Here is a 144,179-nt window from a genome sequence, read left to right on the forward strand (position 1 = left end):
ACACTAAAAAGAGCCTTTCAAGAACCATTTTTTGTAAATAATTTACAGAAGATGAATGACATTTTGTTGTCCAAGTACCTGTTACTTTGTTCAATGACAATAAAGTTGAATCTAATCTAACCAATCTGATGATATAAAAGGAGGCACATGGAGTTAATGGTTAGGAAAACCAGCGAAGTGAAGAAGGTTTTGTGTTTGTTACAGGGGGCTGTCTGTGTGAACTCTCACAATTAAGCTGGTGCTCTGAAAAGGTCTAAAAAAAAAAAAAAAGAAAAAAAAATCTGGATTTTGGAGTTAGTTGAACCAATGTTAAAAAGATAAAGTTATTTTTTGTTTTTGTGTGAAAAGAGGGTGGGTGGTGGCAGTGGGGCTCATTGGGTGCTCAGCACCCCTAAAGCTCTGACCCTAGAATCGCCCCGTTATGTGACATCATGCACCTGCATCTCGGCGAAATTTTAAACTTAAAGGCATACATGCAGCATCATGCAAAAACAGAAGTTCTCAGTTACAGTATCATTGTAAACATATGCTATTCCAACTGGTTCTAACCTCCACTCAAATACTTAGTTGTGCTAGAGCCCTGTGTGTCAATATTTAGATGCCAAAAGTGACTTTTAACATCTTTTTGGAAGTCACGAGGTGCCGGTGTCATGAAGAATGCAATCCTGCCCCCCTAGGCTGTTTGTAATGCTTGAACAGAAGTATCTATTAATCACGCCCAAAAATTGAAAATTCTCTCATCATTTACTCACCCTCATGCCATCCTAGATGTTTATGGCTTTCTTTCTTCTGCTGAATACAAACGCAGATTTTTCCTCACAATGCAAGTGAATGTAGGGTACCAACATTTTGAAGCTCCAAAAAAACACAAAGGCAGCATAAAAGTGCTCCAGTAGTTAAATCCATATCTTCAGAAGTGATGATATGGTGTGAGAAAGAGATCAATATTTAAGTCCCTTTTTACTATCAATCTCCACTTTCACATTCTTCTTTTGTTTTTGGCAATTTGCATTCTTGGTGCATATCACCACCTTCTGGGCAGAGAGGAGAATTTATAGTGTAAATAATCATTTTAATGTTTGAGTGAACAGTCCCTTTAAGTGAGATGATTGTAAAACAGACGTGTAGAGGAGGGCATAAAAGGAGAACCGAATAGAAAAGTTAGTTTTTGAATGATGCTGGAAGTGGTTTTGTTTTCTTATGATGCTGATTGTGATGCAATATGGTAGTGAGACTGGGCTATTCCCTTCACTTTCACAATTACATCAAATTTGCATTAAAAAAAAATTCTATTGTATCTTTATTTTATTTGTAAACATAGATGTATAATAGAATAGAGATGCAATAGATATACATTATGTACTATACTACCAGGGGTGTGAAGAAATGAATTGCAAATACTCACGTTGCTTTAATTACGTGTAGTTGTAGTACTGTAGTTTTTTCCCAGGAATTGTACTTAAGTAGTTTAAACATTGTATACTTTTACTTGAGTACATTTAAAGTGCTGTAACTGTACTTTTAGTGTGCTATTTTCCCTCCATCTGTGTTCGCTACTTCCCTGTGCTGATTTCATTTTTATTTATCAACATGATTGTCTAGGGAGAGTCTCGTGACTCCCATAAAATCAAATAAAAAACTTGAATGGCAGTTGCAGATCGGTGCCAACTGTTATGGATGTGGAGGATGCCTCAAATATACACCTGAACATCTCAGCCACACCTGAAAGGGCTTTTCTCAGTGAAAAAGGTAAATTGCTTAATCATGTCGAGTTCACATCGCTCGAGCCAGATATCAGCATTAATCCTGCCTCTATTTTTTTTAAACATTTCGAGGTAAATTTCATATTTCTGTTTGCTAGATTCTGTGTCTAAAATGTAGCCTGTCATTTAATTGGGTTGAGATTATTGGGTTGATGTGAGATATTTAGGCAATGTTATCAATAGGGCTGGGCAATAAAACAATCTTGATGTTTATCTGGGGAAAAAAGAGAGAGAGCTGTCCTTGATAGGAGTATAAACTTTTAAGTAGTTGTCTATAATTAGCCTGTTCTACATCTAGACCAGGGGTGTTCATTACATCAACTACGATAGCATGACAAACCACTGGTTGGTTGATCTAGATCAAATATACCATGTATAAAATATAAAAGATTGACTTTTTATTTCCTGGCATCTCTAGCTGTGTGCTGTTTGATTGACAGGTAATGTTTGTGCTTAAAGTGAACGTAAACAGTGGGACAAAAAGCGTATTTGCATCAAAATGTTGGACTTGAAGTGTACATGTAACTGAATTGCACTGTCTAGTAGGCTATGTCATAAACGGCTATTAATCAAACAACATTAACAAGGAAACAAGAAAACCACTCACTATTTTTGGCTGAATAACTGTTTTTTTTTAATTTATAATTTATTTATTTGCCTTTTCGTTACTTTTAAATCTTAACTAAATAATTAATAACAGTTTCATCAATGGAGTAGGTAGGCCTGTTAATGTATCAAAATATTATGCTTAATAGCCTAATTAGACATAAAACTCGATTAAATTATTTTGTAAACAAGTACAATTAAGTCATTGTTGAAACATTTAAATTTTCTGTAAAGCTCATGTGAAACTATGTGTATTGTGAAAAGCACTACACAAATAAAAAATTGTTGATGTCACATTTCAAGCAGGTTATTCCACTGGAGCTTAAGAAATACTCAAGTCAGTAGCTTGATTCTGGGTGTTCTGGGAACTAACTGGGTTTCAGAGATATACTTTGTGGTCTGTCTTTGTCAGGATATCACAGGATTGCAAATTGTTGTGTCATGCTGGGTTTTTACTTTCTTTTACTTTAGCTATAATAACCATACTCTCATAAAGTGCCCCAGTCTGTTGCAGACAGCGAAGGACGAATGGCATACAGCCTGGATGAAACCACTCCAGTAATTTCTACGGAGCAGGTGCAAATAAGGTTACTTATTTGCTATTTGTTTAATTTATTTATTTATTTATTTTTTTTGTCTAATTTATTTTGTGGATCTATTTCTTATTATTATGAACATTTTATATCAATCTCTAAAATTCAGTGCAGTAAATTATAGAAAATGTTAATGTCTTGTTCAAATTACCAATCTTGTACTTCATTTTCTTAGGAATAGATGGCTCTACCTTGCTGTGTTTTCTGCTGTTCTGGGCAATTTCAATTTTGGATTTGCTTTGGTGTACCCCTCCCCCGTGATTCCTCAACTTAGCAGGAGTAATGACCCTCGACTACAAATGGACACCCATCAGACATCTTGGTTTGGTGTAAGTTGATTGACATGCCTGAATATCACTAACTGTCTCACCTCAGAGCGAATACAGTCGATATGCTAGATAGATTCAAGTGTATTATGAAAGAGTGAGACAACAAAATGTGTTCATAAGGTTGCTACTATTAGGAAACTGTTAATATTAGGAAACTTTCGAACATAAAATAGTATTTTATGATTCTGATTTGATTTATTGGTCCCCAGATCTGGACACTTAGCTATACTTATAGCATTAAATTAGATAACAAAATTCCAAGAGTGGCATTTAAAAAAAAAAAAAAAAAAAAGAATTATTCAAATGCAATGAAATTCATACATTTTACTGTAAGTGTGCTAAAGTGTCCAGACACTTTTGAGGTCCATTGTACATGGGAGGTGTACTAGAATGGATTTCTAAATCTTTTCTCCCTTCCAGTCAATATTTAGCCTTGGAGCAGCTGTAGGGGGTTTTAGTGCCATGTTGCTGATAGACAGAGTTGGAAGAAAGCTAAGCATCATGATGTCAGCAGTGCCATCTGTTGTCGGTCTCCTTGTGATGGGAGCAGCACAAGAAGTCTGGATGTTATTACTGGGCAGATTTCTGACTGGCATTGCTGGTGGAATAACTGTTAGCACCATTCCTGTAGGTTATGAGTACAGCCAAGCTCTCTTCTCACCTAACAATTAATGTTAATTCAAATAGTTTTGTATGCATTAGTTTTAGCTCCCATTTGAATTTTGCTCATTATTCAGGTTTATGTTTCTGAGATATCACACCCATCTGTGAGAGGTGCTCTGGGGTCCTGTCCTCAAATCACAGCTGTCTTTGGAAGTCTTGCCCTCTATGCTCTTGGTAAGGCAGAAATGGCATAACATTGAAGTTGCCCACTCAAATGTGTTTCACATATACAGTACAACTGTCCTGTTACTATTTCTCAAGGCTTAGTTTTTCAGTGGAGGTGGCTGGCTGTGATTGGGGAAGTTCCAGCTGTGGTCATGCTTGTCCTCCTTTGCTTCATGCCCAGTTCCCCACGTTATCTCATCACACACGGCAAAAATGAAGAAGCACGACAAGCGCTTAAATGGCTAAGAGGTCCCGACTCGGACTACTTGAATGAATTTAATCAGATTGAGCGCAGTATTCAATCTCAGGTAAATGCAGATTACTGTATATTGCAAATAAAATTATGGCTACATTTTCTATTGAACTAAAACCTTATAAACAAACTACATAATGCTCTATTAAGTGAAAAAGTACTTTATTAGCATGATTGTTTTTACATAAAATATTGCTAAAGCATCAATACACAAAACAGAAAATGACAAGTCTAATAATAATAATAAAACAGTAACAAATAACAATTAAAATAGGATTAAAATAAGGTGTCAGGTAATGAATAAAATAAAACTTTTAACAAGACACGATGAACCTAAAACAATACTGTGACTTAAGTACATTAAGGTAATTGGTTTCTGAGGATGTGCAGCTCAAAAATGAATTTAGCTGCACCTGATGCATGATGGTCCTCCCCCAGTAACACCCACTTTGATCTGTTTCTGTTGAACTGGAAAACTGTGGCATGAGGTTTGAGAGTTTGTCAAAGTATTTCTCTCTCACCTCTGTAAATTTCTCACAGTGAAAGAGAAAGTGTCTCTCTGTCTCAACCTCACCAGTATCACAGTGAGCACAGACTTGTTCTTCCTTTGGAAGCCATGTTTGTCTGTGTCGACCTTTTTTATGGCCAGACTGTGATCTCTGAATCTGTATTTGGTGAGGATCTGTCTCTGTTTTGGATCTCTTTCAGTGTGGAGATATTCTGCCAGATGATACTTTCTTTTATGGTTTGGTTTATTCTGATTTGGTTTTATTCAGTGGTGCTGGTCTGAAACTGGTGTTTGTTAGTTGTTTGTGGATTTCACAGCCAGCTGACAAATGGGGACTTTAGACTTCAACTCTTGGGTTTAAGAGGCTTCGTGTTGCAGTGTGTTAGGGGAACTTTAATTTAGGTGTGTCCAGAATTTGAGGGATTACTTTTCAATATGTGTAATTACGGGGTGTCTGCCTAGTTCAGCTCAGCATGCATTAGGAAGTTTTCTTCTCTGAACTCTTAAGCCTTGTTCACACTGGTACGTTTTAGTTTGATAACGCATCTTTTTCTCTCCATTTCTCTGAATGATGTCTCTGGTGTTCATCTGTTCTCTTCATAAATAAATGCATAATCTGCTATATGCTCATCCTGTAAATTCATAATTAAAAATGAAAATGTGAACGAAAAAAAAAAGCTATTGAATGTCTTATTATCATTAAAATGTGAAAATTAAAATGAGGGGTAATAATAGATTATGACAGAATTTTTACGACCCTGTCCGTCAAAATGACGGATGATGAGAAAGTCTAATGCAAGCACTGTATGCGACTTGTTGTTGTTGTTTTTTTTGTTGTTTTTTACATAGCCGAATTTCAAACATTACAAGTAAGCACGTTACTAAGATGGACAGAAAACATGGACAAGTTCTTGAAAAGGAAAAATATTGATGATGGTTAGCCTATGTGGGATAGTGGTGTGCCATAGAATTTGTTATCATAAAAATTTGTTATCATAAAAGTCATAAAAAGTGTGCCGTGGCACACACAAACACCGCTTTACGTAACATGTATTCCGTTACTCACCAATCCTGGCCACTGATATGATACATGATTTTAACTATATTTTTCTACATTTATAAAAGAGGAAAACATAATATTGAGTGCATTTTTAACTCTTAAAATCATCCAAAATGTTTAATATATAGTACACAAATTTTTTCTGTATTGTTATTGACTTTACTGTGGTTGAACACTAATGGTGTCTAACTGTTGATGCAAGCTGACAAATGGCTGACATTTTTAACAGGCTGAATTTCAATGGCGTGAACTGAGAAATCCATTCTACTATAAGCCAATCCTGATATCCATCTTCATGGGATTCTTCCAGCAGATCACTGGCGTAACACCCATTCTGGTGTATCTGGAGCCAATTTTTCAGAGAACAGCCATTTCACTGGTACTTTATATCAATCATAATAGAGTTATTTGTTCATATGACAAACCCATAGGACCAAATATGTCATGTATGTGTTGTCTTGACCTCTAGGACCCTAAATACAGTGCTGCATTGGTGGGGTTAGTAAGATTGTTCTCTGTCAGTATTGCAGCCAGTTTGATGGATAAAGCTGGCAGGAAAGCTCTACTCTTCACATCAGGTGTGTTTAGAATGATAACCTTTGCCTCGAGTTCAGAGTGTCATAATAAGTAAAGCAAGTTGTATGCAGGTGTGTTGTTTACCGTGCATTCTATTTTCTAACATACTTAGCCCCTTTTCCATACCACACACATAAATTATATAGAAATAGTTTTATTGTAAAAGCAGAAATGTTGTTTTGTTAAAAAAATGTAATGCATTTCTCATATAATAAGTAACCCAGCATGAACGGTAAAACGATTATAGCCACGTTTTGAAACCATTTGAAATGGTACTCTGTGCTTTACAGGATTTCTGATGTATTTGTCCATGCTTTCAATGACCATGTACACCCACAAAACACCCTGCCCCATTGTGAACCTCACTAGTGTCCCAGAAGACTTGCTGAAGGGGGCGTATGGAGCTTCTGTCTTTGACCCCATTACCCTTATTCCTCTCATCAGCACAATTGTCATAATTTTTGGTAAGGATTTTAGAGCCAAATTTGTTCTTGTACAATACAGAATTTGGTCTTTGTTAGATTCCAGGAGTTCAGCTATTCTGATTGTGATGAAATCTCTGGACTAAACTTTGTACTTTACTTTCAGAATCACAACCTCTTTCTAGTTTCTAGTTCCTGTTTTTAAACTCACATTTCAAAGATGTGACATACTGTATATACAGTACATTTTATCAGACATGCACTTAAACAATTTGTCCTATGTAAGTAATGGTATACAGTATCAGAAGATAATAATATAACATACCACTTGTGTTCCACTCAGGTTATGCTGTGGGTTGGGGTCCAATTGCATGGCTGATGATGTCAGAGATCTTACCCCTGTGTGCACGAGGTGTGGTGTCTGGCCTGTCCGTTGTTGTTAGCTGGATCACATCATTTGCTCTCACGCAACTATTTATGCAAGTGGTGGTGAGTTACATCTTTCAGTTTCAGTAACATTTAATAATATTGTTAATTTTTTTACACATAAAGGAATATGAAATATAGAATATGTGTTTTTGCATTTTTATTGGATCTAGTCAGGTCTAGTGCTGGTATGTTGTAAGATTTAAAATGCTTCCAATACATTTACAACAAAGCATATGAAGATAGGAAAGAGGAGACACAGGCCAATAGTCTTAACCACATCCAGAGATGATATAAGTAACTGTCCAGTCTTTCCAAATGCAACATTTATGATACTTTTTTTTCTTCCTCAAAAAGGTGGCCTATGGACTGTTTGTACCTTTTCTTTTCTTCTGTGTCGTCTGTGTGGTGGCTATAATTTTCACTGCAAAATGTGTGCCAGAAACAAAAGGGCGAACTCTGGAGGAAATAGAAAACTATTTCAGGACTGGTCGTTCCTTCACCATAAATGAAGCCTAGAGTTATCGGACAGCTCTAGTAATTATATATGAAATTAGATTTTATAGTATACTATGCCATTTACCATTTACCATATTCCAAAAATATGTATATCTGGACAGCAAGCTAAATTATAAATACAACTTTTTTTTTTATACTAATACATAGATCTTATTTTAATATTGTTCTGTGTGATCAACAAGTATTTACTTGAGGTTGAGTATTTTTGTATGTTTTTTATTTGATTTGTAAAATATGCTATACGCGTATATGTCAATAGCTTTCATTAATCTGCAGGATAATAAAGTTATCATAAAAAGAACTTTATACATATATTACTGTAACTTGAGACATGTTTCATCAGCTGGCTTCTAATGGAGGCATTCTTTAATCAAAATGTTATTATATTAAATAAGAAGCTTGAACTTTATTGATCTCTGTGAGGCAATGTATCATAATGGAAACTGGAAACTGTCGCAGCTACTTCAGGATTAACTGAATGACATGTAAACATCCAACATGCCTTTCCAAGTTTATTTGACTTGAAAATGTGAATTTAATGGGTGACGACCAGAAATGCTGTCTGTTCGCACTCCAGGTAGCACAAAGCTGAATTTAAAAATAGGAGATTTCTTTATCATCTAAATGTTATTAGACCTATAAATCAATTAAACAACCATTTGACATTATGACATCACAAAAAATTATCCCAAAAAGTACAATAAAAAATATCCCTTTCACGACACAAGGCTGTTTGTGGAATTTAAATTCTAGATGTTTTCAAATAAATATAGTATTGTAAATGTTTGTATTATTACATGTTCAGTACTTTTTATACAGATTCAATTATCCCTATAAATCTATTACATACTTGAGTGAAAGTAAAAAAGTATTCACATTAAATTGTAAAAAATGTGCCACAATCACGCAATGTTCATTGCATGGGAGAAGGCACCCACAAAATGTGATGTCAGAGCACCAAGCCCCTTGTGACATAGTGAAAGAATGTGAAAAAAAAATAAAAAATAAGCTGTGAAGAAAGTTAGTAGTTTTGTTGGTTTTGTGGATTGATTTCTGAGGTTTCTTACCAAAGCTTGCTTTTGATCAGATGGATTAATTCAATAAAATTCAGAATAAAATGTATTAATTAATATTATTTAATAAATAATTTTTTTACTCTAATTCCTTATTTTAACGTCATTATTATCATCATTGTCATTTCTGGGTATTATTATAATTTTAGTTGCCTAAAAAAAAATAAAAAATAATTCTTCAATAGAGAGCAGAAATTAATTTATATTATTTAAGTATGAAGGCATGTGTAGAAATAAATTACATGCACACATTTAATTACAAATGCCTTATACATATATGTATATGCAATGTGAATCATAATTTTTGATTTCATAGTTTATTACTATTGCCAGATTGGAATAGCCCAGGCCAGATTCTTCCAGATCTGATTTTTTTGTTGAGGTTACAGTTTTCTCAGATCATTTTTCAAATACACATACTGTAAGAGGCAATATGGAACCTACCAATCAAGTATTGAATAATCTATTCAAAAGTTATTATGCATGTGTAGTGATATTAGGGCAGCAACACAAAAGCAAGGTATTACTATCTTGAACAAGATGTCCTGCCTCACTACTCATTTCTCTTGTTTATCCTCTGAGGAAGCTAAAAGTAAGAGAGAAAACTTCTTAGTCTCATTTCTAGAATGATTTAAAGATTAGCTTTAGTAAACAATCCAGGTAAGAAAATGCATATTTTTGCAAAATTAATTCTGAAATAACATATAATAAAACAGTGCTGTAATCGAGGTCTGTTTCCGTATAACAACGTCTACGGATCAATATTTGCATATACTGTTGTACCCACTTGTTTTGCTGCTTCAGAAGTCCATAATCTACTGTCGTTAGTTTCCCTTTGACTGTACTGGATGTTGTTTTGTGAACGTGGAGATTCTTGTCCCATAGCCTATTGTCTTAATTGTCCCATAATTAAGGGAAAAAAATGCGTTCTGTATAAAATCCATACGCAATGCCGTTTGTCCCCGTATTTTAACATCACACACGAAAACTGCTGAGAATGTTTCACAAATTGAGAGAAATGGACCTGAAACACACACAACTTTCGAGTTGTGTGAGATATCAGGTGTTGCTTTACTCGGACATTAGACAGAAACTGCTGGGGGAAAGATCAGTGAAAATCAGTGGCTGTCTTCTGTTGTGTTTTCTGTGAGAAGCAAGATCATTTTTTAAAAATCATAGCATTTGAGCGCATGTTAATTGTTTCCCACTTGGGATTTTAAAACACCAGTAAATGCACCTATACATGACATGCCATTACATTTTATTGCATGTGTCAGAGCTCCTTCTGGAAGAGAGAGAGAGGTGAGAAAAACTGCATTACTGCATTAATTCAAATTAAAATTACAGTATACAGGTTTAGTTAAAACACAACATGATTTCCTTACATTTCCCTTATGATAAACACTATTTATTGGCAAAACAACAGCACTAATCCAAGGAGAAATACAATATTATCATGTTAAGTCTTTTCTCTCCTTTTCTCTCTTCTTCCTGTTCATTGTATTAAAAAGTTTTTCATTTTAAGTTTATATGGGGACTTTTACACTGAACGCGTTGCGTCTGTCCACGCAGTTTTTCAATGTTATGCAGCGTCTTGCACAGGAACGCTTGTAAATATGGGTCATTCCTACAATTCTTTGTCAATTAAGTCCCCGATACAAGAGTGTGTGGTATTTATATTGTTTAATTTCACCCGATTACAATTTTGATATGCTTGTTAAAACAAAATAAAGACTTTTTAGAATGTTACACACTTTTGAGATCTTAAAAGTTACATTTTAAATCATTTAAAATCATTCATCCTTTTCTATTGCATAATAACATCCTGTTATTTCCAGTGTCCCAAAAACTGCACGTCACAAATCTTTGACCAAAATAAATGCTAAATCATTGGATTTCTTTTTTATCCTCACATTCAGTTAAGAGTTTAGTGTTCTTGTATCTTGTATTCATTTGTGGTAAATGTGTAATTTTAACACTGATAGTGGAGGTTTTCTGTGTGTCCCTTGATTTATTGCACACCCTGTTATGTCAGGATACAATTCACTTTCATTGAAGATATATGTTAGGAAAATGACATCACACACACTGGAGGTTTACCTCAGCCATTCTGCAAAATTACTTTGTTTTGTTTAAGTTAATAACTCTATTGTTTTATTTATGTTTTTCTTTATTTTGTGGTGTTAGTCATATGTGGTCAAGCATAACATGCCCATCCTATTATGGGAAGATACATTGGAAATTTATATAATTAAAAAATGTCAATATACAGTATTTATGTTAACAGAAATAAAATCATAAATATTAGTTTACAAATATGTTTCCTAAATATCAATCACAGACCACGTAGTGACTCGTTTATCCACTGATCTGACATATTTTCATAATTTAGCTTGACCAGTATGACTAATACAATCTTTAATATGTCCCTGTAATAATGAAACATGAAGAAACTTGTAAACGTATGTTTTATTTTTCAAAATTTTAAAGCCAGAATGTCACCGAATTGTAGGAATGACCCATTTACGATAGGCACAAAGTTGCAGTTCCACAGCTCTCTATACGCAGATTACGCAGTCTACAGTAACAGTAAAGTACATCCTTTTAGGGATCGGTAGTTCACTAAAAATATGATATTTTATTGTTTCTTTACCACTCTTTCTACTTGAACCATAGATCCAATAAATTAGACCAGGTTGCCTTTCTTTTACTTTATGTCAGTGTATTCACCAGCAGCACATCTCTTCCTCCATATGATAAGTGCAGTTATGAGGAGAACAGCAGCACTCAGTAACATCACACTGAAAACAGTATACAGAGTGGATGATCCCAGGTCAGATTCTTCTTGATCTGAATTTTTGGTGAGATCAAAGAAACAAGTGTAATTTTGTCAACTCAGTCAGATATAGAAAGGCAGGTAAGCAATGTTGCAAGTAATGATATAATAACGTTAGCTTAATTATTAAACATAGTCAAGTTCATTGCACATAGCTAAAAGCTGAAGAAGAGAATATTTGTATATATGCAAATAAATTATGAGATTAGAAAAAAAGTGCATTCAAAGAATACAGTATTAAAGTCCAGTGTGTTAAAAATCGTCACTATCTGCAAGGCCTTAAAGTCCTTGAAGTGCAGTTTATAATCATTCAGTGATACTGCTCAAGAGGATGCTTTCAGTATATCCAAAAAAATTATAATTCTTTATTATTATTATTTATATTATTGTTTGATTTATTGATTGTTCCTCACATTGAGCTACTGTATGTCTTTAAAAGACTTGGAATACAGCACACAAGTTGAATGGAGTTTCATGGTGCTTTTTGTCTTTTTGGAGCTTGCCAGCCATAGTTAATAAAGGTCTAGACTTTGAGGTATTTTGACTGACTGTGCTAGGGGATGATAGATGCTCCCCCGAAAATAACCCCCGAAATTTGTCAATCTCTCACTCTCTCTCTCTTTGTTTTTTAGAACAATGCAAATTGTACAAACAAGAGTGCTTATAACAATACATATAAGGGGTTTATTTGAGATATTACATTAAAAAGCGTACTTTTTAAAGAGAAAAATGTATAGGCGAACAAGGCGGTCGCCCATAGAGGGTGCCAAAGAGGAGGCCTCTGCCATTACACAGTAGCATTTCAGACCATTCTGGCGCCCCAGTCGACATCCCTTTTTTAAATTGTTAAAAACATATATTTTTTTCAGTCCATTTCACTATATATTTATAATAATATTACATAATAATAATTGTGATAATCAAACCTGCTATGGAGTAGGTAGCCCTGTAGTTGCTATGGCGATGAACACCGGTAAAAACTGACACACATTCGTGAGACCGAAAACCAGAGTTTGCTCAAACGACACTCAAACTTACCTGTTAGCCTCTGTAACCAGCTTCATGCAACAGGCCACTGGACTTGACATATAAACATTTAGTTTGCACAAAATGGTATTGAAAATGTGTGCCATTTCCAACATTTATTAAAATAAATAAATCTTGAAAATATCTTTTTCCTCCGCATCCTTTAGTTCTGCCAAATCTTATGATATGACATTTCTATTTATAAAATTCTGCCAATAGGAGGCACAACAACAACAAAAATAACCCCCACTGTACGATCAATAATTTTAAATTTGGCATATATCTTCTTAGGGGCAAGTTTTACCATTTCTTTAAAGGCTTGTGAAATCCTCCAATTTCTGGCATGGGAAGCTGTGGGAAATGTTTGAGACCGAGGGAGGCAAGGTGTTGCTAATGAACCCACCAAATAACACATTGTAGAAACGGATAGACATTCAAATTTGAGTATAAATAAGGAGCTAGTATACACCAGGGAAAATGTGAATGTGTGATAAGTGGAGACAATAAAATGGTTTGCAAATCGGAGATTTATACTTGATGGCCATCCAGTCACAGTTATGGTCCTCTCTCAAGGTAGTCTTCTGGCCTTGTCACAGCCACGACAAGGCCTTGACCTAGAACAGACCAAACTGCAACTCACTTTACATCTTGCCATTGCAGTCTTTAGGCACGATCATGATTTCAACCTCAATTACGATTATTAGATGTCACAGTAGGAAGTGTAGCTAAAAATGATTATCACCAAGAAAACTACTGTAAAGTATAAAGTGAAAAAGAGGTTATATTTTGGTCTGTCCTAACCCAAAACCAACTGGATTGCTTCAGGATCGCTTCATTGATTAAACCCCTGTAGTCTGATGGATTACTTTTCAGCTAATTTTATCACCTTTTGTAGCTTTTTGAGTTCTGTTCACCATTCATTTGCCTTGTATGGACCTACAGAGCAGAGCTATTCTTCTGAAATCTTTGTTTGTGTTCAGCAGAAGAAATAAAATTACATAGGCCTACACATCTGGGGTGGCATGAGGGTGAATGAATGATGAGAGAATTTCCATTTTTGGGTGAACTATCCCTTTAACCCTGAGACACACCTTGGGACATTAGTGCCCCAGAACATTCCATCCCCTGTACCTCATCCATTTTTTGGAGCTGTGCCCACACCTCTTTAGTATTCCTCAATCTCTCTCTTATAAATAGTGTAATGCAAAAAAGCAAAGCAAAGAAAAAGTACAAGATGTGTATAGGGTCATTAGAGACCCTATGTACAGTATGTAAGAGTGTTTTGTTTTTTCACTTTCATAAATGGTGTTATTTATGATTATTTCATATCTATAAGTTTACTATCACATGGAATCTATTTCTTTGCTTATTACAAAAGAAATGAGTACTATATTCATACAAATAAATACTATAGCATATAAATTTTCTGTGCAACAATTCATTAACAGCAATGGTGAATTATCTGTATTCCATATGCATGTACACATACATATTATACATGCTATTTCTCACTCAAGGTGGCACAGTTGTTTCAGTTATTTACATTTGACATTGATATTTAATGAAGAAACAACATGGAAGTAAACTATAGCAAGTACAACACGTGAACAGTATGATATGGCTTTTGTCATTTGGGTGTACTTCTGAAATTATGCAAGTTGTCCATCTATTTAGACTCAATAAGTGCCTGAGTAAATACTTATGTGTAACTTGTGTGTTATGTGTTGCTCAATATGTGTTTGACAGCCAGTTGTGTCTAATGAAATTTCAGCGTGAAATTAATGAATACTGTTCTAGATTTGTCCTGATTTGTTCCATTTCTCTTTGATCAATGAAAAATAAAACATCAAAATATATTTTATTCTATTATTTTATAATTTCCTTGAAAATATGTAGAAATTTTGCCACTATCTGGGCATTTTGTAGATCCATTGGTTACACTTTACAATAAGATTCCATTTGTTAACATTAGTTAATGCAACAAACAATTTATATATTTTTACAGCATTTATTAATCTTTGTTAATTTTTGTTCAGTAAAAAAGCAATTGTTATTTAATGTTAGTTCATAGTGAGTTAACTAATGTTAACAAACTCAACATTTGATCTAAAAAATGTATTACTATATGTTAAAATTAATATTAATTATATTAGTAAATGCTGTAAAAGTATTGTTCATTGTAAGTTCTTGTTAACTAATGTTGTTAACTAATGTTAACAAATGGAACCTTATTGTAAAGTTTTACCAAATATTTGTAGAATTTTAAATTGTCCAGGGATCACACATTCACTTGATGGTCATCCAATCACAAGCATCTTTATGGGCCACTAAGCAGCCTTGTTGGTGTCATATAGTGAACAAAGCCAAGACGCAAGAGTCAGAGTTTGTGGGTGCAGATGCTTTGATGTTCAGTTTAATTGTATTCTTATTATACAAATAACAGTCAATTTCTTTATCAGTGATTTGCTGGCCTTTTATATTCCCAAAGTAGTACCCATCAGTCCGTTTGATTCTGGCATTGCATTTGCAAGCATAATCATTAGATATCCATGTGTTATGCATGCAAATGCATGCATTGTTAATTAACTAAGTTAATTTCTTAGTATCCTCCTGGTGAGTTTCAAAGCAACGTCTTACATTAATAGTCTATTAACCGTGTTGTGACTGTGTTGGAAATTACCCACATTCCCCCATCCCAGGAGATCATTTTATTCTTATTGATAACATTCCCACTGGATTTACACCACAGGTTATAAGAGATTGAAAACTAAAATATTTTTTGAATTGTTTATTTCGAATTTTAAAATAAATAATTATTAATTCTTTTTAGGTCTCTTTATCAAATATTGTACACTAGCAGATATTTTGTTCCTCCTGAGACCAAGCCATTTATTTGTGTCCTCTAGAAGATATTTTGGTTTTTATATTATTCTGAGACCATACATGCCACAGTTGTAAATCTTAGAGTATCTTAGCTTTTAGTACACTCTTGGCTTTTCAGAGATACCAGATATTTTAGGTTTTGGCCACGAAAACCTCCTATCTTTGGTCTCTAAAAATGTCAGACATAACAATATAGTGCAATATATGGAAAGATGTACATTAGCCATATTATATTTTATTTATTATTAATATCAAGAAAGCACTGGGTAATATTAGGTAACTACATGTACTTAATATACATTTAGGTTAGTTTTAGGACCTAGTAATTTCTATAGTTGTTGTAATTATATACAGTGCATCCGGAAAGTATTCACAGCACTTCACTTTTTCTACATTTTGTTATGTTACAGCCTTATTCCAAAATGGATTAAATTCATTATTTTCCTCAAAATTCTACAAACAATACCCCATAATGACAACATGAAAGATATTTGTTTGAAATCTTTGCAAATTTATTAAAAATAAAAATAACGGAAAAAGCTCAGGGACATTCTGTTTCCACTGATCATCCTTGAGATGTTTCTAGAACTTGATTGGAGTCGACCTGTGGTAAATTCAGTTTTGAACAGATTGAACATCTCTGGAGAGATATGAAAACGCTCTCCATCCAACCTGATGGAGCTTGAGAGGTCCTGCAAAGAAGAATGGGAGAAACTGCCCAAAAATAGGTGTGCCAAGCTTGTAGCATCATACACAAAAAGACTTGAGGCTGTAATTGGTGCCAAAGATGCTTCAACAAAGTATTGAGCAATGGCTGTGAATACTTATGTACATGTGATTTTATTTTTATTTTTTATTTTTAATACATTTGCAAAGATTTCAAACAATCTTCTTTCACGTTGTCATTATGGGGTATTGTTTGTAGAATTTTGAGGAAAATAATGAATTGAATCAATTTTGGAATAAGGCTGTAACATAACAAAATGTGGAAAAAGTGAAGGGCTGTGAATACTTTCCGGATGCACTGTAGTATGTAAATGTACCTAGAACAGTAATGTAAAATAAAGTGCAACCCCTATATTAAACATATTTTTATATTTTCATTAAAGCAGTGTTGCATAGTATGTGTTTAAGAAGAAAAGTAGCTCAAATATATATATACAGGTATATATATAAATGTTTTACCAGCAACAAGTATGTAATATAGTCCTCATGGACCAGAGACTATACTGAAATTAAACAAACCTAAATTGCAAAAACTTTGTTGCTGGGTCTCAAGATGAATGGTGGTAACAATTTCGATTTTATTTTGAGTTGTTTATGTGGAATTGTACATATTGGCAATTATTATCATAATAATACCATGATTAGCAGGTTGATCCACAGTCTCTGTACTTACAGTTCAGGCAGCCTAACCTGATGACAGTGCGGGTGTGGCGACAGGTTCCTCCCACCTGTTGTGAAGTGGTGATGTGGATGCCCCTCTTGGGAGACAAGCAAGACCTACAATGTAGTCTTCTGTCAACATCTTCTCGATATTTAAAGGAAATATCGTATTTACTCAACGTCCTAAAAAGAGCAATTTACCAACGTTGTACAATGACTGCGAATCATGTACGAGAGCGTCGAAAAGGAAGCCCAGCTGAAAGATAAAGGTAAGAAAACATTATATCACAATCCCGTTGTTAGTAGGCCAGCTAATATTTATGACTCAGTCAGTACTTGCGTCATTTACTAACGGTGCGTTTTCATTGTGTGCCGTGATTCTTCCTTTTAGAAGCATTCATAAACAACGATCATTTTGATGAGCCAACTACAAACTGGAGTTGTTACAAACTGATTATTGATCCGGCTTTGAACAGTGGCACCCAGAAACTCTACCGCTATGATGGACAGCTCTTCAGCTCACCAGTGAGTGATTCTTACACAGGCTAATGTTATATATATAGTGTTATATATATATATATATTGATTTCGTGGATAACAGTTCAATTAAATATTTGTATAATTGCATGTTATGTGATAAGTTCTCTTATGAAATGTTCATCTTATTTACACTGTCTAGTTGTATTATGCAATAAGCTTAAGCTTACTGAAATATTGTCTTTGACAGCATCCAGAATGTTTTCCTGTGGATATTGTTCGTGATCCCAGAATTACTCGCTTTTGGGCAAAGTTCAAAGAAGCAGATCTCCCAGTCCCCAAATTTATGGTTAGTACCAGTTACAACATGAAGTCAATGCATGATGTAATATTTTCCCTTCTTTTTATAAAGGTAATTGTAACTTCCATAAATATTTATAAACATGTAATCCTCATGGTCTTTTGGTACTTTACTTTCTATAATTTGTTTGGGGTCCCAAACTGATCTATTGTGAAGAATAATAATTGTAATTTTGTGAAATGAATCAGTTATTTTACCTTAAAACTCTTTTAATGTGTCCCTCTAACCTAATCAAAACCCAGTTGGCAGATAACATTAATGCTTTGACCCTCTATTGTATGACAAACTAGGTAAAGTGCACACTTTTCTGAAAGGTGATCCATTTGACCCCACACTGTAAAAAGTACTATGTGATAACTTCTTTAAAAAAAAAAATATGGTAACAATATTACACACAATATTTTTAAGAACTTTTTAAGCCTTTATATATATATATATATATATATATATATATATACTCCTTAATTAAATCATATGAAGTGACGCAAATTGGTTAGTATTCGAGCCTCGTTTTTGAAAATGAAATCTCCTTATATCATGTGAAGTGTCTCAAATTAGTAAGGATATGACACATGATGAATGTTAAACTAATAGTAATGTTAACAAAATTTACTGTTTTTTAAAAGGCTTACCATTGAAAAAAAGTGACATTTTTTAAATATGATTCCCACTTAAAGCATTTATAAATTGATTTAGACATATCCATAACTTGTACATTGAGCTACCAACAAAATATGTAAAAAAGAAAAACTTTTTTATTTTATTTATTTTTGTTATGTATTTGTTCGAACAAACAGGGAGCAGTGTATTGTTTTAAACAATATGTATAGAGAGAGAGAGAGAGATAAATCTTGTGAAATTGAATTCTAAAAAAAAAAATATACATACACCATTTAAATGAAAAAGGAAAAAAAAATACAAATAAAGTACCATGTAATGAATAAATAAAATCAAATAAAACGTTAAATAAATAATATAAATGCACGCATGTACAGTTACAATTTAATAGCCAGTCAAACGCCATCCATCATGCAGACGATTCAGGATTCAACTCAGTTTATCAGTTTAATGAGATGCCAAGATGTAATCATGAATTAGGAGTAAAACTTTAAATAACAATGAATAAACAGAAAATATGAATTAATAAATGATCATAATTGTAAATAGTTCTGCCAAATGCCCAGTAAACTTAAAATAACACATTTACATACTTAAGTATGTTTTCCTCTTTATGTCAATGTAAGTGTGAGAGTAAATACGGAAATGTACTTGAAAATTACTATTATAGAAACATAGAAATTTCTTCAATGCTGTTATGTTTAAGGGAATTAACCTGGCTTATATGCTGTGACAAACACAATGCCACTGAAGAAATGTGTTCAACACTTGATTATGACTTGATTAAATTTCTGTAGGGAAACATCGCAATTAGGGGGAGCCCATTCACTAATGCAGTGGTCGGCAACCGTTTTGACATGGAGTGCCATTTTTATTCCTGCCCCCCCCCCCTTTTGATTACTGACCACGAAATTGTGGGGAATCTTAAATATTTCTTATATTATGTCATTGTAATAAATGTAATTTCTAGCACGCAAGAAACAGAGAGAGAGGAGCAGGCCTCTCGTTTATGATGTTTTTCACACCTGCATTCCAATCTACATAATGCAAACCTTTGTGATCACGCAGCATGTTTTCATCAGCTGAATGGGAGACTAAACACTATTAAAGTGTGATGAGACTCGCGCCATTTGCACATAACAAGCCAATCAACTATTTTGCCTTTTCAGTGAATTGCACCTGCAAAATCCTAAAACTTTTCCAGGTTTAATTTATATTTAGAATAGACTAGTAAAGATTTTTGAACCCCACAATGTGGGTTTATGTTTTCTCTTTTAATCGTTAAATGTAATTTTGAGTGTTACTGTGGTTTAAGGAGGGTGTGCCTGTATGCTGGGTTGGAAATCTCAATGGTTAATAATGGTGTTTTCCTTATTACATAATGTGTTGTTCTGAAAGCAAAAAGAAACAGATGAAACACGTAATACAGGCTGTCATCTGTGTAGCCTGACCGAAGCAAAGCGTGCGCGTGATGAACCGAAAGTGAAGTGATGTGCGAATGGCTTGCACATGCTGCATGAGTCTGTTGGATATACTGTAGTCTCGTCACATTAACTTTTTTTTGCCTCCCATTCAGCTCATGAAAACACGCTTCGTGTCCACGAGGAAGGATTCCATCAAGATGTAGATTGGAATGCTGGTGCAAAACTTCATAGTAATAAAATAGTCTACTCCTCTCTCGCCGTTGCTGGCATGCCAGTAATTACCCCGCTGCATGCCAATGCTGGCACATGTGCCATAGGTTGCCGACCCCTGCACTAAGGCGACAATGAAATCGGCCAAACCAACTAGTTTGTTACATCACACGCTAACAGTTTACATCATCAGCCCATCTGAATCTTCGATGTAAATTGAGAATATAAAATCCCAAGAGACATCCAAAATGTGGAATGTTGGTGGGGTCCAGAACTGGATTGAACACCTAGTCTACGAAACAATTAAAAAAATAATAATAAGGAAATTATAACTTATAAAACCTTACCTTTTAGCATGTTCACCTGTCGAACAGTCTGCCAAAATGTCATCAAATCAACAGTTGTTCACTTTCAAATTAATTGGTGTCCATAAATCAAATCACAAAATAGCACAAATTTCCCCAAAGCAATTAGGTTATCTTCCCTCTTAACTGTATTAGTTAAATATTAACAATATTTTTCATACAATGCCAAGCCATAATTTACAAAATAAAATATCTGTCATATTTATAAACTTCATGTTCATTTTTTAATCAAATTAAATTGACATCTGAATAACATTTTACAGTGCATCAAAAAACATAGTTGACAGATACAGTAAAATAAATCAAATACCCTGGCAGGAGTGCATAGCAGAGTCTATTAACCATGTTATGCAACCAAGAATATCAACATATCAAAATGTTACTGCATTTATTCATATTTTAAACCTTTACATCTGGTGTTTAGTCAAAGCAAGTGTTTTGTTTTATAATATGTTCTCATAAGATTAGAACATTTTGAGCAATTGAGGGTTTAGAATGAAATAATGCCATGTTACATGCCAATAAACCCTTCTTTTTTAGGTCGATGAGAATTATGTTGGAGCACCAAAGGAGTTGACATTCGCAAGACTTAATGACAACATTAGGGACGGTTTCCTATTTGAAATGTGTAAACACTTTGGAGAAATTCAGGATTTGAAAGTGTTGTACAGTCCGAAGAATAAGAAGCATTTAGGAATAGCAAAGGTCATTTTTGAATCTGCAAAGGCAGCAAACAACGCAGTACAAAACCTCCATAACACTTCTGTAATGGGAAACAACATCCATGTGGAATATGACCCCAAAGGTAAAAACATTTCTGCCCACTTCATACCCCACTCTTTATAATAACGTCTTTATTATAACACTAAACATATTGATATGCTTAACAATAAATATTAAATGTTTTCATGAACATTTTCACATTGTATATGTCTGTCATCATGTCTGTTGTGATTGAAAAATGTATAGTATTTGCATGTTGTTTGTTGTTCTGGACATTTCATAGGTGTTAAAAGAAAGCGATACTTACAGATGCTTGTCAGTGGTTTATACACACCTTTCACTCTCCCTGTTGGAGAAGAGACATGTGGACCCCAGTCACCAGCCTCCACTTACTCCTTTTCTGTAAGTACTTAAGGCATTCAATTTATTGTTATTAGATGAGTCTTTAACATGAAAGATATGCGCGCACACACACACACACACACACACACACACACACACACACACACACACACACACACACACACACACACACAAATACACACAGTATATATTGCATAACATTAAGAAGTTTGGAATCACTATAAAATGTATGTTTTTGAAGGAAATTATACTTTGAATCACCAAGGATGCTTTTATATACAGGTGAAACTCGAAAAATTTGAATATCGTGCAAAAGTTCATTAATTTCAGTAATTCAACTTAAAAGGTGAAACTAATATATTATATAGACTCATTACAAGCAAAGTAAGATATTTCAAGCCTTTATTTGATATAATTTTGATGATTATGGCTTACAGCTTATGAAAACCCCAAATTCAGAATCTCAGAAAATTAGAATATTGTGAAAAGGTTCAGTATTGTAGGCTCAAAGTGTCACACTCTAATCAGCTAAACACCTGCAAAGGGTTCCTGAGCCTTTAAATGGTCTCTCAGTCTGGTTCAGTTGAATTCACAATCATGGGGAAGACTGCTGACCTGACAGTTGTGCAGAAAACCATCATTGACACCCTCCAACAAGGAGGGAAAGCCTCAAAAGGTAATTGCAAAAGAAGTTGGATGTTCTCAAAGTGCTGTATCAAAGCACATTAATAGAAAGTTAAGTGGAAGGGAAAAGTGTGGAAGAAAAAGGTGCACAAGCAGCAGGGATGACCGTAGCCTGGAGAGGATTGTCAGGAAAAGGCCATTCAAATGTGTGGGGAGCTTCACAAGGAGTGGACTGAGGCTGGAGTTACTGCATCAAGAGCCACCACACACAGACGGGTCCTGGACATGGGCTTCAAATGTCAAACGTCTTACCTGGGCTAAAGAAAAAAAGAACTGGTCTGTTGCTCAGTGGTCCAAAGTCCTCTTTTCTGATGAGAGCAAATTTTGCATCTCATTTGGAAACCAAGGTCCCAGAGTCTGGAGGAAGAATGGAGAGGCACACAATCCAAGATGCTTGAAGTCCAGTGTGAAGTTTCCACAGTCTGTGTTGGTTTGGGGAGCCATGTCATCGGCTGGTGTTGGTTCACTGTGCTTTATTAAGTCCAGAGTCAACGCAGCCGTCTACCGGGACATTTTAGAGCACTTCATGCTTCCTTCAGCAGACAAGCTTTATGGAGATGCTGACTTCATTTTCCAGCAGGACTTGGCACCTGCCCACACTGCCAAAAGTACCAAAACCTGGTTCAATGACCATGGTATTACTGTGCTTGATTGGCCAGCAAACTCGCCTGACCTGAACCCATAGAGACTCTATGGGGCATTGCCAAGAGAAAGATGAGAGACATGAGACCAAACAATGCAGAAGAGCTGAAGGCCGCTATTGAAGCATCTTGGTCTTCCATAACACCTCAGCAGTGCCACAGGCTGATAGCATCCATGCCATGCCGCATTGAGGCAGTAATTAATGCAAAAGGGGCCCAAACCAAGTACTGAGTACATATGCATGATTATACTTTTCAGAGGGCCGACATTTCTGTATTTAAAATCCTTTTTTTATTGATTTCATGTAATATTCTAATTTTCTGAGATTCTGAATTTGGGGTTTTCATAAGCTGTAAGCCATAATCATCAAAATTATATCAAATAAAGGCTTGAAATATCTTACTTTGCTTGTAATGAGTCTATATAATATATTAGTTTCACCTTTTAAGTTGAATTACTGAAATTAATGAACTTTTGCACGATATTCACATTTTTCGAGTTTCACCTGTAATATAAAAAATGACTTTTTCTATGTAAATAAATGCTTTATTTTTCAAACGTTCTGTTCATTTCAGAATCCTCCACTTGCAGCAGTTATGCCTTAGGCTTTCTAGCAGTCAGTTTATTTTCATATTCAGGGGAAGTTTTATCCCATGCTTTCTGTGGCATTTTCCAAAGATTTAATTGGCTTGTAGGACACTTTTCACTGACCTATCAAACTTTTCTAACAACAGTTCAACACCTCAACACCTCAAACTTATCCTCATCCATCCATAATATTAGTTTCTAACCATTTACTGTCCATTTTCTTATTATTTGCCAGTTTCAGATGTGGCTTGAAAGCCTGCTTAAAATCAAGAATCCTTCTTTTCTTAAATGTTGCAGAATAAACTCATGTTTAGGACCTGTAAGGTGTCTTTTTCTCAAAGTACAGACATTTCCTCTTTTTGTTGTGCATCTGGGTTGTCCACTTCACTCCTTGTCTTGGTTTGATCCAGTTTGTTCAACTCTTTTAAGCATCTCCCAAATCACTAACCCACAATAGACTGATGAGTTTCTTAACAACCATTTAAATTATTCTAATAACTAGAGAAGTTTCGTAAGTACCAAATTAGCACATAAGAATAATTTAAGCTTAAGGTGACACAGAGGTTTCTTAGTAGACTATAGTAATGACATCTGAGAATGTGTTTTGCCATCACGGGTAAAAATAAATAATTTTAAAATAACTAAAAATAAAAAAAAGTTATTTCAAACAGTAAAAGTAATTTTGTTGATCAATTTAATGCATCCTTGTTGAATAGAAGCATCAATTTCTTTCAAAAACGTTCAAAAAAACTTTTGAACATCAGTTTATATACAGTACATGCAAGAGAGGCTGTCAAGAGAAGATATCCTCACAGAAAATACAAACAAGAACTTTTGCCATTGCAAACGTAGGTGATTTAATATGAAACTTGGATGGATTTGTTGCATTAGTCCCTTTGTTGATGTGTAAGCCTCTCTTCATCTTTCAGGATTGTGTACCACTGAAGAAGCTGTCCTTATCATCATCATCCTCATTATATAATGGGTCTCCTTCGTTGGATTGTTGTACTCCTCTATCTATGGATACCGCATACTCCAGCATGCATCAGGACACACCCAATAGTTTTTGGCAGACCCCTCAATACCAAGACACTCCTTGCACCCCTTCTCTATCCAACAGTATACCAGGCACACCATCCCAGTGTGAGAGAATCCCAAATGAGTCTGTAAAGATAGCCAATACCTCCAATACCCCTTTCAATCAACAGTCCATCCAAAACATCTCACAGCTTCAAGCAAGCCAACTTAACCTTCTTCTGGCTCAACCATCCTCAGATAAACCTAGCATTATTCAAGGTACTGCGCAAAACTTCTGCATGCAACATGGAGCTGTCTCTCAAAATGGGGGCTTCTCAAACAGGCAAAGAACTTCAGGACGTAATTCTCATCTTCACAGCAGTCGTTTTCTCGGAAAACACCAGAGCAGACCTTTGGGGAACAAATACCAAAACGCATACAACCGTAGACCAGAGCACCATTACATTCATAGACCTGTATATAGAGGATCTCACTACCGCTCTGGACCTCAAGGGTCTTTTAATAATTTCCAGGACTTTCCAAGCACACAATCACATTCAGATAAACTCAGATTCTTCACCCAGTGTACAAGTGATAACAACAAACCTGCCATAATTTTAGGAAAAAACATTACTGGCTCACTCAAGGGCCTCAGTGTTAATCCCAGATCTGTTTTTGAGGAACCACCATCACTTCCTATTTTAGAAACAATGCATGTGAAGGCTATTGGAGGGGATAATCATTGCTTTCATCCAGTCATAGAGATAAAAGCAAATGCATCAGAAAATAGTGGAATTCCTTCCCAAGAATCTTGCAAGACAACCCAAGAGGTGAACCAAAATCGTTGCCTACATGATTCACCAAAAGACCACCCTTCTTGCTCAAATACCCCAAAACAGTGCCTCTCCTCTGAAACCACACAGGATTTTTCAGACCCTATAATGCAATGCCCCTCTCCCGCATCTCCCACTCCAGACCCAAAGCCTGACAGCCTGGACTCTCGCATCCAAAAGCTTCTTAGTGCTGGAAATTCAATTCTACCCCTCCTGAGCCAAGAGAGCTCAGACTCAGAGACAGCTACTGAAGACCAGGATACAGACTCCATCTCCCACCCTCTACCCTCTCCCAAAGCTCCCAGCCCCACCCCTTCTTCGTCTACTTATGTTGCCCTGAACTGTGTCCAAACACCTTTTTCTGCTAACAATACTGGCTCGCATTCAGGAGAAAGTTTTTCTGCATCTGGCATAGAGGATGTGAGTTCCACTCCACTTCTCTACTTGGCAGAAGAGGAACGTGAACTTCAATCAGCCAAAAAGTCATCATCCAAGATATTCTCCAGCACCTCTGTAAGTGATGATGAGACTAAGAATCTGGCATCTACTCACAAAATACCCTAAATCTGCTTTTCCAACATTGGGTTATTGGGTTGAACTGTTCTCTTTGCTGAATCATTCTGTCCATTCCGAACTGGGCTTGTTGAGATGGTTATGTTTTATTTTTTATTTTATTGTCATGCTGTGAAATCAGATTAAAATGGACTGAGTAAGTGACCAATCTTGAGTCGACACGTTCTAAAGGCATTCAACCAGCATGGTTGAGCATGGTTGAGCATGGTTATCTAAACATGCTAAGAGAAATCCGGGCCAGAAACGTTTTTTAATTGCACCATACAAAACCGTAGGGAACCTCAAGGGGAAATGCAACTGGAACTATTACTCAATGTGCTCAGAAACGCTCAGCCTAATGGTGGAAAACTAGTTTAAGTAGATGACAGTTTACTCTGCCTTTTGCTGAGTAGATGTCGGTGTAGGCCTTCAATTATGACAGTACACAATGACTTAAAGGCATAGTTTACCCAAAAATTAAGCTTCTGTAATGATTCACTCACTGTCATGTTGTACCAAAGCTGTATGACTTTTTTCTTCCATGGAACACAAAAAATATGTTAGGCACAATGAAAGTCTCAGTCACCTTTCTCTTTCATTGGATCTCATGTCTAATAAGGGAAAAAGAATGGTGACTGAGACTGAACATTGTGTCTAACTTCTCCATTTGTTTCCACAGAAGAAAGAGTCTGGAGGAAATCAGAGAGTCAGGTGGGTTTAGAACATGAAATTAAGTAAATGATGACAGAATTTGCATTTTAGGTGAACTATCTCTTTAAAACTGTCCTAAAAATTAAGAATATATTTTATATGACTTTGATTGACTCCAGTGTTAACATTTAATGTGACATTTTTTCCAAGGTCATCCCTACCTCAAGTGAAGATGAGAATACTTCTGATGAGCCATTTAGAATACCAGTGATCTGCAGCAACAGAGGCTCTTTACCCCCTCCTATTTCTCAAATACCCCTACCCCCAATACTTACACCACCACCGGCTCACTTTCTCTCCTATCAACCTTCTATTATACCAACAAAACTGGAACCTCCTCCCCCAGTGGCTCCATTGTTACCTGGGTATGCTCTATCTGGTGCTTCTTCTTGTTCACTGTACCCTCCTCCAAAGATCAAGCAGAATTGTAGGCCACCCAACTGGCAGAGTAGCCCAGTACCTCTTCCTATCCCTACTAGAATAACACAAGGGCAACCCTCAATCTCACTCCCCTTCTTTGCTCCACCAGGATGCCCTCCACCCTTCAGTTACATAACTCATCGCCCACCTTACCCTTCTGCTGGGTGTTCATCTACCATGTTAAGGTACAGACCACCTTGGCCCCCTTCCCTCATGCCTAGATTCGACCCCTCAGTGCCCCCACCAGGTTATGTGCCTATGAAAGAATTTCTCCATAATGCCACAGTGGATGGGGTTCTGGCTGTTGTAGCAGCAGAGCTGAGGGCTATAGTAAAGAAAGACATACACCGCAGGATTATTGAGGTTGTGGCCTTCAAAGCATTTGACCAGTGGTGGGATGACAAAGAACAGGAAGCAAAGGTTTGATTTCTTCTTTTTTCTGATGTTTTAAATATATATATGTAACGGGAGCCAGCTGGTAGATAGCTGTGCAGTGTGTAAACCTCACTCTCCTGACCTCAAGAGGTGCACTAGCGACTGACGCTAGAGGCTGTAGCCTTAAGCCTCCTTGTTAGAGCACCCGCCTCCCACGCCGGAGACCTATCCGAGTCCCATAAGGAGCGGGTAGAACAAGAGCGTCACATATATATATGTTTACCTATGAAATATACCATAATATAAATATAGTATATAGTATAGATATCTATCTATCTATTCTTATTTTTATTATTATTAATTCAAATACACACATATATATATATATATATATATATATTGTATATATTAGTATGTACTGTAAACTGAAAAAAGATTGCTGTTGTGTGCCACCAGGTACCTGCTCCACTTAAATTGGGGGGGAATAAAGACCCTAAGCTCAGAATTATGGAGGAATGCCTGAAAATGCGTACTGCAAGAGGAGAAGGCACTGTACTATGCACAGGAAAAATAATGAGCCTGCATGGTGCCATTAAACTTCCCTCTTTTAAGGTACAAGCCTTATAATGGTTCTTATGTACTTATTTATGTATACTTAAAATAAAAGTTACACATATTTTGAAGAGCTGATTTTAGTACAGTATTCTGCACTTAAGTTCTGCCTGCATTATTCTACTGTCTATCTTTAGATAAAAAAGTAAGGCTAGCCAAATAGGTTTCAATTAAGTTTAATAATAGGATTGTTTCATGAATATTATATTGATTTGTGTTTATCTTCAGTTGAAGAGGAATGATCCATTAGATGAGGCGTCCACTGATGTAAAGATAATCTGTTCTTCACCTAGTCCTGAGCACTCTGAGGATGAAGGTCAGTTTGGCATTAGCTGTTTTAGTAGACTTAAGTGTGTGTGTTAAAGTATAATTGTTTAAAGTTTACTTTATAAAGCTGTAGTTGCCCCATAGGCTTAAATGCTTTGAAAGTTATGCAGTTTGAGTTTACCTTAATTTCAGAACACTGTTGTGTCATTGCCATGAGTTTGTACTTATTAGATTAGTTTTAATTAGATCAGGCACACTGACAAAATATGATCAACATTTACACCTTAAAGAGCCAGAACAACAAACAGCCCCAGAGATTGATGGAGAGGACAAAACCAAAAAGACAAGCAAAAACTCCATGGTTAAATGCAGACATTCCAGGCCTCTGGTGTTAGAAAGTGATGAAGAGGATGAGGATACTGAGAAGGTGGAGGATCCAAAATACGAAGAAGTTCAGGTGTCTGCTAAGGCATTGCTTCGTTAAAAAAATCTTAATTTTAAGGTTTAAACAAAATCAAAGTAATGTTTAACACTGAGCTAGAATTGTGTAGGTGTTTGTTCTGGATGTATTGCCATATTTAGTAGAGTATCATTTCCCCATCATGAGTGGACACACAGAGGTGTGATGTTGTCTAATTGTGCTTTTTAGGAGGTTCATAAGAAGAAAGTTAATGAAGAGAATAAAGATAAGGAGAGTAACCCCCGTCTTATCAGAGAGGATGAAGATTATGATGATGCAGGTTTGTCATTGATATCCGTAAAATTAATTTAATAACAAAAGTTCTCACTTAGAATCGATTTATGAATTGTGTATCTACGTCTTGGGTGAAGACCTCAAATGATTCCTCTTTTTATGCTTCAGATGTTGTCAGCAACACAAGCTTAGACTCATCTGCATCTCAAAGCCAAGGATATGACTCCTTAGTCTCTTCCAGAACTGTCTTTGATTCATCAGCTTCTTCTCCATCCGTTACTGGCTCCCCGGCTTCCTCTAGATCTTTCTTTGACTCCTCAGATGACAGAAGTGTGGAGTCCTCAGACTCTTTGTCTTCTGGAGAGGACGATCAGTTGGATGAAGAAAGTACTGAAAGTCCAGATGAAGAAAGAAGTATGGTAGAAGAGATTTGGATATCATCTGATGAGGATGATAATGAAAAGAGGGAGATGATGCATACTCCTGTTCACTCATCTTTCGTGCACTGGGAAGAGGATCTTGAGCCACCTGTGACCCCATCTGCTCCAGTTTTGGTTGAAAGTGATGCTGACCACATGTTGCTAGGTTAGTTCATTTACTTTCAGTTTTGACATTTAAACATTTCCTGTTTCCAGATATCTACATTTCTATGCTTAATCAATTGTGATATTTATGGTCTTAAAAAGACATAATGGGTGATAAATGAAAGACTGAAAGACTCTTTTTAATATCTCATATAATACTGGTTCATCAATTTTGAGAACAGATTTACTGTATGTGTTTAGGTTTTCTGGACATCAAGTGACTTAATCAAGTGACTTTATTTTCTATTCTTTCACAGTAAGCTCTGAACTGTTGTCAGAACATTAACAAATAGCCATATTGTCAGTGTTGAGTAATATTATTTGTGGGTCTGCTCTTGCAGATTTGGATCCAGAAGATCCAGAGGAGGAACTGAGTGTTAGAGTTTACATGCAGGGTTTGAAACTGTCCGACCCTCTCAAATACACCTTACAGGACCCAGTAAAACATTGTTTAACAAACAAACTTAAGCTAACAGACCCTGTGACATTCTTCTCAGACCAGGAGCCAGAGCTGCCAAGTGCACCGTCTCCCTCATACAGAGCATTATCGGGTAAGGGTTTAGGCTTCATTGATCCTTGGAGAAAACGTTAAAGGGATAGTTCATCCAAAAATGAAAATTCTGTCATAATATTTTTACCCTCATGTTGTTTCAAACTCATATAACTTTGAAACATAAAAAGAAGCTGTTAGGCAGAATGACAGCATCAGTCACCATTCACTTTCATTGTATAGAAATAAAGATTCAATGAAAGTGAATGGTGACTGTGACTAACATACAGCCTAACTCTCCTTTTGGGTTCTAAGGAATGGGTTTGGAACACAATGAGTGTGAGTAAATGATGACAAAAGTTTTATTTTTGGGTGAACTATTAAGAGTCATAAAGTATATGACATATGAGTTATAAAGAGACTACAATCAAAAATAGCAATGCCATAATTATTGGATCTTTATGCTTTCAGATGATTTGGAGACACAATATACTACAGATTCCGAGGACCAGCAAATTATTACAGAAACACTGGAGGATTCGGAGAACCTCAGACCAATCACGCCAACTGGCTCCTTGTCTGACAGTGACCCTGAAATGGAACTCAGGTTTTCACCTCCTGTTCTTGAAATGGTAGAGCTGCCACACACACCTGGTGGATGTCTGGAGTTGGAGGAGGCTGAAGAACATGTTCTACCTCCAGGTCCACCTACACCTCTACCTCCACCTCCTTCTCCAACAGGCCACCAGGAACTTCCATGCTCAACCCTCTACCAGTGCCCTCCTTTCCCTTTCTCATACCCTGCATATGAAGAAACACCAAAAACTCCTGGCAGGGTGAATGGCTCTGGCCATATTTATGACTCTGAGGTAATAGGTAGCCTTTTATCTCCTTCTAACCCCTTGCTGTCTTCATGTGCTGACAGTGGTATTCCCAGAACTCCAGGGAGAGATTTGTCTCCATCTTCACCTGTCTTAAACCACAGAGAGATAAACTTTCAGGAAAGAGACCTGTGGTTTGATCAGCAGCCAATCGGCTCACACGCTGGCCAGACATTGGCTCGTAGACTCCATCCTCACAACTCGGGTTTTGCACAATCACACTCGCAAACTGATAATCTTGGTATAGATAATGGTCATCTACATTCAGACCACCGCAGAATAGCGCATTTGGACAAAGCACACTTCAAAAGGCGTCGCGAGCGACTTAAAATGAAAAGACGAATGATTGAATTTCAGCGAAACCGAAACTCTATGAATACTCATCCATCTGCTCATCAGGTTTTGGGGCCTTTGGATCATGTCTCTGATATCAGGACTGAACATATGCTACCAGAAGACCAGAAAAAGATGCCTTTGCAGGAGTCATCATGTCTGTGGAGAAGATGGGGAGAATCATTGCCACAGTCATCTACACACTATCTCATTTTCCCTCCACGCTCAGAGAGACAAGAGAAGCTTGTCCTCCATGCTGTATGGACTAAGGGTGTGAATGAGGAGGAGATTGGGCATCTAAAGTCCACCTATGAGAAGCTTTTGCTTGAAGATAATGAATGTGAATGGCTGAGCAGCACACGCTGGATCCCACATCCTCATATCCTTTAATAAACACATAATATACTTTATATATATATATATATATATATATATATATATATATATATATATATATATATATATACACTGACAGCCAAATGTTTGGAATAATGTCCAGATTTTACTATTTCGGAAGGAAATTGGTGCTTTAATTCACCAAAGTGGCATTCGGCTGATCACAAAATATAGACAGGACATTACTGATGTAAAAAACAGCACCATCACTATTTGAAAAAAGTCATTTTTTATAAAATCTAGACAGACCCCATTTCCAGCAGCCATCACTCAAACACCTTATTCTTCAGTAATCATGATACATTGCTAATTTGGTACTAGAAAATCACAATATGCAATAGACTGGCATGTCTTAAGATCAATATTAGGACAAAAATGGCAAAAAAGAAACAGCTTTCTCAAGAAACTCGTCATTCAATCATTGTTTTGTGGAATGAAGGATATACAATGCTTGAAATTGCCAAAAAACTGAAGATTTCAAACAAAGGTGTACCCTACAGTCTTCAAAGACAAAGGACATCTGGCTCTAACAAGGACAGAAAGAGATGAGGATGGCCAGATGTACAACTAAACAAGAGGATGAGTACATCAGAGTCTTCAGTTTGAGGAATAGATACATCACATGGCCTCTGCTGACAGCTTCATTGAATTCTACCTACTCAACACCAGTTTCATGTACAACAGTAAAGAGAAGACTCAGGGGTGCAGGCCTTATGGGAAGAACTGCAAAGAAAAAGACACTTTTGAAACTGAAAAACAAAAAAGAAAAGGTTTGAGTGTGCAAAGAAACACAGACATTGGACAACAGATAATTGGAAAAGAGTGTTATGGATCTTAAACCCATTGAGCTTTTGTGGGATCAGCTAGAATGTAAGGTGCATGAGAAATGCCCGACAAGACAGCCACATCTATGGCAAGTGCTACAGGAAGTGTGGTTTGAAATGTCACCTGAGTATCTGGACAAACTGACAGCTTGAATACCAAAGATCTACAAAGCTGTAATTGCTGCACGTGGAGAATTTTTTGGATGAGAACTCTTTGAAATAGTTTAAGAAGTTTAAAAAAAATTAAAATAATAATAATCAAATTGTAATAGTATTTTTTTGTAATTATTAATGTCCTGACTATACATGGTGATAAGTTGAAGGCCACTTTGGTGAATAAAAGTACCAATTTCTTTCCATGAGAGCAAAATCTGTACATTATTCCAAACTATATATATATATATATATATATATATATATATATATATATATATATATATATATGTACATATAAAGCAATCTACCTCCCATATGTACTTATTATTAATGTTGACTGATCACATTGGCTCCAATTTTTTGGTTCCTTGACTCTGCTGCACCAACCAGCTCTCATGATGAGAGGCCAAGAAGATGGCTGGAAGGGATCAGGGATCACATGACAGGTTGTGCTCGTACTGAGGGTTATTACTTCATCAGCAAGAGAGATAAGCTGAGATATCTCCGCTACACACACTTGAATTCAGAGGAACTTACAGAAGACACTCAGGTAAGAAAGAAAAATAAATATATTTTATTTGACTATTACTGTAGTCATATACTTGAAGCCGTCATGTGTTTTATTAAAAAGTATGCAATTCAATACGGCTTCAAAATTAACATTTGAGGTCATTTATGTTGTAGAACAAAACGTCCACATATCATCAAGTAATGTTTACCAAATACCTTATTTTACTCATAAGTTGAAAAACCCCTTTATAAAAACCCATAGGAAAATCCAGAGGGAACACATGGTAAATTCTCTTCCAGGTATTTGGACTACACACTGAACACTGAATATTGCAATTTAAACAAAAACATAATGCATTCAAACTGATTGGTATTAGTGTAGAGCCCAAGACCACTGCCCTATCTTGTTTTTATGAAAACGTATAAGAGCCAGCTGAACATAAACAGAATTTTATTTGAGATAATGTGCTTATCTGTGCAGGGAAAGAGTGTACCAGCTCAGGTTCCACCTTCATCCAGATCAGGATCAGAACTCAGGGCTGAGCAGCGCCGCCTTCTGTCCTCCTTCAGCTGTGACAGTGACCTCCTCAAATTCAACCAACTCAAGGTGAGACCAGCTGCCCTAGCATGTGGGAAGAAAGTGATGTCTACGATGTTAGGGTTAGCCTCCTCCTGCCTTCCACCTGTAAAAGGGAATTTAAAGTATGGTGAATAAAAGAGCACAAATATACTGTTCTCACTTCACAGTTCCGAAAAAAGAAGCTGCGTTTTGGCAGGAGTCATATCCATGACTGGGGCCTATTTGCAGAGGAACCCATTGCTGCAGAAGAGATGATAATTGAATATGTAGGCCAGAGTATTCGGCAGGTGAGATACACACTACACACACCCATACACAAAAGACATGTTTTGACATTTTATATTTGCTTACTCATATCTGAAGCAAAACTAAAAAAAAAAATCAAGCTGTGATTTTGTCTTGCTCATACTGCCTTAATAAACAATGGACACAAATGTACTTTTATGTTATTTTTATTATATCCATTTAGGTGATAGCAGACATGCGTGAAAGACGCTATGAAAATGAGGGTATTGGTAGCAGCTATCTCTTCCGTGTCGACCAGGACACTATCATTGATGCGACCAAGTTTGGTAACCTGGCGAGGTTCATCAATCACAGTTGCAATGTACGTTAGAACTTTTACAACCAGAAATCGTTCATGTTTAAGTTTACATCATAAGGTATTTAAAGTGCCACTATTTTTGCTGTGCATTTAATTCAGTATATTCAGTGTATTAACATTTGCTTACTGATTCTATACCCCTTTTCCCCCTTCCACAGCCAAACTGCTATGCAAAAGTAATCACAGTAGAGTCTCAAAAGAAAATAGTCATCTACTCTCGACAACCTATTGGTGTAAATGAAGAGATCACTTATGATTACAAATTCCCTATTGAGGATGAAAAGATCCCCTGCTTGTGTGCTGCAGAGAACTGCAGAGGAACCCTGAACTAGACAAGGACTCATCTCACACACTCAAAGTATTAGAAGTAAACAAGATTTATATTTTTAAGCGCAAACCCATGTTTAGTCTGTTAGGAATAAAGATCTATTAACATATTCACTTCTGACAATCACAGAAGTGTATACAATTTCACACACTCAAAAAGATATTTAGCCAATTTTTAGGACTTATGCATTTCAATTTCATAACAAACTTTTATCAAATTTAACTGTAATTTTTTAACTAAATTAAATAATAAGTTGTTTTTGTTTTTAAGTTGTATCAATTAAATTTAATGGAATTTTGTTATGAGATTAAAATGCATAAATCTTGAAATATTTTTTTTTAGTGCAGAGTGATACAAAGCCAATAGCAGCTTGACACAAAGGTAAATACATAATAATTAATATCATCCTCAGAAGCTCAGTTTTTACCATATTCATGTGTAAATTTGGAGTTTTGTACAGAGCAAAAATGTTTCAGGGCTTACTGCTTAAACTGTTTATTTTTTTATGATTTGTATTTTTATCAGGCTTATTGTTAGATGGTTTGGATTTTTGGAGTTTTTATTGTGATATATAAATGGAAATAAAATATATTTTTTTCAACAATGGTTTTAATTTCTCAAATCTAATCTTTACTCTAAGTACACTATACTGTTTTAATCATTTCAGTGTAATTTAATATTTTTAGTCCGTTAAAGGAATAGTTCACCCAAAAATGAATGAATTATTTACTCACCCTTATGCCACCTTGGATGTGTGTGACTTTCACACAGCAGAAAACAAATGTTTTTAGAATAATATTTCAGCTCTGTAGGACCATACAATGCAAGTGAATGGGTACCAACATTTTGAAGCTCTTAAAACTAGGTCAGCATAAAAGTAATACATATGACTCCAGTGGTTAAATATTTAAAATATTTTAGGCAATTTTTACAATAAATTCTCCTCCCTGCTCATTCAATCTCCACATTAACTTTCACATTGCGTTTTTGTTGAGTCACATTCTTAATGCATACGTCCCCTAATGGGCAGGGAAATGAATGTCTAGGAAAAATTGACATAAATATTGATCTGTTTCTCACCCACACCTGACATATAACTTCTAAAGATATTAATTTAATCACTGGAGTCTTACGGATTACATTTATGCTGCCTTCATATGCTTTTTGGAGCGTCAACATTTTGGTAAACACTCACTTGCATTGTATGGACCTACAGAGCTGAAATATTCTTCTAAAAAAAATATTTGTGTTCTGAAGTAGAAAGAAAGTCATACACATCTAGGATGGCATGAGTAAATGATGGGATAATTTTAATTTTTGTGTGAACTATCCCCTTAATGTCACATGTTAAGTTATGCAATTCCCCTTGAAATTCACACACCACTAGGTAAATCCACGTTCGTTTTTTTATTAACTTGTGTTTACATAAAATACAAATATAATATAAATACAATTACCGTAATAGAAAAAGAATCATGTATTTAATGGATGTGCCCTAGTATGGATAATCTACAGCCCAAACAAACACATAGGCTTCAGTTCATACACATGCATCACGCATATTCGTGCAATATAATAAAGTTAATCTGATATAACTTTCATTTCTGTAAATACATTGTTATACGTAAAAAAGATAGAAAGGAAAATTGTCGCTTTGGAGAATGCGGGCATCGATCCCGCTACCTCTCGCATGCTAAGCGAGCGCTCTACCATTTGAGCTAATTCCCCAGTGCTACATCAAGTAACGAATATTAGGTAATGTCTACACCATCTAAGAAATGTTTGGGACAAAACTGGTGTCAAGTCCTGCTACTACAATGTCCGTCCTTTTAAACTGAAAAACGGCTTCATAAATTCACTGAAAAATAAAAATGTGATTGATATCCTTGTTGCTGTTCTGTTGCAGTACTTTATGATACGCTGTCTAATTGTCGTTAAGTTAGTGCAGGAACAACATTAAGGTTTAAAAAAAGTTTCATTTTTTAGCGTGCACAGTAGTCTAATACCACTTGTCAATGTAATTTGAGATTGCTAATCAAATTGATAAAGGCGGGACTCATTGATCACTCCAGTGCAGCGCATCAGCAAAAGTTAAGAGTGTTAGTGTCATGTGAGATGAAAATATATAACTAAACATGCTATATTTGACCGCTGTTTTATGATTACAATGTTTTACCAACCAAAAGTTATTCCCAAGGGTGCCAACTATTCTCCATTTTGCAAAGCTGGTGGTACAAAATATTATGGCAGTGCTTGCATTGACAAAAGCTCTTCAGTGTGTTTGGAAGCTGACAAAAATATGACAATGGTAAACATTAAAGCATTAAGTTTACTGTGCATCTTTTGACATATGTAGGCATATTTTCAGTGCTCAGAGTCTCATTACTCTAAAGGGCCCATTTAGAGATGGTGTAAGGATGGTGATTTCCTCTGGCATTCTGTTCGGCTTCAATTGCCTCAAACAGGTATTTGAAATTTCCCGCACCAAAATCCTGAAACAACATAACAATGCAATGTTATTCACACTGACATAAAAATTCTTCAATGAGCTATGAATGTGAAATTTATAGAAACTGAAATAAAATGTCTGAAATATTACTAGTTTCTGAGATTTATAATTGCAATCGTACTTGATGATTGTGTCTCTGGATGACCTAGAAACACAGTGGGTCTATTCTGCACTGGTTTGTTGAAGATCTGGGGCAGGTAGCCATTGTAAACGTAATGAATGTTAAGCTCCTGTATAATATGAAACCACATTATTATAACCCATTCTGCACAAGTCCTGAAAAAAAACTCACCTACAATATACTGAAGTCCTGAACAATTTAGACCTCGGAATGCTTCAACTTCTCTCTGAGCTGGTAGTAGGGGTCAGGCACTGACATGAACTCCATGCTACGTTCCTTTAGGTTACAGGTCTAAAAAGGAATTATATATGAATTATATATTTCAGACTTACTACAGAACCTCATAAAGACTATTATCATTTGTACTTTCACAATTATTTGTGTTGCAAAACCTCCCGGCTGTGGTTTAATCACTGCTGTGATGTTAGGTGTTCTGGTAATGTGTTGAAACCTTGGGCCAATAGTGCTCCACATTTTATTAAAAACTATGAGAAAAGATCATTAAAGATAGTTGGATGAAAGCATGGATAGAAGGTAAGGGAGATGTCACGTTTGTAAATATGTGCCTGGATCTGGGACCTGCGCTTAACCATGGCAGGTTCCTTGATTGGCATTTTCAAAGTTTCTTCGTTGTTGACACCACTATGGACTGCAGTGCACGGTATTCAGTCTGTAATTGCTTGTCATCTACCGACCAGAATCAATGGAACAGCAGGTTCCTCTGATAGCTTCAAATGGACATACAAACACATGTCAGTGCATAACTCTGATTCTGCTGTGAAAAACACAAGCATAAATGCAAGACAATGACAGGTTATCATCTGTAAAATAAACAGTAACAGTTATGGACTATTGCTTGAAACAAACTGTTTCAATCCAGGGGTGCAAACTCGTGAGAGGTGAAAAAGTTGAGCCAGGTGTTGCAGGGATGTATTTTTAGTTTATTTGTTTGTTGTATTGTAGCTTTAAGTGTTTAAAGGAATATTCTGGGTCCAATAGAAGTTAAGCTCAATACACAGCATTTTTGGCATAATATTGTTTATCACAATTTTATTTTGGCTCAGCCCTCCTTTTATTTAAAAAAAAAAAAATAAAAAAAAATCTGAGTTCCAGTAAGGCACTTACAATTTGTAATGTTGTTGCTGGCAATGGCAAAGATGATGACGATGAAGTAAAGAACCAAATGCAAATTTATTCCAACTCATGATATCCAAAACCCTAACTACAAACATGAATGAAACATAAACATGACTTGACATACTGTAAGATTGACTTGGCATAACTAGACTAGACATAAACTTGAATAATCCAACAAACAATAAATACCTGCACTTGAACAAAGGAAAACTTGAGGCTTAAATACTAGACATGAGAGAACTCTTGACAAAGATAACCAATATACACTAAAAACTCTAAACAAGATAACAAGACAATCAACCAATTAAAACAAGACACATGAACATGGAGGGAGACATGAAATCACATAACAAGAGAACCACATGACATGAAACAGGAACTAGAAATTTCAAAACTAAAGACATGAAAAACATGAATCAACAAAATACACATGACACAATAGAAGTGAATGAGCCAATCCATAATCCTCACTATTTCAAAGTATAGCCACAAGACATAAACAATATGCATGTTAGCATGATTTTAGTGTGATAAAATCGCTAACTAACCTTTTCTGTGTAACGTCCAATTTTACAACTTTGTAAAATGACAATGTAATGTCAAACCCTAAAATGACTGTAAAAATGATGATTTAACAATAAGATTTAAAGGAACAATAATTGTAATCACTTTTATAAAACTATAAGCTTCATATTTCTGCCTCTAAACCCTCCAAAAATGTAACCCATTCACTTCAATTGAAAGTGCCTCACTGAAACCTCAATTGTTTCTTTTTATTTTAAAGGAAAGACAAGTCAAGTTTATTTTATTGTGGTAATCAATATTATGCCACAAATGCTGTTAACTGTTTTGAACCCGTAATATTCCTTTAAGCTGCAAAAACCCAATCAAAGTGATGTTAATAAATAAAATGTGGAAAATGTAACCAATAAAATTGGGCAAATTAGCTTAAAAATAGATGACTTCAGCCAAAAAGGTGATTAGTTTGCATCCCTGCGAATCATTAAAAGAGACTCCATGTTAAATAAACATCAAGGACTATTTCTCCTGGGATGCGTGTTTATTATTTGCCCCATATAAAACTAGATTAGACTAATATTTATTTGTCAAATTGTTCTCTGTATCGAATCTATGAACTTATGAATCAGACTGATGTCTGTTTTAAATCAGAACTATTCCCACTAACCCTTCCCCACCACACGCCTTTCCTCCTTCTCTACCTCCTTACTGTGTCTAACGGTCTCCATATGGCAACTCAGACCCTTTGAGAAGTAATTTTTAGGATAATTGCTAAGGAGTTTTCTTGCATAATATTCAGTCATCAACTACAACTGCTTGAAATGCAACCATTCCCTTTTCACCCCATTTGTGGTCTCCATCCATTTTCTCCTTATACTAGAACCAGCTATAGCTCTTTCACCTTCTCTGATCTTTCCTCTCTTTGCTTCATCCTCACCATGGAGACCAACTGGTGATCCATGGGGACTGGCTCTTGTCTTAGTGTATTCTTACTGGATGGGAGCAAACAGGGAGTTTCTCCCCAACGACTTGCACTGTTCTAACCTTGTACTCTCATGATGTTCCTTTATATTTCAATCGGTTTAGAAAGGTTACGTTTAGACCATCTCATTATCTGGCTGATTTTCTAACCACATGGTCAATGAAATCTAGCTTGCAACTTGGCATGTAAAATAACAAATCATATTAAGAGACAAAGAAAAGGACAATAAAAGAAAATTAATTATATACAGTTATGTGACCAACAAATAAAATAGACCACCTCTATGAGAACACATGGACACATAATTTGTGGCAAATGCAGTTTAACAGTACCAATCAGTTACCATACAATAAGCATCCAAATTCACAGTTTTGCCAAGAATGGGTCACAGCAAAGAGGAGTTTTGAATCCTGAAAGGAAGAGCCATTATACCCTGCCCATTCTATGAATATGTGTGGTATCGCCATACTATAAAAAGTAATAGTAAACTAGTTAAAGAATGTAAAACAGGAGAGAATTCAGTGAGAAAATATAGGAATAAATGTGTGTCCCCTTAAATCCATTTATTTTAATAATAATGACTTTTATATATAAGGACATATTTAACATTTAAAACTTATTATAAATATTGTCTGTAGCACTGCCAGTAACACCTTGTCAAAATTATTATCCTCCACAACATGAGGCTCTCATGAGGATCAATATTTACCTCCACCAGGAACTCACAGTTCTCTACAGTGAAAGCTATATCTTAAACAGCATCTCCATGTTTCACCAGGTGATCCCCAATCTCTGTATTAGAAAGGGGACAGATGACACAGTTAGGTATTCGATTTTTAAAATCATCAAATAGCAAACAATGTCAATACCAGGGTCAGGCTGGCCATAGGGAGAACCGGGACTTTTCCTGGTGGGCCAGCAACGAAACAGGGCCAAACAGTAGGGGATAAGCTGAAACGGGCTGCAAAACTGAGCCACAATATGCAGAAAAGGCACATACGTTGAGCATCCAGACCAGCCTGTGTCCTGATCTGACTCCTCACCTAAGAGAAGACTGATTGGACTCTAGTCTGCTTTTTTTAACCGCAAATGGCTCTGCAGCTTCATTCTTCTCCTCCATTGCTTCATTTGTTAGATCAATGGGAGCATGTTCCTCAGCTTCAACCTGCATATTTATTTTGTCCTTTTGTCTCTCATCTCTGTTCCTCCTCTTTTGCTTGGTTTGTACGGAAATTATGACAAAACCTGATTCTCACCTACCTCTATTTCACCAAGTGAACTCAATATTACGACTGACTGTCTCCACCCCATGATATGCCAAGAGTTCAAAACCCAACTTTTTACAGTTGTAAGATGCTGCCTGGGATGCATCACAACATAGAGGAAAAACAAGAAGAATTTGAATTTAGAACACATGTAACTAAAGTTTAAAACAACTGTATCAAAAACTTCACAAATGGGTTGATTTTAAATGAAATAAACTTCACAAAAAGATTATTCAAAGTAAAACTACAGACACCATTCAGTTTTCTAAATTTAAAGAGAATGACTCAACCTATTGGAGAGATTAGAAAAGGATCGCAAAGGTCTCAATATGGATCAAATTAGTGGAGGATGGTGCTTTACTACTCCCACACCTTATGAGAGCCAGTAGCATCTCCCTATAGGACACCACCTCTTAGGCTCAGAAACTCATAATAAAACAAATTTAACACAATTATACAGTTAAAATGATCTGTTTGGCATTTCCAACCCAGAATGTGGTGGTCAAAGCCGACAAACCTTCCCTGCTCATGCTATTGACATATAAAAACCAATAATAGCAATGACATTAATGTTTGTTGGATGCCTTCTTTTCCATGAGCAGCCTAAAGCAAAACTAGTCTAGAGACTAATTTGAGAAATCAAATGATGTAGCTACTCTGAGAACATTAGAAGCAGAGCTCGGAAATATAATAAAATAGTTGTGCATTAGAGGAAATTTCCTATACACAAAAAAGTTATTTATTTGACAGAAACACATTATTATTATTAATAATAATATGAATGTAATAATATGAATAATGAGGTTCTCATACCTTTTCATCTTTGTCAGTATAAGTTGTCTGGAGGCAAAGTATATTATAAACAGGTTTATTTAAATCGTTTGTATCAGTTTGCAAATCAAAGGCATGGTAATATTCTATGCTTCAGCGTTAAATTGATATAGTGCTATAATGATTCTGCAAGATAAATAAATAAAAGAATAATACAATTTCACCATCTTCAGTTTTTGCAGCTCTTTCTGGGGCTTGTGTCAAAAATTAGATGAGATGAGTGCAGATGGTCCAGATGTGAATTTGTAGTGGTGTTTGGGACTCTCCGCCCACCGGCCCTCCAAAGGAGAAGAGGAATGCTAACGATGCTCTCATTGTGTTTTATTGTGCTAAATTAATATTTAAATAAATTGAATATGCTTGAAGCTGAATACCACCCCTGGAGTCGCAATTTCGAATCCAGGGTGTGCTGAGTGACTCCAGCCAGGTCTCCTAAGCAACCATATTGGCCCGGATGCAAGGGAGGGTAGAGTTACTTGGGGTAACCTTCTCATGGTTGTTATAATGTGGTTCTCGCTCTCGGTGTGGTATGTGGTGAGTTGTGCCATGGAGAATAGCGTGAAGCCACCACACACACTACATCTCCGCAGTAACAAGTTCAACAAGCCATGTGATTGATGGTCTCAGATGTGGAGGCAACTGAGATTCGTCCTCCACCTCCCTGGAGGCGAGTCACTACGCCACCAAGAGGATTGAGAGTGCATTGGAAATTGGGCATTCAAAATTCGGGAGAAAAGGGTAGAACATAAAAAAAAGAATAAATAAATATATTGAATATGCTATTATAGCATTGCATTTTTTTATGTAGCTAATGTCAGTTTATAAGCACTAGCTATAAAAAAGTAAATCTAAGTAACAAAAAAAAAAAGAAAAAATACAAAATGTTTGAATGACGCAAGGATAGCTAATCGATCATTCCCACATCCACTTTTTATGTTGGGGTGCACTCTTCACTGTTTTTCTAACTTCAGTTGTTTGTCCACTGTTTTTATAACTTCAGTTGTTTGTCCACGGTAAAGAGGAGGCATTCCATTCCTTGCATCCTATTAGCCGGTTGATGTCTGCCTATATCTTCCTATGTGACTGTGCAAGACTGAGAGGTTTAGTTCTCCCTTTAGGTAAAATTGAAATCAAAGTTAAATTAAACTTATCTATTACAGCAGAATATGCACATGTGAAGCTTTTAAAAATATATTTAAGTGTTAAGTTGTTGACAAACATTATATTCTATAATGCTTGACAGAACAGACATAAAAAAAACATTTACATTTTTGTATAATAATAGTAGTAGACCTTCTAATGAGATACAAGTATGCAAATTAATTAAAAAATGGTATTTCCCTTTAATATGTAATAATTGTTTTAAAAATTGTCATGTCATACTGATGCCTATAACACAAAACTCCTCCCTGTCACCCCCCACGCCCCCGTAACTAGAATATGTAACATCATATGTACCAGCCACACTTTTGTAACAGTTTGCCAAATGCTTTTATCCCACTGAGCACATCATTAAAAGTGTTTAAGCTGACTCTGTGAACAATGTTGATACTCAGGTGTGATGTAACTTTAAACCTTAATCTTTCATTATAAACAGTGCAAATTTATGCATATATCTGTTAAATAAAAATAATATTGTGCATGATACAGAAAAAGCTATTAGACTAAGAGAATTGTTTAATAGTAAGAGAATTATGAAAGTGCTACTTTTACTGCGAATCACTGTGTTGTAAGACTATGTGAAACTCTGATGTGTTCTCAGAAGTCCAAACCTATTGAGCCTACATACAGTACAGTATTCTGGCTGTACCTGAAATTGAAATGACCATGTGTGTGTGTTTATTGGAAAGGTGTTTATGCACATGAGGTATATTTCCCAAGAGAACAGTGAGTGACAGTCTGAGGCAGACACTGATTGGGCAGTAACTTCTCGGGGGAAATACAGTGCTGTTAGTCCCTCTTAGCTAAACACACATCTCCATCACTTGTCATAAGACAGAACAGAGTAGAGAAAAGAGAAGTGCAAAAGAGTAAATAGAGAAAGATGATAATATAAGAAATGAGATTAGCTGAAAAGAGAGGATTACACAGAAGACGAGGAGAGAAGAAAAGTAAAGAAAAGAGAAAAAAAGAGTCAAGCACCATGAATGAGCAGTTAGCAGAGAACCCAGCCATCCTGCAGAAGTGGTTGCAAAAGAGGAGGAACAGAGATGAGGGAGAAAAGGACAAAATAAATATGCAGGTTGAAGCTGAGGAACATGCTCCCGTTGTTCAAACAAATGAAGCAATGGAGGAGAAGAATGAAGCTGCAGAGCCATTTGAAGTTAAAGAAAAGCAGACTAGAGTCCAATCAGTCTTCTCTTTGGTGAGGAGTCAGATCAGGACACAGGCTGGTCTGGATGCTCAACGTATGTGTATACTAGATGTTGTACACCAAGCCACCAAGGAACTGGAGAGGAGCAAGAGAGATCAGGGTGAACCACCACTGACCATTGAGATTCCCTCATCTGAAGAGGAGGCACTGGACCAGAGAGAGACTGTGGAAGAGGGAGTACTAGAAACAAGGAAAGGAGAGGAGGTATGTGTAGCCATGTTGGAGGAGGTACTAATGAGTTTGGAGTCATTAAAGAAGGACTTGAGAGAGGAGATTGTTCAGCTTCGCCTTGAGACTCAAAGCTATACAGAGAGAGAGGTCGGCGGCCTGGAGACACGCCTAACAAACTTACTAAAAATACAAGCACTGAGTCGCACAACTCCCGCTGCACGTCCAAAAAAACACACAGCTGAAACTACGGAGACCAAGAAACACAGACCTCCCAGCATGCCTCCCTTGGGAGCATCTAGGAGACGAATGCTAAATCGCACAATGACCACTTTCACCCCTAAAACATGCCTCCCTCTGTCCCTGGGGCACCGTTCCAATTCAGAGCCACTGGGGGGTTGGGGTGTGGAGACTGCCAGCAGCAACGGTGCTCAGATGTTGCTGAGGAGAGATGAGACAGTAAGTCAGCCTCCTGGGCCCCTGCCTCCTCCTCGACCTCTTGCACAGACAGACAAGAAGACTTTGCATAGCAGGTCTCACGTTAGTAAGCCAACATGTTGATCAAGTCTATATTCTGAATGGCTGCAATCAAAATACAACTATTGTTAGTTAAACAACTGATGAAAGTCATTAATACGCTACGGAAGGTTACGGAAAAGGCACAAGTATCATGTTGTACTTTCAGAAGCAATGAGATCTCAAGAGAGATCACAAGAAAAGACTACTCGATACAAACAGCTGTCATGTTGAGAACAAGTAGAACATTGTCATTGCTCACATCAAAATCACCTAAGTAGAACAAATGGCCTGTTCTGTGTTGTTTACTTTGTACATTGTAAGACCATCAGTTCATAAGTCAATAAAACTATTAAAGACCACCAAGGAAGAGTCTACAAATGCCTCTCAGAGGGAGAAATATAGCCTAGCTATAGCTAATAGCTAAAAAGTATGTACGATTAGAAGTAAGATTGCTGAAACACACAGTGATTTGGATATTGTATAGCTTTTCTGTTGTATATGTTGTGCAGTGATTGTTTTTGTGTGATATTTTGTGTAGTTAGCTATGTAAATCAATTACATTTATATTATATTTGATTTCAACATTAGCACTATCACCAGCACACCTTACACTGCTTATCACTGTTGTGTGTACTGTTGTAAACTTGTAGTTAAAACATTTTAAGATACCTTTGACAAATTTAGAGTTAATTAATGTTGATTTCTGGATATATACATATATTAAATCCTGTTTCAAACCCCTTAATTTGACAAATAAGGAATGTATGCCTAATATTTATTTTCAGGAAGAATTTTAAAAAGATGAAACTGGGTGGTCTCTTTGAGACTGTTGCAGCAACAACAACTAAGAAGATGCTCATTGGTTTCTCTTGTTGGAATTCATGCTCTCCAAAAATGCAGAAATCTACTTTACATGTAAACATGACTAATTCAAAATGGGTTCTCAGAGAGAGACATGTTAAGTTCTACCTGTTCTGTCCTCTGTTGAAAAATGCAGACAAAAGGTAACAAATAAAGTACAATAACCTTTGAAGGTTGTTTAAGGTCTCTAAAGTGTTCTTGATCTTTTGTAATCAACACTCTTCCTGTTCTTCCAGTGAACAATAAAGACAGCAGGTGCAGGACATTTAAAATCTAATAAGCAGTAATGGCTGACACCACATACAGGAAAGCAGATAGGAGCTACATTGCACTAAGGGACCTAGTCAGGAGGAAAATAACTAATTGCTGAATGAAAGCTGGGGTTAAATTTGGGGGTGCACTCAATGATAGCCATTAGACTTAGCAAGGAAATGCATTCTAGCTTATATTGATTGTCATGATATATTTCCATCAGCTTTTGTCTACCATTTCAAAACAAGGGATGTTTCAACAAGTGCTTAAATAAATGCATTATCTCAGTGTTACACTTCTCACATTGGGTATAGCACGTTGTATTTGTTTTAAATAGACCTACCTGAAATAAATTAAGATATACAACATTTAGTGTTATTCTTTTTGATTTGTGCAGTCCTCAGCTCACAATATGTTATTCAAAAAAGATTCAACTTTATAAAAAAATAAACTAGAAAAATTCACAACAGATTAAAAAGAATAGCACAAAATAAGACTTTTTATAATAATATGAAAAAGGCATTAGTACAGTACAGTACTACTTCTAGTCAGCTTTTGCTCGCCTCACAGCAGTCTTTTTGTGTGTGAGCGTAGCGACACTTGCTGGTCAAAACAAGATCACATGTTGGATTCATCTTCTTCTTGTGCTGTTTATTAGTGGTTGGCAATCCAGCGTTTTTGCTCATTACCGCCACCAGTTGGACCGGATAGTGGAGCATCAATGGCAAAGGAAAAAAAAACCTTACCAGATCTTTTGCAATGTTCTTATATTCTCCTGTCTAACTGTTACTTTAAGATATTTTAAAACACCACTGTATATTTTTCACTGAAATATTCTTATTTCCATGTTCCCAACACTCCTCCAACACATTCTTTGTCGGATGATTGTCATTATGTCCTTTCAAATTAATCTAGTATGTAATTAACACTTGTTGCCTACAAACATATAAAAGTTGCTTCCCCCATTTATTTTATTAGTTATAGATGCTGATATGGGACAGATTAACCACCAGGCTGATTGGGCCAATGTCCAGGGGGCTTTAAACCGAAAGGGCCCGAGCTCTAAATCAATCAAGACCGTAACCATGTCATAACATGTAACCAATGACATGACATCAGCTGGCTTGCAAAAAGAAAATACGCAAAATGATTTACTGTCCTCAAGTTGTCCCTCATGGTTTCCCACCATAGAATCTTAAAATAATATTCTCTTCAAGAATCTGAACGATGCTTTTACAAACAAAAACAGTTCATATTGACCACTTCTGTCAGGGTCCAAAGAGGGGACAATAATCATCATTAATATACCATAAATGTAGTCCATACAACACTAAGCTTTAGTATAGTGCACAAGTCTGGACTACTGTTATGATGTCTTTATACTGAACCCTTAATAACGATTTATAGTTTTTGTCCTTTATGAAGTTTGACAGCTCCTGCTCACTATAAACTGTTATTCTACAGAAAAGAGCTGCTTAAAATATATATTTTTATGTTCCAAGAAAAAGATATAGCATGTGGAGTTTTAACAACATAAGGGTGAATAAATGAGAGTAAAAGTACATTTTCCATTTTTAGGTGAACTACTCCTATAAGTGGTGGCATATTTTTTTAGTACAGTCCTGACAAGACATACTCAAAAAACCAGGAGATGCTGTACAAAATACAGAGTTAATTAAAGACATGAATAAATTATTTAGAAAATCTTAAATTGATTGTTAATCATTACATATTTGCACAAAAAATATATGACACTGTCCTTGTCACAACCTAAAAACTCAATGGAAGCCTTAAATCACAGTTCAAATCTGAGGATGTTAACACACTATTTTGTGTTTTATCAATCATTTTTATAGACAATGTGAATTTTCTAAAACGTTCCCTCAAAAGCTTGCCAGATTACCACATTCATTCAATTCCTTTACATTATACACTTATTTGCACTTTATCTGAAGCCTGAAATGCTGTAAACAACACCTGAACAAGACAACCAAAATAAAACGTTGTTTTATTCAACTTTTGTGTGCCATTTTATTCATGTGTTAAAATAACGTAATTTGTACGCTTGAGTATGATGTTTAAAAAAATTCATAAATACAAAAATACAACCAGGCCAAATTACAACTTTGTAGGACATTTTATTTTGCCTAGGTTTCAAAATAGTGTAATTTGTACGTGGAAATAAGATGTTAAAATACATAATGAAAATACCAAATTACAACCAGGCCAAATTGCACAGTTTGTGGAATGATATCTCTATATTTAAATTTAAGTAAATTGTGATTAGTCACACATTTTCACCCTTTGGCTGGATGAGACTTTTTGAGGCATAAGCTACATTTGTCTTCTGCTGGGCCTGGCACCAGCTTCAGATGTCAGGACATATGTGAATCCCAATTTGGTTTTACAGAATTGTCAGTTTTGGTTTTCCTGAAGATTAAAAAAAAATGATTTGTTAAATATCATTGGCTCTTTTATAACTCTTTTTTATCTTCAAATATGAACAAAAATTATATGTATATATATAGATAAAACAACAACAATAGCCAGAATGTAAGCCTAAATGAGGTCTCTGATGACGGGCACATACAGACTCATGAAGTGCGTTATACTGTGAAAATCTAGCCTGTTTATTTATTTGATCTATCCCTGTGTTGTTCTGGCTTGTAGAGACAATGATGTTGTTTGTTACCAACGATAAAATAAAAAAATCAACCTTGTGGCGGACGTTGGAGCAGAAGTACAGCAAAATGTCACAACAGATGACAGGTTTACAGATAGAGCTGTTTACCAGCTAACGCTAACTGCTTAGTCAAGTTTCATGTTATGTTGCTCGTTGTGCTGTACTCGGACATTTCGCAGGGGATATTGTTTGCCAGTTAGATTCATCTTTCCACTAATTTTTAAGAAATTGTTTAGCACAAGAATGATTCCCAGGACCTGTAAGGAGATATTTTCCATCAATTTGAGAGGGAGGAAAGCAGTGAGTAAAATTAGGAGTAAATTCTTCTAATTTCCTTGGCATCGTTCAACATTTTTGTCATCATTCACTTTGTATGGACCTACAGAGCTAATACATTCTTCTAAAAAAATCTTAATTTGTGTTCAGCAAAAGAAAGGAAGTCATGCACATCTGGGATGGCATGAGGGTGTGTAAATAATGAGAGAATTTTAATCTTTGGGTGAACTGTCTCTTTATGTGCTCAATGAAATTAAACACATTTTTTAATGTATTTATAGTATTCATATAATTTTAATGTAAAAAATTATTTAAGCCAATTTTTAAATACAAAAACAAATAAAAGGCTTAAATATTAAAATGACATTAAAAAAATTACATAAACCGCAGGTCTGCGCAAATTTGGACTGCGCATGCGTGTGGCGCGCGTCCCCGTTTGATGACAGCTGTGAGCTGCTGCTGTGGCTATTGCTAAAGGGAGGAGAAAATCTTACGACGGAGGGCTTCTTATTTCTGTTATTCCCAGCTAGGACTTTTGAAGGACTGTAACGACAACTAGACTGTAAAAGTGACGCGTGGCCGGCGCGACTGAAATAATCATTAATACCCAGCCGTCAGAATAGTCGGTAAGTCTGTTTGTACGGATGCGCGAGCTGGCTCGTTGGCCTGCTTGTCTCGTTCATGTTTTCTCCTTCTGTTTTTAACCTTGTTTGCTGCCAATTGAAATACCCAGGAACATGTTTCGGCATCTTAGAATATTGTTAGCTGACTGCAGATGTCAAAACCCAAATATTTGAGGTATTTCATTTATTCTTTCAGTGAAAAAACACGACGGTTCTTACGCGTTTGCTCACTGGCGCACCGACTCTTTCAGCTTTCGTTATTTTCAAACAATACTCTGTTACAGTATTTTAATGTGGTGTAAGTTACAATATGTTATATGTGGTTTCCTTGGACAGGATATTACACATACACTTTTGTATCGCAGTGTCCTTAGCAGGGGCGTAGCACCAAATTTTGGGCCCCGAAACTGTTTTAGGGCCCCCTGACCAATTTGGGTTTTGGTGTGGACAATATCCAGTATAAACGTTTTAGATGCATATTTAACCGTGCTATTCACAATTTTTTATTTTCAAATTCATTATTATTTTAATCAAGTAAAATATATATATATAAAAAAGCCTAAATTATATATTTTAGTTTTCTTGTTGGCAAACTCACCATAACATATTTGAAATAAGAGTGCCAGGTTGTTCGATCGATTCTGAGACATTTCTGCTCACAGGTAATTTTAGAAAGTCTTAACTGACTAACCGATATTTACACCGGGATAAAAATGTGTCGAAAACATACTATTAGGGCTGGCCTGGGTATTGTTACAGGTTTCTAGATTCTATGTATATTTTGGATACAGTTTCCATTTAACTTAAATATAAAATGAATGATCTCTCAGCTCATGCTGTTAATTATGAAGGGACCTTCATAGGTACAATTTGATAATATTACTTTTACAAATTATATTTTGTCCGTTTTTCATCATATTGGTCCTGTTTTAGCTTTTGAAAAATTGTCATTTATATTCCATCAATAAATGTCTTTAAAGCTTAATTTATTATTTTGTAAATATTAGTTAAATGTTTATAGATTACATGCATAAATTGTTTTCTTTACAATGATTTCCATTGATACTCATAACACATGCTAAATCCATACTGTATCTTTAAATAGACAATGGCATCGGAGCGCAAACGACAGGGGATATTGTTCCTCAGATATTCTTTTGGTGGCTTAATGTGAGGAAAATTTCACATGTATCTCATGGAGTTATGGAAAAAAAATAACAGTAAAGCTTCATAGATAAATATCTGATGATAAATTTAGCTCTGAAGTAAAATATGTTTAAACCATAGATGCATGAGGCTGATGTTGACAGATTGATTTAATTGTGCACGTCACTTTATTAAGAAAGTGTCTGATTGTTGTTCACTGTTTAATGAAAAACATGATGCATTTACTAATAATATTTCCTACCACCTGATGAATATTCTGTCTCCAAAAGCATTTGTTTCTCGCATTTGGCGCATACCAGGTGTTAATTTTTGACCCTGTTTACATTAATATAAAATAAATATTCACCTAAATAGCTACGTTGACATGTATGGCTCACTTTTCTTCTGTAAAAAACTCATAAATTGTCTACTACCTCCAAAATGGTCTATTTCCAGACATTGTGATTGGTCTAGAAATAAGTGACCTAACTACACCCTAAAGGCATGGTTGAAATGCTTTGTGTGTAGGATGGGGCATATTCATTTACAAGGACAAATACATTGTCTGCTGTAGTTGTTATTTGGTGTTATTGCTTCTGTTTTTGTGTAATTTAATGGGAGGAATGCTGCAATTTGTACATGCTTTCTTACTCAAACACATGCTGTCACAGACAAGCTGGTCTTGTTTCTTAGAAGACTGCCAAATCCAAGAACGCTCTTGTTTTTGAAGCTCTCAGCTGTGTGGCTGGCACAGGGCTGACTGCTGTTCGAATCTGCTTCATCCTAAAATTGTTCGACTAACCCCAATACAGCCTCCCATTGTGGGGTATGAAGCCTCCTCACATGGCGATGGTGTTTACATAACACATGTCATAGTAGCTTTGGGACCTAATTATGCAACTGTAATCTCACATGTAACAACACCTAATTTCATTCTCTAGGATGAAAGTGCAAAAGATGAATACGAAGTTTCATGATGATCGTTTACTCCTAACTCTGCTAAATGTGCTGTTTTTGTTGTCTTAGACGGCACTGGACATGGTGTGAGGTGATGCTGAGGTCAAGCAGGATCCAGCAGGGTCAGAATTTAGGAAGTGTGATGCTCCAGATAGTGTGTTTTAGTGGTGCACCGATCAGGAAATTTGAGGCCGAGACAGATCTCCAATTTTGTAACACTTCAGATCAGCCGATACTGATTCTTTAAAATAGTGCCCTTTGCCACATTTTTGTAAGATAAGTGCTGCAGATATATGTTCATACCCCACACAGTAAAATTACAGTAACACTTTACAAAGTGGTGGCTCAGTGGTTGAGGCTCAGGGTTACCAGACCAGAAGGTTGGGGGTTCAAGCCCCAGCGCCACCAAGATGCCACCATTGTGTCCTTGAGCAAGGCACTTAACTCCAGGTTGCTCTGGTGGGATTGTCCCTGTAATAAGTGCACTGTAAGTCGCTTTGGATAAAAGCGTCTGCCAAATGCATAAATGTAAATGTACAAAAAGGTTCCATTTGTTAACATTATTTAACAGCATTACTGTAGTTAACATGAACTTAATATTAGTTACAACATATACTAATACATTTTTAAAATCAAAAATTTTATTAATTAACATTAGTTCATGCACTATAAACTAATAACCGACAATGAAAAATTTTATTTTTATTAACTAACATTACAATTAGTAAAGGCTGTAAAAATATATTGTTCATTGTTTGTTCATGATACCTAATGCATTAACTAATGTTAACAAATGGAACCAAAGTTACCAAAATTACATTATAATTACATTAATTGTGAATTGCTAAGATTTATTTGTTTTGAAACGGTAATGAATAGTTCTGTTGCCAATATCAAAAGATCATTGTGACATAGTCATTGTAAAAACCATGAGAGCATCACACACACAGCAGAGATACGTTCAAAAATAAGACAAATATATCCATTTCAAACTCTAAAACTACTCCAGTTAGAAATCAATAATATCTATGATTTGTTTACTGTCTTTGGCATCTTGTTGTAACAAATCACTAATTATCAAGCAAATGCGTTAAGACGCAGTGCCGTTAGTGAAGGTTAAACAGTTACATCTGTTATTAGTGGTATCAATTACAATATTAATCTGATTTAAATTGGGATCCTCACAGAATAGCACTGAGATGAGTGACTGAGGAGATATTGAGAGCACCTGTAGAGCCGCATGTTTGATTGACACCACGAGTGATCATATTGAAGGGAGTGAAGCTGAAAGTGCTCATGATCGCTCAAGACATTGTCTGATTGTCATGACTCAGATTACATCATATATACTCAGATATGTATACACATTTTTATTTGTGTTTAATTAGTTTTTATACCTGTTTGCAGTCTATTTATCCTCTTTGTGCTCACTGTGCAACGAGTCAGAATAACTACTGTAATGACTCTAGAAAATGGGCAGCTTAATATTCATGTAATTTTTACAAATTTTTAAAAACAAACCTGCATATTCATCAGAATAGCAGCATGTCTGAAAGTTTAATTTTGTCATTACTAGAATTGTCATCTATTCATCCTCTTGTCAGGCATTAAGGGCTCATTCATTAGAGTAGCAGTTTATGTGTGATTCCCTGCATGCTGAAAAAAAGATCAGCCCTGATTCTAGGCAACGTGGAGTGGTGGTGGCGTAGTGGCTAAAGCACAGGGCTGTTAATCAGAAGGTTGTTAGTTCGAACCCTGCGTCCACCACCATTGTGCCCTTGTGCCACTTAACTCCAGGTTGTTCCGGGGGGATTGTCCCTGTAATACTTGCACTGTAAGTCGCTTTGGATAAAAGCGTCTGCCAAATGCATAAATGTAAATGTAAATGTAGGCACGGTTGCCAATCACAGACTTTAGATGAAGATCGGCCGATTTAGATCGTGCACCCCTAGTGTGTTCGTTCAATCCTTCATTAGATAGGGTGCACTGACCCATACATATACTTACGTCAGAGATGGCTATTAGCAATTTTTTCCTGGCACCTTACTGTTGGTATTTAGCAAAACTGAGAAAACGTAAGGGCCGAGATAAGTCTTGACAAATTGTGCTTGTTGGTATAGGATGTGATTCAGTAGACACGTAGGCCTATTTCGATATGTCACAATGGTTTCAGGACAAAGCCTATTTATTTCTAATAACTGTAATGTATTTTATTGCTGTCCACTGGGATTAGAAACTAAATGCGAACGTGTCTCTGAAATATTACCAAAATTAGAATTATTTTCAAATTTTAAAGACATTATTCATGGTTTTACAAAAATGGTCTTCGGTTGTGACTGATGTATATGGTCATTCACATCATCTAAGCTGGTTTATGTTACATAATTGTGCTACAACTAGTCGACTGATGTCTTCAACTGAAAGTGTTTGGTTGGGGGCACCCCTAGTGTTTAGTGTATATACAGCTGCAAACTCTCAAATGACCGTTTTCACCAGAGTTTTCAACTTGCGAGTTTGATAATGAACCCTTCAGAAATAGGAAGAACTTCAAAGATCTTTCAAAATAAAAGTCCTGCTGAAATTGAAGACATTACTACTATAAATTTTTTTACTACTGTAAGTGTAATATTCAATATAGTAGCAAGAACACTCATAATAACAATAGTATAATATTTAGAGATGCACCGGTTGCTATTTTCTTGGCTGATTCCGATTTTTTTCAAGTGTGACCTGCCAATACCGATTTTTTTTCAGATTTTCATTCTAAGTTTCATTCAACTATTATTGACCGCATATACAAACAAATCTACCTTTCTTCAAAGCAAAATTTTATTTTCATAATAAAATAAGTGATTAAACATTACAATTTCCTCCAAACTGCACTAAGTTACAGGATCTTCGCTCACTTAAACAACTCTAAAAATAAAGTGCTCTATGACTGGAAAGAGGTAGAAATAACAATTAACTGCTCATTTTCCTCTTTATTAGTCTTCTAACAAAACAGTTCCAAAGACTAAAAGCCTGTGAACAAAACTGAAGTGTCCAATGCGCTGACATTAAGCTTGCGTTAGATGTCCAAATATCAGTTGTAAAACTGATTGCTGCTTCGGGATCGGCTTGTAACCATACCTGTCAACCCCCCCCCAATTAAAAACTCCCGTAATTTGTATGGCCCAAACCACGTCATATGAATAGCCTAATCACATCAATATATTATTCCAAAGTTGTCCAGTTGCCAGAACTTGTATGAAACACATCCTACTTCCACAATTGACACATCATACAAATCACAAATCATTTGTGACCTCAACCTGGCAACCCACAACTCAGTTGCGCTGTTGATATCTGCGCAGGTAGTAGACGCGGTATTTTCGCATCACTGGTAGATGGGAGGAGAAGACTCAGCTGGTGCTCCGGTGAAAAAGCAAATATACATGTACATTTAACAACACCTGGATGGAAGAATTTAATTTCATATCCCAAAGCCATTTAGACAATGCCCACGCCTTTTGCAATGTGTGTCGCACTGATTTTAATATCGGACACGGTGGTAAAATGGCATTACTCAGCACATTACATCACAACAGCACAATTTGTATGTATTTAGCCTGCCTCTGCCATCCAGCACTCCACTTCCCCTCTCCCTGATTTGTGTACCCAAATGTTGACTTGACACGAGATTAAACAACTCGGGCAATGCGACGTCGGAAAGTACCTCCTACACTGTATCGAGGAAATGTATCAGATTTCTGAACCCTCTGTCCTCAACTATGGGGATCGGCTGGTCATCCAGGACCATGAATTCCATAATTTTCCTCGTAATTGCTTTGGTCTTTTTGCTGCTCATACCAAGGAAAGATAGGAGAGGCTGCTGACTTGTGGCTGGCTCTGAGCTCTGGCTAGCTTTAGCCGCTTTCACTTTTTAGCGTATTTTTTAAAATGGGCATTTACTTCAGCCTTACAATTATTACACATTGCGAACTTTATGTATTCTTCACTGTAAGTGAAGAACTTCCATGCCAGTGACATGTTTACGTGCGGCTGTGCCAGTGACATGTTTACGTTATTGCCTGCGCAGCTGGCAACAAAATGAACCGGCTTGGAATCGGAAAGACGTGAGGCTGACCGGTCCGGGCCGAGCATGCGGAAAATCGTCTGATTCCGGTCCCTGGCCGGTCGATCGGTGCATCTCTAATAATATTAAATGGTTAAAACTTATGGTTATTAAACCTACCAATTCTCTGAATGAAGAACCTAATGTCACATTGTATACATACTAAACATATTTAATCAATTTAGAATAGATATCTATATATTAAATTGCGCACGTTTGGCTTCATCTGCAACTAGGGTTGGGAACCAAGAACCGGTTCTTGTTCAGAACCTTGTTTCCATTTTTTTAAAAATACCTTAATCGCAAGATCTTCATGACTTTCGGTTCCGTTAATGGTTCTCCAGCATGCAATATTCCGCAAATGTGGCTGGAACACCGTCCTAAAATACTCCGACAGCATTTCCAGCTGCACATCTCTGCATCAGTGCTGCCCTCTATTGACTTTAGAGCGTAAGAACACAGTTATGCCATTGATTGTTATTCCCAATCGAACAAGTTTTGAACTGGCTCTTTTTACAGCGTGAAACATATGCGCTTCTGATACAGTTCGATTCCCGAAATAATTATTCAAAGAATCTGGTTCTTTTGAATTAACTGTGCAAAAAATACAGCGCTTGCAGTATAAAAGTAGTCTTATACTGATGTGCAAGTTATGAAATTATATCGAAATTAAATAAGAACTGTTAAAGTCTCACAAACCCGAAGTAAAACATTAGTCTTCAAAACAGTCTAAACTGTCCCTGGAACTGTTACCGTTTTTTTATGATGACCTGTGTGTCTATTAAATCAGGCAGTGCAGTTGCTGACTGGTTGTTCATATCACAATGTAAACAGCAAAAAAGAAACGTCCTCTAACTTTCAACTGCTTTTATTTTCAGAAAACTTAACATGTGTAAATATTTGTATGACCATAAAAAGGTCCTGGATATTTCTGGGGGAATGGCCCTAGCCCTCACCTCCGATCCAACAGATCCCAGACGTGCTCAATGGGATTGAGATCTGGGCTCTTCGTTGGCCACGGCAGAACACTGACGTTCCAGTCTTGCAGGAAATCATGCGTAGAACGAGCAGTATTGCTGGTGGCATTGTCATGCTGGAGGGTCATGTCAGGATGTTCCTGCAGGAAGGGTACCATTTGAGGGATGAGGATGTTTCCCTGTAACTCACAGCATTGAGATTGCCTGCAATGACAAAAATCTCAGTCTGATGATGTGGTGACACACCGCCCCAGACCATGACGGACCCTCCACCTCCAAATTGATCCTGCTCCAGAGTACAGGCCTCGGTGTAATGCTCATTCTTTTGACGATAAAGCAAGTCCGACCATCACTTCTGGTGAGACAAAACCGGAACTCCTCAGTGAAGAGCACTTTTTGCCAGTCCTGTCTGGTCCAGCGAAGGTGGATTTGTGCCCATAGGCGACATTGTTGCCGGTGATATCTGGTAAGGACCTGTCTTACAACAGGCCTACAAGCCCTCAGTCCAGCCTCTCTCAGCCTATTGTGGACAGTCTGAACACTGATGAAGGGATTGTGCATTCCTGGTGTAACTCGGGCAGTTGCTGTTTCCATCCTGTACCTGTGCCACAGGTGTCATATTCGGATGTACCGATCCTGTGCAATTGTTGTTACATGTGGTCTGCCACTGCAAGGACGATCAGCTGTCCTTCTCCCTGTAGTGCTGTCTTAGGCGTCTCACAGTACGGACATTGCAATTTATTGCCCTATCCACATCTGCAGGCCTCATGCCTCCATGTAGATTAGCAGGGACATTGGGCATCTTTCTTTTGGTGTTTTTCAGAATCAGTAGAAAGGTCTCTTTTAGTGTCCTAAGTTTTTATAACTGTGACCTTAATTGCCAACCGTCTGTAAGCTGTTAGTGTCTTAACGACCGTTCCACAGGCGCATGTTCATTCATTGTTTATGGTTCATTGAACAAGCATGGAAAACATTGTTTAAATGCTGGTTATTTGGAAAGTTATTTGAATTTTTACAAAATTATTTTAAAATACAGTGTCCTGAAAAAGGGACGTTTCTTTTTAAAGATACACAAGTTATATGTTCCACAAGTGGAATTACTTAGATAATATACGGGCTATGGGAAAGAATAAAATGGAATTTGGAAAAAATCTAAAGGTTTTTCATATCACCCTATAATCACTAATTGAGATGTTGCAGCCTGGGCATTAGTTTTCTTCCATTTTTATTGGAAAAAATATTTTCTGCAGTTGAGCAAACATTGGTTGGCCTTCTCCATTCTTAATCATTTTATTTTCTAGATCTGTCAACAACTTCTCTGAGAAGTTTGGATGGCTGTTTCTGGTTGCAGCCTGAATTGAGATGCTGAGATCATAGATGGCTACTGCTGTCTTGGTTAGATTACCTAAAGAGTAAATACACTTTGCCTCTATCCACTGCAGTTGTGCTATTATCAGCTAAAAACTGCAGAGTCTAGAGGTAGTTTTTTTTGAGGCATGATATTGTAATTTCTCATTTTATAACATAATTATATTTTGAAGAACAGATGAAAGAAAGGCAGCTGATGCGCATGTTGATTCGTTCTGCAGCCCATGAGCGCAGCAAGAGTGCTTCTCCCAGAACATGCCCATGCATATAGTTTTCACCCTGTCATCTGTTTCATTAGTCTGAAAAATGGTTTGCAAGTGTCTTCTAGGTCAGTGGTTCCCAAACTTTTTTACAGGGGACCCCTATTTTAACTTTCAAAAACTCAGATGAACCCCTCTTCTACTGAACACACATACCCCCAAATTAAATTACCAACATGAACAACATTTGTTATTTGTTGTATGAAATTAAAACGGGGTCAATAAAAACAACTATCAATATGCACAGGTTCACAAGAATAGACTTTCCTTGTAATTGGAGCAAAGTATAATCTGTTAATGTGAATATCAATGCATTGGAGGAGAAATCTCAAGTCTACAAATGTATTCATTTTACTTAACCTTTAAAACTTGGAAAAACTGTATAAAACTAAGAATTTAAGAACATTAACATTGATGGAAAGGATATTCATCTAATAAGTTATATGCATATTTATGATATTTATTGTGAGCTCTAGTCAATATCTGTCTATTCCAGAGAACACAAACATAGTTGTCTTTGTTTCAAATTGCATATGAACTGCGTGTAATATATGGTTTTCCCAGTAGCTACATATCCACAAATGTGACAATCTCCATTATTTTAACCAGAAGAAGTGTTTTGAACAAACAATTTTTGTGTCAACCTTTAAATTATGTAAATTTTATCACAAAATCTAAACCTTAAATATTGTTTCGATGCTCTATAATCCTTTGTGTGACAGATTGCGGCACTCCAACAGAGTGGCACAACACACTCTCTGTAGCGTAGCATGAAAGAAATATGAATAAATATCAGAGGTTATATTGAAAGGGTAATACTAACTGAAATGTGTCATATCTCTTGTAATCGGCCAGTCTGATAATATTGAAATGGAGAATAAATGCTACTGTATCTCATTCAATCGCACACCCAGTCTATTCATTCATGTTTTATTTGCTAGTCTTTCACCATAAATCACACGCTAAATTCTTACTTTGTCCTTTGCCTCAATAATACCAAATTCAATACAAATAAATAAATAAATCCAAATAACCCTTGTTTTCTTTTTACCACTTAAGTTTTTCTCTTCTCCCTGATGCTTTGCCATTGTCGTTCCTTTCGTTTGGCTAGCTAGCCTGTTGTGCTTATTGTTGCTCAGTACTCTACATAGAACAAGCAATTTTGCCACGTCTTTAAAAAAAACCTTGCGTCCTAACCTACTCTCGTGAGATGCGCACATTGAAAACACCCTGTTAGACATGCAGTATATCTGGTCTATTCTATATCTCATAAACTATTAAATATTATTAAAATACTTAATGGCCCTATTTGATTGTGCTTTAATACAGGATAAATCTTAACTTTTTTTTTTTTTTTTTCCACACATTCAATTCATTTCTTCTTGTAACCCTCAAAAGAGAGAGAGAGAGTTTGGTGACCCCTAGTGGCACTGTTCTAGGAGAATGATCTCTGAGCAGCTTTTGTTTTACATGCATGGTGAACACAACTCGGCAGGTTTATTTTATTTTGACATTGCTTAATTCCAAATATTTGTTACTCAGAATATTTGCCAAGTTTCTTAGGCTTGCTTGGTACACAATTTATTTAAACCACAGAGATAATATTTCTATTTGTCCTAATATGGAGAAGAAAGCATCCTGTGTAGGAGCCATTTCTATGCAGTACTCCCACAACCTCCTGTGCACCAAGTGCTGTGTAATGGAGTAGATTTCTGAGAAATAGTTTGTGCTTGGTTATGGGATTTTCAGTGGCCTACCAGATACCATCAGAAGAATGCAGATCTGAAACACTGAAAAAGCTTTCGGTATGAGCTCCTCTGACAAGGAGATATCTTTTTGCATGCACAATTAAGTAGTTTTTAATGGAAATGAGGTTGGGATGCCTGGCCACCGAAAGAGTGTCTCACTCCACATCCCATCCCTAACTGGTCATGTTAAATGTGATGTGTGGTTTGTATTTTGTATGGTGGTAAAATGCCTTTAACAATCCCATCTTAAAATGCAGAGACTACAAGTTAATTTCCCTGTCTTTTAATTTATAATTTCAATTTGGTGACACTAGTGGCACATAAATTACATAGTTCACCTTAAACTGCCCCCATTCCTCAACTGGTGCCTAATTTGTTGGACCTCTAGCCATAATTGCTAGGAAGATGTTGTCAATCTCAGAGTCAAAAAGCATGCATTACTGAATAGAGCCTTAATGTAGCGTGTGGGTAGTTTCTCTCAGGGGTGGCCGGTAAGGGTGCTTTGCAAACCTACGGAAGAGTCTGGTATTGCATTAAGACTGTAAATCATTTCCCACATAGCTTATTGTTGTCATGCACTGCAAGCAAAGGCTTAGCCAGACACAATGAGAAAGAAGAAATGAAAAACGGATCCTTGTTCAGGTATCACACTACCTAACTTGAGAATGGCACGCAGATACACGATGAGTGCTTCCGGTTGGCCGGCCTCCAACAGAATATCTTTGACTAAAATGAGAAGAGTCTTGAGAAAGGTTGGTGCCTTTAGACTCCTTGTATATGTGCCTGAACATGCTTATTAAGAAGACATTTTGTTCTCTTACACTAAACTCCATTACACACATCTATTTCTCTTTTCTTTCCTTTTCAGATCTGTCCACTCTACCTGCTCAAATGCTGTCATATCTAATCAAAATGCAGTTCTTCACAACAGAGGAACTGAAAAAAGTACCTTCCTCCTGTTCCCAATGCTTTTAGAAAATGTGCCTTTCTCTCAGTGTTGCTAAAAACAGCATTGGCTGCAGTCCTAAGCCTGGAAAACTGATCTGGAGGCTTTAGTTGCTTGTGTGTGTACCACCCAGATGTTGCACTTGATAAAATCTTTATCTGTCACTCTGACAAACTGAGTTGTTAAATTTAGCCAGGTACACTGTAAAAAGAAGTTGTAATTTTAACGGTAAAAGACTGTAAAAATGCTACAGGTAAATGTTAATTGGTTAATGAGTAGTTACCTTTAAATCAATTTTTAAAAAAAATTATATTAAGATAATACATGTAGTTTTAGAGTAAAATTAAAAAAATATATATTTTTATGTAAAGTATGATTTTCTGCATAATTAACAGTAAAAAAATTTATGATGTTTAACAATATGTAGTTTTTAATGTAAAGTATTGTTAAAATTACAGTAAAAAAACAATCGGCGTTCCCAGAATTCCCTGCGTGACCCAGTTCATTTCATTATGTTTTATGGGAATAATTATGTTTCTTCTTATTTTTATATCAGTTATGTACAGTGGGGTGTTCTGTGTTATATTTATAGTTTAGTTCATGATTATTGCATAATTTTAATTTCATATGTTACCCTGATGGTGTTTAGTGTTTGTGTGAGTGACACCGAGTGTCGTCTCTACATGTTTATTGGTCCTTGCTCCAGGTTGGGCCTCTATTGATGAAGTTCATGTCATCATGTGGCCTTTTATAATTACTATGGTGATTTAACAATACATTATAAAGTGAAAAGCAAATTATCAGATGGTTAATATATCAAGTTTATTTAATAATATAAATGAAGCTAATGCACCGTGAAATATACAGGCTTCAATTACATCCCGTAAAGCCTGAAACGTGGTTACCGTAGTTTTTATGGTGAATTTCTGGCAACCCACAGCTGCCAGTTTTTTTTACTGTAAATTTAACACTGTTTTTTTTATAGTATGCCAGGACTACATACACAAGGCTCTAGACTGTGACTAAAATGTATTTATTGGAACAATAATCAAATGACTACTAGGTTTTGCGACCGTCAGGTTGTGTGCATTCATATGAGGTAGGGTTCCAACGTTATGAGATTTTCACGGTATGATAACCGCCTCAGAAAATATCACGGTTTCACTGTATCACTGTATACTGTATTACACAATTAGTATTATCAGTGAAAACAGAAGTGTTATTTATTTATTTATTTTTGAGCAAACACTTTTTTTTTATTTAAACTTGAAACCATTTATTTTATTGAAATATGTGTAAAAAAAAAGTCTCCCTTTTGAAAATAAAATAAATAGAAAGAATATGAAAGCTAACAGAATTATAATAAACAGAATTATAAACATGATAAAAAATATCATGTAACTAACATGTTATATAACTAAAGCATGTTAGTTCACATAGCATGTTAAATGAACTACTAAATTAAAAATAACATAAGCTGTGTGAGCTTTCGAAGTAATGTCCTATGATTATTAACAGTTAACATATACTGGAGGTGCGTGACAGCACAGCCAGACTGCTCCTGTCTGTCCCTTTATCTCAGTGCTTCTCAACTGGTTTTGCTTCAGGACAGATTTTACATTGGAAATGAAGTGTCAACCTGTCATAGATTAAACATAACCTGTATTTAATGTATCCTGGGTTGCATTTCCTTTTATGTTGCATAGTTTTGTTCATGGTTTTCCAGTACAAAGACATGCATCAAGTGACATTATTTTTGTTGATGTCAACAACAGTTTTCTCTCACCCTTTTAAAAATTGAAGAACATATTTACATATGAGCCCATTATTATCCAGTTTGTTACCTAATATTACATATTTATACACCTATTACACAGAAGGAAAGGCTCCTCGTTACAGTAGTTAAGTCGGGGTGCTAGTCTTAAATAGTAGTAATAGTAGTAGTAATAATAAATTAATGCATTTATGAAAAATGTATTCCAGCTGAAACACATCTTGAAACTTGAACTAAAACTGCCACTGTTGATATAAAATGAGGTCTAATAGATTCTACTTTTAGATTATTTCATATGAAACTATAACATTTTGAATCCTGAAACAAATTTGTAAAGGTGATGGTGTGTAATTATTAATATTTTTAACTATTTTGGTAAAGGGGCCACATCAGGCTTTAAGTAGTTCATTGGGGGCCACATTGTATTGCTTTTGAGATACAATGTTCTGCATTGATTTGGTTTCTGTATCTTTTAAGCCCAGAAATAGTTGTCTGAAGTGTATCTTTGACTAATGGGACTATTCTGCAATTGTTTTAAGTATTGTATTGCTTTACAAAGATATACTTTTCTCATCTCTACTTCCCTGTTAATTTATTATTCAATTTAACACTTTCTACATCAGGGGTCTGTTTTAATAAAAAAAAATAAAAAAATAAATGTATAGAACTTTCAATGTTTGTCGCGAAGCGGGCTAGTTTACTTTTTTTTTTCTTAAACATTACACGTTTACATGCTAAAAGGGTCATGATGCGGGTCTCCTCGATGGTTTTTCAACACTCAACAGAATAACACAGGCTGCATGACTATGATAAATGATTACTGCAAGAGTTAGATTAACATACAGGTGCGAAGGGACTTCAATGTTTCTAAATTGCATAAAAAAATACATTTACTTATTCATCTCTGGCTTGCTTTTGCTCGCATGTCAATGATTACCCCCTCTGTGTGTAAATGATGCAGATATCTACTTTTATATTTAATTTAATCCCTGAGAAGGTTTACCTGCAAAATTAGTAGCACCAAACATCACAAGCAGCCTCAAGAATGGACACAGAGTAGCTGTATAACACTTCTGCTTGAGCAAAATATTGCACTACAGATCGCTTAGTTTGTTCAAAGGGAAACTGAGACGTGCATGTTTGCCAGATTGCACAAAATAAGTATAACATTAGATGGAATATTTCCAATTTGCACAAGTATAAATCTCAAACTGGGGGTGTTGCATCTCTTATCTGGGCAACCCTGAGCTTGTTAAATGCTTGTGGAGATGCGGTAGGTCCCAATGCAAGTGAACTGAAATATCCAATGGAAGAATTCCAGATTAAACCATGTGGAGGGCCTGATCCAGCCTGCGGGCCGTACATTGCCCATGTTTGCTTTAGCTGTTTGCGTAATTATCATTAAATCTACCTTGGCAGTCCTAAATAATCTATCACTTGGGCGGCCGCTGAAATATCTTCAATGGGAGAACCATGGCATTGCTCTTTCCCTGCTGTCCGCGACCCAGTCAAAATAGACCAGTTGAGAAACACTGCTTTAACTCACACACACATGTCAGACCCCCTCACCTTGCTTCTCTCTGACATTTTCTCCACTGCGTGTGTGTCGTAAGTTGATGAGTCTGACAGGCAAACAAAGAGGAAAGGAGATGCGCAGGCGCATGTGAGATTCTCCGTCCTGTTGCATTCTTTTCTCAATACTGTAGATAAGCAAATATATATGGTATGATAACCATCAATTTTCAAACGGTGGTATACCATGAAACCGGTATAACGCTGCAATCCTGTGGCGTAGTGCCTCCACATCTGAGACGTCAATCCGCACATCTTATCACATGGCTTGTTGAGCGCATTACCGTGGAGACGTAGCACGTGTAGAGGCCCACACTATTCTTCATGTGGACCTCACCACTTGCCCCACTGGGAGCGAGAACCACACATTATAGTGACCAAGAAGAGGTTGCCCCATGTGACTACCCTCCCTTGCAACCGGGCCAATTTAGTTGCTTAGGAGACCTGGCTGGAGTCACTCAGCACACCCTGGATTCGAACTCATAACTCCAGGGGTGGTAGTCAGCGTCAATATTAGCTGAGTTACCCAGGACTCCTAAAGTTGTTGATTTTAAGCCTTTGATCACTGATCATGAATTGGTCTAGTTTTGATCATTATATGAGTTCATGATTTAAGCAATGGATTACTTATGTTTAATCTTTAATACTCATAGCTGCCTTCAAATACAAATAGAAGGCTTTTGATACACTTTCGGCACACACCTTTTACAAAATTGATATTCATATATAATGCATTGAATTCCTAAATTTTTTTTTTTACACGCTTTTAACACGCAATTTAAATGAAACACAAAAACTAAGTGTGTAGTTGCGGTTGCTTTGTGCTGCCTGTTACAAGAAGGTGAAGTAATTATAAAATAATTTGGTTCAGCGTGCCCTTTGGACTGTATAAAATTAATGCAAATTTCTTATGCTGCAGGTCCATGTTTATTTTCTCCCCCCTCAGAGGAAATAGAGCAGTCTTCCTGTTTTGGCATGATTATTTGTCTTACACAGTTGGATTTGCACTGTTCAGCAACTAGGTGAAAAACAGTAATGCCCCCCAGCAGTTCAAGGACCTTGTGCGAATTCTGTAAATATAGTGTAGAATCTACAGATTTTTATGTTTGCTGGGTCATTTCATTTATGATCATATGGACAGAAAACTGTGTTTTTGGAAATACTGTATTTGGCCTTGTTATAGATTGTAATTTTGGTTCATGATATTTTGATATTGTATATATTGTCCCATTGCTAATTTTAATAATGTTTTGCTGATACAGCAAAAGTTGTCATTCAGTTATAATCTCACATGTTTGCTTTTTGTTGTTCATCCTCAGCACTGTGGCTGAGCTGAACGATGGTGAAGCCAGACATTCACACTCTGGCCCACCACCTGAAGCAGGAGCGGCTTTACGTGGCATCAGAGAAGCAACTCATCCAGCGGTTAAACAATGAGGTGCTAAAGACTGCAGAGAAGCTTTACCGCACAGCCTGGATCGCCAAACAGCAAAGGATCAACCTCGACCGCCTCATCCTCACCAGGTGACTGCACTCAAGACCAGTGCAACCAGGAGTCTTTCCTTAAGCTTTTATATCATGACTCAGCTATTTGCCAGATCAACTGAACCAGAAGAAACACTGTTACAAGAACAGTGAGATTAGCTCAGTGGTGGTGGCTGGGGAAACAGCCAGATAATTATTCAGGCTTGACAAGTTTATTAAGTTTGATTGACTTACTGGGTGGCTGTCTTCATGTTATATTGCAATGCAGCTACATTCCTAGATTTTAACAGGGCATGCATTGCATGGTATAGCTTTATATCAACTGTAGTTTTCATATCAGAATTTTAAAACCATGAGAAAACGATGGAGAAAATTTAGATTTTGGGGTTTTATTCTATTAGGTCATCCTTTACTTGCCTTTTTGGGCCATCTGTTTTTTAGTGTACTACTAAAAGCTGACAAAATTAACTTTAGCAGGTCCGCATTTAAAATTGATACTCTTTCACTTTTAGAAAAAACAGACCCAAAATATTGCTGACACATTTTGCGCTACACAGATTTGTATCCAATAAAGTGTCGCTTTCCCTTAAGCCTAGTGCACACTGCATGACTCAAGCTCATCCCCTTTGATGTTTTGAGTCTCAGATCTCACGACTAATGATAGTGTAGTGTGCACACTCCTGTGACACGCCCCAACTTGTCTCAGACAACATATTTTAAACCAGGTATATATGTAGACATCTTGTCAGGTGTATGCACTGTCCCGATGAACGAGGGACCGACAATGAGCCACAGCTAATGAAATCTAGAGAAAACTGCAAGAGGAGAGCAAGGTATTGGGAAGCAGGAGACAAAAAATAAAACTTCACCCACATTCACTCTGTTCAAATCACCAAAATTACTACTTGTGTCCTTTTTATAATTTTCCTAATCAAAAGAATTCATGTTAGTTTTTTTCCTCATGCATCAGTCCAAACACAACAGCCAGCATTAGATGAAGTTTTGAAGCATGTCTTACATTTTCTGGTGTCTTCTCAATGACCAACATCCTTTTCAGACACTTGGTGAATTTTAGAAACAATTAGTTAAAGGTTTCACAGGCTGGACAGTGCAGCTTCATTGTCTTTATACTAACATGTTAATTTGCACGTGTTAAGAATAAAAGGGGTTATTTTTACAGAGTGTTTGATAGGTATAAAATGGTATTGTATTTACCTGGAAAGCTGAGCCCGCAAAAAGTCCAGAAAAATGACTGACATGAACAATTAGAATCGCACGTAAGTGAATATTTGAGTGGAGCGACACTCCGCTCACATGTTCTGGTCCATGCATAAAAGAAAATTGGGCTTGTTAACCCTCTGGGGTCTGAGGGTGTTTTGAGCCTGAAGTTTTTGACATGTCTTGACATTTGTGCTTTTTTCAGTTGCTTAAAAACACATTAATGGCTAAAGTCTGATAACATTGTATTCAGCACAAACTGGGCTACAATAATATGTGAGCAACATGTGTGTACATTAGAGGTCGACCAATTAATCAGTCTGCCGACCAGTTTGCATTTTTTAACCTAATCGGCATCGAACAATATCCAAGTATATCAAGCCGATTATTAGGCAGGCGCATCTGTGGGCAGCCTAGTGTTGTTGTGGAACACGTGTTCGAAGCACGCTTGCCCATCAGAGTCATTTTCCAGCAGAGTGAGCAGACCTCATCCAGTGCCTAAGAACGCTATGTTTTTGATATTGATAGTGTAGTTGAAGTTGCATTATCACAGCAGAAGGGTTGCTATCATGTCACAATAAGCAAGAATTGTGCAATTACAGACAGTGAATCTGAGACTTTTATTTGTTCTGTTTGTGTGTCTTATATTTGAGAGGGCTGTCACTCAATGCAGAGAAATAAGTAATAAAAAAAGATACCAACGCACTATAGGCTATTGAACGACTGGCTTTGGTAAGCTCGGACGTTATCGGTTCTGCTGTCGGTACTGGAGAAATTAAGAAAATACATTTATTATTGCTATAAAGAGAGAGTTATTTTATCTCGCCAGCCATTTCTATGTATAATAATATGAAACCATTTGTCTGTGATGCAGTTTTGAGAGAGAGAGAGAGAGAGAGAGAGAGAGAGAGAGCTCACGCAGTGCCACCGCAAGCACAACAGGAGCCCTGCTTAATGAGTGAGGACAGAACTAAACATTGAAACATAGCCTGGTTTAGATCTGTGATATTAGTCTGATTTTATTTTATATTTCGCCTTCCAAAGATTATAAAAAGAATATTTATACATAAGCCGCATTCTGTCTAGCACAACTTCCTTCCCTTCACAGCGGTGCACTGATATTTCTCCCTAAAACTCAAACTTAACGTCAGAATCAGCACGATCGGTGATTGTTGTAAAATGCAGTCTAGCTACTGTTGCTAAATTGCGGGATGCGTTTAATAATAAAAAGAGCGCATGAGATACTGTTCCCTAAGGCGCTGCGCGCTCCGAAAGAGACCGCAATGAGACAAGCAAAGTATAGGCTACTTTGGGTTTCATGTGTGCGTCTAAACGATCAACTATACACAATATGTCAAAACAACCGGCTTGGAGATTCACTTAAACACAGTTTATGTCTTAAATGGATGTAGTTATGGAAAGAGTTGGGAGAAAATATGGTGCATCAGGAGCCTATTAGATCTGAACTCGGTCTTAAAGGGGAAGCAGTCTAATAAACATGCTGACGATTGAGCCATTACTGCAAATCAAACAACAAAAGGCAAAGAGAAAATCACTTACAGCTCTTGAATGAATAACTTCTGCATTAATAAGCATTAATCTATCTATGATAAAGTATGCAGTGTTATTTTACAATTGATTACTTTTAGATTTCTTTTTAGACCACACCGGAACAGTAATGTTAGTAGACCTTCCTGAAATTAAATCACTGTGCCTATATAACGTTTGTCTTTGTGTAATTGTTTATCTTTTGTTTATCTTTGTTTCATATATATATATATATGTATGTATGTATGTATATGTGTATAACAAATAGAACCGTTAAGAATACCGCTAAGGTACCGGATCAGTATCGGTAAGATAGTAATACCATTAAAACCTTAACGATACCCATCCCTAGTTATGCCTGTGCTTCTCTTGGATGCTCTGAATATTGGCTTACGTGTCTGGATTGCCCCTTAATGAAATCTGCATTTGGATTTCAACCTTCGTGTCTCGGAGCAGTTCGTAACACCTGCTTTGTTTATTAAATATATTTGTTATACATTATTTATACAATATGTTTTTACATTATAAATTTGTAATGTAAGTGTACAAGTGCAGATTGGTCAAGTGTTCAATAAATGTATTTGAGAAATTTTGTCTATTCTTAAGTAATTATTTGTGTTACATTTTATCTTTCAAATAAAAGGTTCAATTAAGAGGTTAAAAACAAGCACATACTGGCCAAATATCAACCAAAATAAATCGGCAGCATAAATCGGCCACCGGCCGACCCGGATTTCAAAAGATCGGCATCGGCCTGAAAAAACCCATATCGGTCGACCACTAGTGTACATGTTTGTATTTTTGAGAAAATAACCTTTATGCATGGTTTTTGAAATAACTAAATGTTTTAAGTCATTGAAATAAGGCCATATAACACATACTAAACATTTGTCCACAAGCCTTTTGAGAACTGGATCTTGTAGCCTAGAGTTGTTGCTACAAAATGATGTGAAACCATCCTGATCACTCATTCTTACAAAACAATATAGTCATTTAACCTTTGTAAGACACTTTTAGTGTTATAAAGATCATATGCAAGGAGGCGTGAACTATCATAAATATTGATTGTATTTCACACATGAGGAGACAAAAGACCCCTCCCCTGGGACTATCACTGAGGAATGTGACAGAAAGAGAATGAATGTGAGGAGACTTAATGATCAAAATCAGGTTTAAGTTAAAAGAAGTAATCTGACTATACATATTCTTTACATTAAGACTTTATTAATTTTAGACCTACACTACCATTTAAAAGAAACTTATGCTCATCAAGACTGGATTTATTTGATCCAAAATACAGTAAAAACATTGTGTGAACTCATTTTACAATTAAAAAAAAACAGTTTTCTATTTGAATATATTGTAAAATGCAATTTGTGATCAAAGCTGAATTTTCAGCATCATTACTGCAGTCTTCAGTGTCACATGATCCTTCAGAAATCATTGTCATTAAGATGGTGATTTTCTAATATGGTCATATTTAAAGTGCATTTTACTTATTTACACCTGAACAGATATTTGCAAGCACAAGCTTTATTGATGATAATGAGGCAGCATAAACATTAGTTAAAATATAATTTAAACATTCATATTATTTTTATATCATATTATATATCATATTTATATCATACAGCATACAAGTCTGGAAACAGTCCCACTAGTAAAATATGTACATGTTTATATAAAATTGCATGTCAGCTAATGAAAACTAAATGATTTACTCCTCCGAAATTGTATCCTCTGCTGCATCAAGTCTCTCTTCAAAATACAAACGTTCATTGGAGTCCGATGAAGGAAAATTGTAACTCTTCATCACTGTCCAGGAGTTTTCTCACTTGTGTATCGTGCTGACTTTCAAACGCGCAGAAAAATGTACGGACTTGTTGTTTTTAAGACACAGTCGGGGGCATTTACCATTTGCATTGATCGTCTCAGCACATTAGCGTATGAATGGCGTGCTCTGCTGGTTGGTGGGAACACATTAGAGATAATTTAGCTGAGCCAGGAAAACTGTACATAATTTAGTTTCATACAGAATACATTGCAGGAGAATATTAGTTTTAAATTTGAATTATTTTGTTTAAAAGTAGATGTTTTAAGCTTTCTTTAGACATATGTTTCATTTTTTTGTGATAAGTATTCACAGAGTTTGTTCATTTTTGTGACGTGTGTTTCAGATATATGCTCGCAAACCCAGAGACTGCTGACAGCTCACCCTTTTTATTTTCTTTATTTTACAAAAGCACAAGGTTTTGTTGTTATTGTGAGTGTACGCAAATAAAAGTAGACCCTTTATAGTCTCTAATGATGTCTTACACGAACTGTATGCCCAAAAATGACAGAGAATTTTATGTTGTTTCCGCTGTAATGACGAAAAAATCCAGCAGGACGCTCCGGCACCCCCAGAGGGTTAAGCCATTTCATAGTCTTCTAAATGCCAAAAAGCTCCAGTGGGCTTTGCTGGTTGAAAATCTAAGACCAATTATTGTGGCCCATTTGATCTTCAGTTGGAGTTATATAATCAAGAGATACACTGCTCTGATACTGATGTTTTTATTAGATTGTTATCAGCCCGATCCAAATCCAACAAAGTAGGGCTGCAACTAACGATTATTTTGATAATCGATTAATTTAATGATTATTAGAACGATTATTGGACTATTCGGTGATTTATAGCAACAATAAATCATTAGCTCTTAACTGATTATTCAGCTTGTGCCCCGAATAAAAAAATTTCTCTGAGAATGTCGAATATTATATAAAAAATATAGATATTTTAAAATATTTATATTTTTTATATAATATTCGACATTCTCAGATAATTTTTTTTTACTTGTGCAGTATAGCTGCTAAAGAAAATGTACATGGTTTTAAATGAGTTTAAGATATTTTTATTGGAAAACAAGCCAAAACAAAAACATATCATAAACATATTTTGTTGCAGTGTATAATGGGGTGAAGACTACCTCTTTCACCTTTCTGTTCACTTCAATCCATCTTTAATCCCCCAAAAACACTATTGGCATATTGCCAATTTTCTTCACGATAATAAATGCACAGTGACATATATTATGATTCAATAAGTCATGAGCCATCGCATTATAATCTAGCTGCTGCAAGTGCAGGCTCTTATTTGGTATGTTTGTATAATTCCCTTGTACTTTGCGATCTACATCACCTGAAGCTGTTTGGAAAGTTTAGAGTGCATCTGGACCGTGATCTGTGTAATTCTTCCTCTCTAGAGTCAGGCACGAACTGCAGTGCTGCTCTCGCATGCCAACATTACAGTTCAATGTGATCATGTTACGTTAAATGAGATCAAACGACTATTCGACAATGAAACGATAGCTTTCTGAATCACTAAAGTCTGCATGTAATAAGTAAATATTTAGTATGCATGCAGGTGCTCAGTTGACACTCACTCATAGCACATGCATGGCTCGTGATGTACTGCTGTTTTCAGCTCTCAAATATGTGAGCGCTCCACACGAACTCCTCCTCAGATGTAGATGCTCGATAGTTTGGTTTGCTTATAACATGCTTTGAGAACAGCACCGGAGCACCATTTCATCAGATTTTGAATAATAAGCATATTAAACTACTGTGAACTAGCCCACACACACTCAAATGTCTTTCTAAAGTGTTCTGCAAAATAAAAGCCAGAATTAATTGTGATTTTATAATTGGTTTAAAAATTACCAACATTTTTAAGTTGACTGGGCTTCAAAAAAATAACTCTGTGAATGAAAAGTATACTGATATTCATACAACTAAAGTAAAAAAAATATTTTTATCTTTTTAAGTCCAGATACAAGTACAATAGAGAACTGGCTTCTTTTCTACTGAAGACTTTCACTGGAATTACTTTGATTATCCAGTAGACTAGTTCATAAAAATGTTTTTCTTAATGCATAGTTGGAGGTTTGTGTTTCTTTACCAATAGAAAAGTACCCCCAAGTTTCACACAGTGAGGTATAGATATTCAGCACTGGTATCGGATCGGGATCAGTATTCGCAGATACTGAGAGTACAGGTATCAGAATTGCATTGGGATAAACTGCTGTTGCTTCAGTATATTGAATGGTAGGGGACACCAAATACTTGCATGTTTAGTCTGCTTTAGAGACTTCTAAACAGCTTCTCCACTCATCCCATTTCATCTATCCTTTTTCTGTTCAATTGATTCACAATCAGAAATTAAATTCCTGCAACGAGACCTGTTCCATGAAAAAAAGTGGAATTGCAAAACTCTTCTATGAATTATGCAAACTCATTGTTTGTCCTCGCTTGTCCTCTTCTTTTTCAATTCTCTTTGGAACATCAGTTACTCTTAAATAGTGTTGAACTTTCATTTAAGTCTAATGCTGTACCCCCGACTTGTACATGTGGGCTATTACATTTTGAGTCCTCACATAGGTTCAGTCAAAAGTTAGATTCTCTACTACTACAGTAGCAAAGCTGAATCTACAGTAGACTTAAGACACATTTCTCTAGTCTCATTTGTCAGTGATTATTCTTTTTTAATTTTTTTTTATTTCTTACCCCATGGTTTTTTGGGGCAAAATTTGATTACCATTTTAAGCTATGAAGTTACAATCTTTTTTTTTTTTTTTTCATCAGTAACAAGACATGAATCTATTAAAATAAATTCCTGACACTTTCAATGCAAAAAAAAAAAAAAAAATCCAGATGCTTTATAATACTGTGCAATGCATTTCTACATAATAGAAAAACACTATATTTAATGTACATAAGTTTGGCAATATCAGTTTGACCTGAAACAGATGAGCAAGCTTAGCCTACATTACTTTTCTTACACTATGATAAGACCCAGTTCTCTGTCTCTCTCTTTTTTCCCTCCAGTGCGGAGGCCTCTCCAGCAGAATGCTGCCAGCATGCCAAGGTGCTTGAGGACACACAGTTTGTGGATGGTTATAAGACATTGGGCTTTCAGGAGAGCATCTACGGGGAGTTCTTGAGCCATTTGAGGGAGAACCCGCGGTTGGTGGCCTCCTGTCTGGTTGCAGGAGAGAGACTCAATCATGAGCACACACAGGGAGTCATATACGCAGTCTTCACCTCGCTCTATGGCAACTGCATTATGCAAGAGGATGAAAGCTACCTGCTGCAGGTAAATTGAATATAAGCATGTGTATTGAGTTCAATATACACTTACTGAGCACTTTATTAGGACACTATTGTCCTAATAAATTGCCCAACGTGGTCTTCTGCTGTTTTAGCCCATCCGCATCAAGGTTCAACATTCTCTGCATTTAGAAATCAGAGATTGGCCATTGAAAAGTTCAGATTGGTTGACATGGTTTCATTTGATACCTTCATTTATGCACTTAAATGTATGCATTTGGTAGACACTTTTATTCAAAGTGACTAATAGCACATTCAACATTTTTTAAAAGTTTTATTAGTCTATGCATTCCCTGGAGGTCAAACCCATGACTTTGGTGTTCTTAATGCTATGCTCTACAAGTTGTGCTACACGCACACAATAGCAATTATCCTCATCCTTCATTGCATTATAGTAGAATTTAATATGATTTATGTAGCAAATAATGCCTGTTATTCCAAAAATAACTTCAAACCACAGTAATATTTGATTTTTCCTCATTTTAAAGTAGGGCTGGACGATATGATCTAATATCAAAATCTCGATTAATTGAACATTTTAACTATTACGATTAATGAACGATTATTTTTGTAATTTTATTTTTTGCCCTCATAGTTTACTGACAAGGTTTGTACTGTAAATATGCTCAACTATTAAAGGTGGGATATTTTTGTCTAATGAAAGAGTGCATTTCTTTGTGATTTTAAAATAATTGAAGGAACATCAAACTATTTATGCTTATTGAAAATTTCAAACAATTTAAATCAAGCACACATTGCTTGAAATGAAAACGTCTTATGAAAAAAGTCACATTTCAGTTTATGTAAAAAGCAAGTTTCGTAAAAAGTAGAAAATAAATAACTTGCTTTTTTGCAAAGAAAATAAATTTTAAATATTGCCATGTCAAATGTAGAAAATAACCAGCATCTTTTGCAACCAAATTACGTTTGAAATATTCTCATGTGAAAAGTAGAAAATAATAACTTGCATCTCCTGTAAAAAAATATTTTAAATGATGCCATGTGCAAAAATTTAAATAGAACACTGCTGATTAAGAGCAAGAGCAGGGCTTGGACATAGCTTTATAGATTTGAATCTAACAAATGATCGCTGTTGCATGTGATCTTCCTCTCAATGATCTTGTTCTGTCACTCTACTTGAAAGTATTTACTCTAGGTTCTTACTTAGAAACAGTAGCATGTTTACCTTTTCAGGTGTCAGGCAGCATCTGAGGCAGTGCAGTTTGGGAAAAATATGGTTGTGATGGATCGCAGTGTATCTTCTGTCGACAGTTTTAACGTGGTGTTTAAACCCACTGCGCTCCACTGTAGCTATGGGAGCCATATCCTTCACGATGTAGTAACAAATGGCATCAGTTATTCTTTCCATCTTGTATCCTTTTCATATTGTGTAGAATTTGTAAATGCTTGTGTTATCGACACCTGCTTTGTGGAGACACTTGCTTCTGGGTGCTCGTCAGTCTCTCTCTTTTTTGGAGCTATGCACTGTTCATATTCAGTAACGTGATTGTGCTCCAAGTGTTGAAACAGATTGGTGGCATTACCTTTGGTCATTGAAACGTTGTTTTCTTCTGTGTTTACATTTGACTACATTTTGTTCGGTGTATTTTCTGATACCAAAATATGTCTAAACGACAGACGCTGAATTTTTCTTTGGTAAAACCTGCTCCTGTTGCTCAGTTGACTCTGTGTTTGAGTTCACCTCCATGTTGCTTCCATGCCGCTGACTGGACGGGGCGGAGTCACGTGACTACACACGCGGTAGTATGTTTTTAAGGGGAAAGAATTAACAGAATAACCGACATGGGAAAATGACGTCGGTTAGAGGTTCTGAGTTTCGGTTTCAATTACTTTATGATTAATTGTCCAGCCCTATTTTAAACACACACCATTTTTAGCTTTTTAGATTATTAATGGGGACACTTTTTTATCAGTTTTATGAGTTAGATACTTTGCCACACTTCTGATATCTTCAACTACTATGTACTTTACATTAACAATTAAACTTTTAAAAAGTTAAACAGTAACATTAAAAGTAACTTTTTTTACTCGATGCTCTTTTGTAAATATTGTGATGTACTTTTATTATCAGGTACTACGTTATTTGGTGGAATTTGAGCTAAAGGAAAATGACAACCCTCGGCGCCTGCTACGGCGAGGCACGTGTGCCTTCAGCATCCTCTTTAAACTGTTCTCCGAGGGCCTGTATTCAGCCAAGTTATTCCTTACCGCCACCCTCCATGAACCCATCATGCAACTGCTGGTGGAGGATGAGGACCATCTAGAGACAGATCCAGGCAAACTTATCGAGCGTTTCACCCCGGCCCAGCAGGAGCGGCTGTTCGGTGAGAAAGGGACAGATGAATACCGTAGAAAGGTTCAGGCTGCGGTGGAGGCCAATGAGGCCAAACTAGTGGCCCTGGTCAACTCTTTCATTGGCTGCCTTAAGCAGTACACCTACTGCTTCCCACAGAGTCTGCGCTGGATTGTGTTTCAGATGTATAAGACGTTGGCACGGGTGGAGAGGTTAGAGGTCGGGGAGGCAAGGACGATGTGCACTGATTTGCTGTTCACATGTTTCATCTGCCCAGCCATTGTCAACCCTGAGCAGTATGGCATCATCTCAGATGCACCAATCAATGAAGTGGCACGCTTCAACCTCATGCAGGTGCAGTAATTTGATGTTATCTTTCAGTATGTTACAATACATGGCCGAAAATATGTGGAAACCAAACCACCACACTTATATGTGGTTGTTGAACATCATCAAAATCATAACCATTTTCATGAATAGGGAGTTGGTCCTCCCTTTGCTGCTACAACATCTTCCACTCTTCTGGAAAAGCTTTCCAATCTATGTAACAGGACAGCAAGATTTGCTCCTGATTTAGACATGAGCATCAGTGAGATTCACAGATTGCATTGCAATTCATCCCAAAGGTGTTAAATTGGGTTCAGGTCTACCCCTTTGTGCAGACCAGTCAAGTTCTTTCACACTAGACTAGTAAATTATTTCTTCATGGACCTCACTTTGTACAGAGGGGTATTGTCATGCTGGAAATGAAAAGGACCCTCCCCAAACAGTTGACACAAAATTGGAAGCACACAATTCTCTAAGAAAGCAATTTGATGCCACAGAATTAAGATTAAGATTTTTCTTCACTTAGGGAGCCCTAGCCAAACCTGTTAATTAGAAGGGGTTGCCCACATAACTTTGGACATGTAGTGTACAATCCAACTGTGATGAGGATTTCAGCCTGGTTTAAAATGCTGAGATTATTTTCCATAGTTGTGATTGATTGATTGGTTTGCGGTATAGATATATTTTAACAATACAATCCAATTTCATGTGTTAGGTGGGGCAGTTGTTGCAGCAGTTAGCCATGTCTGATGCAGATGATGGAGACCCTCGACGTAAAAGCAGTTTGTCAAAGTTTGATAAGGTAAGAGACATTCCCAGGATTATGAGGCTGCTTTGTTTCTGATTCTGAAACTTTATTGTATTAATCATTTTGTTATTGATGAACATAAAATATTTATGTCATTCATATTTGTTAAAGATGAACATTGAATAGTGAAGATTGAATATTTGTGCACTATATCATTTAACGTTTTTAAATGGCTTATTTCAGATGTGTGTTGCTGCCTTTTTGGATGTAGTCATTGGCGGAAGAGCTGTTGAGACTCCGCCAATGACCTCAATGAACTTGCTTGAGGGCCTTACGCGGACTGTGGTTTACGTGACTCATAATCAGCTTTTGGCTCTGGTACGTAATGAAGAAATGGAGATAATGTTTGTAAGGAAGGACATTGATGATTACATCATTAAAAGTACAAATTGTCTAAATGGGCTGTTCAGTTCCTAAAAAAGTCATAAGCCTCACAATACTAGCCTGCTGTTAACTCTATTCAGATTTATCATATTAATATAGCAGACTGGCCGATGTTCTGAACACTGTGAGATACATAAGGTATTTGCTGGTACACCTTCATTAATTTCAAAACATATTGTAACGGATCAATGGAAAGGAGGAGGCGAGAACCATCTTGACAATATAAATAATAGTTTAATGATAAACTTAAAAGACAACATAAACACACACATGACGGACATGTCAGTTAACTATCTCACCCGCACGATCCCCTGCAGTCGACCTTTATCCCTCGGAGGCTTAATTAGCCTAATACGGGACCGGGTGTGTAGGATCACGACCCGGCCCCGCCCTCCGCCCTGCCACACATATCATCAGTATTTCCTAATATATTTTTATGTTTTTATTTAAAGGGGTCATTAAGTGCTTTCCTTCATAATTGTATTGTCTTCCCTGCGGTCCAATGATAATGTTATAAATGTTTTTTTTTTTAACCAAAACAGTCACAGTTTAGTATATATACATTTTTCACCATGTTTTTGGCCCTCTGACTGAACACATCCATGACAGATGTTGCAGCTGAATAAGATAATTGCTTCTTCCTTTGAGTTGTAACTTGACACTGCATCTTTTAAAAGTGGCTAGATTCATGTCCGCGGTCGAAGTCTGTGTAGTTCATGTTTATATACAAAATAATAAATAATAGCCCAAGTGGGTCCCCTTTGGTGTTTTGTTAGGAATAGTTATACACACAAGGCCTGTCATCTTGATGTGAAATGCACGCCAGTTGACATGGTCAAGGGTGCGAAGACGAATGTTGTGGGATGTGTAAATAAAAATTAGCCATGTTTCGTGACTTCACGAACAGACAGATTTCAAAATTAGATGTTTCAGCAGGGTGGCAAATATAAATTCACTTTTTAGACTGGGGAGAAAGTTTTGAGTTCTGAAATTTACATTATGTTGTTGTAATACCTTTTATATGTCTAAATATCAAGGGAAATTGTATTCTCCTTTTCATGACCCCTTTAATTAAACTCTGTTGCAGGTATGTATTTGACCACACATAATCATATTAATAACCAATCAGTAATTACACTGATTAAAGATTCACTAACATTACAAATTAGCATTTTTAACATCACATTATTCAACACTGTAACGATTCATGGTTCATTTCAAGGTTGTCATAATAACCTGTGATTCAGTGAGTGAATACCTGAGTGAGCAATACAAGTCGATTCAGTAAGGATGTGAGTGAAGTCAGTCCACGTTTCAGACTCGTATGTTAGATTCAGGCGGATTGATTAAAAGGAAACACACTGATCAATTGATTTGTTCGGAGAGCATGTTGTGCAAGTTTTTGCATTTAGTCACTGAGAACAATATGAAGCAAGAGAAAGCTGTGTTGACTGGTTGTTGTGAATATATTATTTTGCGGTGGCCTTTCTTTCTCTCTCTCTCTCTCTCTCTCGTTACACACAAGTCACAAGTTCTCAACTGTGCTAAAATATATTTAAAATGTTATAATGTATACATATTATGCCATGGTGCTTTTGAATAATGTAGGTTCAGTGCAGGAAATACTGCATGTCATAGAATGCTTTGTCAGCTCTTACATAAGTCTCAAATCAATAAAAACAAATTACTCGTTCTTTTGCGGTGTGAAAGAGTGAAGTAAACATGCCTAAACCTGTCCAGCCAATACACCAGTAACAGTCATACTGCATACCTTTCCAGTCATAATGCTTTAACTCTTCCAGCCCAACCTGCCAAGAGTCAGTTACCCTCCATTTTCATGTGTGTGTGTGTTCTCAGCATGAGCAGCAAGGTGTTCATCATCACACTGTCATTTACAGATCCAATTAGCCTGACTCCTATGTTGTTATTGCATTAGACTCACTGTTTGAAATTCACTAATGATGATAGCTGAATAATGAGGCCCACCTGCTTTAATTACCAGCACTGTTTAAGAATAAATTCAAGTTACCTTAAGATGTAAAGAAAGCTCTCTGTACACCTTACCAATACCTTGATTCTCCAAAAGATTTAACAGGATATCAGCTTGCGAAAATCATCTGATTTCAGCTTGTAGCAATTACTTCCTAAATTTTTTTTTTTTAAATAAGATTGAATATAAACCAAACACAGAGATTAATCACTTTAACTGGTGGGTTATTTGCAATCCAAAAATGTATTGCTGGTCTGTTCTGTGGTTGCGGACAGCAGGGAAAAACCATGCTAATTTTTAGGCTGGTAAATCACACTTCTGCTGTCATTTATATATTTACAATATGTTGATTTTTAATTGTCGATTATGCTTGTCAGTTAATAAAATGTTAAAGAAATAGTTCACCCAAAAAAATTTTATTCTGTAATTGAATCACCCTCATGTTGTATCAAACCTGTATGACTTATACCGTGGAACACAGAAGATGTTTGTCAGAATGTAAATCTCAGTCACACAAAACATCTTTCATGAAAAGAAAGTGAAAGGGAATGACAGCCTCAGTTACTAGTCATTCTACTTAACAATGTTTGATTTTAAGGAAACATTTTTTCCTGTGTTTTATACAGTCACCTCCTGATGTCTAATGTAAAATCTGGGGCCTGAAGCAAAAACATTTGATATCTCGAACTTCATATCATCTCTGTGTTCAGGTGGACTTTGTGCGTAGTGTGACGGCAGGCGATCAGCTCAGAGAAGAGGATCACATGGCTCTGGAAACCCTACTGGCCAACATACCTCAATCCCGCACAAAAAAGAGCAACAGTTTGGAGCTCACGCCCTCTAACACACCCCAGCTCTCCCCAGCCACTACGCCTGCCAACAAGAAGAACAGACTTCCTATTGGTATTCATTCTACATTAGATTTACTGCTTGATCTTTGCTGCAATTTATTTCTTAAATACTAACTCTGATTACAGAAAAATCCAGACTCTGTTTGCGCACGCTTTGCCTGAGGTGTTGAAAAATAAAAAACAAATAAAACTTTTTTTAAAAAACTCAGACATGGACAGCAGTGGATTCTGTTGACTGTTAACTACTGTTAGTTCTTATCTTAACGGGTCTGTTACCTACAGTGGCCCCAGAAAGTGTTTGGACACTAAATCAACTCTTACAAACGTCATTGCATTTGATAAACTATCATAGCAAGTAGTGTATTTTAAGACAGAAAGCACAAGCACACTTTTCATGCAGAACATTTAACAAAATAAGTTTGTTAGGTTGAAAATAGTAAAATAATATATGGTTTAAAATTAAGCAAAAAATAAGTGTTCATGTACTTCATACATCCATTAAAAATGACCTTGGGACAAGTTAGTTAAAAGTTATTGCAAAAATGGATAAGAAAAGGGAAGTTGGTTATCTCGCATCTTGTGTTTGCTGATGCCCTTTGGTTTGATATTTTGTTATGTAATACAATGATATTCAGATCCTTTTTTTTTTTTTAAGCTTAAGTGTTTGAATACTTTGAAGCCACCGTATGCTGTTTCTCTTGTCCACCAACTCTCTGATTTCCTCCTGTCTCTTCCACCTTTTTTATTGCCTTGCTGCCAATGATCATCAGGACAACAGTTGGCTGCCATTACGTGTTGGGAGCCCTCTGCCACAGCCCTTACTGCTCATATACCTTTAGTAACCCCGTTTGGTGTGTAGCCCTGCCACTCTGCTGTGGCTGACATTTTCAAGTACTCTCATCCATCCACAGCCTTTCACTGCCTCACCCATGCTTTGCCAGTCATTGCCGTGACTGCTGTATGTCTGTATGTCCCAGCTAGGAATTTTAATGCACGCTATAGCACATCTGGGCTGCATTACTTGCCTCTAGCAATTTCAATGTAGTTTCAGTTGTTCAGACAAGCAAGACAGTTCATATGGGTCATAAATCTTGTAATCTTGAGGTATCTGAACCTTTTACCACCATATTCCATACTGGCTCTCTTTGCTTCATTTGACTTGTGGTTACCATATATCATGCACCAAGACCAGAAATGCATATACATTGAAGACATTAGAATCTGCCCAAGGAAGGCCCTCGGAAAAGAACTTAGATTTCATCATCCTTACATCCTCCTGATATGTTGTTTTGGAATTAAGAGACCCTCCCTTCAATGAATTCAGATCACAAGTGTTCACAGGAGATGCAAATACCAGGTGTAACTGTTGATCTGTAGTACCTGTGAGGTGAACGCTAATACCAGATGTAAACAGGACTTTACTGTGTGAGAATACACTGGTGGCAGTCTTCATTTGAAAATGCTCTCATTACCTGTGCCTGGCTTTATGGAAACAATTGAAAGGAAGAAAAACTAAAATAAATTTTTTTTTTAAAAAGATTAGCATTTAGCATCAAAGCATTTTAGAACCAAACAATTTCATTGTCTTTAAGTGTTCTTTGTTGATATTATATTAGCACAGTTCTCACATAATTTATTTGTTCTGTTGCCACCCAAAAAGAAAAATTCTCTCTTTTACTCACCCTCATGCCGTCCCTGATGTGTGTGACTTTGTTTCTTCTGAACACAAACAAAGATTTTTAGAAGAATTTCTCCGCTCTGTAGGTTCTCACAATTCAATTTAATTAATAAAAAATGTTTAGCTCCAAAATGAACACAAAAGGCAGCACAAAAAGTGATCCATAAGACATTAATTTAGTAAATCGATATCTAAAGCAACAATATAAGTGTGGGTGAGAAACAGACCAATATTTAAGTCCTTTTTACTATACTATTACAATAAATTATACTCCCTGTGGTGAAGTATACAAAGAATATGCCAAAAACAAAAGAAGAACGTGAAAATGGATATTTAATGTAAAAAAGGACTTAAATATTGATCTGTTTCTCATCCACCTATCATATCGCTTCTTAAGAGATAGATTTAACCACTGCAGCAGAAGAAAATGTCGTACACATCTGAGATTGCATGAGGGTGAATAAATTATGACAGAATATTTTTTTTGGGTGAACTATCAATTTAAAGGGAAGTTCACCCATAAATGACAATTTGATCATTGTTTATTCACCCTGCTGTTGTTTTAAATCTATATGACTTGATGCTAAACAGATTATTAGCCTCAGTCCATTCATTTTCACTACCTGTTTATTCCATACAATGAAAGTGAATGGTGACTGAGGACTTACGTTTGACCTAACTTTCCCTTTAAAGTCATATGGGTTTGGATCCAAATTTTTTTTGGTGAACTATCCCTTTAAAGTAGTTTGTTTTGTGTATTTTTGGGAGTAGATCTGTACCAGTGATAATGGTGCTTTGCATCTTCATCCTGATGTTTGGGCTTCTGCACTCCAGCCCAAAGCTTGCCATCCATTTAAACAGCCTGCAAGCTGCCTTACTTTGCTTCTAACCCCCTAACAGTTTGTCCCTGCCCCCCCTCTTCCTCACCCAGCAGGCTCTCGCAGCCGCAGCCGGTCAAACATAGCCCAGGAGGGCGACACTGAGGCCAGCTCCCAGGAGTCTCTACAGGAGGTCATGCCAGAAGAAGTGCTAGTCATCTCGCTTGGAAGCTCAATACAGACCGTACCTGGAATGATGTCAGAGAATGAGGTGAGAATGTTTATGCAACAAGCTAAACCAAACAGTATCAATATATAACAATATCTATCTGTCTATTTTGTTATCTATGAGATTACAAATATATCACTATAGATTGTAATCTAGTCATTTTATGGGAGTTGATACTGTAAGTACTGGCAACTCTATTGATGGTGATTGGCATATATTTCTGTTGTGTCTCTTTCCGTAGGTCCTGACTCTGCATCTTGGAGACTGTGGACCAGGAGATGCCCCAGTCGATGACACCAAACTGCACGGCAAACCCGACAAAACACTGCGCTTCTCACTCTGCAGTGACAACCTGGAGGGCATTTCTGAGGGTGTGTTTTCACCAGATAACCAGCAGATGGCTCTCTTTTCCATAAACTCTTTCATGTCCATCTGTCTCTTTTACCTTTAAAACCTCTGTGATGGAAATATAGAGAGAAAGAGACTGGCAGTTAAGAACAAATAAATCAATATTACAACCCAATTCCAAAAAATTTGGGACAGTATGAAAAATGCTAATAAAAACAAAGTAGTGATTTGTAAATTACATTAAACCCTACTACAACTACACATTACATGATGTTTTACCTTATGGATTTTTTAATTTTTTTTATATACAGTAATTTAAATTCAGATGATTGTAACATGCTCAAAAAGTTTAGCCAGGGCAATTTAAGATTAATAACAATTTGACGAGTTAATATAACAAGGCGATCTGAAACCAGAGATGTTAAACAGGTGAGGTAATCATGTCATAGTATATAAGGAGCCTCCAAAAACAGCCTAGACCTTCAAGAGCATGGATCATTCAAGATTTGTCAATTTGCCAACAGATGCTTCAGCAAATAATCCAGCACTTTGAGAACAATGTTCCCCAAAGACAAATTGGAAGGATTTTGGGCATTTCACCCTCTACAGTGCACAATATAGTTAAAGGATTCAAGGAATCTGGTTAAATCTTGGTGCGTAAAGGGCAAGACGAAAACCACTTCTGAATGCGTGTGATCTCTGATCCCCCAGACATCACTGTCTTAAACATTATTTATCTGTAATGGATCTCATGAACATGGGCTTGGGATTACTAAAGTAAATCTTTGTTAGTCAACACCATTCACCGCTGCATCCACAGATTAGAAAGTTAAGAATTTACTATGCAAAGCAGAAGCCCTACATCAACACTGTCCAGAAGCACTGTCGACTTCTCTGGGCTCGGTCTCATCTTAGATGGAAAGTAGAACAGTGGGTGGACAGATGAGTCCACATTTCAAATCGTTTTTGAAAAACACAGCCGTCGTGTTCTCCAGGCCAATGAGAAAAAGGACCATCCAAGATTTGATCAGCGTCAGGTCCAAAAGTGTGTATGGGCCAGAGGTATTTCAGTGCCCATGGCATGGGTAACTCGCACATCTCTGAGGGCAACATTAATGCAGACAGATATGTAAACATTTTGGAGCAGCATATACTGCCATCAAGCACAATCTTTTCCAGGGATGTCACAATATTTTCCACAGGACAACTTCAAACCACATATTGGCCGAATAATCAGAGTGCGGGTGTTAGATTGGCCTGCGTGCAGTCCTGACCATCTCCAATTGAAAATGTGTGGTGCATTATTACGTGTGGAATACGGCAATGAAGACCCCATACAATTGTGCAGCTAAAGGCCTACATAATGAATGATTGGGGGAAAATTCCAAACTTAACAAACTTGAATCTTCAGTGCCTAAATGCTTAAAAAGTGTTATAATAAATGGTAATGTATCACAGTGGTAAACACTTGACAGTCCCAACTTTTTTGGAGTGTGTTGCAATCATCTGATTTTAAATTACTGTACATTTGCAAAAAACACTGAAATTCACAAGGTGGAAAATATAATGTTTAGTTGTTGTGCTTTCAATATAGCAGGGTGAATATAATTGACAAATCACTTTTTACCTTTTCAGAATAGGGATTGTATAATAGTTTTGTTGTTGCCTAGTGGGTAAAAATTTGTGTTGGTGACTGACTGATTGTAGATTTAAACCCTACAATGTGCAATATATGATCTAATCAGCATTGTGCCCTTGAGCAAACATGTAAACCAGGTTGACCTCTCAGATAAATGTGTCAACTAAGTAGCTAAATGGTAATAATAAATTAGTCAATATGGGAATTGTGTTTTGACCACAGGGCCGTCTAACCGCTCAAATTCAGTCTCTTCTTTGGACCTGGAAGTGGAGTCTGTGTCAGGAGGAGCACCAGGGCCCTCTGGTAGTAATGGTGCAGAGGCCTTGCAGCTACTAGAACATGAACAAGGTGAATTTATGTTTTTAGGTTGTCCATAAAAATGACAAACCAAATGCAATTTCTATTACAAATATAAAGTTGTTGTGTTGTATGTGTTTAGTAATTTCACTGAGTTGTCCTCTATATAGCCACCACTCAGGATAATTTGGACGATAAACTGCGCAAGTTTGAGATTCGGGACATGATGGGCCTGACGGAAGACCGGGACATTTCTGAGACTGTAAGTGAGACATGGAGCACAGATGTCCTGGGCAGTGACTTTGACCCCAATATGGATGAGGACAGATTGCAGGAAATAGCAGGTAAGACGCAGTGTATCACTGCACAGCTAGATCACAGAGCTAGGAGTAGTTAAAAAACACAGGCATATATAACCAGAATAAGTGTTATTGGCTCTCTCTCCTATACTTTCAGGGTTCAAGTATAACTACACATCTCTTGCATGCCTAACATTTTGTTTTAGACTCATTTTGATGATATGCGTTGTATGTTCTACTTATAAGTTTTTAACAACAGGTGAAAATCCCCCATTATGTGCGTCATACTAGAGTCCACTGTCTCTGAAGAAAATTTTATTGGGTTGTGGTGGTTTTAATGCCTTGAGCAATTAGTTTTTTCGGCTGACACTTTTGAAAATGATATATACAAAAAAGTCATAGTGTTTTCTTTAGGTTTTAATAACTAGACCTTTTTATAAAATTGTAACCTAATTTTCACCATAAGTTGGCAGGGCATTAAATCACATACATACAAACAAACACAACATTATATGATCAGAAGCAGTTTATTGTTCAGAAAACTAATTACTGGTGCCTCGTGGTCAATTGTAAACTTGTTCCTATGGTTAACTACAGTATTTTTGTGAGTCCTGATTAGTAGCGCCCTAGTGGTTAGAATATAATGTGTTACTGTAATTATATTTGTATGATTGGCCTTATAAATTATGATAAATTGTATTATATATATTTTTTAATAAATGTTTTATAAATGAAAAATAGACTAGATTGAATTGTATTTTGAGAGGGTCTATTTGCCTCTTAGATGTACAGTAAAAGGGGAAAGGAAGGCAGGAAATCATTAGGGACAGAGGAGATGGGAGTGGGACATTTCGCTGTAACCTAGCAACCCTTATTACTGAAAAGTCCATCAGACTTTGTGTGCGTACTCTGAAATGCTGTTGTCATAGTTTGATTTCCTTAAACTAAAAAGCAACTTGATGATCACCCCATTTCTTTTTCATGTTACTCTGTCAAACATGGACAACAGTTGTCTTTTGTAACCCGCATGATCACTATACCTCTAGCATGTCAAAAGCATGTGCGCTACCCGTTTTGAATCTGAAGAAATTTTTTGTCTAGTGAAGAAAACTAGGTCTGTGACACCTTTTAAATCATACAATCAAAAAAGGTAAAATTCAAATAAATTTAGCATGACTGTCCAGAAAGTTTCTGTGGGTAATGTATTTGTTACACATCCCAGTTTTGGCTAAATGGATTTGACCCTATTAAATTCACTCTTTCCTTGATTGAGACAAAACTCACAAAAAAACATCTTCTCTGTAGAGTTAGACAATTTCCTATGTTTCGCAGAGAACTGTACCGGAACAGAGTCATATAAAGAACAACCTCAATCTGCTTCTCATTTCATTCCATCACATGCCATCTCTCACTCCTCTGTCATTCACTCATCCTCTCACTCTCTTCACCCCATCTTTTCCTTTTATTCCCTTGTCTTCCTTGTTATCTCTCTTTCTCTCTCCCTCCGTCTGACATTCACACAGTCCCTGCTGTCTTATTGACCTTGGTTCCTTCTCATTTGCATCCTCCATTTTTCATTGCTCGGAATATGGCGTTGGGGGACTTTTCCATCATTAAGTGAATTTACAGCGATTTCCTTATGTGTTTTCTCCGAGGGATTGGGTTATGAGATACACATTAAATATCCATTAATACCTCATTATCCCACTGATAAGATTACCATGATAATGAGGCAGAAATTCTAATTGTTTCACAACTGTGGGTGCCACTCATTTAATCATGCACCTGAAAGACGGGCGGCTCAGAGCCCCTGCCTCACTCACTGTAAACAGGGCCAGCGGGGGAAAGCTATCCTGCAGGCCCACCAAACCTGCCCTTGTGCAGGCCTGCCTGTGTGTGTATGCAGGGAGATTTGGCCTGTCGAGTTTCATAGGGCGCGCTCATCTTTGCATCCACCCGGCCATCAAACGCCCCCACACACATTCAAACCCCACCCCCCGCTAGGCTAGCTGTTCTCTCTCCCCTCATTTCGCTGCTCTCCGTCTCCATTCTTCTGCCTTGTTAGGCATTAGCTCCTGTTGGGAGTGTTCGGGAGAGAGGAGGTGCTGTGTGGGATGCTGGTTGAGTGAATAATGAGGTTATGAGTGATGCTACTCTCAATCCACACCTCAAAGTCACAACCCTGATGATACTGCGTGTGTTGTCTGTGTGTACGCTCACCCTCGAAAACTTGCAAGGAGGGAGACTGCAATTAACCTTTGCCCATCCCTGTCGTAGTGCTCTTTCCGGCTGTTTTCGGTCAGAAGTGCCTTCCCCATATACATGCGTTTTAAAAAAAATTTCATCTCCTCAGGGACTGCGGCGGAGAACGCGTTGGGGAGCTTGCTTTGTCTGCCTGTTCTTCTGGACCCATACGGTTCTACCATCTCTGAGACGACAAGTGAGGCATGGAGTGTAGAGGTGCTGCCCAGTGACTCAGGTGAGTGTTAACACATAAAAGAAGAGGATACTGAGATGTCGGTATCTTTACCAATATCAAACATTTTCTACATTAAATGTAAATGAAGACACACCAGGTGAAGTTAAATATGCCTGTTCTCTTAACAAATTTGTTGTACACTTAAGCCATGCTTAAAACATTTTATTTTCACTGAATTGGATAATAAAATATGAAAACAATGGTCATCTGCAAACAAATAATGCTCAACCCTTTCTTAGAGCTAACTTAATTTTTCTGAGCCATATTTGCTATTTCTTAAAGCAAAGGTAATGTTTAATATTTTTGTGGATGTTTAGAGTGCGTTTCCCTCGAGTTCATACAGTTAGGCCTATCGTAGCAGAGTAACCAAAGATGCAATTCATTACATTAGCTATGAACATGTGTTTATAATTTGAAACCTGACACACAACTTATGTAAAATATTTTGCTTAAAATGTGTGTTATATTTCTTTAAAAATAAATGGCACTTGGTTTGATATTTTGGTATCTCTAATGCAGTAACATTCATATATTTTTAAGTGTGGCTTAAGTGCTTGCATGCTCTTTGGAGCCACTAGACAAAAGTGTGTTGCGTCCGATCCTTTCAATAAACTCGATGTATTTGAGATAAATACAATGGAGATGTCAAGAAACTATTATGCTGATAGAATGCATTGAATATATTTTAGAGATTGTTCTTCTGTTTTATGCTATACCTAATCCTGTTTAGGGATGCACCGATCCGAGACCTGGATTGCTATCAGCTCCGATACTGAAGCTTTTAGACGGATCGGGTATCAGTCCGACGAGCCAGATCCAAATCCATGTTAGTCATGTTCGTTACTGTCAAGCTCCAAAAATGACATAAAAGAACCATAAAAACACCATTAAAGTTCATATGTACGGCTGGGTGATAAAATGATATCGATATATATCACGATAAAGAACATCCACGATAAGCTTTTGAGGAATTTTTTATATTTACTGCGTGTCGCTAAAACACAAGCAGTTCGGCTTTCTCAGGCTGCGTTCCCACTGGGGCGGATGAAATCCGCTCAAAGGCACTCACAGCGCTAGGAGAGAGCTTGCTCCGCACTGCTGCCAATCCTACGATCCACCTTGCGAGCATGACGCTCGGCTTTCATAGAATTTAATTGAAAACGCTCTCAGCTTCGCTAACAACGCGCAAGTGGTAACGTAGGGTCAGACTAGATAAAATTGCTAATGCTAGCTGCCTTGCTAACAATTAGGTTGAGTTAACGTGGTTTCAAAGCACCTTTTAGACCATAACGTTTTTCCCTTCTAAATGTATCTTTATTAATCAGCATGTTACAAGCCTTTAATAATAAACAAATAGAATAAACTAATCTATTTCTGTTCTAATTTTGTGAAAATTAATTAGATGTCTGGAATGGATAAGGAAAGACTACAATTACTAGTTGGCAGACTAGTCTCTCACTTTAATGAAAATATACAAATGTTTTTGAAAAAAAAATAAAAAATTTTTTTTCTAAATTTTCTCTTGGGACACCCCTGAACCCACATTCAGCATCTTTCCACTGTCACAAGGGCTTCTATGGCCCATACTTGGGTATCTGAATCTAAAGAAATATAAAAAATATTTCATTTTAATGTACAAATATTCCAATAAATACTGGACTGCTGTCACTATGCTTCAGAACAAACAGATGATATTTTAACATTCATTTTCAATTGATAAATGGTAAAAGACGGTACAATTGGTAAAAGATCCTGCAGACCCCACTGCTTTGGCCGTCTCTGGACACGCTGTGCCGTTTTGTAGAGATTTTTTTCCGTCAACTTTGAAATAAAAAAAAGAAAGTGCAATGTGTAAATGTATATTGTGATAAATATCGATATCTAACAATATGAAAAAGATTATTGTGATAACAATTTTGGCCATATCGCCCAGCCCTATTCACATGACTCGTGCATTTTATTCAAAGCCACTTGCAGATGAGCGATAGTGACACAAACTCAAGCACAGGCTGGTGATGCACTCGTGGCTGTTTTTAGCCTTCACAGTGGTGCGCAATATTTGAGTGCTACTCAAGAACAGCATCTCAGATGTTGATGCTCAATAGTTCGGTTCACTTATAATATGCATTTAGAACGGCACCAGAGGTGCATTTGACCAGAATTTGAATAAGAAGCAAATTAAACTAATGTGAACTTGCCTACAAACAGACACATACAGGACTTCCTGAAGAGTTTAGAATGTCAAAATAAAATTATGAAGGTTTAAAAAGTGCACAATTTAAATATATTACTGTTGTATTTTAAAATAAGTCAATAATAATATTAATAACATATTATTATTATTATCATTACTATTATTGTTATTGTCATCATTTGTATTGGTTTACAATTTATAATAATATTTAAGTTGAATGGGTTCCAAAAAATAACTGTGAATGAAAAGTGGACTGATGTCTTACAATTTAAATTGAACAAAAAAGAGATCTGGATCCTTTAAAGTCCAGATGCAAGTTGAAACCTTTTTGGAAAAAAAAAAGAAAAGGAAACAAAAAGGCAAAAATAAAACACTGGTTTCTTTTCTACTGAAGATTGGAATTGCTGTTAATTTTGCTGCTACATTATCCAGTAATACTAGTTAAGAATAATGTGTTTCTTAATAAGCTATACGTTTATATTAAAATAATGTGTAGGTAGAGGTTTGTGTTTCTTTACATATTAAAGAGTACTCCCAATTAGTTCCACACAATAATGTAAAGATATTCTAAACTTATTATGCATAAAAAAACAACACTGGTTTCGGCTTGGGATTGTATCGGCCGATACAGAGATTTCCGATATCAGAATTGGATCGGAAGAGAAAAAGTGGTATCGGTGCATCCCTAATCCTATTAGCAAGATGTTGGCCAATTGAGCTAGAAATGAACTGTCATTGAACTGGGTTATGCCAGTAGGCAGAAGGCAGCCTATGTTAGCCTTTGTTCGTCTGCCTCTTTTGCATCACAGAGGGAAAGAATTTGTGATTTTGAGCTGAGGTTTAAGTTCTGAGCTGCACAAAAGTAGACTCCGAAGACCATTTGAGACCTACATTATTACAAATGAGCATAGAAATGAAGGCCCTGCACAGACATGCCCTTGTAGTCTTGTGTGTGTGTGTGGATGCAGTAGTTTGTGCAGTTATTGGATCTTTATTGCAGAAGCTGCAGACCTGAAGCAGGAGGAACGCTTGCAAGAGCTAGAGAGCTGCTCTGGTGTTGGGAGCACTTCAGACGACACAGAGGTCAGAGAGGTCAGCTCCCGACCCAGCACCCCGGGGCTCAGCGTTGTTTCAGGTACACAAACACACTTGCATGTATGCAAACTCACGGTTTAATTATTTTGGTCTAAATGGACAGTAGAAAGGTCAGGCAATGAGGGTAATCCAGATTCTAACTTGACATAATAAAGAAACAAGCGTTAGAAGCTCTCTCTTCTAAGTAAATAAAGTTTTTGTTCTAATAAACCGCAACAGGACCTTTTTTTTTATCGCCCACTGTAAAAATATATAATTGGCCCAATCCTGGTCCTCATAACTATACATTAGTCATTGAAAATTGTTGCATCACGTTTGGTTACATCGTGTAAAGGCAATGGAATACTTTTTACCCACAGGCCGTTACATCTTGCACACAGTCGAGTTTGAGCCTACATGGACACATTTGATGCATGTGCACTAAGACTGCTTTGTGATCAATCTTTAGCATTGTCAACTTAAGGCACATGTGCAGACATTGCATACAGATGTATACAGGTAACCGAGGCAGAAAAAACTGATGACGAATTGTACAAAAGAGCATTGCGTCTTCTCACAGTTGTCAAACACAACAGTAGCAATATAGTGCCCTCAGCTGACAACTGTTATGAATCTGAATATGACATTTAAGCCTGAATGATCCACTTCAACTACTACACTATGAGAACACGCAAAATGATTGACAGGCATAAAGCACATCAAAGTCTTCTGATTGGCTGATCATAGAACGTGTCCGTGGCCATTTTTTTGTTACACAGTCTAGTGATGTCACAGAGACTGGTGACACATCTCAGAAAACTTAATTCAGTGATATCTTTCAGGGAGAAGGAACATTTTCTGCATACCATTCCATAAAAAAAATAATCGCTTGCAGCACCTTTAAATGCTGTTCTCTGCTTCGCTGATTTTGTTTTTGGTGACTCTTCTGTTTTGACATAGTGATGAAGACTAATAGCTAGGTAGCAACAACAAAGTCCCGACAGACTACTCGTTTGAAGTTTTCCCTGAGGATTTTGGCAGATGGATTGGCTTTTCTTTCTTCCTTCATTCATTCTTGCCGTTTCCATCTCTCATTCACCTACTATGACCTCCCTGGAGGATTCCACTGCCCTCTTTGCGTACTCAAGAGAGCATTGGCATGGTTTCCATGCTTCCGTGAGTGGAATGAGATGGGGCCGTTCAACATGGCCGCCTCGCCATCACTAACACGCTATAGACTTATTCTTTAATATTTCTCTAATATCTCCGATATACGCACAGTCAAATCCTTAGTTATAAAAAAAGTAGACCGAAGCTCGTTTTGCCGAGGCAGCAGATAAAAAGTTATTTGCTGTTCCTTTTTATCAGTGGTAGTATTTCATGGCAAAGTTTGACTACTTTGACAAATAATCTACTCTAAAACTAATATGCTTCCTGCTGTGATTTATAGTTTTGCGGTTTTGCTGAAGTGTTGTCTGTTGTTCGTGCAGGCATCAGTGCCACATCGGAGGACATCCCCAATAAGATTGAGGACCTACGCTCTGAGTGCAGCTCAGATTTTGGAGGGAAAGATTCCGTAGCCAGTCCAGATGGAGAGGACTCTGCACATGGTACAAAACACACTTGCACACTGAAGTGATTGATTGGTAACAGTCTTACTGTGCCTTAAAAGGCTTTGTTTAAATTTAACTACATGGATCTGTCTCTAAAAGGATATGTCAAACCTTTTATCTTCCAACATAATGGGAACTATACAATGGCCCCTAAATATATTTAGAAAATCAAGCCGCACTTAATTTCACACATCATCTAACAAATGTGAAACCAAGTGGTACGTGGAAAAGTGTTGCTAGGCTCTTAGCTTTTTTCACTTTTAACCAACTGGCTCTTTTTAACCAACTGGCAATTTTTAGTGGATGTATGAAGTCCGTTCTCTTCAGGTTCACACATGTCCTAGCAGAACCACCACAAGTGAAGTTTATCACATTAACTATGGATATTTTCCACTAATATTTACAATTAAAGAGTCGAAAAAGGCATGTATTTATCTTCATTTTGAACATTATGACTCTTTCATATTTATATTGTATAGCTTGCAATCTAATAAACTTATTTTTGTAAAATGTGTTGCCTTACAAGTTGGCTTGTGCTAGCTTTCATTTAATTAAATATCACTTGGTTTGAAGAAGTTTTTGTGATCCAGTACATACAGTTTTCTTTTTAGAGTAGCTTAAGGATTCAAATATTTCTTGGGGTCACTATATGCTGCTATTTGGTGTTAAGCTATTGAATGTTTCTTGGGATCTCTGGTGTGGGACTAACACCTCCTTTGTCCCTCGTTTTCAACATCCCTGTTTCCTTCCCTTCTTTCCTCCACCTCTCTAGGGGCTCACAGTCTGTCCTGCGCACCCTCTCAAGCAGACTCACTGCTGGCCATGTTTGATCCTCTCTCCTCTGGAGAAGGTAATGTCACTTCCCAGCATGCACTGCTGTAGGATGCAGTACTTAGGAATGTAAGAGCTAGAAAGCAGAGCTATTAATGTGCCTAATGATGAGCTCACTTTACAATGTGTGCGTTGTGTGAAATAAAATGAACGTGCCAGATTTCTACTCTGTTAAAGGGATTGTCCACCCAAAACTTTAGTCATAATGTTCCAAAACCATATGCCTGATTTTCCTCCTTGGAACACAATAGGCTTGGCAGAATTTTAGCCTCAGTCACTGTTAAGTTATAGTAAATGGTGACTTTGGGTGCACTATCTAGTTAAGGTGCATTCTGAGGTCTGTTTTGTGTGTGTCCAATACTGTGTATCTCCAATGGAATGCCTTTGGAGCTGCTTAAATGTATTGGAGAGACATTTTGAGAATGTGTGTGTGTGTGTGGGGGGTACAAGGTGAGGGGATGACAGGTTGCTAGACCTCACTGCAGGCGATTTGGCTCTGTGGCCAGTCCCCACTGAGCTAGTGGCACAGGGCTGGCATTGAAACACTCAGTAGAGATGCTGTACCCTTGAAACAGGTGGCCTAATTTCACCTGAGGTCTGTCTCACTCTGACAGCTCTCTCAAGCTCTCCCTCTCTCTCTCTCTCTCTCTCTCTCTCTCTCTCTCTCTCTCACACACACACACACACAGACTCACACATGCACTCCTGCTAGCGTTGCTTCTTGACTGTGAGTGTGAAATCTTTCGTTTTTATGAATGCCAGTTGAACAGAAGTCATGACCCTAGAATCTATTTTTTTTCTTTCTTTTTTTTTCAAAAATCAGTTACATTGCAAAAACGGCAGTTTTCTGTTTCACTCAAGCCTAAAGAATTCATTAATTGGCTTTTGTTAGTCGAAATGAAATAAAAATGTATTCTATAAATATATTTATACATATACACACATACAGTTGAAGTTTGCATACACTTAGGTTGAAGTCATTAATTTTTTAATGACTCCACAGATTTAATGTTAGCAAACTATAGTTTTGGCAAGTCATTTAGGACATCATCTTTGTGTATGACACAAGTAATTTTTCCAACAGTAATTTACAGACTGATAGGTGTACTGAATTGGAAGTGTACCTGTGGATCTATTTTAAGGCCTACCTTCATACTCTGTGCCTCTTTGCTTGACATAATGGGAAAATCTAAATAAATCACCCAAGACCTCAGAAAAAAAATTGTAGACCTCCACAAGTCTGATTCATCCTTGGGAGCAATTTCCAAATGCCTGAAGGTACCATGTTCATCTGTACAATCAATAGTACACAAGTATAAACGGCAAATGACGACACAGCCATCATGCCGCACAGGACGGAGACGCATTCTGTCTGCTAGAGAGGAACCTAGTTTGGTGCGATAAGTGCAAATCAATCCCAGAATAACAGCAAAGGATCTTGTGAAGATGCTGGATGAAACGGGTAGACAAATATCTATATCCACAGTAAAACGAGTCCTTTATCGGCATAACCTGAAAGGCTGCTCAGCAAGTACTGCCATAAAAAGCCAGACTACTGTTTGCAAGTGCACATGGGAAGTCTTTTTGGACAAATGTCCTGTGGTCTGACGAAACAAAAATGGAACTGTTTGGCCATAATGACCATTGTTATGTTTGGAGGAAAAAGGGTAAGGCTTGCAAGCCAAAGAACACAATCCCAACCTTGAAACATGGGGGTGGGAGCATCAAGTTGTGGGGGTGCTTTGCTCTAGGAGGGACTGGTGCACTTTACAAAATAGATGGCATCTTGAGGAAGGAAAATTATGTGGATATATTGAAGCAATATCTGAAGACATCAGCCAGGATGTGAAAGCTCTGTCACAAATGGGTCTTCCAAATGGACAATGACCCGAAGCATATCTCCAAAGTTGTGGCGATATTAATCAAGGACACCAAAGTCATAGTATTGTAGTGCCCATCACAAAGCCTTGACCTCAATCTAATCGCAAATTTTTGGGCAGAACTGAAAAAGCGTGTGCGAGCAAGGAGTCCTACAAACCTGACTCGGTTACACCAGTTTTGTCTGGAGGAATGGGCCAAATTTCCATCAACTTATTGTGAGACGTTTGTGGAAGGCTACTCAAATGTTCGACCGAAGTTAAACAATTTAACGGCAATGCTAGCAAAGTGTATGTCAACTTCTGACTTCAAGTGTGTGTGTATTAGAGCTGTCAATCGATTAACATTTTTAATCGAATTAATTACATGGTGTCCCGATTAATTAATCGTGATTAATCGCATATACAAATATTTGCTGAGAAAGCCCCTCATATAACAATAATTCAATATATATAGATGAAATAATTATACATAGTTATCTTTAAATATTAAAAGATAAAAATTATTCAAAAAGTGGCTTTAGAATACAATGTATTGTTTACTACCATATTATTGATCATAAGTCAATCATTGGCATACAGTTCACAGCAATCCATTTCACAAGTGAATTTGTCAATCAGTTCGAGATTTATTATCAGGGCTTTTTTTTTAATGTACACCTGCATCAGACTTTTTTTAATTTTTAATTTTTTTATAGAAACAAGCCAGTATACATAGTACACAATACTACAGATAATAATAATAATAATTCCTTGCATTTATATAGCGCTTTTCTAGACTCAAAGCGCTTTACATCGTATAGGGGGAATCTCCTCAACCACCACCAGTGTGCAGCATCCACCTGGATGATGCAACGGCAGCCATAGTGCGCCAGAACGCCCACCACACACCAGCTATTGGTGGAGAGGCGAGAGTATAGTTATGTAGCCAATTCAGGGATGGAGATTAATACGATGCCATGGTAGATAGGGGCCAATGGGGGGTATTTGGCCAGGACACCGGGGTTACACCCCTACTCTTTACGAGAAGTGTCCTGGGATTTTTAATGACCACAGAGAGTCAGGACCTCAGTTTAACATCTCATCCGAAGGATGGTGCCTTTTTTACAGTATAGTGTCCCCGTCACTATACTGGGGCATTAGGACCCACGCAGACCGTAGGGTGAGCACCCCCTGCTGGCCTCCCTAATACCACTTCCAGCAGCAACCTTGGTTTTCCCTAGGAGGTCTCCCATCCAGGTACTGGCCAGGCTCAACCCTGCTTAGCTTTAGTGGGCAACCAGGAAAGAGATGCAGGGTGATATGGCTGCCGATAATTTTACATATATTTTACAATAATGCAAATAGGGGCTTTATAGACATAAATTTACACTTATGTATAAAAAAAAAAACTTAGCAAGAAAAATAAACAGATTAATCAGAAAATATTAAATTAAGTTATCAAAACTGTGAAAAACAAATAAATTGTCTTTTATAAAGCAAAAAAAAAAAAAAAAACTAGTTAAAATAGAGGTACGTACAAACAAACAAAAATTTCTCAAATACTACAGCGTGGACACATTCCCAAAAAAGGTGAGGGGCAGATTCATCTACAGCATTACAGAAGGAGCAAAGTGGATCTATTTCAGGGAACATGTTTCTTAAATAAAGACTGGGTAAAAACGGTGTAACAGTTTAAAAGACACCTCCTTAACCTTGTTGTTAATTAAATATTTGTGAGAAAGACCATACGACCTGCGTCAGACATGCTTGTGTCGCGTCTCGGGTGTGTTAAAAGTAAAAATTTTAGGTCACTGTGTCAAGTTAAATATAGTTTAATACTCAATCTTTAAACACATCTTGAGATCCCTTGGTTCGCATTTGTGCTCCTTCAAATGTTTTGAACCTAAGAACTTGATGCACGTTTGTGATGTGTGTCCGCTGACGGGTTGTTAATGTTTTGTTCACTGTAATAAACTGTGTGTTGCTCACACACCTGAAATTTCACTCTGGAGTAAACAGGTTGTACTACAAGTTTGCATTTCTCAGGAATTTCTCAGGAAAGCATTGCGATTAAATGCGTAAATTGTTAATTCGACAGCCCTAAAATATATATATATATATATATATATATATACACACACACACACAGTTGAATTCAGAAGTTTACATACACCATAGCCAAATTCATTTAAATTGATGATTCAGGCACAATGTGACCAGGAATAAATGTATATTCCTGGTCGCATTGTGCCTGAATCGTCAGTGCACATTATTTTAAGGATTACAAAAATTATGGGACGGGAAAATCATGTCAATCAATAGTCATTAGAGGTAGAACGATATTGGTTTTACCGTTTAAATGGTGCCTATAGTTGCTTTTTAGGATGATCGGTTATAAGCAAAAATTGATGCAGATAGTTGCGTATAGTGTTTTTTATTATTCCTCCCTGTTCATCAATCTTTCGTCATTGAGAATATTTATTCATGTTTTTATCCTCACTAAAATGCATGTAATAGTATTTTGATTAGATAATCAAGTATCAAAATTTAAGCTAGGACATGGAACGAAAAATGCAACTACATGGAAACGTGCCCTGTCAGCACCTACACAGTGTCTCGATCTACATATCTTGTGAATAATATTAAACCTTATTCCTCATTAAACCTCATCTGGTAAAGTTTGTGTGTATAGCTATATATGTAAGGAATAATTGATGACAGACCGTTGAATTGTTGAAAAATAATGCGCACCCGAGGTGGTAGGGCGAGCATATTTCAGAAAATATAGAAACTGTTTTATTGATCAATAGCTTTGAAAGAAAGAGCGTGTGTGTGCCATCTAGGGCTGCAACTAACGATTATTGTGATAATTGACTAATCTAATGATTATTAGAACGATTATTCGACTATTTGGATGATTATTGCAATGATTAATCATTAGATCTTAACCGACTATTCAGCTTGTGCCGAGACTTAAAAGGTTGTATTATATGGGCTTTCTAACAATAAAGAGGACAAAATATATATTTTTTTTAAATATCTCTAAATGACATTCACTGAAATCCAAGGGAATAAAAACTTTTCTATTTAAGTTTAATTCAGTAAAAATTCACTGCAAAAAAAAACTATTGTAATCAGGAGTTTTTGTCTTGTTTTCCACATATTCTCTAAAAGCAAGTCTAACTATCTTATATGTTGCTTCTCAGGTAACTGTCTCTTGTTTTAGGTAGGCTGGTTTTAGATATAAAAAAAAAAAAAACATTTAATATTGTTTTCAACATTCTCCAATAACAATTTTATCTTCTGCATTATAGCTACTAATATAAATGTATATTGTTTAATAGGAGTTTTAGATATTTATATTACAATTTTGTTGCAGTGTATAATGGGCTAAGACTACACTCACTCTCCTTTATTTTTTCTTCGATCCTTCTTTAATTCACAAAAACAAACTATCTTCTTAATAGAGCTGCGTATTGCAGATTTACTTCACAATAAGATACACGTGACACACAGGCTACAGTATATTATGATTCTATACTTCGCAATCCATCATGTTATTAATCTAGCTACAGCAAATGTGCATGAGGGACGGGCGGCCAGAGGGTGCCTCAGTCGGGTGCAGTTTCAATTTCTCCCCCTTCACGTGACTCATAGATGTGGTGCTGACTGCACAGAGAAATGCCATTCCTTAGTATTTAAACTTTAATAAAGGGATGCATTAAAGATATAATGCCAGGTTGTTTGCTTTTTAGATGCCCTGACATGAAATATTCATTTTTCATATTATTAATGTGCTGACTATACATTTTGAATGTATTGAACATCAGTTGAATGGTACTTTTATTCACCAAAGTGGCAATTTCTTTCCATAAGAGCAAAATCTGGACATTTCAACCTTTTGGCCACCAGTGTATATATACACACCACAGGTCTGTTGAATGCTTGATTCTGATTGGTTTATGGACGTTCTAAAGTTTGTAATTATTTTTCAAGTAAATGCATGGCTATGAAGTAATTCAAGGTATTGACCGCATAACGTTCCATATCACTTGGCCAAATTATTTATATTTTTTCAAAGAGCTTACATGCTACCACAGCAAAATAACAAAGTCAATGGTTAAAGTAAATTGGTTAAGAACGTCAAACATGTGTATAATATCCTACATTTATTTATTTCTCTCTCATCTCCCCAACACTTACACACGCTCAAACAAATACGCATGCACGCGCACGCACACACACACACACAGAGACTTGTCGCGACAAAAAAAAAGAGCTGCACCCCACGACTTGATCAATACAACAGTTTCTACTATGTGAAATAACTTTTAATATGTGAAACATGCTATATTTCAGTATAGTTCACCCTAATCAGCCTCACATAGCTATAATGGAAAGCACCACACAACCCCTCCCCCCTCGCTCTCGCGCACACACACATTCAGACAAATGCCAAAAAGCAGCGCATCCTCCATTGCTAGTTCTAAAGTTACGTTTTTGAACTAGCAACGGAGGCTTGAACTGTATCAGAGCAAGATACACTTGATCAATAAAACTTCTATATTATCTGAAATATCTGTGGGAAGCACTCTCGAGCACCTTCCCCTCTCTTTACACACACACACACTCCCACACACGGACAAACATATACGCATTACACACACACTTGCGAGAGAGAAATAGCTGTCATATCAGCGCACACCTGTATCTCAGTGGGGGTGAAATCAGTTGGTAAGGTTTACAATGGAAATTTGGTGCCACACGATGCTGCTGAGAAATGCTTAAACTTACACCTTGGCTATTTTTAAGTGATGTTACTTCTGCTGAGAGCTGCAACAAATAAAGGTAATCCCACAGGCGATCTTTCTCAGTTTCTGAGCTTCTCTCTTTCGATCCCTCAAAAACAAACTCGCACACATGCACAAACGCACTAACTTGTTAATCCAGTAAGTGCTCCAGTATAGCAGCGCAAGCCTTGCTATTTTCTGTTGCTAGCAACAGAGCAATGCATGCTTGAGTTGTATCCACTCACTAGTGTTTTAGGGATAAAACCCTGAAAATGTCTTAAGGTGTGTTAACCATGGTATAAGTGGAATAATTTATTCCGGCCCATTGAATAATTGAAAAATAATGCACTCCGCTGCGTGTCGACAGCATTACCACCTCGGGTGTGCATTATTTTTTCAATAATTCAATGGTTCGACATCAATTATTCCTTATATCTATGTATGTGTGTGTGTATATATATGTATGTGTGTATATGTATATTTATATATATGTGTGTGTGTGTGTGTGTGTGTGTGTGTGTGTGTGTGTGTGTATATATATATATATATATATACATACACACACACATACATACATAAATAAATGTATATATTTTTTTATTTTTAATTAATTTGCAAATTTATCAAAAATCTGTTTTAAATAAATCATTTTAGCATAAGGCTGCAACATAACAAAATTTTAATAAAATGGAGTCTGAATGCACTGGACCTTGCCAATAGTAACACAGTATTTTAATGTTGTTGTTGTTAATGTAATAAAGGTATCGGCAAAAAAATTATCTAAAATAATGATAATTTAAAAAAGCAGTTTTATCATTGGTATATGTCAAGATGTCTTGACTGAACTTGCCCTATTTTCTCCATGTCCCATTCCCTCTCCCACAGGGTCTTCCACTGGTACCATCGTGCGTCCAAAGGTACACTATCCCCGTCCCCCACACCCTCCACCTGATCCACCCATTCCAGAGGCCAGCATAACTGGCCAACAGGAGCATCGCCCACCCCTCTTTGCTCCTCACCTGACCCAGAGTGACCTTGAGCATCCCAAGCAAAGGCACTCTTACCCTGAAAGACTGGTGAGGAGCCGCAGCACAGATGTGGTGTCTGCTGGCCGCAGACCCAACAGCGATCCTGGACTAAACCGCAGGAACATGATGGAGGAGAGAGACCCTGCCGGGGTATTCTCCACAGGGCCCACCTGTTCTCCTAGCAAGGACTCATTGAAAGGAGAGGTGAAGAGTTGTGGTCGACCATTATGGGTGTTTCAATGGCTGATACTCATATCTAGAAAAGATAGTGATAGATGGCCAATATAATGCTGGTATATATTTACATAGTAAACTTAAGTAAACACTTATTTTACCTATTTACAAAAAATAAATAAAACCGAAGTGATAGTTGCAAATGTCCACAAGCAAAAAGTGTGTCATCCTTTAGCAATTTCTAGTTTTTGGATGAGAGTACCATAGATCTTTGCTCAGATCTAAAGAGCATTTTAAGTTGGTGGAGTACTGGCTACAGTGTACTTATGGTGACTTCTTTTTGTATGTGTTCAGTCTGAGGACAGAAAGGACAGTGATGATGAGAAGTCTGATAGGAACAGGCCCTGGTGGAAGAAGCGCTTTGTTCCTTCTATTCCTAAAGGTGAGGAGCCTCTAATCACCTCACTGTTTTTGTAAAAGCCTGCTTTCATTCAGTTGGTCTGTCTAGTCTTTACTGGTGAGAGACATTCCAACTTAATAGGGTGATGCACCATATATATGTATATACGATAAATAGATGCACCAATACAGATATTTTGCAGATTTGTTTTCATTTTTAATTTGACAGGTAATCAGGCAAGTAAAATCAGGGATCAAAGCATTGTTATAGAAAAGAGTATTTTCTAGTAATGTTCTTGTATTGAATGTATAGAAATAACTAGAAATATGCCCTGAATGAATCTCTGGGATTAAATTAACTTAATCAGACCAAAGCTGATTATAGACATTTTTCACAGACTGTGATGAGTTTCTGCCTTATTTAGCAGCGTAAATCTAGCAAACTTTTTATATGATCCTTTTTTTATATATATATTTTGTGTAATTTTATAACATTATGCTTTGTGTTATATTACCCTGGAATTAGTTTTAAAAAATTAATTACCACAGCTGCGAGGGAGTTTTGATTACAGCTGCTGAGAGAGTGACAGTAAATTAATCCACTGCTCTCCATTTTGTTTTCTTCTGGAAAGTCATTCAAATGTAATAGTAGATTTTTTTCTTTTGCTCTTGGTTGGAGCAAATGGGTAAGTGAAAATAATATTTGCTGTAGTCTCCCATTTACATTTCCCATTCATCGCTGTCGAAGTTTACCCTGCAATCATTTACTTCTATTGCATTTCTGTAGGATAATCAGTATTTCAAAGTCTTTGTGACTATGAATCTTTAAGTGTGCATATTTATATGGAAGTTAGAATAGAACTACTTGAACAAATATATTATTTAATCCTGCATTTGACAATACTTGCTTAACACAAAAGGGGCTTCCACATGACTTGTGTCAGTGTTGCCGAAACCATTGAGCTCTATGCAGTGAAGCGGCAGTTTCAGTGTTGCCCCAGGAACCATGTTGCACTTCTGTCAAGCAACTCAGAAATGCATTCTGAGATGATATTCTTCTCACCACAATTGTACAGAGCGGTTATCTGATTTAACAACTTTGTTTCCCAAAAAATCCTTGGATGGAAATGTGATGTCTTTGTACTCTAAAAGGAACAAGAAATATTTTAAAACTGTCAAACTTATTGATATTTAATGTTTCTGAGCATCCAGAGACCTCAGTTCTTTAATTTAAATTCACAAAGGAGGACAAATCGGCGTTTACGCTGGCGTTGAGCAGTGCAATAATGCCCTGGAGTCATGTGGAAGCTGCTTAAAGAAGTCTGTCTACTAATTAACTGATATTACTTCTTTCACACCCACATTCCCAACTATCCCATTAAGGATATTTCTGACTGTTATGCTCATTAGCTGTTAGCATTTAGGATAGCATGGGTGGAGAGATTGTGTTTGTGAAGCCCCCCAACCCTGTTTGTTGCTGTCTGTGTTCCTTACACAGTGCTCTATTGGACTGCAGAGGGTAAACTCCCAGGTAACCAGCTCATCAAGCTCTCTCCCACTCAGTCTAGCACTGTAAACTAGCCGCTAGAGTCCTGTTGACTCCTCACTCCACTGCGTGACGGCTAGAACCCAGTCGAGCTTCAGCACTTCATCCATGCAGCCATTTTGGTTTTCCATGGTTTATTTTTTTAGTAGTCCAAAAAAACACCTGAGCTCTTGATAAATGGGAGCATTTTATTGAAATGCTTCCAAAGCCAATCGGTTGACCCACATAAGAGGGAAATTGCCCAGATATGCATTTATTTGAAAAGATGCATATTTTGCTGTTATAGACTTGCTGTCATACAAAGCCAAAATCTCATCTTCCCATTGTACACTTAGCCTAATTCACGCGTACAGGCTGTGCAAACACATGACATTCTACAACACACATTTGTGCGCTTGCTCTGTAGTTTCATGCTTGTGATTGCACCCCATTACTGAAAATGTAACAGTGGCTTATATTATGAGTGGAGCAAAAGCATTCACAGCATGTAGGTTCATTTGCTGTGGTGAACAGGATAGAGTCGATTTCGTTCAACTTTTTGCAGGAACATGGATGCAGCGGTATGATGGTTGGTGAGATAACTGTCTGTGTTCTTCTCTGCAGTGCCAATTGGAGGTCTTAGAAAGCGGGACAAGCCAGAAAAAGACGAGCAAGGTGGGGAAAGAGTCCCACAAGGTCAGCTGTCATTTATCTTTATCATACACGCATACATCAACTGCAACTGCTTAGCTAACATCACAGTGGGGTGGATTATGTCCTCTAGGGGTTAGGATGCAACAAAGCTCAACCATCAGACCAAATGGCCAAAAAGACAAGATCTTAGTCAATATTGATTTATTGGAAGTAATGGTTGTAAAATTGGGAAATAAGCAGTGGGTATTTTGGCTTCCGGGTGACCCCTGGCCCAAAGCAATAAACTCGAAGGAAATAAAATATAATTAAATTAACCTAACCTACATTAATAAAACAGAACAGATAATATAAATAAACGGGTCAGAACACCCTTACGAATCATTCTGCTTAGAGCACAGAATCCGACACTATTACTGGTGAGCACCAATGTAACAAAATCTCTAAGCTCTCAAACGCTAAGGTTTGGTCTGGCAGCTAGTGGTGAGCCAATCGCCTTCGTACAGGTGAGGCATCCAAATTGAGTATCGGCAAAGTCTGGAACAGAACACTCAAAATGCAAATGAGATACACAGACAGAGGAAAAAAAAGAGCACAAGAGCAAAAATGCACAAAATAACACAACATAACAGCTGGTTGTCACTTTGATCTGTGTTGACAGTGTGTGTGTGTGTGTGTTTGTTTGTATCAGGTTTATCAGATGAGCCATCAATGCTCAGGCAAAGCTCCAAGACCCAGTCAGCAGAGGCAATAATGGACAAGTACATCAGGTACATGGAGAAACGGCCCACCCCCAGTGATGGAGCAGCTGTAGGACCCTATGTTGGACAAGGTTTGTCATACACTAATATTCAAACTTACAACCACAAAGGTAAAAGCAGTACACACAATCTTCTGTTTAAACTTTAACAAAAATCAATAATTAATTTAGTTAAATGTTGTTTTGTCATTAACTGTTTTTCTTAAATGTGTTTATTAGAGATGTCATAATTAACGTGTTAATGCATGCGATTAATTAAAGTGTACTTTTTTATTAAGCGTGATTAATGCATTTACTGTTAATAAAGCATAAACCAGCAAAAAAAACTGGTGTGATTAGGACAGAACCTTTCCGAGTCAATACACTGTTGGACACACCACAACAGCGATAAGAAAGCAGCTCTTAATGCTATTTGATGTACAAAACAAGCCTAGATGGAACTTGTGAGAGAAAGCATGTACTTTGCAGCCTCTTAAGTCGTAATTTAATTACCACAGAAGCAGATCAACTCTTAAATATTATAAAAACGCAGAATGAGACGTTGTCTGCAGTACTCTTTGTGGAGTTCAAAGCGACTCTTGGCTGATTAATATTGTGGAGGATGAGAGTTTAACAGATTTAATGCCCATTGCAATGAATATGCAACCTTTGGGGGGATTAGTTATTTAGACCTAGACTTTGGGAAATGTTTAATGTTACTTGAATTGGTGCTATTATAGAGCATTTCTATCTTTATAGTATGAAACGCTATGTTTGGAAAATGACAAATAAGCATTATATTGGTATATATTGTTTTGCTTTTTTCCTAAAAAGAACTGCATTTTGACAAGAAAATTATTATATGTAGAGTTAAATTTCAGCACTTTCAAAATCGTGATTAATTGGATTAAAAAATTAATCGACTGAGAGCACTAGTATTTTTTGCTTAATTTTCCCTTTTTTAATAATTTACACTAAAACTAAAGTTCTAAAGTATGCTTTGCTATGTGTTGTTAAAGAGTCATGTAGGGAAGGAGACAGCGAGCATGACTCTCCAAAAGACGAAGCTCTGCAAAACATCTCTGCAGATGACATGCCAGACTCTGCCAGTCAGACTGCCCCACCTCAGTATAAGACATTCTCCTTCAGGTCTTACGCTTACACTTCTGTTTTTCACTAATTTCAGCTTTTTGTGAATCCCCATGGAGCAAATTTAGCTTAGGTGCCTTGGATGTAATGGGCCAATGCTCATGGTTTGCTCCTTGGTGGGTTTCGAACCAGCAACTTTTACTGGTTCTGAGTTACTCACCTCAACATACAACAACCAAAACAGAACATCGCGTGAACTATATAACTTATACATGCGTGATTATGTATATTTATATCTATATAATGTATATATAATATGTATATTGTCTTTTTCATCTCTGCAGTGATATTAAGAAGAAATTACGGATGGCGCTGTGCTCAGCAGATTCAGTCATATTTCCCATCATTCCTCCCGCAACAACACGCAATGGCCTCCCAGACCACGCAGACCCAGAAGGTTCCTATTGTCTATACCTGCCACCTCAATACTAGAAAATTGCGATACGTATGGTTTTGAAGTTACAGTTTTTTGGTTAGAATTTAAGTTCTAAAGTATGCTTTAGATGTATATAAAAATGTATGAAGGAATGTGTATACTGTATCTTAGGTCCTGTAACTCTCGACCATTTCTTTTAAAGCTGATTTGAGTAATATTTCAATTTTAAAATGCTTTATCCGCAGGAACAACTAAATAAAACTAAATAAATGTTTGTTGATTTATGCAAAAAGTGTAAACACTGGCTCTGTAGTGCATTAAAAAAAATTGTTTTTTGGTTCGTTCCGACCAGCCTAACATTGACTCATCTACCATGGCTGATGTAATTCGGTTTGATGACACTAGTTATGATAAATTACACACTACAGATTTTAGATTTTCACAATTTTTAAACATCTGTTTGCTTTCAATAGTTTATTTTAAATGGTGCTACATTGTGGAAAATTAATTTTTAAAAGCACATATATTCTATGTAGTTTTTCAGTTAATATGGTTATAAAAGCTGAATACATAATAATAATAATAATAATAATAATAATAATAATTGTAAAAAGATTATTATTATTTCATGTCAACTACCATATACTAAAGTCAACGGGATCCTTCCCATTTAAAATTAATCTTATTCCGAACTGATTTTTTGTTTTGTGGCTGTATACACATGGGATAAAAGTAGCTGTTATGCAGGTTCTGAGGTTTCAAAACGCTGTGCATTTATGTCTGGCCCCTGTCTCCTCGCTCTCCTCAGACAATGAGATCAGGTGCTTTCTGAAGGTGCAGCTGGCGGAGGCTATTAACCTGCAGGATAAGAACCAGATGGCTCAGATCCAGGAGACGACGCGCTGCGTCAGCCACCTCGACCCCCGCACCTGCAGAAAACTGCTCACTGCCATGGCAGAGGACTACAGGTACACCCATTACACTCGATTTCTCTTTCTTTCTCTCTTTCTCCTAAAGTCTCACTTACTCGTTCTGTTTCATTGTCTCTCACTTTTACACTCTTCTCTCACTCACAACCATTAATCACAATTTAAGGGACAAGTTTACCCAAAAATGAAAATGTTATCATCCTTAACTCACCCCCATATCATTGCAACCCATTATTATTTTCTCGTGTAAAGCAGACTTTTTTTTTCTTCCATCTTCGGCAGAATGTCAGAGCTTCTGTTTTTCATGTTTTTTTTTTTTTTTACTGCCAAGCTCCAAGACGGCAGCATAAAAGTATAATAGTCCATATGACTCATACGCTATATTCAAAGTCTTCTGAAGCCATGTAAAAACTTTGTGAAACAATCCGAAATTAAAACCGTTGGTCACTGATAATCTTTCCCACTGCCAGAGCTGTTTTCCGCCGTTAAGGCCAAACAATATTGGTTCTCACATATCAAGTGACTGATTATGTCATGTTAAAAAACTTTTACCAAATTTTTTGTCATTTTTTGAGCTTGGCATCACTATCCTTTTTCGTTATGCAAAAGACCAGCTGAGACGTTCCGCTAAACATCTACTTTTGTCTTTCACGGAAGAAAAAAACAATACTAGTTTGGAATGGCATCTGTATGTAATGTAGAAAAAAAATTGGGGTGAACTATTGCTTTAATAAAAGCTTGTGCTGACATATTTTTGGGCATGATCCCATAATGAGATTTGTGATGGGTCATGTGGTAGGAAGCGGGCTCCATACATCGCTTATCTGACACGGTGCCGGCAAGGCCTGCAAACATCTCAGGCTCATCTGGAGAGACTCCTGCAGAGAGTGCTGAGAGACAAAGAAGTGGCCAACCGTTATTTCACAACCGTCTGTGTCCGACTGCTCCTAGAACACATGGAGTCCAAGATGCTTGACTTCATCAAAGGTCTTTGTGTGCTCCATAAATCTCCATGAATATCAGAAATGCTTGTAGATTCATTGTTAACTGTTAATTGCATAATCCTAAAAAATATAGTATATTATTTCAAATTTTTCTCTGATTAGAGGTAGATATATTTCTCATTAGAGCCTGATTTCTCTTTTTGGATACCCGCAGCATTTCAGGGTTGCACAGCAGCTGACGATAAGACTGCAGCGGTGGAGGATTTCCTGCGTGACTTGTATGGCGCTATGGCCCACGATGCCATTTGGCAGTTCGCCAGTGAGGAGCAGCTCCAGGACGCCCAGATGGCCATCGAACGCAGCGTCATGAACCGCATCTTCAAACTGGCATTCTACCCTAATCAGGATGGGGACATCCTCAGAGATGAGTGAGGGAACACTTATATCTTGACTGCCTTTGTTCATCCGTCTCTTTTTGTTCTATTTCTTTTTGATCCTTACACTGTATCATAACCAGGTTAAGATAACCAGGTGACGTGATAAAGTATGAAAAAATCTATTGCATCTCTCCATGTAAATCTGAATTAATTAAATTGATAGCTCGGACTCTAAATTCTGATTGGATAAGCCAAATTTAAAGCCGTTGTATAATGCTGCGTTGTATAAGGATGCATTTCTCATCCAGTAAAAAAATTCTTTAGGTATGCAGGTGAATAGTATGAATAGATTCTGGACATACTTAATGTGTGAACATGGGCTATGTATGTATGTATGTATATATATAATATAATATAAAATTTACTTTGGTCTAATAAGGAAGAATGCATATTCAGACGCAGCTTCAGTTTCTATTTTCATTTCATCGTGCTATGTTTTTAAATTTCAAATACGGTGTGTTCTGATTGTCACTTAATATGCCATTTAGGATTTTAAGCTTGTGATTTCATGCCTAATTAGGATGAAGTTTCTTAAATGTCCCATATTATGTGATGTCTCCTTTCTTCAAGGCTCTTTCTGGAGCACATTCAACGTTTATCCAAAGTGGTGACGGCCAATCACAAGGCACTGCAGATCCCAGAAGTAACTTCTCACTACACCTCAGAATATGCTTAAAAATAAATAAGGCTGAAAAAAGCAATCTGATTTGTTTTTGTGGATGTGCAGGTGTATCTGAAAGAAGCACCGTGGCCCTCAGCACAAGCCGAGATCAGGACAATTAACGCTTACAAGACCCCTCGAGATAAAGTGCAGTGTATCCTGCGTATGTGCTCCACTATTATGAACCTGCTCAGCCTGGCCAATGAGGACTCAGTACCTGGGGCTGACGACTTTGTCCCTGTGCTTGTGTTTGTTCTAATTAAAGTAAGTCAAGAACCTTAAAATGATCATGGTGCAAATTGTACTAAGTCTGTAGTGCATTCTATAATAGCATTTTAATAGTTCCTGGTTCAAAGTTCCAAAATCATTAGGCGTTTTTCCACTATCAGGCCAAATGAGGGTGTGCTAGGGTATGCCAGGGCCAGTTGCATTCTGTCACTTACTGGGCTTCTTTGGGGCCAATGGCCAAATCGCCGATTACCCTTAGTCAAATGAAGGCCAATTGGGGATTAAGGCGGTGTCAGTGTCAAAGGTGGAATTTTGCTGAGTCAGGTCTTGCTTTCCACCAAGCAAAGGCCAAAATAAGCAAAAAAAACGACAGCTTGCAGGTTTCTACTTGTGTTGCCAAAAGTACCGGTACTTTGGCACCAAGTCGGTACTAAAATAAAAAAAATCTAAGATGCAGTACCGGTAATACCGAGCACCGACTCAATCCGGTACCAGCGCGCAGTATGACTGACACACAACAGCTTTAAAATGCTTTTTAAGGCTTATTTTGAACGCATGCTCTGTTACTCCTTTTACATTGAAATGGACAATTAATCTAATTAAAATCGTGACATGTCCTAGTGTGATTTTATGAAACTACTGATGGCTGCAATCTTACTGCGAAAGAGCTGCGTACTTTAAATCCGACCGCTCATCCACTAGAAACTCCACAGATATTGAGAATAATTTACGTTAAATGAGATGACAGAGCAGAGCACTTGTCCATTGTGAACCACTTGTAAAATATATATTTATATAATTAAAATCACAGCATTTGCGCTTTCAGCTCAGCTTTATTTATATCACATTGAAAACAAGTTGACCAATGTGCCTCACTGTAATAAAATTAAAAACAATATTTCAAAATGACCACATACACAAACACCAGTAGTCCAAAATACAAGCACTTCAAAACAGTGCCCTACATTTAATTTTTCAGTTTTAAAGACCAGTGTAAAGAGATGAGATTTCAGACGTGTCTTAAAAGTCTTCAATGATCTCACTGCGCCATAACGCGAACTGTTTATCCGGAAAGTCAAGCAAAAAAACTTGTAATAAAAGCATGATTCAAAATATCTAGATGCCTGAAATTGAAGAAATTGACAACTGTTAAAAATTGTTACAACTGTATTGTAAATAGAATATTCACTGTAATAATAATAATCAAAATATCACAAGCAAGACAGCTGCTGAATAAAGTTTGGCAAGAAAATGCAATGACATGTTGAAAAGTAAGATTTTTTACTTGTTAAAAGTTTTAAGAATTTATAGATTAGACACCATTTTGATGATGAAATTAAATTGAACTTCATTTTTTTTTTTTTAAATAACTAAACTGGTGTGTTCAACAGCACATTATCATATTAGCATATTTTTGCTGTGGTATTGAAATTGGTATCGAGAACTGTCAAATTTCACTGGTATAGGTACAGACTACTGAACTTTTGGTGGCGTAACAACACATAATGCCTTTATTAAGCAGCTTTTTAAGATGTAATGAAAAACTACTAATCCATTACAAAAAAACAAAACTATCCATCTAGCATGTTTAGAAAAACAACTGAAAAACAAAATGTTGTGTGTTTGTGTATCTGTGCATGACTCTTTCACTTCTATTTCACTTCACTTTTCCATACCTGTTTGTTTTTCATGTTTTTGTGTGCACACACACCAGATTTTCTCAACTAGTAAGTGCACTTGGATGTGTAAGCATTTACATAGTGGGTGGTCAGATGTTATCTCGTACGTTAATTCCTCCTTTCTCACTCTCTCCCCCTCCCTCCAGGCGAACCCACCCTGCCTTCTGTCCACCATTCAGTACATCAATAATTTTTACGCCAGCAGGCTGAGTGGGGAGGAGTGCTATTGGTGGATGCAGTTCACTGCCGCCGTGGAATTCATTAAAACCATCGATGATCGCAAGTGAAGCAGAACAGCCACCTGTATGGGCAGACTGTAGGAAGGAGAGAGGACACAGAGTGGACGACTACACTTCCCTTCACCAAGAGCACATAGCGAGATGTTGGCTCTGTCTGTATAGCTGTATTTAGAGGCAGAAACACTTTAAAAATGATCAAATACCAGGTATGATCATGGCAGGTTTTACTGTGGGGTATTAAATGAATAAAAAATTTATAATACAGCCAAGTGAAAATGGCTGATGTTTACTTTGCCTCTACTGATCTCGCTTATAACCCACATCTCTTTTTCTGTAGTACTGGGGGAAGTGCTGGGGCTTAGAATTAAATTTTATATAAAAGATTTAGGAAGTCATTAGCTCTATTATAAGATACTTATCAAATAAAAAAAAGGGACCATGAACTACTTGCAAAGATTATGTTCGTGTCTGGGCGCTCCAGAGGGGAATCAATGATTCTAGCTTCCTTGTGTAAACCGTGCAATCTTAATCCCATTCATAGCTAACTGTCATAGATGAGTCATATCAAAGAACGCATCACTAAAGATGCTGCCAATGTATCAATGTTAAAGTTTATCGAATTAATCATGCCATTATTTTAATAGGGCAGCTTGTTCTATGAATGTAAACAGGTGTAGTCATTTATTGTAAATTCTTTCCTACATTTCCCAGACAATTTGAAAATAAGGACCCACATATTTATATAAAATACATTTTTTATTTATTACTTAACTCCTGTATTTGATCTTTTTTTATATATATATTTACAGACTTGTTCGATGAATTTGTTGGACAGATGGCAGTTCAATGCACAATTTGTTTAAGAAGTTGTAGTAATACAGTACATTATAAAACTCACAGAGAGCTGCTAAAACAGGGTGTCTTCACATTAGCAGATTTCTGTTTGGAGTTGTAAATTTGTGCCTTGCAGATGTTTGCAGTATAACACTGGTTCTTTTAGTTTTGGTAGATTTTCTGCCATGTCTTGGATTTCCTGTTTTTCCTGAGATGAGGTCTGACCTGTCAAAGGCAAACCATGCAAAACAACAGTACTGTAGCATATTAACCTGCAAGTAAACATTAAAAGAATGCACTAGAAACACGACCAACTAATGGACATTTAGAACATGGATTGCTTTTGTTGTAAATGTGGGAAATTATTATTAAAAAAGGATCTTGACTGCTAGGTCTTCCAAAATAGTCTGTTGTATGTGATCATACCTTTTCATATAAGATGTAGTATGAAGAAGGCTCTATGGGTTTCAATGTGTCTCCTTCGATATCGTGGTCTTGATCATTACCACTGTTAACCCTAAGAAAATAATTGTTTTTGGTTTGCTCGTTGCTTGTGTTAAGTTCCATGTATTGTTTCAGAATCCTTTTCTAGTTTGATTCAAAGCCATGTTAGTATTTTTTTAATGCTGATCCCAAGTAAAAATACTAGCTAGGAGGGATATTCCACTGCCTATAACAGTAAGACTCCCAAATTTACAGTAGTGCCTCTTATTTATTAGTCTAGGGTATGTTTTGAGTTTAGATATCTAAGAACATTGAAACACTGTGGCATCCTCATAGCCAGTACTTGAGGACTGATAGGTAATTGTTTAAGTAGGATAGTATGATCTGATATAGTTTAGAATAATGCGTCTGTGATGTGATGTTCAATGTGCTGCAGGCTACCTCGCATCAGTTCCATACGAGCTCAGTTCCATTCGAGCTCATTCAGTCTCTCATACATGATTTGTGTTCATAACTGTCTTTGCAATTGATATCAAATTAATGTTAAGCGGGAAATGCATTCATCAAACCAGAGTATAGAATATTATGCTTTACTTGCCTATCAATATCTTTTATTATCTTCCCATTAACCTCAGCACATAGAACTGTACCCTTGATATTTTGATACTGTGTTGTCCAAGATTTTCCCCCTTAAATCTCTCTCTCTCTCTTTTTTTTTTTTTTTTTTTTTAATGATCACATGTGCTCATAATGACGGCAATGTTCTGCAGTAGGGTTGGATGTTGATATCGGTCGTAAAAATAGTAGATGCACTTAGAACAATTAGTTCTACCTCCTACCATGCTATTACAAAAGGGATGACTAAACTGTTGTAATGCCTTCTTTTCTGCTAGCTTTTGTGACCATTAGAACTCTTTACAGATTGTATTCCTGTCCATCTGATTTGAATGGTGCATGAACTCAGTATGCTGATTGCCAGTTGCTAAGCCATGTAAAATCTCTGCTCTTGCACAAAATGTACAAAATGCATCAGCTGTAAGAATCTGTTTATTTGCAGTGCACTTCGAAACATTTATTTTCTCTCTTATTCATTTTACTACTACATTTTTTTTTTTTTTATATGATCCAATATAAACACGTTTCACCCTGTCAATATGTTCTTTATATGGAATCGGCTCATATTGGTTTATAACTTTGATGTTACATATGGTTCAGCCTTAAGTGTTTTCCAACACTTTGGTGCTCGGTTTGGTTGCAATTAATGGATATTTTAACATTTATCAGCAATTTCGCATCTGCAAAGAGTCAAAGACTATATTTTCACATGTACTTTTACTGAGATTTTTTTTGTCTGTGTGTAAGTCTGCCCTAACAAAAAGAGGCAGCTTGAGGTTTGTGTAACCTGTGGCAAACAATTAGAAGATTTTATTTGCTCATTGTCTTTTTTTTCCCCCTTGTGTTTTGCTCAAGACTGAAGGGTTGATATTTTTTATACAGTTTTGTGCAATCTGAATAATTGGCCATATTCAAACCCACAAGGCTAACAGCCTAATGTTTGAGACCTACGATATGATGCTGTTTGGATAAAATTGACCACGATAGATTTAAAAACTCTGGTTTGCTTACTTCACCAAGACAAACTTGCATACCCAACCAATGAATCACATAACAGATGCGGTAGTATAAATTGGGTTTTGGGGGACTGAATTTAAGGCCCAGACAGGACTGGTGTAATGTTAATATCTGCACAGGTGTGCTGACACAGTCATTGTGTTATCTGTATACATTTTGAGCCTTACTATCCCGATCATATTATGTTGGACCTCTATTTTGAGTGAAGAGCATGCTAATGATACATAGAATTATGGATGGATGGTTTACATTTGTGAGCTTAGATTGTCAGGCTCCTGTTGCAAAGGTATTTTGTGTATTATGTGATCTAATATAAATCTGTAAATATTTCTTAAAAAAATTATTAAAAGAGATTTTTGCCGTGAACATGCAATGTCTGTTTTTAAGTCACATGGGTCTGTTGTAATCTAGAAAACGTTAAGTATGCCAAGTTGCATTATCTAATTCACCATTTTCTGAAAGTTTTTATTGTGTTGGCCTACACTTCACCAAAGGCTCATTGCAAAGCCAAGGTCAGACTGTGGAATTACTTCCTTTGCAATCGATAACCACAAACCAATCTCTTCATGTAATGCAACTGATGAAAATTTCAAGCAACAAGGAGCATACATAACTACTTTTTAAAAGCCAAGCCTTCTCAAAACATCTCGCCTTGACTGATCCCTATGCAGTGGGATGTCTGATTTGACCTCAACAGTGAGCACGTCATTTGGCTCAAATAATGACGAAACCAGGGCCACCACAAATGGCAAAGCCCTCTATGCTCGCCAAGCATTTAATTACCACTGACAACTGTATAGCGGATTTGTAATTGGAAATTTTCTCAGTGTAATAGACTCTCTCTGCTCAACCCTTACCACTCCAGTGCTCTAATTGTAATCTTTCCATCAGAGCAAAAGAACACAGTGGGGTGCCTTTGCTTCTCTTGATGATATCTCAGATTGTTCATTTAAATTCAAATTTGGCCAGAAAAAGGATAATTAGTTGCATTAATAACCCAAATTTACTTGCATGGTTGGGAGATGAAATGGCTTTTGTTTAGGTGAGATTGTACGGATATCGGCAGCCTGCTGTGTGAGATGGAGGAAACAGGCTAGTGATATGAATAAACTTTGATTACACAATACGAGGTCCTCACCCCTCATCTAAGCACATTTGGCAATCCTATTGCAATGTTATTGTCGTTTATCCATTTGTAAACAAAGGTTCTTGAGGGTTTGGTGATTTAATTGTGCATGCTGGATTTGGGAATGGGCTTTGTCTGATGCAACTGTGTTACATATTGATGTCAGATTGTTGCATGAAGATCTAAACAGCCTGAGGGCCAAGTCCAGATGGCTCTGAAATCACAGATCATCAGTCCAGTGAGGTTCACACATGACTACTTGCGCACACACACACACACATACATTATACTCATAAAGTCTCTATGTATCCATGCTATTCACTTCTGACTTTGAATGTAGGCTTGCTTTTAAAAAAAGAAATTCAGATGGTTTGACATTCGTAGATATAGAATAACAAGAGTGGTTTTCTTCAGTCCAACACAAAAGGTGATTTGTTGAAGACTATCCTGGCTACTCCTTTCTATTTAATGACAGTAAAGTAAGACTGGGGCTGTAAAGCTCCAAAATGACAATGGCCAAATTCCAATCAAAAGTGATCACCCCCATGCCCTACTCACTATGAAGGACAGAGCTCTTCATGTGGGCACTCTAAAGGTAGCATGGCATTACAGTTGGAATGTACCCTTCAATAAAAATCTTGTGAAAGGGCCTTGTGTGAAAATTGTTTACTTTTGTTTGCAATGTACTTTGAGTGGCATCCCCTTTCCGAGGTGCCTTTCAATGGCGCAAAAATGCAGTTTGGTAAACGGCCAATATGTAATAGTCATAAAAGTGGTTCACACGACTTTTGCTTTGCATTCAGTCTTCTGAAGGTCAGTGATAGCTTTGTGTAAGGAACAGACCAAAATGTATTTGTTCTCCGAATCTTGATGGTCATGAGCAGGTTTGGGTAAGTTACTTAAAAATAGTAACCCATTAAAGATTTGTAATTTATCTAAAATTGTAATCAAATTACTTTACTTTTTAAATAAAGTCATTAGTAATCACATTAATAATTACTTTTAAGTTTCTTTATAAAACACTTTTCCACTCAACAAAGTGATGTCAATCAAAATAATGCCAAAATTTCTATGTTCATTGTTACAAGTCATACACTCAGCTCCTCGCATTTCTACTTCACAATGACTTATTACAGGGCCATAATTAATAATTTATTAGAAATAATATAACCCCATAATGTAATTAAAAGTAATTAAATTAATTTAAAGTAACTGCAATCTGTTTAAATTACACAAATTTAAAATAGAATGCATTACACTACTTTTTTAAAGTAATTAGATTACAGTGACTAATTACTTCGTAATTTGATTACTCCCAACACTGGTCAGTAGAGAATAACAATGTTTAATTCCTAAGGAACTTGCTTGACTAAAGGTAACAACATTTTACAAAGATTAATTATTGTTTTAGTACCTCTGTAATCGAACTGGGAGATTCGTTCAATGATTTGGTCACAGCAGTTGAAGCTCACTGAAGCGGAAGATTATCAGTGGCTAACGTTTACAATTTTGGTCTGTTTTCAACACAAAGCTAGCTGTTGACTTCAAAAGACGTTGAATAAAGTGCACCAGTCATTTTGGAGCAGCCCTAATTCTCCACTTTCATTAAAAGGAAAGAATGGCCTGGTTATTCTTCAGAAATTCACCTTTTGCTTTCTATGGTAAAAAGGAAGTCATTCAGGAGGATTGGAACGACGCGAGGGCGAGTAGCCTTAATTATGACGGAATTTTCATTTTTGGGTGAAGTGTTCCTTTGAGGCAGACATGCTAATGCAAAATGAGTCTATCAACAACATGTTTTTCAAAATGAAGTCAATTTTTTCTTGTTCAGCCTATTATTCCCACCTCATAGTATGAAAGTTTAATTAACACCTGTACCAATATAAAGCAGCTCACGATAACTGCGCGAAAGTCAAAAAGCAATTGGGGGTTCGACAGAATTATGTCATTAAATCTCCAGATCCGAACGTGCCTTCAGTGACCGCCAGATGGCAGCCGCACCATTTGCGAGCTGCGCATTCTCATCTCGCTGAAACAAAGAACACGTGCAGTTACTGTATCATAGACAGACACACCATTTTGTGAAACCTCCCTTTAAATGTATCATTTTACACACATTAATATTGATACATTTCTCAATAAATAGGTTCCAAGTTGTAGTTGTATTATGTTAACATACTTTATGCATAATCCTGATTAGATGTACAACAGCTAAACAATGATCTTATACTGAAATGAAGTTACCATATCCAAAAGAAAATGATTAATATTATATTATTATATTTTTAGTTTTTATTTTATGAATTACAATTTAAAATATAATTCTCAAAAATGTTTTTATATGTATATATTAATAGATATTATATTCTAAAATATAAACTATTAGAAAATATATTTTTATACTGTACATATAAAGTCTCTCTCTCTCTCTCTCTATATATATATACTATAAAATATTTTTAGAAATACTGCTGCTCAAATATATTTAACAAAAATGTTTACTTATGCAAAACCAGAAATATTTAACAGTTGAGTTTACCATCAGTCTTTACCATAAACTAACTGCTAATTTAGAGGCACCATCGATAACTGACTTAATGATATCACTGCATCCTCATAATCTCAGCTGTTCATAATTCAGTCGATCAAATTATGCAACACAGTTCTACTGATGCCACTGGTATTTATTGGATGGATAAAGTGTGCCCACATGTACCACATTGTGGGAAAAAGTCACTGACGTCCTGCTGGTTTTGGAAGCATTTTGAGATTTTTGTTTGGCTGACCTTCTCATTGGCATGCTTTTTGCAGAAACTCAGTTGTATCACTGTCTGTCCACACTTAATAAAAGTTCCAACACAACTGCAGTGATATTGAAGCATTAGAAGATGAGGGTGAAAAAAACATCCCTACACATGCGAGAACAAACAAAACAAGGCAGCAGCATGTCAATTAAATTAAAGGGGGAAGCTAAATGAACAAAATGTCAAACGCACATATTAAAGCTAAATGAAATAGCCCTGAGGAGCTTGCGAGACATGCAGATTAGGAAGATCCACAGAGATGTAAATAATGAAACTCAGCTCAACTTGCACATGTTGGGTCACAGCATGGACATGGGAGATGTTCAGTATCCAAACCAAATATCCAGGATCTTCAGTTCCAAACATGTTATTCACCTATAAATAAGCATGAGTTGAGCTGACTGCTTAAATTGAGTTAGTGAAGAGCATGAACAAACACACCAGTAAAGTCCTTTACATTTAGAAGCTGTGGATGTATGCAGTTTATGCAGCTTTCTGCAGTAGATAAGCTTATTATACGTTATCATACTGGACATTAATAATATCCACACAAACTATGACATGTTTTAAGTATCTTGTAAAAATATTAGGGGTTTAGGTTCTAAGGCCTGTTTTATTATATCTGAGAACTGTTTTGTTTAATAGAAAAAAAATGTCCTTTATTTATTTAGCTGGGAATAACCTTTTAAAAACCCTATGAAATTGCTTGACGTGCTCACTTTTCTTTCCTGTGTTGATGTATATATTGAAACAGGTATTTTTGGTGGGGAATACTGAAGGGCATGTAATTGTTTTTTTTTGTTGTTGTTGTTGTTTTCATTGCTAAAAGGATTTATGTCAGAGCCATGAAACATGGTTTGCTACTTAGTTGTTTGCCAGTGGTATTCGCGAACAGGACATTCTCATTCTAGAGAACATTTTATTGAACAAATATCTGTATAGTACAAAATGATTAATCAATAGTTTTGGTCCGATTTCCCGGTAGAGAAAGTCTGTAAATTTTAAATATGTGGGTGGTTTTCTTTTTATTATATTATGGTCAGCTGACTTTGAAACGTTTTGTTTAGTTTTTAATGTTTTAGAATTTGTAATATTTAACTATGAAATCCATTACAAAATGATTACATGTTTACAATTATGACACTCTTATAAAATAATTTAATAAATATAAAACATTTTGAGTTTTATTGTGTGAAAATGACTTCTATTAGGACTCTCCCACAGTTGGGGTGTCATTTCCACCACAGCAAAAAAAATTGCTGTAACAGCTGATCTCCATGGATTTTCACTCACAACAGTCTCTAGAATTTACTCTGAATGGTGCCAAAAACATAGTGAGGTGCAGATTTGTGTACAGAAATGCCTTGTAGATGAGTGGTCAGCAGAGAATGGCCAGACTGGTTAAAATTGACAAAGTCTACAGTAACTCAGATAACCACTCTGTACAATGGTGGTGAGAAAATAGCATCCCAGTGCTCTTCTGAGATGCGGGTTGGTGTAAATATACAGCTCTGGAAAAAATAAAGAGACCACTGCAAAATTATCAGCTTCTCTGGATTTACTATTTATAGGTATGTGTATGAGTTAAACACAAACAAATTCTTCCTGGATAACCTCGTATGTAGCTTGATTCATACGTCCTTCACAAAGATGAATCTCGTGATGATCTGGGGGTGCTTCAGCAAGGCTGGAATCAGGCAGATTCATCTTTGTAAAGGACACATGAATCAAACTACATACAAAGTTATCCTGGAAGAAAACGTGATTCCTTCTGCTCTGATTATGTTCCTCAACTCTGAGGATTGTTTTGTCCAGCAGGACAATGCTCCATGCCACACAGATAGGTCAATCAAGGTGTGGATGGAGGACCACCGGATCAAGACCCTGTCATGGCCAGCCCAATCTCCAGACCTGAACCACATTGAAAACCTCTGGAATGTGATCAAGAGGAAGATGGATGTTAAAAGTTATCAAACAAGGCCGAGCTGCTTGAATGTTTGCGCCAGGAGTGGCATAAATCACCTAACAGCAATGTGAAAGACTGGTAGTGAGCATGCCAAGAGGCATAAAAGCTGTGATTGAAAATTAAGGTTATTCCACCAAATATTGTTTTCTGAACTCTTCCTAAGTTAAAACATTAGAAGTGTGTTGTTTAAAAATGAATAAGAACTTGTTTTCTGTGTGTTATTCAAGGTCTGAAAACACTGCATCTTTTTTTATTTTGACCAGTTGTCATTTTCTGCAAATTAATGCTCTAAATGACAATATTTTTATTTGAAATTTGGGAGAAAGGCTGTCAGCACTTTATAGAATAAAACAGAAATCTTGATTGTACTCTAATACTTACCAATACATAGTAAATCCAGAGAAACTGATAACTTAAATGTTTTCCAGAGCTGTATATATAAAAGTGTCAATGAAGAGCATGCTTGAGATTTATTTAAGTGATTTTCAAAGAAAACAAGGTTACACTTTACAATTAAGTTCCATTTGTAAACATTAGTTAACAACATGAGTTAAAATGAACTAACGATACTTATTAGGCATTTATTAATTTAGATTTAAAGACAAACTTATTTGTTAATGCACTATGAACTAACAATGAACAATTGTATTTGTATTAAATAACATTAACAAAGTTAATAAATGATGTAAAAAACTATATTGTTAATTGTTTGTTCATGATACATGATGCATTAACTAATGTTAACGAATGGAAACTTATTGTAAAGTTTTACCAAAACAAAAATAATCTATGTAAATACCAGTTGTGTGCAGAATACTTTTATTAGTTGTCCTTTCCATATTAAATCAAATTATGCAAAAAGTGTGAACATTTTATTTAATTGTGTGTATTTAGGATACGTCAAGTGTCAGCTATGAACTTAGCCTTAGCAACATAAAGGAGTCTGCCTTTTCATTTCAAAAACGTTAAACTGACTTTCTGCATCACTGTCATTTCCACCACTAATTCTGTTAAACACATTACAGAATTTGAGATGTGGTAGAAATTACAATGTGGTGGTAATTTTGAAGACTTTCAGAAAAAAGGACAAAAAGGATATAAATCTCCTGTGATGCATATACTGTACATATACAGTTAAACATTGTTAATAGACAAAATAAATAAATAAATACCAATGTGTGAGTGTTAACATTTAGTATCAAAACTACTTTCTAAAAGTCCAAAGTGCTAAAAGTGCCCTGCAATAAAGAAATTCCCATGTATTTTTGCCAAAAGTGATTTATGTCAATGTTAAGATGTACACTAGCACATAGATGGCCTCAAAGCTAAAGCACAAGAACTAAAAGCCATAAAACTCACATTTTGGTTTTATGGAGTCTTTAAGCTCACTTTGTGTCTTCACATGCAAGTTTCCATCTCAGCCCATAGAATGCTCATCTGAGATGTTGATATATTTTATCTCAGACGTCTTTGAAGTCCACCACCACGATCCGTCAGACATGCTTCATCTGTAGCCAATGGCTCCCTCTGAGTGAGAGCGATCTGGCCTAAGTATGTATGCTTGACGCCTACTTTGCTGATTTCTGTCAGCGTTAATATGAGCAATGAGCTCTGAGCTGTACCACTGATGTGCCTGAGGAAACTAAATTGACAGGGACATAGATTTCACCACTACGCCAGTATCAGATAGTGGCTCTGTAATATTTTTTGCACTCATCTGACCGGTTTCAGTCACGCTGCCTTGTCCCTTAAGCAACAGGTGACAGAAGTTACAAGCAAACGTGTTTCTGGCCACAACGGCCCCCCTTTGAGGACCTGACCCAGGGCAGGCTTTCTGGCGACGTGCCCAATGTAAAAGTGAGCTGTGAGCATGTCGGCTCCAGACATGCAGTGGGTAGAAGATGTCAAATCGTGTCTTCATCGCAGAACACTTTAATCCACGTTTGAGAAAAGAAACAGGAAACATCTCAGATGTGGGCCAACACATGCATATTCACAGTAGAAAGCTTTTGCCATTTTCTGTTTATCTGGTAAAACATGTGAATAATGTAATAAATCATATCCTTGTCATGCCTTTCTTAATTTAATCAAAATTTTAGCCTATTTTTCTTTTTCATTCTCTAAAGCAACGTTTCTTCCTCTCTCTCTCTCTCTGGCTCTTTGATACAAATCAAAAATATTACTTAATTTGTCTGAATCAACCTGACTACATTAGGTTACACTAACAAAACTAATTTAAAGAGTTTGACGAGGTAGAAATTCCTCAGGCATAGATACAAGATAATTTAGCCATAACTGTATTATGTTTGTTTTTTATGATCATAATTTTTTTTTGTAAACAATATAGTCCACCAGTAATTAAATGTTTGGCAACATGACACAGACTGCTGTTATGCAGCAACTTAGTTTGAATAAAACATTTTAACTTATATGTGTCATTAAATCCTGCCAGGTGAGAGTTCCTGCTCCCTATATTTCTCCTTTTTTTAGATGCCCTAGTTCTTATTCCAACCTCCATTTCTCTCTTCTTCTCCCCTGGTTGCCTGGAGTATGCCCTGCAGGTATTTAACACAGGCCTGACTTTTCTGCTGCGCAATGCTGTTTTACAGGGCACAGACATTAAACAGGGCTGCTACTGGCTTCCCTGCCCTGCTTGTCAGCCCAGCAGGCTAACAATGGTGAATTTGCTCGGTATTAAAGAGGCTCTTGTCGAAAAGCCATGGTGTGATAGCACCGCTGCTTAGTCCAGTGTCCTTCTGACCATTAATGCCCAGCACTTAGTCTTATAGGCACGACTGCAATGTCCAATAGTGTTTTACACAAAAAACAAAACCATGGGAAAACAATTTTTTCTGTCACAGGTACAGTGATTTCAGTGACAGACAATTCATTCGCAAACGTCTGTGCGTTGTAGATTGCATGTCATTTCAGGAGACACTGTGCTAAGATTAATACACTACTGTATGCTTGTCAACCTGTTTAGTAGGAGGCTATTTAAATCGAATATTGTCATGGATATAGAAAAATACTATTCCACCCGAAGCCCAATGAGGTAATTCGATTAGGCTTCTAAAATGGGAAATCTAACGTGAACTAGCTCACAACTCATACAAATCTGATTTAAAAAGACATTAATAGAGAAGCCTAATGGGAAAAATGCCAATTAAGCATTGATTGTCCTGAAATAAATGTGCTCAGTGTCATAGCAGAAATGTGTGTGTGTGTGTGTGTGTGTGTGTTTGCGTGTGTGTGTATACGTGTCTGTTCCCAAAGCAACCGACATAAGTGTGTGACCTCGGCCCTGTGACACAGAATGGCACAGCCGCCACAGGAGATGTGTTTTGTAACCTCTCTCTCTCTCTCTCCTCACCACTCTGTCACACAGCTATAGCTGCTCACCCATGGAGGGGACAACGACACTATATATTAATTGAGGGTTTTCAGAAATAATAACAATAACAATAAAAAATACCTCTCAACCATATCTCTCCCACTCCAGCCAGCCCCCTGCTGCCAGACAACATTAAGAGTAGCATGTAGAGAGAGATAGAATGAAAGAGAGAGAGAGAGAGAGAGAGAGAGAGAGGGGGATGGAGAAGGCGAGTTACCATCTCATCTCTCCTGAAGGCAGCAACAATTTCCCTCCATTGCAACAAGGTGCAGCCTAAACTGATAAATTGCTGATTAAATGACAGCCACACTTCACTTGCTCTCTCCAATCACACACACACACACACATGCAATGTCCACCTTAATTTCACATGTTTCTGCTATTCGCTACCTTCTTGGCCTATCAATTCTGCCTAATAGCAAGAGGCACTAAAACACCAGGGCCTGACACACTGAGATCAAGAATGATGAACATCTCTTAGCAGTGAGAGAAGCATCTTCTCAGTCTCGACTTCACTGGACGCCTGTAACTTCTTATGCAGAAATCAGCTGGAGTTTAGACTGAAAGTGCAAGCTGTGTTGGCATGTCTTGGTTAAGAATGATTGTCGAGAGAGTCAAACAAATTGGTTTGTTGATACCGTGAGAGCTGTTGAAGGTATTATAACTGAATTATGCTTTATGGTGTGCCGAGGAGAGCATTAGCCATAGAAACTTTCATCAACAAACAGAATTTTCCCTGACAATAAAAGTATGTTGACAAATCATCTACTCAACTTTTAGAGTGTTTTCATATGTACAATATGTACTAGAACCTATCCTGAAGGATGTTAGAATGACATTTAGCAGACATTTTTGCACCAATTATGATTTCAAATGTTTATTAAATATTTGTACCCAAATGTGATGCTTAAAATATAGCACAATACATTCTTTCACAGATGTCTTCAGTAGGTCCGTGCATATTAAAAACTGTTTTTTATATTCTTTAGCCTATATAAAAAAGTTTAATATCAGTGTTAATATTAAATGAAAATACTGGCATGTTTTTCAAATGTGTCTTAAATAAAGAGGCCCTATTATTGTTTTTGGGATATTACCTTTCCTTTAGTGTCTAATATAGCTGTTTGTGCATGTACACTGCTCAAGAACTACATGAAACGGCTGGATTGTAGTCCAGCCATTTCTTCCATAAAGTATCTACATCACTGTAAGTCAAGTTATAATGGCTACTTTAGGCCACCCTCAAACAAAGGTAGTTATAGCCAAGGCCAGCATAAGTTTGGTTAGTGTCGTCGCCATGACGACACTAACCAAACCGAAGATGCTGTTTTCTTCACTGCAAAAGCGAAACCTCTGTGTTTGGACTTCCAAAGGCAGATGAATTGAAGAATCAGTGGGTAAAATGTATTTGAATTATTTATCAGTACAACCACAACCAATGCCGGATTTTCAAGACGGTTACTCTTGACAAATGGTGCAGTTCCCACTTTGTTGGGACAATCTGGTGCTTCAGAATCACAACCTGTATGTATGCTTGATTATTTGTGTATTTACATGCTACCAAGAATTCAAATGCAGAGCTTTGTGTTGTAGCTATGGTGTACACCCAGTATAGGCCTCTGCTAACCTGCTAGCTAATGTCATTGTGTTGAAATAGTTTTGCTAATAAGCTGCGGGCCCACTTTTACCTACAATTGTGTAGAATTATGCAGATAGTTTGTCATTCTTACTATCATGAATAGTGATCAAGTGTGGAGATGGATTTATTTGTACAAACTGTAATTTTATGTCTGCAATCCATAGTAGTGCTCAGCTAACTTGCTATGTAATGTTATTGTTTTGGTAAGGGTTTACTATTCAGCTGTGGGCTGGCTTTGACCTAAAACTGTGTAGCAAAATGGTCGATCTCAAGAGTCTTATATAATTATATTATATAGCAAGCTCTAATTTATCAGTAGTCCACGGCTAACTTGCTCACTAACTCTCTAATACCACCAGTAATGTCCATCCGGGAGTAAGCCTCTTTTCTCCGTTCATATCTCGGGCGAAAAAAGTTCAGATGCACCCATTCCAGCAAAAGATGACTAACTTAGATGAACTATGTGCCTATTACTTGAAGCTTTGTCCGGTTCACAATAATCAACAGTGTACTTGTAAGAAAGCTACAATATTAAAACTTACCACTGTGAAACGTCCTGCTCAAGTCGTGCTTGCAAATGTGGTTCGGGTCTATCATCTTGTTTTCCAAACTTTCATTATCGGACTCAAACTGGTACGGCAAAAACCGACGCCATTGTTACAAAAGTGTTTGCAGCTATAAAGGAACCATGAAACTCGGTTAGGGTAAGGGGCATTACATTTCCGACACATGCTCTACGCGGTTGACCAATCACAACAGACTAGGCCAGCTGACCAATTAGAGCAGACTGGTCTTTTCGGAAAGGGGAGCTTTAAAGAGACAGGAGCTAAATCAGAGCATTAGAGCCAGAGGATGAAAATGGGTTGAGCAGAAATTTACAGAATGAGAAAAGTAATATGTTTTTTGAACATTAAAGCATGTAAAACTATGAACCTGTAAATTAGCATAATATGGGCTCTTTAATAAACATTGTTTCACGTTTTGTAACTATTCAGGCAAGTCATAATAGTAATAAAAAGATCTAGAAGTATGAAGTAAAATAAGAACAGTAATAAAAACACACATGGTGGCATTGAGTGGTTTTCTTTAATAGATAGCAGTGAGTATTTTTTTTATTATTATTAACAACATAATTGATGCCACTTCAAGTTCTAATGCTCAGTCAGATCTGATTTTGTTTTTAATTTAACCAAGGCTTAAATTAAGATATATTTAGAGCCAGACATAAAAAATAAATAATTAATCAGACAAGTGAAATTGAATAAATAAATGTTTTTATCAAAATACATTTTACTTGTAAAATATTCCAGCAAGAAGTAGAAGAAGAAAAAAAAACTATTAAAACAGAAAAATTGCACTGCAGATGTGAATTGACCAATCTGGTTAATCCTGTAGATAAAGTGCCCCACAAATTTAAAAAAGTTAAACTTTTTGGAGTTTCCTATTAATATGAGTTAAACTAAATGGACAGGGGATCTAAAAAGGATTTTGACGAGTGCTTTCAATTGATTTATAAATTCACCAGAACAGAGACTGTTATTTGAGTGTCATAGTAACAATCCTGTACTATTGTTCTTAAAGTGAATGTGTTAAATTCATGTTCATGGTTCTTTCTTGTTGATTGTATTGTATGGTATTTGTCTACATTTGGTTGTACCAAGGTAAAACAATTTGAAACTGGTTCAAAATATAGTTGTTTAAAATTAAAGATACAACAAACAAAAATTTGAGCTTAGTTAACTTAAACCCTATTTAGCAATTAAAACTAATTATGATCTAAACCTAAAATAGTTAAAACTATAAATGTAAATAAATAAATAAAACTCCTTAATAGGACTGAAAAGGGTTTAAAATCCAAAAAGGGGTTATTTCTAATGATCAATTGTTTTTGTATTTTGTTTTATTTTATTTTTTTATTTTTTTGTAATCCATTTAATATATTTCATTGGAAAACTGAACAGAGAAAAATTCTGTAATTTTGGTTAACATTGAATGTCCTGTTAATACCAGTTAATTTTTACAAAAACATTCAACATAAACAAAGCTTTATTTTTCTTAATTGAGTGTGTGTGTTTGCTGCCGCCTCCTTCAGTACCTAATATTCTAATGGCCCATAGGTACATGTTTCCATTGTAGTATATTCACATGGTTTACTTTTACCTTGAGTATTTCTTTAGTGACACACAGGTATTACACTTGCATGATGGGTATTTATGAGGGCATGTAGGGTATCATTTGAAATCTTGGAATCTGAGATTTTTATTGAACACCATCACTTTTGCATGTGCAGCACTGTGCAAAATGTTTTGGCACTTGTGAAAAATTGTGCATAGTGAGGATGTCTTCAAAAATAATGCCATGAATAGTTTTCATTTTTCAATTAACATCATACAAAGTCCAGTAAACATAAAAAAGCTACATCAATATTTGGCTCCCACCTTTGCCTTTAAAACAGCCCCAATTCCCCTAGGTACACCTGGACACATTTTTTCTTGGTTCTTGGCAGATAGGATGTGCCAAGCTTCTTGGAGAATTCACCACAGTTCTTCTATCAATTGTCTCAATTGCTTCTGTCTCTTTATGTAATCCCAGAATGACATGATGTTCAGTGGGGGGCTTTGCGGGGGCAATGCCATCTCTTTCAGAGTGCCCTGTTCTTCTATTCTAATCTTTTCTATTTGCAAAAGTATTGTTTGGGAGACTAACATTTATATTTCCTATTGACACACTAAAGCTGAAGATATAAATAACCATCTTAAGACAAAAATGTTTGTGAAACATTTTAAATACCTAAAACTTAAAATACAAAAATAATGGCTGAAAAGGTAATATGGTAGAAATTGTAATATAAATATAAAGTCTTTCACATAGCACTTAAATGGACCAGTCATACAGTATATCAAATAAAGCAATCATTCTCAGGAATTTCTATTTGTTTCCCTAATACCATAGTTCGAAAAGTTTCAAAAGAATCACAAAGTGAAAAATTATTTCTTTAATGCTTCAAAAACAAACATCTCTTATGTAACGATCACTGCTGCTGTAAGCTCCAAGCAGCCAGAAACTTTATATCTTCTCTTACTTTGGGCAGTTTTCTAAATAATGAGCCATATTTAACTTGTTTGTGGGCTTGCTTGGGTGAATAATACAATGTTATATCTTAGTCCAGAAAATATGCAGTCCAGCATAAAAAACATTCTAAACAAATCATCATAAAAATTTGAATTGAAAATTGAAATATCGGTGATAATATTTTTATCTATTTAAATCTCAGCTTTCTAATGACAGATTGAACTTCTAGTCCATTCAGAGGCCGATATATTTGATGAAACAATGAGGGTGGTGCATGAACTGAAAATTAGAATGAACGTCTATGGATGAACACATCTGTGAGGGCTGAAATGCATTGGAGCGCTACCTACATTTCAGATCTGCATTTTGTGACGGAAGGTGATAGAGAAAAAAATATGTATCCTAGTACTTGTGGCCATCTAGTGGAATTAAATAAGTCTTTTTGCTGGGAGATAGAGCAAACAGAACCAGAATGTTTTTTTTTATTTGGGTTTTGCAATTAGTCCACAGTGTGTATGAGTGATGAGCTTTTAAATTTGATTATGAAAAATTGTAAATGGCAGCCCCAAAATGCAATAGAGTTTAAGGGTTTAATACATTTTAATGTTGGAGAAATAATGAAACATTAAGCCTTTGTTGAAGTATTTTTGTTAAATGCATATTTCCATTTTTTCCCCCTCAAAAATATGTTTCAGACTCTCTTTTAAAGACCCTTGGTTTATCAGTTGAGCTACTTGACTACCTTTGGAGGCCCAGTTTCTAACATTTGTCATCGTACCTCAAACATTTGTCATTCCAATCTGAAATGCAGGTTTTCTTACTTTTAGACAACAAATATGAGGCCCACTTTCCACACAGGCCTCAACATATTTCCCCATCTTGCCCAAATGGTACCTGAACTAATAGAGGAAAGACACAATTATTTTTTCCACAAGTCTGTACCAGCCCCCACCCGCATGGTGAAAAAAAAAGAGCAGGACGACATGAAACAGGGTCATTAAAAACCAAAACAGTGCGTAGATGCTTGTCTTCCATGGGTAGATTTGTATTGTATATTCTAATGTTACTGCCTAAATTAGAGAAATAAGCATTCCCATGTAAATTTATTCATGGTGAAGGAGAGGGAGTCTAAAGGGGGTGCACTAAGATCTGCCAGATAATGCATAATTTTAGAGCTGAAGCCCTCATTTCTGCATCAAGCCCCCGCCGTAGCGCCTGGTCATTAAATGCTAAAATAATGGCAACCTCGCAGCTTCCTCAGCCTAATTGCCTCCTTCTCTACCGCTGCATTCTCAAGACAATAATGATGTAGTGTGCCTGTAGCACCAGCCTTTCTATTAATAAGATTGTATTTCTAAGTGTGCTGGATGACGCAACTTCTTTGGAGTTCAACGCTCTGTGTGTGTGTGCATGAGTGTGTGGTGTTTGATCAAGAAGTGTATCTCTCTCTGTGTTTTCATGTTTACTGTGCAATGCTGTAGAGACAGCTTTACTGTGTATACTGCCCCGCGGTTCCTTATATATATGGAAGAGTCTTGGATTTCAGCATATTGCTGCTAATCTAGCAGTTAGAGGGAAATCAAAGAAGAGAAATTCTCATTAATAAAACCTTGTCTTCACTGCTTGGGTTGTGGTGGGGGGCCAGTTGTGGTTGGGGATAAAGACTAAACGTGCGGCATTTCAATGAAATTCACCCCCACTTTTTTAATTGGCAGGGTTTAGGGAGAGCGGCTTGTGCATTTCAAAGCAAGATCAATACGTTTGAATTATTTTCGTGGATGAGGAGTTTTTCTCTCTTTCCTCTCAAGAAAGCATGGAGATCCAAGCGTAGCTATAATGACGCTCTCTCTCTCCAGCTTTCTCTGCCTTTAATCTGCCCATGTTTTTTTATGACTTTAAGTTTAATATGATCAACAACATACAGTCAATAGGACAAACAAACATACACATGTAGTAACTCACCCATATCTCAATGAAATCATCAAGAGCACTCATTAAAGCATTCAAATCTGTTCCTGACACTCTGTGGAGCTTTAATGGTGTTGGTTTCGGTTTACTGTCAGTTATCACAAGCTTGGTTTCAAGCTACTTTTTTGGGTGGGGCACCATCGTCATTCGTCATCATCATGCGAGCTAGATAAGATAAGACATGACCAAAGGACGAAAAAAAAGAACTATCTTAGTTTAACATCTTAGTAGATCTTAACATAAGTGTGTAGCCATGTCCATACGCTGTTTTCCGTTAGCAGTACTAGAGAGCGTTTTCAAGAAAACGCTGTTCGAGTGTGGATGAGAGGCATAAATGTTGCAAAATCAATGTGTTTTAATATAAAAACATATTGATGTGGACGCAACCTAAGATGTGTGAGTCTAATACCGTGTCCTAACCAGACGTAACAAGATTCCAGGAACAAGCAATCTGTCTGTCCACACTAGATGTGACACAGCGATATTCATACACTAAAATCAGAAATCAGAACAGTCAGATGAAACAGTCTGTTTATTGAATGCAAATCATTTTCTCACCAAGGCTGCGTATGGACACACACTTTCTCAAATACACAATCACACACATACACAGGGCAACGTAACTTTATGAATTACATCCAAATCCAGTCTGTTACCATTGTTTATGTTAACATGGTACTCCTGGTGTTATTTTACCAATCTAAATGTTATCTCTATCCAGTATGTCTCCACCATTCTGGGGTGTGTTTCACATACAACAACATAACTCACTGCGTAACCATCATGGTACGATGCATTGTTGTGTCGCACATTCATCATTTGATCCACATTGGTTGAGCTGTCGTTAATGACGAAACGTATGTATTCTGGTATAGACTGCCAAATTATAAATCATCTTTTATTCAAGATTTATCTAATTTATTATCTATGGTTGTTGCTTCATTTGACAATATTTTAGTACTTGGTGATTTTAATATTCATGTTTGTTGTCCTTCGAAGCCTTTGGCTCGGGCATTTTTGAATCTTATTGATTAATTACATTTTATTCAATGTGTTTCTTGGTCCACTCATCTATTGCTTTTAATAACCATGTTTCAAGGAGTACAATTGAATGTGTATCTTCTGAAATGGGAGTAGAGGAGCTGGTTAATTTGTTTGATTCTGACTGCACTGACATACTGGATCACATTGCACCATTCAAATTAAGAAAGTGCAAAGCTACATTTCAACCTTGGTTGAATGAAAACACATAATCTGTGAGACATGAGTGTTGAAGGGCAGAATGAAAATCGAGAAAGGCTAAATTGCAGGTATCCTATGAGATTTTTAAAGATTGTTTATCAAAGTACCAAGAATGAGTGAAATTAGCTAGAGCCTATTTTTCAAATATCACCACACAAAATTCCCATAACCCTCGGGTGTTATTTAACAAAATTAATTATGTTTTAAAACCGATGGACACAGCTGGGCTCCATCCATCAATAGAGATTGTGAAAAGTTTTTTCACTTTTTTATGGCTAAGATTATTGGAATATAATCTGAGGTTATATCTTCTAAACCGGTCCCAATCTGTATGTCAACTGTAGCAGAACCGGTCTCACTGTCCTGCAATGTAGATGTTGTTGGTGCATTGAAAGCCACTTCTTCAAGAGATGTGATCCCTCCCAAACTGTTTATTGAGTTGATGGGTACTATTGGCACACATATATCATAAACAGGGTTGGGGAGTAACGAAATACATGTACAGTAACAATTTAAATAATTGTTAATTAGAATACAGTTACATTCAAATAGTATTTTGATTACTGAAGAGATTACTTTGTATTTTAATGTCATTTGTTTCATTTAATAGTTAGTCCTTTCAGATGGAACCTTTCAGTCCTTTTTATACATATAAATGATGCGATCCAAAGTGCATTTGAACAGCGGTGAAACACTTTCTTATGATGCATTACATATGAGCAGACAGAGAAGTAAGTTTGAAGTAAGGAGCAGAAGGAGCCGAAGAAATAGAAATAAACCTTTTGTAAATTGTCAGCTTTACGCTAAGCTAAAATGCTATTTCTAGCCATTTTAAATGCACATGTTACCAGGCACGATCATATTGTTTTATCAAGAACATTTACATTGGTTCATAATTAATTTTTCTAGTAAGATCAAAAATTATATTCTTGATAATCATGTTTCTATTGTTTTCCTGTAAAAATATCTAAAAGTCTTTAAAACAACATCAATAGTTTCAATTATTCAGTATCAATTGTTTTAGAAACAACTGATATAAGGTATTTCAGAGAATGTATTTTTAACATGTGTATTTTGTCTTACTGTACTGTACAGAGTTTTTATAGTCAAAACAAGTGAAAATACCTACCAGTGCTGAAGAAGTAATTAGAATATGTTACTGACCTTGAGTAATCTAATGGAATACATTACAAATGACATTTTACAGCATGTATCTGATCTGTAATGGAATACATTTCAAAAGTAACCCTCCCAACCCTGATCATAAACTGTTGTCTAATGAATGGTGATGTACATTAAGCTTTAAGCATGCAGTTGTTCAGCCCCTGCTTAAAAAGCTAAATTTAGACAACTTGGATTTAAATAACTTTCTGCCTATTTCGCAGTTGCCGTTCTTATCTAATATATTGGGAAGGATAGTTTTGCAGCAGTTAAATCAGTTTTTAATGCAGAATAAAGTCCTGGACAAATACAATTGGGTATCAGCCCTTATTAAGGTTTTGAATTATATTTTTATAGGTTTGAAAATCTGAAAATAGAATGGGCTTAGTTCTATTAGACCTTAGTGCTGCATTCGACACTGCTGATCACACCATTTTGATCGAGCGCATTAGACAATGTGTCGGTATTCAAGGAAAAACGATAAAATGGTTTATATAAATCTATTATCGTCCTCTGCAGGTTTTATATGGGGTCCCACAAGGTTCAGTCTTAGGACCGCTGTTGTTTTCTTTGTACATAATACCACTCAGAGCAATCTTCAGAAAGCATGGCATTTCATATCACTATGATATGAAAATATAATTTTTGGTGGTAGTGGCTGTTCTGAAACATATAAAGATAGTTCCGGGCTTTTATCTTCTTATGTGAGGAACCAAGTGAGAAATCTGTGTTTTATCATTGATTCTGATCTTAAATTTGATAGGCAAAAGATAGCTTTTTTTCAGTTTAGGAACATTGCCAAATTGAAATTGGAATCTGGGGGTCTTTGTCATGACTGCAATTGGTACAAAACGCTGCAGCAAGGCTGCTAACTAATACAAGAAATAGAGATCATATTACTCTGATCTTAGCCTCTCTTCACTGGCTGCCCATTAAACAGAGAATATAATTGAAGGTTCTGATGTATGTGTTTAAAGCATTACATTGTATGGCCCCAGTTTATATATCGGAAATGATTAACACTTACTCTTCCTTGAGACCTCTTAGATCTAATAAGCAAGTGATGCTTAATATTCCATTGTCACGTTTTAAGGGTAAGGGAGTTTTTGCATTTGCTGCGGCAGCACCGAGATTGTGGAATGCTCTACAATTGTCGGTCAGATCATTGGACAAGATAAGAGTATTTAAGACACGTTTGAAAACATATACATTTTCTGTGGCATATGAGAGTTGATAGAATGTTATTAGCTAGACAGGAGAGTACGGCCTTGGTACTTTGTGTATGGTGTGAATTGATTGTTTGTTGTAGTATTTTTATTATGTTTATTATGTGTTTTTTTGATGCATTGTTTTTTAGTATGTTTATGTTTTAAACTGTACAGCACTTTGGTATGACTTTGTAGTCTTTAAAGTACTTTATAAATAAAATGGTAATGTATTGTATTGTATTGACAGAATTAATTCATGGTGTTAAACATGGTGTGCCGATTAGTTAATTGCGATTAATCGCATATACAAATATTTGCTGAGAAAGCCCCTCATATAACAATAACTCAATATATAATGATTATACATATTTATATCAATATATAATTATACATAGTTATCTTTAAATATTAAAAAATTATATATATATATACTATTAAAAAAAAATATTCAGATAATTAAAATGCTTTACATTCCTGTAGCAGAAGAGTTAATCATTGATAAGACATTGATAATACAAAAAGCGGCTTTAGAATACAATGTATTGTTTACTACCATAATATTGATCATAAGTCAATAATTGGCATACAGTTCACAGCAATCCATTTCACAAGTGAATTTGTCAATCAGTTCGAGATTTATTATGAGGGCTTGTTTAAGGCCTGTCAATGAACACCTGCATCAGACATGCTTGTGTAGCGTCTCGGGTGCGTTGCGTCATAAACATATAAGGTTTAGGTCACTGTGTCAAGTTAAATATAGTTTAATACTCAATCTTTAAACACATCTTGAGTTTAGATCACATTTGAGTGTTTTGACACAAGAACGTAACACATGTTTGTGTTGTTCTGCCTACTGAAGTGTTTTCTTCACTGTATAAACTATACGTTGCTCATACAGCTGAAATTTCAATTACTGCCCTCTGGAGTAAACAGGTGGTACTACAAGCTTACATTTCTCAGGAATCTTCCTTATTATGGTCCGTGGGCATGCGATTAATTGTGTTAATTTTTTTAACGCGTTATTTTTTGTAAAATTAATCGTACTGAATTAATGCGTTAAATCGACAGCCCTAATATATACAGTGAGGAAAATAAGTATTTGAACACCCTGCTATTTTGCAAGTTCTCCCACTTAGAAATCATGGAGGGGTCTGAAATTGTCATCGTAGGTGCATGTCCACTGTGAGAGACATAATCTAAAAAAAAAAATCCAGAAATCACAATGTATGATTTTTTAACTATTTATTTGTATGATACAGCTGCAAATAAGTATTTGAACACCTGAGAACATCAATGTTAATATTTGGTATAGTAGCCTTTGTTTGCAATTACAGAGGTCAAACGTTTCCTGTAGATTTTCACCAGGTTTGCACACACTGCAGGAGGGATTTTGGCCCACTCCTCAACACAGATCTTCTCTAGATCAGTCAGGTTTCGGGGCTGTCGCTGAGAAACACGGAGTTTGAGCTCCCTCCAAAGATTCTCTATTGGGTTTAGGTCTGGAGACTGGCTAGGCCACGCCAGAACCTTGATATGCTTCTTACAGAGCCACTCCTTGGTTATCCTGGCTGTGTGCTTTGGGTCATTGTCATGTTGGAAGACCCAGCCTCGACCCATCTTCAATGCTCTAACTGAGGGAAGGAGGTTGTTCCCCAAAATCTCGCAATACATGGCCCCGGTCATCCTCTCCTTAATACAGTGCAGTCAGCCCTGTCCCTTGTGCAGAAAAACACCCCCAAAGCATGATGCTACCACCCCCATGCTTCACGGTAGGGATGGTGTTCTTGGGATGGTACTCATCATTCTTCTTCCTCCAAACACGGTTAGTGGAATTATGACCAAAAGTTCTATTTTGGTCTCATCTGACCACATGACTTTCTCTCATGACTCCTCTGGATCATCCAAATGGTCATTGGCAAACTTAAGACGGGCCTTGACATGTGCTGGTTTAAGCAGGGGAACCTTCCATGCCATGCATGATTTCAAACCATGACGTCTTAGTGTATTACCAACAGTAACCTTGGAAACGGTGGTCCCAGCTCTTTTCAGGTCATTGACCAGCTCCTCCCGTGTAGTTCTGGGCTGATTTCTCACCTTTCTTAGGATCATTGAGACCCCACGAGGTGAGATCTTGCATGGAGCCCCAGTCCGAGGGAGATTGACAGTCATGTTTAGCTCCTTCCATTTTCTAATGATTGCTCCAACAGTGGACCTTTTTTCACCAAGCTGCTTGGCAATTTCCCCGTAGCCCTTTCCAGCCTTGTGGAGGTGTACAATTTTGTCTCTAATGTCTTTGGACAGCTCTTTGGTCTTGGCCATGTTAGTAGTTGGATTCTTACAGATTGTATGGGGTGGACAGGTGTCTTTATGCAGCTATCGACCTCAAACAGGTGCATCTAATTTAGGATAATAAATGGAGTGGAGGTGGACATTTTAAAGGCAGACTAACAGGTCTTTGAGGGTCAGAATTCTAGCTGATAGACAGGTGTTCAAATATTTATTTGCAGCTGTATCATACAAATAAATAGTTAAAAAATCATATATTGTGATTTCTGGATTTTTTTTTTTTAGATTATGTCTCTCACAGTGGACATGCACCTACGATGACAATTTCAGACCCCTCCATGATTTCCAAGTGGGAGAACTTGCAAAATAGCAGGGTGTTCAAATACTTATTTTCCTCACTGTATATACATATGGAATGAAAGATATAGAGCCCTTAGCGATGTCAAATGATCATGAGCCCTTAGCGATGTCCACACATCAAACTAACAAGGAACTATGCTTCTAACCACAGGTGGAGAGCTGTAGTTCCAACCACACAACTTTGCGAAGATGTTTGCAAATGTGCATTGGAACTACATTTTGGGAAACACCAAATTGTTGAACTATGTAGGTAATGATGGAACTTGCAATCATAGTTGGCTAACAATGCTTTTGGGAACACAGCCCTGAATTGGTGTGTGTATGTGTTTTCACTGTAAATGAATATGACTGAAACAGCAAGCGCTAACAATTAGCTGTATTTAGGAAAAATGATAAAACCTGTCATACAAAAACCGTATTCCTCTCCGCCATGTTGAAAGTTTACGGCTCCTCCCATCTCCCACATTAAAATGATCTCTGAATTTCTCAGTCGGCTTCAGGGGTCGTTCATTTGCAACTTCCAAATGGGAAACTCATATTTACCATAATTCCGATGAAGGAAACAAAAAGCAAAAAATGTGTTAAGTGTGTGACAGCCTTGGCAAATAATTACTGCCTGGCACAACCTCACAGAAATAGAAACCATTCAAAAAATAGAGAGCCCTGTTACTCGCCATGTGTCGTGGCTGTTTAGGACAAAAAACTCAGATTAACATAGAAAAGATACCTTTTATCCCATATTGCAGTGTTGCATCGCATCGTGTCACATCTGGTTAGGACACTGAGGGTACAGTTTTTAATTACCATTTGTAACCGGTCCTGCTCAACCTGATCCGAACGGGATTCAAACGGGCATCTCCAGCATGGAAGGTGGGCGCGCTGAGGAGGAGGATTAAGGCGACAGCCTCTTGCGTCAGACGCTAGTGCACCTCTTGAGGCCATCGGAGTGATGTTTACACATACCGCACAGCAATCACGTACCAGCTGGCTCCCGTTACACATGCAAGGGGATTCACGATGAAATCCCAACCTACTTTGTATTTTAAATCAATTTTAATAAAACATGCAAAATTACAACTGAACTTGATTGGACAAACCACATTCAGACAGCGTTTTAGACAAACTCTTTTTACCTACAATTACTGTGTAACTTAAAGGGAAAATTCTTCCACAAAGTAAAATTCCGTCATTATTTGCTCACCCTCATGTTATTCCAAACCTGTATGATTTCCTTTCTTTTGTGGATTACAAAAAGAGATGTTAGGCAGAATAATAGGCACAGTCACCATTCACTTTCATTGTTTTATTCATACAATGTAAGTGAATGGTGACTAAGACAGTGATTGTCTAACATCTGTATTTGTGTCCAAAGAAAGAAAGAAATCTCAGTATACTTGAACAGCATGAGGGTAAATGATAAGCAAATTTCCATTTTTTGTGAACTATCCCTTTAATTGTCAAAAATAATAGCCTACAATTGTATTTTTGTTTTTGTTTTGTTTAAATTCTCTCAAGTTTAAACAGGCAATAATGCTAAACCAAAGTTCTCAAGGTCAGTGCCCTAGTTTGTGTTTTTTAATATACATACATGTGTGTATAAATGATCGCCGCTGTGCTGCCTCGGATGGCCATAATAGCTCATGAGTTAACACAAAGCTCTTCCCCTAGTGCTTGGGCTCAAAGGAGTCTTTCCACAGACCACTTAAGGCTTTATCTGGCCATTGAGGGGAACCTCAAGTGGTTTTGACGGCATTGACTACCTTAAGCACCCTCTCAGCGCTCACTCTCACTGAAACATTTAGCCTCTGCTCATCTTCTCACATCCTTAAAAGCTGAAATTAATGACAGGAGCTCAGCCGCTCATTTATAATTGCTTCATTATGCGGCCGTGTTCTCCTGACAATAATGGTGTTTGTGGTGTATTTCTAATTATGTGGAATTTTTTGTGCTCGTTATCAAGGACTTCAGGTTTCCTCTAATTGCACGGAAAATAATGAATGTCTCTGCCTTAGCCTCCTCTGCTCTTCGCTAGACGCGTCTCTCTTGGATTGCATCACAAACAGTCTCTCCATGTAGCTGGAGTCTCAACGGATGCCCCGCATCAAACATCACGTTTGTCTGGCTTCAGCTGTCCTCTGTTGGCCCTTGGGCCCTTAGCTTTGCTCTCGGTTGGGTGTGTTTTACCATAGGAAGTTTTGCTTCATAAATCTGGATGAAATTTGCTTCTTTTATAACTTAAAAGGATGTTTTACCCCCCCAAAATTTAATAATTTAATCATTAACTCAACCTCATGTTGTTTTCTTCCTTGGAACAGGGGCTGTCATGCTCCAAAAAGTAAAAAAATGCATCAGAAACGTTGCGACTTTACGACTTTATTCCAAGTCTTCTGAAGCCATATGACAGCTTTGTGTGAGGAATAAACTTAAATTGACATAATTATTCAATGAAAATCATGCCTGGGAGAGCTGTGGTTGAGAAGATACTCAAACATGAATTCTGCTTAACGTCATTTTTTTTTTTACAGTGAAAAAATATGTTCGGAACGACATGAGGGTGAGTAAATTATGACAGAATCTTAATTTTTGGTTGAACTATTCCTTTAACCTTCCTCATGAAATTGTGCTGTCACTCATTGGGTTTAATCAGTGGATCTTTTTCACCTTTCATATAAAATTTGTGTGAATTATTGTTTCCTCTCTCAGCCATCAAAGTATAAGCGCACACTCTGAGGAAAGTGATATGCCACACTTCAGTGAAATCACAACTTAATTCTTAAAACTCACTGCACGCAGCACTTCAGCGCAAATATCGCTTTACACAGCGGGGTAAGGAAATTTAGATATAAAAGAAAACAAACAAACACACACACAAAAAAAATCATAATTATATCCAATAAGACCCCTGAGGAGATAATCTCAGCACCCGACGTGTATGAGAGATGGCATTTGATGATGCATCCCGCTTAATAATCTGTTGCTGTGATGATGATAGCATCACCAATAAAGTCATCTTTAGATAGAAGCTTAATTCAACCACAGGAGATTAAAAACCTGCGCTTAACACCCACTTCGCTCAGCTGTTTCTTCTCCCTGTGTTACATCGACGGATATGGATAATGCTATTATAATAATTAAAGTGTGTCATGAGCTGAACAAGCCTCGCTGTTTGTAGTGGGGTGTAATGGTGACCACCATTGATACTTCCATTTGGAAAGAAATCCATTTCAGTCTGAAACAAATAATAAAACACCAGGAGCGTTAAAGTTAGTTCTGTTCCTTGGCATCAGAGAAAAAAAAAATCTACTAACTATTTCTCTCTCTCTTGCTTTCTCTCTCTCTCTCCATTTTTTGGATTCTGCTGTTGCAGCATCTACCTCCACCACAGTAGGAGCCCTCAGAGGCGGATTTAATTAGTTGCTAAGAGAAAGCAAGCTCTGGTGTGGAGCCGCTAGTGCTGTGCAGATCCAAGTTCTACTGTAAACTTTGCTAATTATCAGGTAGTCTGTAATTTTCTCCTCTCCCATGTGCCCCTGTCAAAGAGCTGCTAGAATAGGGAACAATTAGATGAAAATGAAGCATGGATGTTGAGAGGGAGGTGAAAAGAGAATGGATATATTTCATTTTGCAGTCTGAATATGCCCGGCTGCCCGGTGAGTGTTCATTGTTTTAAAGTCATGACCAGCATGAATAAGATCCAAAAGAGACATTGCAATGCAGCACATTTTCTACCTAAATGCAAATCTGGTGCCAGGGTGGCTCATTGTGCCAATTAAACAATGATGTGGCAATGAGGCAGCCTATTGAGATATTGTGAAATAAATGTGTGCATCTAATATGAAGATAATTGTATATATAGGAACAGGGTTGCGAGGGTTACTTTTAAATGTATTCCACCACAGATTACAGAATACATTCTGATAAATGTCATTTGTAACGTTGGATTTCTCAAGGTCAGTAATGTAATAACTTATTCAGCACTGGGAGTTTTATTTACTTGTTTTGACTATAAATATGCTAATAACAATCCATAAATCTAGCAGTACAGTAAGACACATAAAAAAATACATTCTCTGAAGAAAGCCTAAATATCTTATGCAGTGTAGATTCTAAAACAAGCTAAATCAAATGTATCTTGTTTTTAAGGATTGAAAAAAAAAAAAAAAAAAAATGGGCGGCTGTGGCTCAGTTGATAGATCGGGTCAGCCACTAATCGCAGGTTTGGTGGTTCGATTCCCGGCCCATATGACCTTACATAGCAGCTTTGCCGCCATTGGTGTATGAATGTGTGTGTTTATGGGTGAATGAGACGCAGTGTAAAGCGCTTTGAATACCGTTAAGGCATAAAAAGGTGCTATATAAGTGCAGACCATTTACCATTTTAAGGATAAATCTCTGTTTATTACTATTGATAATTGGTCTTTTTTATTTTCTATATTGTCTATTTCTGTACTTTAAGTGTACACTTTATGTTATAGTATGTTTATTTTATACTGTATATAGTATATGTGTAACACTTTACAATAAGGTTACATTTGTTAACGTTAGTTAACAGCATCTAACAATGAAAAATACTTTTAGAACATTTATTAATCTTGGTTATTGTTCATTTCAACATATACTAATACATTTTTTAAATCATAAATTTGTATATGTTAACATACGTGAATGCACTAACTAACATGAACTAACAATGAAAATTTTTATTTTTATTAACTAGCATTAACAAAGATTAATAAATGCGCGCTTTGACAGCGCAGTTAAAAGATTTATTCCTCTAATAGTTATTTTCTCTAAAAGAGCAATACACAGCTGACGTTGAACATCCTTTTCAGGATGCGTCTTTATAAAGATGCCCTTCCGCCCCTGTGTAGTTCCTGGATGCGGTAAAGTGCTCTCCGCTCCTGACGGCCACAGGTGCTGTCTCGTGTGTCTGGGCAGCGATCACACCTAGGCAGCGTTTGTGGATGGCTCATGTTCTCATTGCGAGAACATGACTATGGCAACGTTGCGGTTGCAGCTTTCCTTCCTTATAAGGAACGCAACTCCAGCCTCCCCTTGCGTCGCTCCTTCTTCCCACGGGATTGAGGACGACCCAGTTGGCGATGGAGGCGATTTGGGGATGGCAGCGGACGCGGTTTCGCCGAGTACATCCCTGCTAACCACCCACCCCCCAACACGCTCGTTGACCTCCGTCCGGGCTGGAGGCAACGGCGGCTCGCCTCACTATCCTCTTGCACCCCCGAGCCAGATGAGCTCGCCACTGCATCGGAGAGTGGTCTGGCGTCTGACGCGGATGACTCGACTGGGCTGCCGCCTTCGGGCCAGCGCGCCCAGTCTGAGGCTGACGCCCAGATGTCCGACATGCTTGCCCGGGCCGCATTAGCGTGGGGCTGGACTGGAACCCTCTGTCCTCCCCACAGCCTTCGTGGCCGGATGATTGGTTCCTCGGCCCCCCCCTCCCCCCCCCCCGGATCTTTTCTTCCCGGAAGTGCATGATGAGCTGACGAGTTTGTGGAGAACACCCTTCACCACCTGTCACCGTGCCTCTCGCTCATCCGCTATCACTACCCACGACGGCGGAGCTGCCCACGGGTACACGGCGGTCCCCCGGGTGGACAGAGCGGTTGCGATGCACCTGTGCCCCAAGAACGCCTTCATCTGTGGCTGAACATTGTCGAGATGCGCGAAATGGACAAAACACAATTCCTCGACGCACCTGTCTCCCAGTTCTGCCTTTTTGGCGACACTGTAGAGGACTTCGCCCAGCAGTTCTCAGCGGTGAAAAAGCAGACGGAGGCCATATCGCACATCATGCCCCGCCGCACCTCCAGCGTGGGCCGTGCCCCGTCTGCCCACCGAGGGCTTCCTCCTGCGGCGCCTAAGAAACACACAGCTCTGCCTCAACCCGGGCCCAGCTCTCAGACCCAGCGTCGAGCACCCCGCAGGAAGAGCACACCGCCCGTCTCACAAACCCCTTCGAGGACCCGGAAGGCTCCCAAGCATTCCTGAGACGGATGACCCAGATGTTTGCTGGTAAGCAGACCACTCTGTCCCCCGGTGGAGGGCCGGTAGGAGAATTTTCAGTTAAGTTTACTTACTTTGCCGCACCCCCTTCAGGCTGCAGTACCCACATACTCAATAAAAGAGCAATTCCCTTTGTCTCTGGATCACTTGGTCCGCAAATGCAGTTCTCACGGCCCTCTGCCACCACACTTTCACAGTCCCGGCACATTGGACGCAGACCTCTTGCCTCCAGCCCCAAGACTGTTGTCCCCTGGCTGGCCGGTTCTGACGAGTCTATAGGACGCCTCCATAGGACTTCCTCCTCAGTCACTAACCCGCCCACCGCCGGGTGTGCGGAGCAAGGTAAGTGCTTCGAGTCTTCTCTCAGCACCAGAGCCTCGGGACACGTTTTTGCCTCCCGACGCCACATTACTACTCTGGCCCACTGCGAAGCCCCGTGCCGGGTACGTAAAAAATAATCGTCCCCTTAGTGCCCCTAGCACGGAGCTTGGACGCATGGCTCTCGCGTCCCAATCCATCACGCTGGCTGGCCAGGACCATTCGACTCGGTTATGCAATTCAGTTTACCAGACCCCCCCCTTCGGGGGCATCCGCTTTACCGCAGTACACAGCGAAGATGCCAAATCCCTGTGCGCGGAAAATCTTACTCAAGAACGTGATAGAGCCTGTTCCTCCAACTGAGATGAAGAAGGGTTTCTACAGCCCTTACTTCATCGTACCCAAGAAAGGCGGCAGCTTACAACCGATCTTGGACTTGCGAGTTCTCAACCGGACTTTGCACAAACTCCTGTTCAAAATACTCACGCAAAGACACATTCTAACTTGCGTCTGGCATCTAGATTGGTTCGCTGCGATAGACCTGAAGGACGTGTGCTTCCATGTCTCAATATTGCCTGGACATCGACCCTTTCTACGGTTCGAGTTCGACGGCCAGGCTTATCAGTACAAGGTCTTC

At 37.0% G+C, this 144,179-nt stretch overlaps 3 protein-coding genes, 1 non-coding gene and 1 pseudogene across 9 annotated transcripts; 3 read left to right on the plus strand and 2 right to left on the minus strand.

Annotated features, from left to right (window-relative positions):
* The first annotated feature begins 1,673 nt into the window (after nt 1–1,673).
* LOC127621236 (solute carrier family 2, facilitated glucose transporter member 6-like) lies at nt 1,674–7,980 on the plus strand. Its single transcript, XM_052094742.1, has 11 exons — nt 1,674–1,749; nt 2,866–2,956; nt 3,138–3,291; nt 3,712–3,918; nt 4,029–4,128; nt 4,216–4,427; nt 6,170–6,319; nt 6,410–6,518; nt 6,807–6,980; nt 7,282–7,427; nt 7,722–7,980. Exons 1-11 carry the CDS (start codon nt 1,674–1,676, stop codon nt 7,881–7,883), a joined length of 1,581 nt encoding a protein of 526 aa, XP_051950702.1. The 3' UTR covers nt 7,884–7,980.
* A 9,333-nt stretch (nt 7,981–17,313) lies between these two features.
* On the plus strand, nt 17,314–34,713 carry setd1bb (SET domain containing 1B, histone lysine methyltransferase b). The gene is made up of 20 exons (XM_052094743.1): nt 17,314–17,356; nt 17,479–17,612; nt 17,815–17,913; nt 21,083–21,347; nt 21,549–21,667; nt 24,472–25,905; nt 26,806–27,495; nt 27,907–28,062; nt 28,297–28,378; nt 28,620–28,786; nt 28,979–29,069; nt 29,192–29,608; nt 29,949–30,158; nt 30,569–31,109; nt 31,164–31,690; nt 33,071–33,237; nt 33,679–33,804; nt 33,945–34,064; nt 34,247–34,384; nt 34,540–34,713. Exons 1-20 carry the CDS (start codon nt 17,314–17,316, stop codon nt 34,711–34,713), a joined length of 5,700 nt encoding a protein of 1,899 aa, XP_051950703.1.
* Nucleotides 34,714–36,364: 1,651 nt separating this feature from the next.
* trnaa-agc (transfer RNA alanine (anticodon AGC)) lies at nt 36,365–36,437 on the minus strand. The gene has a single exon. It is a non-coding gene; the product is annotated as a tRNA-Ala (tRNA).
* A 643-nt stretch (nt 36,438–37,080) lies between these two features.
* LOC127621239 (4-hydroxyphenylpyruvate dioxygenase-like) lies at nt 37,081–41,148 on the minus strand (annotated as a pseudogene).
* An 8,512-nt stretch (nt 41,149–49,660) lies between these two features.
* Nucleotides 49,661–115,338, plus strand: gapvd1 (GTPase activating protein and VPS9 domains 1). 6 transcript variants are annotated; one of them, XM_052094436.1, is made up of 28 exons: nt 49,661–49,832; nt 66,011–66,215; nt 73,806–74,073; nt 76,180–76,755; nt 77,444–77,530; nt 77,720–77,854; nt 80,621–80,813; nt 83,371–83,528; nt 83,728–83,857; nt 85,696–85,821; nt 85,941–86,114; nt 88,423–88,548; nt 91,743–91,877; nt 93,307–93,426; nt 94,202–94,279; nt 101,795–102,141; nt 102,466–102,553; nt 104,009–104,041; nt 104,660–104,731; nt 105,378–105,518; nt 106,445–106,574; nt 106,859–106,971; nt 107,759–107,918; nt 108,679–108,866; nt 109,038–109,251; nt 109,831–109,903; nt 109,988–110,185; nt 111,975–115,338. In XM_052094436.1, the coding sequence occupies exons 2-28, from the start codon at nt 66,031–66,033 to the stop codon at nt 112,113–112,115; spliced, it is 4,389 nt and encodes a 1,462-aa protein (XP_051950396.1). In that variant the 5' UTR covers nt 49,661–49,832; nt 66,011–66,030; the 3' UTR covers nt 112,116–115,338. The 6 variants fall into 6 exon arrangements, with proteins under 6 accessions (XP_051950396.1, XP_051950399.1, XP_051950398.1 ...); XM_052094439.1 differs by having other exon boundaries at nt 104,660–104,710; XM_052094438.1 differs by having other exon boundaries at nt 83,374–83,528.
* The last annotated feature ends 28,841 nt before the right edge of the window (nt 115,339–144,179 follow it).

Source organism: Xyrauchen texanus, chromosome 27 (assembly GCF_025860055.1).
Source record: "Xyrauchen texanus isolate HMW12.3.18 chromosome 27, RBS_HiC_50CHRs, whole genome shotgun sequence".
In the NCBI taxonomy this organism is placed as follows: Eukaryota; Metazoa; Chordata; class Actinopteri; order Cypriniformes; family Catostomidae; genus Xyrauchen; species Xyrauchen texanus.

What these genes read in the sequence shown, in the direction of transcription:
- LOC127621236 (XM_052094742.1), top strand. Translation starts at nt 1,674, where the DNA reads ATGGATGTGGAGGATGCCTCAAATATACACCTGAACATCTCAGCCACA. An exon ending in GGCTTTTCTCAGTGAAAAAG is followed by an intron (nt 1,750 to 2,865) that starts GTAAATTGCTTA and finishes ACTCTCATAAAG; the next exon opens with TGCCCCAGTCTGTTGCAGAC. An exon ending in AGAGAACAGCCATTTCACTG is followed by an intron (nt 6,320 to 6,409) that starts GTACTTTATATC and finishes CTTGACCTCTAG; the next exon opens with GACCCTAAATACAGTGCTGC.
- setd1bb (XM_052094743.1), top strand. Translation starts at nt 17,314, where the DNA reads ATGTACGAGAGCGTCGAAAAGGAAGCCCAGCTGAAAGATAAAG. An exon ending in TGTGGAATATGACCCCAAAG is followed by an intron (nt 21,348 to 21,548) that starts GTAAAAACATTT and finishes GACATTTCATAG; the next exon opens with GTGTTAAAAGAAAGCGATAC. An exon ending in TGAAGATTATGATGATGCAG is followed by an intron (nt 29,070 to 29,191) that starts GTTTGTCATTGA and finishes TTTATGCTTCAG; the next exon opens with ATGTTGTCAGCAACACAAGC.
- gapvd1 (XM_052094436.1), top strand. Translation starts at nt 66,031, where the DNA reads ATGGTGAAGCCAGACATTCACACTCTGGCCCACCACCTGAAGCAGGAG. An exon ending in GTTTGTCAAAGTTTGATAAG is followed by an intron (nt 77,531 to 77,719) that starts GTAAGAGACATT and finishes GGCTTATTTCAG; the next exon opens with ATGTGTGTTGCTGCCTTTTT. An exon ending in TCCTCTCTCCTCTGGAGAAG is followed by an intron (nt 94,280 to 101,794) that starts GTAATGTCACTT and finishes CCTCTCCCACAG; the next exon opens with GGTCTTCCACTGGTACCATC.